The 144179-nt window shown below is 35.1% G+C and overlaps 6 protein-coding genes across 6 annotated transcripts in view; 2 read left to right on the top strand and 4 right to left on the bottom strand.

Moving 5' to 3' along the window:
- The first annotated feature begins 17589 nt into the window (after window positions 1–17589).
- LOC136806128 (fibroblast growth factor receptor-like 1) lies at window positions 17590–50021 on the top strand. Its single transcript, XM_067062695.1, has 5 exons — window positions 17590–17736; window positions 39520–39757; window positions 46358–46467; window positions 46959–47285; window positions 47905–50021. The coding sequence occupies exons 1-5, from the start codon at window positions 17649–17651 to the stop codon at window positions 48366–48368; spliced, it is 1227 nt and encodes a 408-aa protein (XP_066918796.1). The 5' UTR covers window positions 17590–17648; the 3' UTR covers window positions 48369–50021.
- A 1542-nt stretch (window positions 50022–51563) lies between these two features.
- LOC136806129 (uncharacterized) lies at window positions 51564–55776 on the bottom strand. Its single transcript, XM_067062696.1, has 4 exons — window positions 55561–55776; window positions 55222–55302; window positions 53705–53965; window positions 51564–52572 (listed from the first exon to the last, which is right to left on the bottom strand). Exons 2-4 carry the CDS (start codon window positions 55271–55273, stop codon window positions 52223–52225), a joined length of 663 nt encoding a protein of 220 aa, XP_066918797.1. The 5' UTR covers window positions 55274–55302; window positions 55561–55776; the 3' UTR covers window positions 51564–52222.
- Window positions 55777–56874: 1098 nt separating this feature from the next.
- Window positions 56875–78776, bottom strand: LOC136806130 (small ribosomal subunit protein mS29-like). Its single transcript, XM_067062697.1, has 14 exons — window positions 78690–78776; window positions 77668–77725; window positions 76898–76987; window positions 75351–75452; window positions 74893–74992; window positions 73729–73821; window positions 73122–73258; window positions 72676–72756; window positions 72218–72288; window positions 71686–71761; window positions 70925–70990; window positions 67437–67538; window positions 58177–58285; window positions 56875–57289 (listed from the first exon to the last, which is right to left on the bottom strand). Exons 1-14 carry the CDS (start codon window positions 78713–78715, stop codon window positions 57204–57206), a joined length of 1197 nt encoding a protein of 398 aa, XP_066918798.1. The 5' UTR covers window positions 78716–78776; the 3' UTR covers window positions 56875–57203.
- A 1458-nt stretch (window positions 78777–80234) lies between these two features.
- Window positions 80235–86487, bottom strand: LOC136806131 (RAB6A-GEF complex partner protein 2-like). Its single transcript, XM_067062698.1, has 7 exons — window positions 86092–86487; window positions 85843–85926; window positions 85247–85396; window positions 84175–84360; window positions 83617–83744; window positions 82659–82842; window positions 80235–81904 (listed from the first exon to the last, which is right to left on the bottom strand). Exons 1-7 carry the CDS (start codon window positions 86444–86446, stop codon window positions 81660–81662), a joined length of 1332 nt encoding a protein of 443 aa, XP_066918799.1. The 5' UTR covers window positions 86447–86487; the 3' UTR covers window positions 80235–81659.
- A 9756-nt stretch (window positions 86488–96243) lies between these two features.
- On the bottom strand, window positions 96244–126911 carry LOC136806133 (ras GTPase-activating-like protein IQGAP1). The gene is made up of 35 exons (XM_067062699.1): window positions 126607–126911; window positions 123855–123954; window positions 123422–123578; window positions 123175–123252; window positions 121206–121282; window positions 120907–120974; window positions 120031–120405; window positions 118802–118965; window positions 118324–118414; window positions 117813–117976; window positions 117508–117544; window positions 116194–116357; window positions 115273–115363; window positions 113164–113327; window positions 112166–112256; window positions 111514–111681; window positions 110699–110835; window positions 110103–110273; window positions 108158–108241; window positions 106806–106877; window positions 106016–106599; window positions 105438–105512; window positions 104301–104591; window positions 103768–103852; window positions 103321–103428; window positions 102882–102938; window positions 102206–102273; window positions 101689–101821; window positions 100822–101084; window positions 100087–100272; window positions 99289–99403; window positions 98254–98414; window positions 97557–97688; window positions 97193–97301; window positions 96244–96452 (listed from the first exon to the last, which is right to left on the bottom strand). The coding sequence occupies exons 1-35, from the start codon at window positions 126668–126670 to the stop codon at window positions 96339–96341; spliced, it is 4998 nt and encodes a 1665-aa protein (XP_066918800.1). The 5' UTR covers window positions 126671–126911; the 3' UTR covers window positions 96244–96338.
- Window positions 126912–135203: 8292 nt separating this feature from the next.
- Window positions 135204–144179, top strand: part of LOC136806134 (uncharacterized) — a 17509-nt gene continuing 8533 nt past the window's right edge. The window contains exons 1-3 of the mRNA XM_067062700.1: window positions 135204–135585; window positions 136597–136904; window positions 139468–139606. Coding sequence (XP_066918801.1) covers window positions 135249–135585; window positions 136597–136904; window positions 139468–139606 — 784 coding nt within the window. The 5' untranslated portion in view covers window positions 135204–135248. The remainder of the gene's footprint in view (window positions 135586–136596; window positions 136905–139467; window positions 139607–144179) is intronic.

The raw sequence follows: 144179 nt of genomic DNA on the forward strand, positions 1-144179 counted from the left end.
TTTTTCCGATACATTATTTTCGTATTTAGATTCAACTTCCTCAACATTACGACTATTACGTCCAGCAACTCTTAATTTAAAACATTTTAAGTACGATGGAAGCTCATCCTGGTGAATCGATTTGTGTGCAAGTTTCAAAAGTTCAAAATGAATTTGCTGCTGGATCGGTAACCAACCAAGCTGTACTACATCCTCGATTGTAGAATATCTCAGCGTCACGAAAGCTGCAATTCTGCATAGTAGTTTATGAAGTTTTTTCAACTGGATTTGTGGCAGGTTGCAGAACAATGAACAACAGTAGTGTAATTTCGATATAAGAAGGGCTTCTGCCAGTTGCTTCCGCATACGAAATGTTGCTGTACGACGAAGATAGCGTAGCACGTATAATTTTGCGTAAACTGATTGACAGAGTTTACCGATATGAGTTTCCCAGTTTAGATTTTGATCGAATTGGGTGCCAAAAAGTTTATTCACGGTAATTCGTTCTATCAACTGGTCTGTGTGATAGATATGAAAGGTTGCGTGATCGGGGTTCATGAAATCGTGAAAGTTTGTCATTCTAAGTGTTGACAGTAGTATGATTTTGTTTTTTTGTTGTTGTTAAACGCCAGATTATTAGTGGTTGACCATTCTCTAAGTTGGTTTAAACGATGTGTTAATTTGACGATTGAAGCTGGGAGGTTTACTGTCGTACAGTGTTCATAGATAGCAGTGTCGTCTGTTTAATGGTTTGTAATCCCTCCATCGATGTTATCTTGTAGGTTAATGGTATTAATTGGTCCAAGTATAGAGCCTTGAGGTACCCCAAACGATACAGTTCCGTAGTCAGATTTTTTTCGTCAATCTAGACGAATTGGCGACGATTACATAAGTACGAAAGCATAAGCATGGCAGCACTGTTCGAAAAGCCTATCTTTTGTAGTTTTACCAGTAGCGTTTTGTAATCGACGGTATCGAATACTTGCCTAGTAATATTTGTGTAATAAGGTATTTGGTATCGATATATTTTTGAAAGACTCTACAGTATGTAATTTAATGATCTTATCAAATAAGGTTAGATTCATCTGTATACTATAAAGGCAATTGTAATACATTAGGCTCTTCCAGAAAAAAAAAACACAAAATGTTAACATTTTCATGAAAATATTTTTGCTTTCATCAAGGTAAAAACGGTTTAGTTTATGGTTTTATAGATGCTTAAAAAAAAAAAAAGTGCACAAAAATACTCACAAAATTTCGACATAAAGAATATTTTTAGGGTTGTGGATTAATTTTGGCTGTAATTTTATTTTGCAGATGGGAAGATAGAATAAAAATTACGTGGTATTTTACTTAAAATTGTATATCATCCATAGAAATTTAATCCCTGTCATTATTAATCCACGTAAGGTGAAGATTGAAAATTGAACAATATTCAAAGGCCTGAAATATCTTGGATGTTTTTATAAAAAAAACATGTAAATTATTTTGTGACATTGTCAAGAAAAGATGCTTTTGATAATATAATATTTTATTGCAGGTTAGATTTTTATTAGCTTTATCTTCTACATAGATCTCGAGAGGGAGGCTATTATAAAATATCGTGGATAGATTGAATAAAGTTTTTTTTTAATTAAAACGAACAAAATCCCCCCCTACACCAGAACTGTGAGCAATGAAGAAAGAACACCCCACGAAACTGGAACAGATTGCGTTTTTAATTTTAGTAAAGGATAATCAAAAAAAGGAGACAAAAGGAAAAATATTTAATTATAAAAAATCAAAATCAGGATAATAAAAAAAGTAGGCAAAAGGAAAAATATTTAATTACAAAAAATATTTTTATATAAAAACGCCTCGAAAAAAATACGAAGGGATATAATATTCAAGTGAGGCTAATTGAAGTATTCCGAAAGAAATGGGTAAAATGATTTTACAAATACTGCTCATAGTTGTTGCATTAACTTTCACCACCTCAGAAAAGATCATTGGCATTTTTTCAAAATGTGATGGAAATTTAAACAAGACAGATTTGCAAAGGAGAGCTGTTCTTTACCATAATGTCATTAACAAAACATTCAATCTTGCCAAAGAACGGTACTCGACATTCGACGACCTTGAATATCTAAGTTTTGATGTTTGTCAAGATCGTGAACTACTGATTCGTCTAACAACCACGTTGATATTGGATCTTGAAGTGAATATACAATTTAATGCTTCTTTAATCAAATTCAGCAATATAGGCATAGTTAATTGGAGACATCTTACTAGAAATAAAAACACGATCTTGTTTTTTATAGTTCACATGGATAAAGAAATGACCGAATTATTTTCAAAGTTGATAACGGCAAGGCGACATTCAATTGTCCTAATTATAAATCAAATCAGTAAAATAAATAATTTCAACGGTAATAAGCATCTTAATTATTATACTTTTGTTGACTTTTTAGAGCTAGAATCGAACACTTTTGCTAAACACATGGAAATCTTCAGATGGAAGCGTTTCGGTTTATTACTTTTAAAAGGACCGAAAAGAGATTCCAGTGAATATTATTCAAAAATGCATCGAAGGTTTATTGACACGATAAGCCAACAAGACCTTTTTGATACTTGCTATTTTACAGATACTATTGACATTCAAAATTCCACCAACTTTACCAGAGCTGTCGACATTTTACATCAAGATTTATCGCATAATGTTTTGGTCTTGTTTGGCGATCCTCATGATCAAATAAAGTTTGTGAAAACTGTAAACATTTATTTTTATACAAATTTTATCTGGTTCACTCACGACCTTACAGAATCTATGATAGACTCAGCTTTCCTATTTGGTGATCAAGAAAAAATAGTGATTTTCAACTACCAAACCAAAATGCGTCAATTAATCGTAAACAACGGGGGAAAATTCAAAAGGCAAATATCTCTACTTGAAAAACATTTTGAACAAAATAAAACGGTGGTCGAAACAGCATTTACCCTTTTTGATACGATCTTTGAATTTATTGGTGAAAAGGGAACAATATCACAATTATACATATCATTTCCCTTTTCAAACATTGGTGTGGTTTTTATAAGAAAGATGTCAGACTTTTTCGTATATAAGATGTACTTCTCGAACGAGGAAACGTTGTCCTTCAGTCTGAAGGAGATAAATGCGAAATTAAGAGAAGGTGTCTTTGAAACTACATGTGAATCATATCAGTGTTCACCAGGCTGGGAACAAAGCAGAGGAAAACGTTTGAAACAATTCACGAAATGGAATTCCGAATATGGGTTTACTTGTAAACAATGTCAACAAAACTTCATCAAATTCAACAAAGGAAATGTTGAAAAATGTCAGAAATGTCCTCGCTATTATCTTTCCAACGAAAATCACACTGAATGTTTTGACTCGTATCGTAAGGAATTTCTGGTCAAAAGCACAATCTATTTCACGGCTTTTGGATTAAGCTGTTTTCACATTGCATTCTGTGTTTTAACATTGATAATCTTTATCATATATCACAAAACACCCATTGTTAAAAGCTCAGATTTTATACTGACTGTAATTCACTTGTTTACCTCAATCCTGCTCAATGCAGCTTTTGTGATAGTTCCTCATACAGAACCGAGTATGTTCACTTGTTTTCTAGATGCTATTATTGCTGGGAACTTATACACGTTTTTCATTGCAATAGTTCTCATGAAATCACACAAAATATTGACTGCTTTCAATTCAATGCACAAATTGTCAACAAAAAGCAAACGAAACACGATTATCCAGCAATGGTTTACAATTCTCATTTTGACCATCTCTTCAGTTGTTTTGACCATTGTTGCTATGGAAACGCAACCCATTATCGTTCAATCTCGGAGACAAATTGAAGACAAAGTTATATTTCTATTTTGTAGGAATGTGCTTCCAAAAACAATACAATTTGGATTTTCAGGACTTTTACAGGTGGCCACATTCATTATAGCATACAAAGGAAGAAATTTACCGGACATTTTTAATGAATCAATGTCTCTACTTTATGCCTCTTTTGCGTCAACCATGTCCTTTGCAGTTATGTTTACATTGCTAAGATTCAAAAGTAAAGATCCACATTTCCAAGTATTATTCATGTGGCTTTCCACGTCGTTGACTTCGAGCATTTATACTTTGTTATGTTATGGCAAGAAACTTTTTATCGTTCTCTTTAAGAAGGAGAAAAATACCTTAGAATACATTCGACAAAAGACGTTCCAGTCGAATTGTAGGAATGTTCTGAAACCAAACGAAGAAGAAACTAGGATGTAATTTTTTTATTGAGATTAATGTGGATATGCAATGATGAATTGAGTCCCGAAAGGGGTCTAGAGGGGCAACTTTTGTATGAGAAATGAAGTCACTTATTTCCCATCTAAAATGCGTGACCGGCGTTGTTTTTATACAATCAACGTCAGATTGAAGATCAAATAATCTGTCATAAATACACTATTTAGAGATGAATTGCGTGAAAATAAAGAGAAAACGCTAGACTCAATATGGGGCAATATTAAACAGTTATTGGACAAAGTCGAATCCAATATTTTTCATATTAGTATAGGGCATTTTGTATAATCGCTCGATTGTTTTGGTCAAAGCACTTGTTATACATTTTTGGAAAGCTAAGGGGTAGGGGAATCAAAATTATTTAGGTTCCAATTTTATTTATTTTTTTATTTTTTATTTTTTATTATTTATTAATTGTCTTTCAGGCTCTTCCATATTTTACAATGGCTATTCGTCCTATGTAAAAATAATCATATTTAAATAAAAAAATAATTATATTCTATGAAAAAAGTATGCTGTATAAACATAACACGAAAAAAACTCAAGAGGATACTGACGGAGCTCACAAAATTGCAGATTGTAAAACCGTAAAACTGTAGAAGCAAAACACAAAACAAAACTCAAGGATACTGACAGAGCTCAGAAAATTGCAGAAAAAACTAGAAAGCATAGCTTGTTGATGTTGTAGTGTTAAATTTAGGAGAAGTTTGGTTAAGTTGTAGTTGTATTGAAGTGGCTAATCCTGTGGAAATTTCAGTGTTGATCAGACCACCAGACTAAAATATTAAGTAAATATTGTACCGGGTGCTGCACCACAAAAAAGTTTCTCTCTTTAAACTAATTTTCTCGAAATCTCCAATTTCTGAAAGAATCATTGCTCCGGCCTAGGAGCCTTTAATTCTCTCTTCCGACAATGGTTAAGACATTTTTTGTCTGTTTATCTAATCCGATGATCTATTCCGATTTAACAAAAACGGATCACTGATTCCGATAACAACAACACAGATTTTTTACAAACATATCACTATGAGAATTCAATAAAGGATACTGAAACACAGTTCCTGTGTAAATTTTAACAAGATTGGAGAAATTTTCACAGTCAGACAGTGTTATGGTTGAAAATTATCATTTTTGGACTTTGTTGTAATTTCATCGCGGCTCTGGCGACCGTTCCTTTTGATTTTTCAAACCCGACACAGATTTTTTACAAACATATCACTATGAGAATTCAGTATAGGATACTAAAACACAAATCTTGTGTAAATTTGAACAAGATTGGAGAAATTTTCACAGTATTATGGCTGAAAATGATCGTTTTTAGACTTTGTCGTAATTTCGTCACGGCTGGCGACCGTTCTTTTTGATTTTTCAAACCCGACACAGATTTTTTACAAACATATCACTATGAGAATTCAGTAAAGGATACTAAAAGACAATTCTTGTGTAAATTTGAACAAGATCGGAGAAATTTTCACAGTGTTATAACTGAAAATGATATTTTCTGTCGTAATTTCATTGGCTGGGGCGACCGCTCCTTTTGAACATTTTTCAAACCCGAAACAGGTTTTTTCCAAATATAACACTATTTATTACATACACCCTATTGTACCATTTTATTTGGTTTATCCTACTCTTCTCCAAGTATTATCCCAGCAGAAAAAATAATGCTTAGCTAAAAACCCGTGGCTTAATGGGATAAACTTTTGCGGGGATTAAATTTTGCTGATTTCGCGGATTTGGGTGTCATCCGCGAAATTAAGTCTCAATGGAAATTTGGAAAGGCCTCATCTGCGAAATATTTCTAAACAAAACTCAAAATTTGTCAAACAAATACTTTTTGAATGTTTACTGGCATCAAAGAAGTGCTAATAATGTGTACATATTTCAACAACCAAAATGCACGATTTGACAGTTAAGTCACAAAATCGTGAAAATATTGCCACCCAATAATGCCACCCGCGAAATTAAGTCCCCGCAAAATTTTTAAATTTCGCGGGTATGCCCAATCGCGAAAGTTTATCCCATTAACGAAATTTTATCCGGACAATCAAAAACGGCGCATCATGGCTTCGCTATTGGCAAGTTTAGAAAAAAATAAATTTATAAGAACTTGGAAATATTGACTTCTAAATGTTTATCTCCTTTAGCTCCAATTTTGAACTTTTTAGTTGAGGATGAGTGGGCGGGGGATGGGCTTGGTTATTTAAGCAAGAAAGTGCATGTGTAATCACTTAGAAGAGCTAACCTTCCAGCTGGTTTATTTATTCGTTAAGATTATTTCTCATACTCGCTCTGCAATAGATTTATTGCTTTGCTTTCTGATCTGTTCTTATTAGTAGTTTGTGGGCAACGTTCGAACACAACTAACTCAACAAGCTCATCTTTCACATCTTTTAATCTCTAAAGCCGGAGCTTCCAGCGCAGCTGGTTTATTCTTATTTCATTGGAAAGAAGAAAGATAAACTTAAATTTTGATCGAAAAATCTTATTATTTGACGAGGGATTGCCAAGTTTACATGCCTTTTTTAGTCCAAATATTTTCTTACAGCACCTGACCCCAAGAATGTATTTGAAATTTGAATCAGACCTGAGAGATCTAGATTTGCATTTAAAAAAATATTGAATGTTTTAAACGAAATTTTGAACTCCCAAAATCCTTTCCCAGGGGTTAGTTTCATTACTTTTGATAGGTAGGCTAATATTTTTGGTCCTTGAAGTTGACTCACATTTTTGTTTTAACCCCCAGAATGTAGGTTTGGTTTTATGGCTTTAAATCTAGTAATATTAAAATGTTGATATTTTTTCGATTGAATTAATTATATAACAGGAAATTTTAGAAATATTTTATGCCAAAACAATATTCTAAAGAGCTTTTGTTATTCTGAAAATTGTTTTTTTTCGCTTTTTAACCCCCAGAATGTAGGTGAAAAGATTCGGTTGCTCAGACCGAAATTTCAGTATTCATCGGAAATTTTTGTTCTCTAAGTGAAATTCATACTTTAGAAATACACTCTGACAAAAAATTAACAAAGATATTAATTTTATCGTGCTACAAATGATGAAAAGTAAAAGAAAGGACGAAAAGAAGAGACAAGAAAGTTGTTTTTATTTTGTAGGTTGAAGATTCTGTGTTAAAATATGTGAATAATGTAACAACACCCCTGCCTCGCAGCCCCGGTGGAACTTTTCCCACATCGGTTAAAAATTTTTCTACTAAATTCCCAATGGGGATAGAAATTCTATTGTTCCAAACTTAGGCAAATTTTCTGATTTGGCTGGGGTCCCAGCGGGTCTGGGACACGTCGTAAAAGCTTAGGATGCCAACATTAATCATCTCTCAGGAAATACTTTCATGTTATGAAAGTACAACAAAAAAGTTTTATATAATTTGACAGACTTTTTATGTCGGGTTATAAAGGCTCCCAAATTGTAGGTCAGCTAACCCCAAAAGGTAGGTCAAACATTTCGTCAAAATATCTAACTTAGAACAATAAATATTGAAATGGACTATTTTCCACATTTCCTTAGTTCATTAGGAATAAGAAAATACCCTATCATCATAACTTAATTCCAATAGATTTCGATTTAGAGAGGATTTATTTAAAAAATGTCTCAATTCGAGTAGTATCCAATCAACTTCGATTCAGATTTTCGCCTGAAAAAATTAATTCAAGTTAAAATTTTCTGTCCAGAAATAATCAGTAATATGTAACAGTATGCTCTGAAACAACTTTTTATGAAGTTGAACTATCGTTAGGGCTACCATGCTAAAAATGAGAAACCTACATTCTCGGGGTCAGGTGCTGTACACTGATATCAGAAAAACTGAATCTCGTCTCATCTAATTTCTAAAGCTTAAATGAGCCAATAAGATTTTACCAATGGATAAAAGAGCTCATTAAAAATGCACGATATATGAGTTTATGAGCATGCATATATCGTAACTTTTTTAATCGTGGGGCGAGCTTGGTTACAATAGCATACTTCTCATGTTTCTTTACACCTCCATGGTCTCAGGCAAAAATCATAGGGTCAAAAATTAATGAAAATTTTAGCTTGAGAAAACGGAGACCTGTTGTATATTTTTGGAAAGCTCTCAAAAATTTAAGATTAGAGATATATTGCAAGTATAGATGATTTTTGTACCTAACTGGAGATATAAACCTAAGCTTAAAATACTGGAAAATAAGGAAAGCTTAATTTTAAACTTTTAATTTGGCCCAAATTGTTAGTCGGCCCAAATTTTAGTCAGCCCAAATTTTTAGTCAGCCCTAATTTTAGTCACCAAGCCAACATTTGGTCACTTAGGGCCGACTAAGTTTTAGTCGATAAGGTATCCTTGTTATCATCGAAGAAGAAAATTTGATTCAATTTTTTTCAGATTATTTTTCGCAGCATAAACTTTCGCGAATTACCCTTTCAAGTATTTTCAAAGACATTTATATTCGCGAAAAAGGCCAAAATTCCCGAAAATTGTAAAAGTTTCTGCTCGTGAAAGTTTGCACGCCTAAAGTAGTTTGCTCTTATATAAAAACGTATAATGGTTTCATACCAGAAAGGCTCACAAGAAAAGGTTTGTTTTAATTTGAAAAATCACCCGTTGTGTGGGAAGGGAGTTTGAAAATAGGCTTGACATTATTTTAACCGAGTCAAACGGGATAAAATACAATTGAGCCTCTCTAACTCGAGCTTGCACGGGGAACACCATTTTTCGAGTCAGGGGAATTTCGTGTTAGGTTTATAAGGCATTGTTAACTGAAAGGACGAGAAAACTTGTTTGAATTAAGAAGACATTCGAGTAAAAGGGACTCTACTAAGGGGTTAGGTCAAAAGACAGTTCTTCTTACTCCTGCGAATGTTTTTTAGTTTAGGAAAGATTTTTACTTTATCATAAATTTTAGCAAAATCACGTTGTACTATTTTTAGAAATTTTTATCATTGCAAATACTATCCTACAAAAAAAAACAAAAAAACAATAATGACCGGTTTGTGAGGGCTATGCTGAGAAATATTGCCCGAGGCCATGGATTTATTATACAGACTCTGGATGAACATCGAATGAAACGGTGGAGAGCAAAGTTTTGTCTTTCTATTGTTTCAGAAAACAATTGATGTTCTAGCTTTGTCCGCAAAGGACAACTGTCATGGCGGCTCGAAGGACTCTGATTTTGGAAAATGATTACATAATACTCTTATTCTAAAAAGTTCTCTAACTTTTTCTGATCGTACTTTTGCTGGCTAAAAGTTTGAAAATAAATGCTAGAATACCAAGCGAATACATTAATTTATGAAATCTGGTGTGAAAAAAACATCAGACGAGTAAAATCAAACAAAATGCTTATAATGACACGAAATTTTGAATTGGGAATATCTTTCCAATATATCTCCGAGAAGAGCTGAGATTGACATATATTAGACGTGAGTCTCATAGCTCCACTGTGGTATGAAAATCTATTGGTGGCACGTAGTGGCACGGTGGATTTTTTGAGGTTGAAGTTTAAAAATTTCTGGTGTCAATATTCAATTTCTTATACATAGCATGTTTTTGTATCTTTCTCGAAATTTAAAACGTCATAAAGACGTATAATTAGTAATTAATTAGATGAGTTTGAATCTCGGAGGAGAACTTAAAGTCTCATTTGGGAGTTGGATAAGTATATTTTGATAATAAATGCAATTAAAATGCTACGAAAAATCATTTAATGGTGGAAGGAGGGTGAACAATAATGTAATTACTGCGGATAAGGCTTGTACATGAGAAATTGGTAAAAATCAACCTGTTTTTTTTCCAGTGTCTATAATAATTCCATGCCGAGGCTAAGTAACGACCGAGCTTGCGAGATTGTTATGTTGACCGAGGGCAATATTTCACAGTACAGCCTGAAAAAACTGGTAATTATAAAATTCTAAAGTAGGAGTAATAGTGAATCGAAAAAATTATAAACAGGCTTTCATCAACGCATTATTGACACTTGACCACTTTATTGAACGAAGGAATGAAATAAAAGTGTCGGATGGACAATGTCTTTTATATCAATTTCTTTTATATCAATTTAAGCCCAATATTGAAGGCCAAAACTCAAAATTCTGTATAAATATCAATAATTACGTTAAGTTTGGTCAGTGGACTTTTCGCTGCCATACGTGTCAGTAGAATAGACGTCGGCACAAATTACTGTTAGTCCAGGTTAGTCTCATGTTGTCACAAAACCATTAGATAAAAAAAAAGATTCCTCTGGCTTTGCACAACCCTCTGAAAAGGGTGTCATAATACCAACAAAAAAAAGGGAAGGAAAAATTTTTTTACTTCCCTCTAATTATCATTAACTTGTGATAAAACGCAACTTTTGAATAATTTTTAGATCCATCAAAAGTATTCTCCATCCATTGAAATCCAATGATGATTTGGTCATGAAAATCTCTAGATAAACATGGACATGCAAAGCCTTGTACTTGCGAATGAGATGTGCTTCGAGTGTAACTACAATGGTTCCTGTGCTGATGAGTAAAAATAAGCTTTCTTGTGATACAGGCTTTTTTATAAGAACAATTTATATAAGAACACTTAGGCTTTGCTGGCCAAAATGTTAAGAACAAAAAGTTGAGAATATTAAGCCTTTGCAGTCAGAAAAATGGACTAAAATGCTCACAAAGTGGTAAAAATAAGAACATGTTAAGAATATGCTCAGACTTAAAACTTAAAAAGTTAACAACATCCGAAGGCTGTTTTTATAAAAAAACGTGCTTAAAACACAACAACAAACGTGTATAAAAAGGAGGCACAACTCTATGTTGACAAAGCAGAATAAAAACGAAAGAATTTCTCAAAATTGGTGCTACTCGCTTTGCTAGGAATTTGGAAAAAGAACAAACTACTTTATCGGGGAAAACTTTCCCCGACGAAGTTTTCCCCGATAAGGTATTACCGCACCGGGTGGGCTACAAAAAAGTTTCTCTCTTTTAAACTAATTTTCTCGAAATCTGAAAGTTTTAAAAGAACCGTTCCTATTTCATTAGAAAGAAGAAAAATAAACTTAAATTTTGATGGGTCATTTATTGAATTCGATTCATTAGATCAAAAGTTATGCTCAATTGAATAAAAAAGTTACTTTCGGAAAATGCTCAAAAACGTTAAAAATCGACCTATCAAATTAAACAGAAGCATAATTATACGATATATCAGTATTTTCGTTTCAGTCATTAAAATGATAATTAGCTGTCAAAAATGCCTTTTTGTTATTTAAAGGAAGGTTGAATTTCAATGAAAGGAAAAAAATTCGTCGAAAAAGGCCAAATAATCTGGTAAAATTCATAAAAATACATTAAATATGGGTTTCGAGGTAGATCCAGCCTTACATAGACTTTATCCAGTCTAGAACCAAAAATCTGAGGAAAATTTCAGTAAAGCTAAATTAAATTGATTTTGATGAAGATTTTAAATCCTTTCGACCCTTCAGTTTCAAAATTTATGTGTTTTTTACTGAAAAATGCTCTTAATCATGTAAAGCCTATTGCGATTGCTAGTTTTTTAATAAAAATTTTGATAGGTCGATTTTAACGTTTTCGGGCACTTTCTGAAAGTAACTTTTTTATTCAATTGAGCATAACTTTTGATATAATAAACCGAATTTATCAAATGACCCATCAAAATTTAAGTTTATCTTTTTTCTTTCCAATGGAATAAGAATCATTCTTGTAAAATTTTTCGATTTCGAGAAAATCAGTTTCAAAGAGAGAAACTTTTTTGTGGCGCACCCGGTATAAAAGAACAAAAGGGTTTGATTGCTAAATTATTAAGAGTAAGTTAAGAACATAGGCTTTGCAGACTCACAAAAAAGTGAAAAAAAGAACATTTTAAGATCTTTTTTAGGCTATATAAAAAAGTTATTTTCTTTGCTATATTTTTTAGTTGTTTTCTGATTTCTAAGAAATTGAGTAACTTTAGTAATTTTTTTTAGATCCATTTTGAGGGTATAGATTTCTCAAGCTTTATCATAAAGTAACCATTTCTGACACTTTGAAGTGAAATTACTTATTTGTTTTAAAGTCGTTTTTTGTTTGAATGTAAATCCCGTGTATCATTTTTTGCATGTGTTGGTTTAAATATTCATTATGAACCATTTGCTGGTGGATCTGAAGGGCGGAACTTCTAAATTTATGACAGGAGGACATGAATGAGGCATTTTGTTCCGGACCCTTACCGGGACTAAAACGAATAAAACAAAGGAAAATTTCGTGAATTTTACGACTCTTATTGGGATAAATTTGACAAATTTTGACCAAATTTCGATCTTTCCGGTAAAACGTTTAAGTTCTCCTATTTCCCCGACCCTTATAGGGACTGAAATTTGATTTTCTGATTTTTACAACACTTAGTGGGACTTTGGAAATCCAGAAAAGGTACCCTTATATGTGGCACATGCTGTACCCTCCATTTGCCATTTTTCCCAATCACAGATTCCCCCACTACACCCACTAGTCAAGCTTTTAACACGCGGGAATATCAAACTTTACTTCCTTTTATTAAAGTTTTTGTAAAGTATTACGGTCCAAAACATTTGTCCAGGATTAGACAGGTTTTTGGAAACAATACTATATAGTCAAAAAATTTTAAAGAAAATCGCTAGTTCAAACTTTAAAGGCTTATTATCTCCGGATCTAGAAGGAGTTAGAAGCTCGTTTATAGCCCGTTGAATAGCTTAGAGTCTCCTCTTTCTTTTAGGCGCCTTCAGCGCCGTCCGATTCAGAAAGGGCGGGGTGGGCGGCGGCTAAGGGGGGGGGTAGGTAAGGGAAATTAAAGCAATGATAGAAAAGTGCCGAAGGGTTAAACTTCAAACTAATTCGCTGGAGGACAGAATCAAGTTAATCAAGGCCAATTTTGGAGGTTCTTGGATCACTCGTTGACCAAAAATGGTCAAAAAACGGTCAAAATCTTAAAAAAGTGGATTTTTGTCAAATTTTTGCATTTTTTTACTTTTTAGCTTAAAATCTCGCTGAAAAGACTCACTTTTGATGTTTTTTTGCTTGGCCATTAAGCCCTATCCGATTCCTACAAGTTAGACCAAAAATGACGATTTCTAACTCAAACTAGGCATTACAGGAGGGCTTCGCCCTCCTACATAGCCCATGTCTGATATATACGACATTAGCACTAAAAGGGTTAAGGAACATTGTTGTAAATTAAATTTGAAGGTACCTGTGTATGTTCGTCGAATATACGTCAACCATTAGTGAACCTCCTTAAAGGAAGAAATTTGGCGGGAAGAAAATTTGGTGGATTTGGCGGATTTGAAATCAAGTTCCCCCAAAAATTTATTTTTTCTGCCATCTGCCAAATTAAATTCCCGCCAAAATTTCTTCCTTTAAAGTACATCTAAAACATGTAAAAGTTATCGGAATACGGGTGTATTTTCTGGAAAGCTGAATCTTCTACAATCATGGTCGTAATATTTGAGAAAAAAGAGAAATTCCTACGAAATCTTGTAACCACAAACGATTTGGAAGCGCTCTAAATTAGGTTGGAAAGGTAGAGCCTGGGGGGGCACTCCAGGTAAGTGACCTACCGGACGTGCGGCCCTCAAGGGTAGGTTTTTTGGACTTTGGAAAGTGCACTGTAAGGGTTGATTTGTGAGCAAGTGGGAAAAAGTGCACTGTAAGGGTGTAAAATTTGAGAAAATACCAAATTTTGAGGTCAAATTTGAGAAAAATAGCACCATAAGGGTCGATTTTCAGCCAAATCTTTCTTCCACTGTAAGGGTCCGATTTTAGAGACCTGATTTTTGGCCGAACGTACGGTTGTTTTCAAAATCGAATGCCCTCTCCCCCCGGTGGGTAGAGTTTTAACTCTGAGTTTTAACACTAGACTTAAGACTAAGGATCCAAAAGTTCAAAAATAGTCCAATAGGGCTCAGAATATAGCGTGAACTTTTGGATGTTCTTATTTTAAGAAAGACGTGTAACATTTTTGACCAAGCGGTAACGTTATTCGATTCTGAATCGCAACTTATATTGCATGAACTATTTTCTGGGTGTGCGTAGCCCCTAGGCAGTTTTAGACCACGTCGAACTTATCAGAGGAAGAGATTTGTAATTGTAATTTCATTGTCTTTTAACGAGCGTTACACTCCTTCGCATCTCTCCGAGTTACTTGCTCTATTGTCTTAAACCCGCCAGTCCGTAGCGTACAGCTGAGTCCCTTAGCCATTGACTCTGTTAAACGAATCGGAAGAACAACTAAAAGTCTCAGATTACTGAACTATCCACATTAAATTTCGACTCTCTACAGACATGATGAAAAACGTCATTAATCGTTTTTTGAACGTTGGGTGTACGTTAATTTATTAACCGTGGGGTCCTTAATGTCTTTCTGTTACGCACGAAAAAGGCGTGAAAATTAGACCCGTTAGAAAATCCCGTTTGATATACTATAAGAGGAGATAATGAGATTTAGAATTGAATATCGTAAGACTTTCGTTAGCAACTATAACAGCTCAAATGAAACCTTTTTGATTATAATCCTTGTTAGCGCCAATTCGAGGTTGATAATTGATGTTGATCACGCGAGTGTTTGCTATATGTTGAAAAAACTTTAAAAACAAACCCAAGAGTAACATCGTAACACGCTTTTTCTTTTATAAGAATTTACTTTGTAAAGAATATTCATGATGGAAACTGTCCAAAAAAATAAGAATATGCTAAGAATTTCATGATCGTGAAATTTAGACTGAAGCTACTAAGAATACTATTTTTAGAGCATTTTACCATGAAATTGCCAATTGTTCGCCAGCAACGCTAAAAAATAATCACAAAAATGCCCAACTCTTGCTTGACTTATATATTCCATGCTACATTAAGGCTGGGTTTGCATCCTAACCTAAGAATACCGTAAAGATATTTCAGAATGATTATTTTTCCTCAAAAAGTTAAGAATATTCATGTTGAGTTGAAAAAATACCATTCTTATTAAAAAGCGTCTTTATTTCTATAATTTCAAACTTCTAATAGTGCATTAACAATACTCTGGACTTATTTCTTGCTAAGTCTTGTTAAACTTTGACTGCCGGGAAGTAGTCTTGGTTTAAAGAAATTTTAGAGTTTACTTCTTCTGTCTGAACTTTGCGTGTTAATGATTTTTGATAGTGCTGAGTCCATAAGAAAAAATACAAAAATACCTCCAAACTTTAAAAGAAATTGGTAACTTGATTTAGTAATTTTCTGTTCGTTTTTCTCCCAAGAGGGTCTAGCGGAAAGGATTTGCTGTGTGCTCAGATAAAGCAAAAATAGAGTCTGTTGTATAACACCGACCCACTTTTCAGCGCCATTCAGGCTATCTGAAAGCCTTCAGTGAACCCGGGCTATGCAAGCTCGGGAAAATATATATGCGCAAAGTCAGGGCGTTAGGGTGGTTTACGGGAAAAAAAGTGGCGGTAAAGTTTGGAACAAACACTGTAAACACCTCCGCCACTGTTTACTCCACCCCGGCCCCGGGCTAACCACCATTTTCAAAATTAATCACCCATTTTTAGTGATCTTGTGTAGACGATAGGATCGTTTTAGCCGCTTTAGCTAAATTCAAAAAGGGAAACTTTCTTAAAGAAATGGGGGAAGGTCAAAATTATAAAAAGGCGTTAATAAAGTGACTCAATATGACCTTCGATAACCTTGAATTTGCATCATTTTTTCTTTCACGGAAGTTGGAATAACTGCGGTATCTTCTCTGTGCTTTTTTTACAAATAAAATAAAGATTTATGAGGATTTAGGAAGGCTGGCTGTAGACTATTCTATAGTTTAAGACGAATTACTATCTAAGAAAAAAGCCCAAAGCCGAAAAAAATTTTTTTTGCAGAAAAGCGTTTACAGTCAGTAGAATTTCTGAAACACTCCTGCCGATTTTTCCCGTATAACGCCATAACGCCATTCCAACCGCCGTATTTTCCCGCCTTTACTATCACCGTAACGGACGATAACATCGTCTAGGCTGGCTTTTGATTCCACTGTTGGGTTGTTATAGCGCATATTACAGCTCCTCTCTCAATGAGATATGGGTCCCAATAGTGCAAAGTTTTTCCTAAAATATAACAATCTTGTCAATGGTCCGATGAGAAATTTTTGCCTGGCCTAATTCGCGGGTCCCCTCTCAAAAAAAATTTCAAATCATATCTACTTTCGAACCGCAATCACATGTGGTAAAAATTTCCTAAAGATTGGCAGTCCCATACTATATTCTGCAAAAAACATGGCATATATAAATTTGCTTTATGTCAGTTTATGTAGAAACGTCTGTAATACCCGGGCAATACCCAGAATAATTGTTTACTATATGACGTCATGAAACCAGATATTTTGATTGACAGGTCATTCTGAAATCGAAATGTAATTGGTTATCGTTTTTAGTACGTAAATTCGCACAGCATGTTGGGATAAATATTGAACTTCTCTTTAAGGATTTTCGACAAGGCTTAGCGACAACTTGTTAATTGATAACGTGTTTTACTAAAGCTTACAAACCATATTATCTAGGCCTTAAGCGCTGAAAGTCTTATTTTGATTTTTGCAGGCTTGTACTTAAGACGTCTTTGGAGACAGCTAAAATCTTAGGATAAGAAGCAAATTTGATTTTTTGGTTGTAACGAAATCTAAAGTTTGATCAGATAGAATTGCGAAATTTTAGATACTATTTTTGTCAATAGTTTTAGGAAGATAACTTTTAAAATATTGATATATGGTTCTGGTTCTCCACTTAATCGAGTACTCTTATGGCATTGATTTACCACACTTGTTTTTTTACTATTTCTGTCAGAAATATTCGTTTAGAGAGCGATTTTTAATCTTTCCGTAATTTGGATCGACGCATGAATGGATCTGCGAGGGTCACTGACTTTTATAAATCCTGAGCTATATCTGCCTTCTTCGATATTAGTTCTTTTTAAAGTGGTGCCTGCAAAGAAACTGTTATATTGAAATTTTGCCTAACCTTTAACGACGCCTAACAAATGCACGTTTTTTTTATAAGAGCAAACTATATCTGGACATAAGACTTCTATGGCCGAAACATTTAGAACAAGTTAAAAACTTTCCGGACTCTAAAACACCCAATTCTCAAGAAAATGGACAAAAATACACAAAAATGGCAAAAACAAACATAAAAAAACGCGTATCATTTCAAAGAACTCCGATAAAAAGATTTTGGGTGGCCGAGATGGGAGAAAATGCCTTCAGGCTTTATATGAAACTCAGTGATGATAAGTAATGGCAGGTAATTTACTTTAGCTGAAAAGAAAAGCAACAAATTTTGTATCTTTCGTTTTTTAGATTTTGTATATAATCACAAACACTAAAGATTTACAAACGCATTTTATGAGGAAAGAGTAATTCATGATGTCAGTATACAAGATTGGATTTATCGTTGCTTTGACAACTTGTTTCGTGTTTGGTTCAACTGAAGCTTCCAAGCAGAAATTTGGTGAGTTTTTTTTTTCTTTCGTCCTTCTTTTGCTTTCTTTGTATATTAAGTTTTAAAGTGTGTCCAAAAAGAAAGCGGACAAATTTTTATATAAAGTAAAAATCCTCAAAATTCATTATCTAAACTGAGCTTAGACTATTTGAAATAAGCTAAAAATTCTCTGTTCAATCAATAGATATTCGATTCCCAAAATGATTGAATAGGTTTTGGAGATTGAATACAAGTATACAAGTCATAAAATTTCGCATATAAATTATAATGATTTTACTTTATATAAGAATGTGAAAATACTCTCAAAAAAGTTGCTCTCCCTGACCCAGGCCCCCCTCCTGTCACCATGCTACTGATCGTAGAATGTTACGCCTTAGTTACTTTTGGTAACGCTTCGACACTGGCATTGCTTAGAAAAACTGATAAATTCTAAAGCTTTTTGAACAACAGGAAATTCAAATTATTAGAGCTTAAAAAGTCAACGGGCTTATGCAAACTGAACTTTTAAAAATAGTAACATAGGGTCTTTGCAAGCAAATAAAAAAAATCATGATTTAGAAAACAGGGATGACACGAATTGGTTGTTCTGTTTGCTGTTAGATTAGACAAAACATTTAAGATTTTATATTCATACATTAGGCAGGACGAACATTTCCAGAGGGTAATCCGGGAAAAATTTCCAGGGGGTGATTTTTATATTATAAGTAAGTTAAGATTATGATCTTTACCCAGCCGACACACAACGCTGTTTCAACGTTCATTTAACGTTCATTTAACGTTATATGAACATTAGAATAACGTTAAAACAACGTTCTGTGCCAGCTGGGTATCATACCACCCGAAAAGACCGGAATTCGACCCCTGTTCCGTTATTTTTATAAGCAGACATGAATTAAAATCTACAAAACACTGCATTATGCCTGAATGTTGCGCAAGTATGAAACACCGTACAGCTATTGTAATTTAGTTCTTTATTTTTTGATATAAACAGACATGGGTTGAATTCTGGCTTTTTTGGGTGTTTCCGATCCCAGCTGGCACATAACGTTTTTTCAACCTTTATCTAACGTTCACAACGTCAATATAACGTAAGATCAACGTTGAAACAACGTTGTGTGCCAGCTGGGATAGGAAAACTGACATAATCTCAACTTACACATTTCAAGAGTAGGGGTAGCTTGGCGCCAACGCCAAACCTTTATAGAGACTGGACTAAAATACACGTTCTTTTTTATAAGAACAAACTATATAAGAACATAAGTCTTCGATGACCAAAATGTTAAGAACAAGGTAAGAACATATTAAGGCTTTGTGGATTCGAAAACACCCAATTTCTCAGGAAAATGGTCAAAAACATTCACACAATGGTCAAAATAAGAACATGTTAAGAGCATTTTTAGGCTTAAAACTCAAAAAGTTAAGAACATCTGAAGGCTTCAAAAATTTTGGATGCTCTTATAATAAAAAACGTGTATCACCATCATCATAGAGGACTTTATTGTGTCATAAATTTGAAAATTCCGTTCTTTGGATTCCACAAAAACAGAATAGTGCTGTTATCCATAAATTACACGCTTTTTTATTTATAAGAACAATTTCATAAGAACACCAGCCTCACATTTGGTAATCAAGAATAGTCTCAGGCTCAGCCAAGACTTTACTGATTCTTATAAAAAAGTGTGTATTTTTGCGAAATCTGTCGCGGCCAGTTGGCTTATATATTATCAGGGTCAGATTAGGCCATTTTCTAAGAAGTTATTTAGCGGTGAGATTTGAACACATCATATGATAAAGAATGTAGACTTTCTTTTCAATATTTTTGAGACGCGGTGTTTTCCGGTCGTCTAGCCCGGTTCCTTTGACTGGATTTAAACTGTAGTAAATATTAGATTTATCATCAACAAAAGTGTTTTGTTTAGCCTATACTAGACGTCACCCGCGTTTTTTTTACGCAATTAACGAAATGAAAAATCCCAGTTTTTAGTGAGGTGCTCGCTATGTTTTCTTTCACTCGAACAATTATTCAAACATTATAATTTCCGCTTTGTTTCCGCTCGTTTTCGGGTTTCGATTGTTAGTATTTATTTATATGGTGTTACCATCCGTAAAGGCCGGTCTCCACTTGCCCGCGCTGCGATCGCTCTTCTTTGAGCAAAGCTTCCACGCTATTGGTCAAAAGAAAAATGAAGCAACTCCATTGGTGCGATATGACGTAACGATCGCGCGCTTGAAAAAAAAGTTGAAATACATTCAACTTTTTTTCCAAGCGCGCGCTGCGTTTTTATGACGTAATCTTTTCTCCAAGCAAAAATGATTGAAGCCAAAGTTGCGATCGCAGCGCGCGCAAGTGGAGACCGGCCTTTACAGGGATATTAAGGGCGGGAAAATATACATGCGCAGAGTTTAGAGTAGACTATGCTATAGTCTAAGACGAATTCTAATAATAAAGAATAACCTCGAACACACAAATTAGTAGCGAGCACCTTACCAAAAACCGGGATTTTTTATCCCGTTTCTTAGTGAGTTCCACTTTGATGATTTTTGAAAAATAGAAGCCTTTCAAGTGCTTTGACGCAGATTCGATTTTTTCACTACTGCAAGAGCTTTAAAAGTTTAAAGTGACGTCAAAAAATCGAATGTTTGGAGCCCGAAAACCTGGGCTCAAAATATTCGAAAAAGTGGAAAGTGGAATAGACGTTAATTGCGTAGAAAAAACGCGGGTGACGTCTAGTATAGGCTAACAAATTAGCAGTCAGGCGGAAATTTTGTCCGCGGACGATAGCATCGTCTAAGTTTAGAGCCGTTATGGCGGTTTACAGGGATAAATCGACAAGAGAGTTTCGAAGAAACGATTAGTAGACTCTTTCCGGCAAAAAAATCCGTTTGCGAATTTTCTTCGGTTTTTGGCTGTTTTTTTACATACAGGTGAGTTGCTTAGACTATAGCATAACCTAGTGTTTATTTTGAATGCACAAAGAACAAAATCTCAGTCATAACAAAATGAGAGAGAGCTCAAAATACAATTTTGTGAATATACGCATTAAAACTTTCTACTAGTAGAAGTATTCATAGTTGTGTTTCGACTCGATACTTTTTTTCGGGACACCCTGTATAGAACATATTGGGATTTTCTGACTTGATTACTTTGATTTTAAACTTTTAGTGATCAAAACAGTTTTGATTGCAAACCACTTTAAAAAGAGGGATAAGTGTCAATTAATAATATGTGCATTAAATTTGATATACTTTTCTTTTCTCCTATGTTCTTCCGTTGATCAAAGCTTTTAGAACCTCATAAAAGTTCTTTTAATACTGCAGTGAAAAATCCTTTGGTTTGTACCTTTTATTTTTTCTTATTGCAATACCCACTTTGTACTTTGTCGACCGACTCTGTCAGCCGACTCGGTTTAAAGGTTTTATTTTTACATAAGTGTTCCCGTTTCATACCTGACACATATTTCATATCAGGGCAATGTCTGCCTTTTGTTATATTATGCTGATTAAGCCAAAAAATTTTTCTTATCCTTTTTCTGACCAATTTTGTTCCACAAAGCTTGTGAATTAAAATTGATGAGTAAGCAAACGAAAAAAAGTATATTTTATGTAACCATTCTTTAACCTGATGCATCATTTAATCAGATCCATCATCTGACGAATATACTATCTCGATTTCGTAAGGATAGCGCTCGTTTCAAAGGACTGGGAATGACAACAAAGTTGCACGATTGCGTGGAAATAGGTTGCCGTACTGGAAAAAAGGATAACTTTTTAAGATCGCGGCACTTGACTATGTTATGACTCTTGTTATGAAAGTGGATATTTTCCTTAGATGGTTAATTTTCAAACATCTTCAGAAGTTAACCATGCCCGTATGAGGATCTTGACAGTCTGTTATCAGGTTACCATTCTTCTACTGAGGTATACCATAATTAACGTTTTCATAAAAGTGACACGATTGAACAATACACCTTTTCGACCGTAGCTGCCAGTTACCGCGCGGACATTTTTTGTCCGTTTTACCACCCTAAAACCGTTCCAATCTTTTTTTCGCACCTATAGACAATAGAAAAAGGTATAAAAAAAAAGGATTGGATCAAGTTAAAGGGGATAATTAAATGATAAAGTGGCACGCGCCTGACCGCGTAACTAAAATCGAAAAGGTGTATTCGAACCAGATAACGTGCTCATTATCCACACTGGAAACTTATGGTCATAACTCTTGACCACTTGAGATTCATGGGAAAAAATACCCGCTATTTTGTAGCTGCATGAAAAACAGGGCTTTCCAAAGTTACTTTGGTTTCGAACATGCTGTCCTTACTAGAGATTAGCTTAGAAAGTTCGACAAGGATTTCCCGCTTTTCTCAAAGAGTGTTAGCGCGCTAACAAGGTTAAATTTTCCACGTTTTTAATGTTATTATTTTTAAAGATATATAGTCCGTGCCCGTGAGGATATCGGATATCCAGGGGGTTAACGATTTTTGTTCAAAAGTGGATATCCAGGGGGCTAAATATCTACAAGGGAGCGGATATCCAGGGGGTAAAGTGTCTTTTCAAGTAAGAAATACGATATCCAGGGGGTTAAGCATATTTTTAAGAGTGGGTATCCAGGGGGTCTTTACTAATAAAGTAGGATATCCAGGAGGTTTGATACTTCGAAAAATCAATATCCTCAATAGTGGGGAAAGGAAAGCCCATTTTGGTAACATAAAGTCCTCTTTAAGAATCTGACGCTGGTTAACCTTTAGTTAAGCAGGGATCATATAACCTTTCTATTGCTGCAATCATGGTCAGAATATGTTGGTATCGTTTTAGCAGAATCTAAAGTGCGGACGAGAATGACATTTTCAGGCTTTCTACTGTACTTAATCGGATATTTCGATTGGGGAGGGGTATATTGGCTTCTTGACTATATTGTCAGCCTAATCAGATCACAAAGCTTTTGGATCATCAGATCCTTAATGAGTCTTTAAGATTCATGTTAAAACCCAAAGTTAAAACTTTCCAACCCTAAGTTAAGGCAGTTAAAATCTGCTGGCTGTTTTTTAAATTCAGCAGGGAAATTCTTTTTGTGCCAATGTATCATTGCCATATATGTACACCCCTTTCTCACAGCCCTGGTAGAACTTTTTTCCTAAGTGGGGATAAAAATCCCTATTGAAATCCCAATGGGGATTGTTCGAAGGTTATAAAATCCAGTGGGGATGGGTTTGGAGTGTCATTTTTAAACATTGAATTTCGAATGGGAATTAAATCAAAGTCAATTTCCCAGTGGGGTTAAAATTTCAGGGTATTTTCTAACCGGGGACGAAGTTTTTGCCAAATTTTCCAGTGGGGCTGGGGTTCTAGCGGATCTTTGACGCAGAGGTGTTTTATCTGTGTGCTCCTCTTCCTAGCTGGCACACAACGTTGTTTCAACGTTAATCTAACGTTCACAACGTCCATTTAACGTTAGATGAACGCTGAAACAACGTTGTGTGCTCCTCTTCATATGAATCGGTAAACAACTTTTGTTACGCAACTTAGCTCCCTATAAATTCTTAATTGGTCTGTTTCATTTATCCACTTGGGGAATGACGTAATTCCCGTGAAATTATAATTGTAGCTTTTCTATTGTTACACAGTTTTATACATAATGACAAACTGCACATGTGCGTTTTTCGTTTCATTGAAGCCCCTCTGTACCAAGCGGTAAAGTATGACAGTTCGATACTACTCTTTACGACATCAGGGAGACATTACCGAGTTTATGTATGTGTGTTTTTCTGCGACGGAGACGGTAAGGTGCTAATTTGACTAGATCATGACCTACTGAGGGCGACGGTAAACAACGGTTTTACCCTCCTCAATTTTGCGTGTCAGAAGTGCAGGTTTTTCCAAATCGCTTCAGTCACTTTACCGTCCTCAAAAGTGCAAGTACATAAACTCGCTATTAAATGACGTGACAGGCTCTTTTAAAAACAAATCGGTGTTCTTTTATCTCCAGCTCTATATCTCTTGTTAAGCAATCTCTTAATATATGTCCCTATAAACTAAATAGTTTTTGTGATTATGCATTTTTTAGCATGTGTAGAAATATCAGTAGTTCGATAATTTGACCGCCCCAGCTGGCACACAACGTTGTTTCAACGTTTATCTAACGTCCCACAACGTCCATTTAACTTTAGATTAACGTTGTAACAACGTTGTGTGCCAGCTGGGTCGCTAATTTTTGGACCACCCTTGTTAATCGTTGAATAACATTATTTAATTCTGTCCCTGGAGGGGGGGTTACTTAGGCAAATCGGTTACAGGGACGTACCGTTGGTCAGGGTCCCTTTTTTAGAATCTGAAGACAAATTTACTAATCTATATTTGGGACCCTGTCAGTTGGCTTTTTGACCGTAGAAAGAGATTTGCCATGTGAATAACCAAGAAAAAAGGGCTTCAAAATCGACTAAAGTAATAATTCATCCTCCATCGTTATAGTAATAAAGAAAAGTTTTGTAATCTTTTGTATAGTCCACTTTTTTGATTTGGCAGCTTTTTTTGTCAATCTCTCTAAACGGTCAAAGCCACTCGGACATATATTATTACGTCATTGTAACAAAAAGTCAGTAATTTACTTCCTTGAAGAAGAAATTCAATGTCAAATTCCTTCAAAACAATCTTTCTCATGAGAAAAAACCATCTCACTCTTCAAGAATACCAATCTGGTGACTTCCGTCAGCTCATCCGACTTAACCGACAATTGACGTGACGACGGGGACTGAAAAAAACTCGATGTGCTTCTCCATTTCACCTTTTTTGTTGAATCAACAATAACGTATATTATTTTGCCACTAGGTAACTTCATATTGATTGTATTCATGACGTAATGTTCTCTACGGAAATACCCCGGTTTTAGCCAGTAGTGGCAAATTTAGACTAGGTAGTTTTAGACCATGTCGGGCTTATCAGACGAAGAGATTTGTAATTGTAATTTCATTGTCTTTTAACGAGCGTCGCACTCCTTCGCATGTTTACGACGTACTTGCTCTATTGTCTTAAATCCACCAGTGAAGACGTTTATGGATATCCATGCATCTTGTCCTTAACCACTGGATATCCTCTTTCTCTTATAAGGTCCTACACCCCCTGGATACCCCAGATAGCATTGAACCTCCTGGATATCCACTATCCTCAACAGGGGGGCACTGACTATTTCTGGGATGCACAAACCAGCATTTTGCAGTACATCTTACATTCTCTCAGTAAAGAAAACCTTTAGATTTATGGGACAATTTATATTGACCTTAGGAAAATGGGAAAGTGAAGTTTTATTTTTTAAGTTATCACTAAAAATCCTCACCTGCATTCTGGGGTGCAGTAACTTTAAAAAAAGTCAGATTTTGACGTTAAAATCATTTTAAACCAAAGACCGTTAAAGAAACAAATAAATACGCGGGAAAACATTTTACTGGTTTAAACTTGTGTCAAAAGACTCAAAGTCTATTGCAGTGTCCATGACAAAAAAAGAATTACCAGCATTCTGGGTGTACACCCTGTATGGTTTAGCTTCTGTAAATCTGTTTATCTGCACATTCATCAATCTGATGGTTTTATGGTTTGGCAAGTGCCTTACAATACAAAAATAATCGTTAATCAGTCCCAAATTTCTATTTCTTTTCTGTGTGGTTTCTTTGTTTTTTATGATTCATTATATACAAATCCCTCGTTCAAACCTATTTTGACGTTCAAATCCAAGTTCTACTATCAGACGCCAACCCAGTGTCGCCAAATTCAAGAAGAATGATTAGATAAATTAGACTATCGGTGCCGCATCTTTTGAAGTGGGGCGTTTTTTTTCCCGTCAAAATAAGTGATTTTCTTTCCTAAACTATTTAGATTTTTTTCTTCGAAGATTATATCTTCGAAAGATTATTCGCAAACACAAAGTTTGTGGTGTGTTAAGCTAAACTAAAGTCTATTCACGATAAGTGTGCACTCTTTTTTCTTTTACCCATAACTTTTGAAGGAATTCTTCAATCTTTATAAATTTGGTATCATTAGAAAGATATTAGTTAGTGGAACAATTTGAAATAAAAAAATCTTTAAAAAAAATCTAAAAATGAAGATGAAAATGAATAAGAAAAAAATGAAGATCTTATAGAAAGGTGCTATAACTATCATTTTCACTGAAGTGAATCCTTGATTATCGAACGTTATCACTGTCTAAAAAATTCTAAAAAATAATCATTCAGTCAAAAGATATCAAGCAAAGTTATAAGCTGATTGACGTCTAAAAACGCTGTTTTCTGCTGTTTTCTGCTGTTTTTTGGGGTCAATCACTTATTAACTTTGTATCATAGCTTTATATTGAATAAATATTTTAGTGAAATTTCTTCACAGTGACGATCTCCTAAGATCAAAGAATCTCTCCAGTGAAAATGAAAGTTATAGCACTTCTCTACAAGATCTTCATTTTTTTCTTCTTCATTTTCATCTTCGTTTTTAGAATTCTTTTAAAGACTTTTTTATTTCAAATTGTTCCACTCACAAATATCTCTCCAACGATACCAAATTTATAAAGATTGACGAATTCCTTCATCAATCTTTAGGTAAAAGAAAAAAGAGTGCACACTTATCGTGAACAGACTTTAAATAGATTTATCCTGTGTTATCATGTCAAAACACTGTCAAGATTTTTCTTACTTTTACAAAATGACGTCATATAATAATGACATCACAAAAATGCTCTTCAATTTTTTTCCTTCCGCCACTTTATTTGCTATTGCACTGCTATGAGGGAGGGGTAATTTTATGGTATTTTTTATTTAAAAAGATTGTTTTAAGTTTTCCCACCCACATAAAACTACATTAAAACTTGACTTTTAACCCTTCATGTGAATTCCACTTAGTTTTTGGTTCCAATGGAAATTTTATCCCCCCCCCCATAACGTTGCTTCAAATACACAATTTGTTTTATAAGAATACACTTTGGCCAAAAAATGGCCAAAAAATTAAGAATAATGCTAAGAATATCACCATCATGGAATTAGGCTACTCAAGCTAAGGATTGCCATTTTTAGAGCATTTTCAATTATAAAAATACCATTTTATGCTTGAAACGTATGTACTAAATGTTAAATCTAGTCTGAATTAGGATCCTAACCTAAGAATGCTGTAAGAATATTTTAAGATGATTTCCCAAAAAAGTTAAGAATATATCCATGATGAAATGGATTTACACCATTCTTATAAAAAAAGCGTGTATTGTGTCATTTAGATGTTAAATGTATTGTTTGAAGTGTGGAGCCAGAGGCCCATTTAAGTAATGGATTTTACTTGAACTTGGTCTTAAGGACCCAAGAAATTTTTTTTGAAATTGAAACTTACAGAGCGAGGTCTTTTGTAAGAGTTTTAAGCTGTAGGAACCATAGCTTTCGTTCAAATAGCAGAAAGCTTCAAAAAAAGGTATAGAAATTTAAAGAGTACTTTAGGCCTCTGTTTGATGCTTAGCAATTAGGAGAAGGATCAAGGGTAAGTTGAGTAAGAAAGAGTGGTACCCTCCCCTACCTTCGGGTGGAGAGCTATCGAAAGAGGAGCCTCCGGGTTACCTCCAACTGCGGTCGGAGAATTACTTATAGATAAAACTTCCCTGGGTTTACCTAGCGTTATATGGGTGTCATGGAGCGTTTTTTTTTTTTTTTTTTTTGCAAACCTGGGGTGTGATTTAAGTATTTGATAACACAGGTTTCTGTATAGCCCAAAGGAGTAGATAGAGTGCTTTGGCTGAAAATTGTTCCATGGTTAGATAGGAAATCCTACCTAGGTCACGTGACATTACAATAGAATTTCAGCGCTTGTCCAATCAAAAGCTTCGCGGATTTACGGAAACAATAGCAATGATACTTTTTTGCGATATTCACTTTTCTTTTTACTTCGAAAAGCTTGAAGCAAATTGTGGCTTGATATATAATTGTCAATCATCCCGTCAGAGTTTTCAATAATATTTGTCAAGAGCAATGGAAAATAAATATTTTGAACCATTGTATTTCCTGTTTTGACCCTATCCATGGTTGAATTGCCTAAGGACGCCAAATTTGTATTTCAACGTCAATTAAATTAAGAGTATGAGGCCATTCATCAAATTTTCAAGAGTGTCTCCCCAAAACAACCCTTAAGATAGGCGGTCCTGTTTTTATCTTATTATAAACTATCAAAATCGGAAAAACCTTTGATGAAAGTTACCTAGAATTCATCACCAAGGCAAGGGTTGTTATGACTCTCCTAACCGCAGTCGGAGGCGACCCGAAGGCTCCTCTTTTGATAGCTATCTACCAGAAGGTAGGGTAGGGCGCCACTTTTTCTCCCTGGACTGCTCCACTTACCTTTGATCCTACTCTTAATTGCTGAGCATCAAGCAGAGAGGCATCAATTACCATTGTGGGAATCTTTGGTATGACCCGGCTTAGGGTTGAACCTGCAACCTTGCACACTATAGCCGGATGCTCTACCACTGCACTACGGTCGCTATTCATTAGCATGAATAATGTAAGGTGATAACTCACCAACTTCTACATATCAGTGGTCTCACACTAATTCGAACTTCTGTTATTCAAATCTTTCTATATAATTTGAACTAATTTGCCCCCGTCAAGAAGACTCATTCGTAAAATGCTTTCTATAATTCGAATCTTTCCTCCGTATTTCGAACTAATGAGATTTCTCCTTCAAGAATTAGCGAGAGCCGACATTTTATAATGACACAGGTTTCATGCTAGACTTTAGCCTCATTCATGGCCATAAAGTCCATAGACAAGCTTCTAATTTCTTATAAATGGCAATAAAATTTACTCTAAACCTCTAAAGTTTCTTCGAAATCACAAGGTGACTTCCGTTGTTGATAATATTTAACGGATATTGGTTTTAATACCGGTTAAGAATGTGGATATGATAATCCGGTTTACCAATATGTTTGTTCACAAGTTCTTTTAAAACAGGAAATTAAGGTATTTTGTTTACCTTTGGATGGCGTTTGCTATGTGTATTTTTTATTGAACTTTCATGTATTTTAGACTAAACACAGACATCTGAAAACGATGTGTGAATAGCTATTAAGCCATCTTTGTCTCAGTGTCCCAATTAGGTGCCACTACTTCTAGTTGAACTTTGTTTACTAATAAATCTTGATGCCTTTACTTGGGTCTTGGCACATTGCAGTCTTAAGTTTGTTCATATTTTAGGCCTAAAATCAATCATTTTCATGTCCCCCCTCGGAACATCAATAGAACGTCCATTATTCGTCTATAATGTCTCTATATAATCTTAGTTGGGCGTTGAAACAGAGTTGGGTGTCCGGAGTGGGGTATAGTACTTAGGCAAAAATGTGTGTAGGGTATACGCGTGTTTTAAGGCCCCTTTTAAGCCCCATTTCGTATTTCGTGTTAAAAATGCCATCCATATAAGTTACAATTAAGGCCTTAATGTCTAAAGAAATACACTGTAGAAAGTCTTCCACTTCCCAGTGTCAATTTTGGGTGTGACCGCCGTTTTACCGTCCTTTCACTCACCTTCAACATTACCACTGGGGGAGAGGGGTGAAGATTAGATTCTACTCTTGTCTTGCCATTTTTGTCCATGATTCTAGATATTGACAAACATCACGCCAGCCTTATATGTTAATCCATGAACAAATAAACAAACTTGCTCAAACGAAACGGGATAGCTACTCTTAATAAAGGTATCAAGCAAAAATGAATTCGACATCTACTTTTCACTGTTCAAGTATCGGCGCCAGGCTTTGTTTCGAAATGTCAAACAGTTAAGTCTGTGGTGTTTTCGTGCCACGCGCCTATGTTAATTAGCTTAGTTTTAGTAAAACTTAAGTCTATCTTTTGTCTAGGAAGATAGGTTGACTCCGAGGGTGTGCCGCTGCCCAACTTCCAACATTCGGAAAAATATTAAGGCAAGGATTAGCCATACTGGAAAAAAGCTAACTCATATAATGTTCAACTTTCCAAGTTTTGGCGCTAGGTTTGGTTTTCAAAATGTTAAACAGTCAAGTCTGCGGTGTATCAGTGCACTGCGCCTATGTCATTAGACCGTGCTTTTGGTAAACTTATTTTCCAAGATATTTAATCGAAGAAAACGAAATCCTTTTCTCTATCGACCTTTTCTCAGTTCTTTCCAGAAGCTAAATTGGGGAGGGGTTGCTCTGGGGAATGTACCGCCCGAATTCTTGCATCCTGAATTAAATTGAGGTAGAAATTGGGCATACTGGAAATGGCTAATTGTAAGATTTTCACTGTTAAAATATTGGCGTCAGGTTTGGTTTTGAAATGTCAAACAGTCAAGTCTGCGGTGTTTTAGTACCACGCGCGCAAAGTTTTAACACATTGTTTATCTACTCTTATGACGAAAGCAGCTAGCTTCAAATATAGACACTGCACAAAGGACTTCTTTTGTTGGGTTTTTAGGGTTCGTTTTTTCATACGTGACAAAACTAAGAGGCTAGCTTTTAGAAATAAACCCTCTCTTATTTCGAACCTTAATGCAGGTAAGTTTTTCTGTAATTCGAATTAAATTATGGTGACGTAATTTATGAAAAGGTTCTATTGATCTGGGCGGTAAATAATGTGGTGGTCAGCATTCGATCTTCTCTAGGTCTTGCGCAAATAGAAAGCAGGGTCTTAGTAATAAGTAACTAGTCTTAGTCAGGGGTCTTATTTGGAGCCCCGAACGGCGAATTTCGCTTGTCCAAAACACGAGAAAAATTACAATTCGCTGGCCTGAAAATTCAGTTAGTCACCTTAAGTACACATTCACGCTAATCAATGCACTGGCTATTGCTAAGAATTCGCCGGGCTAGGATCTAGAATTTGCCGTCGAGTTGAGTTTTCATTTGCCAACCTATCAATAGCATCCCTTGCTTAGTAGGAAGTCTTCATATAGCCATCATATGGTTACCTTTGTCATTGAAACTCTTCATCGAATTAAAACCTGTAACAAGCCTTTTTAATGGAGTACAAACAGTTTATTGTATTTCAATATTATAGCCAGGGATTAAGAAAAATAAATAACTTTCGCATTCCTTTTGAACTTTGAAATGACTGTTTGCTGAAACAAGGATTATAGCTGTCCAGCCTTGTGCAATATCCTTTACTTATCGTGCAAAGTTGCATATTATATGGCCTACTTGTCCTCAGAGCCATCAAATCTTACAACGGAGTTTGAATACAAAGGTACTCACATGATATGGCTATATAACGAAGATTTCCTACTAAAGCTACCACTACTTACTTACTTATTACTAAGACCCTGCTTTCTATTTGCGCAAGACCTACAGACATCAAAGAAAACTATGTGCTATCGAATTGAATGTAGTTCTGTGCCAGCAGTTTGCTTAATCAAGACTATTCTCCCTACTTTAGCAAAGTATAAGATGGTGCATTATTTTGCTTCACCTTCAATTATATATCTGGCACACAAAACTGTTTCATGTTCATATAATAGTACAGTTACCTTATAGACATGAGTTGGGCGTTGAAGGGGAGTGATCATTGTAGTTTTAAACACCTTTGGGGGCCGGGAGTAAATGGGCGAGGGGCTGTAGAGATGTTTTTCTTCAAAAGCCTTATTACAGAGGCCTTTTTCCAATGAACATACCAAGCTGGCGCACAACATCGTTTCAGCGTTCATCTAATGTTCACAACGTCCATATAACGTTAGATGAACGTTGTAACGACGTTGTGTTCCAGCTGGGTAATAATAATCATAATTTCATTCTAAACTAAAGTACTTTTATCTTTGATTTAGGTTTAAATTATCGATGGTACTTTAAAAATTGAGGAGACAAATTTTTCAGATCCGCTTAAGTTGTTTGTCAAAATTTCTTCCCACAATCTCACTAAACGTGAGAAAAATAACTTTGTTAACCAATAATACTGCTTTAATCACCAATTAAGACCCAATCAGAGCTTTGTTTTTGATTGACCTCCAACCAATCAAGGGACATTGAAGATTATGTTTAAACCAATCAAAATAGATGTCGAACGTTTCTTAATCCAATCAAATTTCATAATCCATTCACGACGTAATTATTCTTTTTGAGGGATTAACCAATCAAAGGTAAGAGAATTAATGGATAAGCCAATAGGACAAGAGCTTTTTAAAGGTCATCAATTTGAAGATCAATTACATTGTTTTGACTTTTGTGATCGATTTGTTCCGAAAGACTTCTAAAATTTTAACCCTTAATTCTTTTTTCTTTTAAGGGCTTAAATAACAAAGGCCGTTTTGAGCTTTGCCATTTCAAATCGGGGGTTACTTACTTCAGTAGAGTCGCCATAACTTAAGCGCCATCATGGAATTAAAAATCGTTGGAGTGTTTGGAGATATAGTGAAAAATCCTGAAATGATTCTTAAGTCACATGAAAAATTGTCCAAATTTTGTTGAAAAGGTTTGAACTGTATGTGTCAAAACTAAGAAGACAATTTTCAATTAGTTTGATCGAATGGTATAAGTTTGAAAGTTTGTGTTGAACGATAGAAACCATTTGAACCTTTTATCAGCTCTTTTTACACCAGCCCTTATTGGCGTTATTTTTGGGCTCGTGGCGTAATAATTTTAACCTAAAAGTGGCGTTAATTTTTTATCATCATTTCTCAATTTAAAGGATTTTAAGTATGATTCGAAGACTGGAAACTCAAAAAGTTAAGAACATTTGAAAACTCTACTGTAAAAGTTACCAATTTTATGACCAATGAAGTATAAGCCCGAGGGGCTAGAAGTCAATCTCCTTGGTAGGATTTGAAGCCAACAAATCCTACCAAAGTTGCGCGGCCTTGAGCGGCTCGCCTGGTTTTTACACAAATGACAGATTGAAACTAAAATTTACCACTAAATTTCGAAAAAAATATCAATCGTAAACAAAGGAATTGCTAGATTCAATCTGTCGTCAAAAATGCGGCGCATTTTTTAAGGCTTCACTTTTTCTTGCCTGAGAAAGGTTAGAGATTGAACTCTAGCCCTTCGGGCTTTAAACTCAATGTTTATGACTCTTGTTTTCTCTTGGTTTTATCTGTTTTGTGCAGTGAGATATTTGATTAATGTTTATGATTGTCCTGCAGAACTTTCACACTTTGAAGTATTAGGTCTTGTTACATCATGAAGTTTGTTCATACCTCGTTAAGGTTTTATTTTTGGAAGTGAAATAAATTGTTTTTTTTATTATCGTTTGACATCCCTCGTATTACCTTATTTGGGGGTTGAGGGGTGGGGGCGTGGTTCGGGGAAAACCAAAAGTTAGCAAGGAGCATGCACAAGGCACCGAGTACGGCAGGTACGATCAAATTTCACCTGAAACGCCGAAATTTTTCTCTTCGTCAGTAAAATCGGTTAAGTTTCCTCATTCTTCGTGCCGGATTTGAAAAGCTTCCGTCGTGCCTGAAGGAGTAACGGAGAGATGTCATTGCTAGAGGAAGATCCCGGTAATGTCAGTCAAATCTCTATAATTCGAACCTCTGTGATTAGCATCTTTCTATAATTCGAACTAAAACGTCGGTCTCTCAAGCGCTGAAAGTGGCATATCATACTCCCTACAGAATACTATACTACTTTTAAACTTATAATTCGAATGTTTCTCTAATTCGAAGAGGACTCACTTGAAAATCGAATAAGAAAAAATCAACTGTAACGTAAAAAATATCTGTCAATATTCCTTCTTTTACCATACCATATTAATGCTTTGTCATTTACAAAAGCAGCTTGAAAAGTACCGAGAAAAGGATTTTAGAAAAAATAAAATCGCAAATTGGGAACCCCGGTGACGGTAGACAGGAGACCCGTCCTGTATTTTTGATATTGATATTTCTGATATATGCGATATGTACAAGCCTCAAAAAATTTACAGTGGAAAATTCAAATTTAGCGCTGTCCTCACTTACTAAAATAAAAAGCAAATTTCAAAACTTGCGTTCCCAGCAAGCACACAACGTTGTTGTATAAATGTCAAATGGACGTTGATACGACGTCGAGTGCCGGCTGGGTTTTCTTTAAGAAAGTGTGACCAGTGAAAGAATAACAGAATTTGATTGGCTGTGTTTTCAACCGCCATTAGGATATGGGAAATTCAAACTCTCAGCCCTAACCATGCTATATATTTCGCCATCAGTATATAAAATAAGAAATCATGGTATGGATCTCCAGGCTACAGTGACGGCCATTTGTAAAAGAACCCCACACTTTATCTACGTAATGACTTAGCCCGGTTGACGTTCGTTTAGGTGAGAGGTTTTGGCTAGGTTTTCAACAACTAAAGGTTGTATTTATATTGGTTCCTCCTCCGTAGCTCTTTCGTCAGAGTGGTTTGTATTGACGATATCTTTTAAAAAATCATTTATTTAAAATCTTTTGTATAGAGTCAAGTCAGTACATGCTATATTCTATTTCAAAGCTTTAATGGAAGGTATAAAATAAGCTCTGTTTCAAAGTATTACACTTTTTTTATAAGAACAACTACAAATTTTGAAGCCTTTGGATGTTCTTAACTTTTTAAATTTTCAGCCTTAAAATGTTCTTAAAATGTTCTCATTTTCGCCATTTGATGAGTATTCTTGTGTAATTTTCTTAAGAAATTTGGTTTAAAGTCCATGAAGCCTTAATATGTTCTAAACTTGTCATCGCGGAGAATGCAAGTCGAACGTTTTTGACGTTTATCGAATCCGGGGGTTTGACGTCACTTTTTCGACGTCAATAAAAGAGAATTTTGAAGTTTTTAGCTATGTTCTTGATTTTCTGGCAAGGGAAGCCTTATGTTTTTATATAGCTTATTCTTATAAAAAAAAACGTGTAATTTGTTGATTAATTTCATGGTGTGGTCGTTCAACTTGGTTTACAACATCTTTTAAATGAGCAATGAGCTGATATCTCATATGCCAGATATTGTATAGTGCGTATCCTTTCTTCGTATTTCTTTCTTCAATAGTTGTGCAAACCCTTGCATAGGTAGATCTACTCTGTATTTTTCAAGCAATAGCAGTTGAAGTGAAATAATCCGGCATCTTTGTTGGAAAGTAGACCAGTTCGGTACTTGTCAGTCTGTGCCACTAGCTCGATCGGGAAGATTCTTCCAAAATGGGAAGATTCTTCCGAAATGGGAAGAACCTTCCCGAACGGGAAATTAAGTTGACTCCCGAACGGGAAGATCTTCCCGCTTTTTTACTTACCGATGACTTTTCGATCGTGGTTGAAACTTCCCGTTTGGGAAGTTAACGCAGTTTTTTCAAAATTAAACCAAATTTCCACGGTAAAGTTTATTTTTCTTTCGGTGAAAAATCTTAAAATTTGATGCTTTATCAGCTCCAAAATGTTTCAACTTTCGCCGGTCATCGTACATTTTCGCCGAAGATTCAGTCATTTTTCATCTTCCCAAAGAGGAAGAATCTTCCCAATCAGGAAGAAAACATTCGCCTAAGTTCTTCCCGTTCGGGAAGTTTCTTCCCATTTCGGAAGAATCTTCCCGATCGGGTTAGTGGCACAGACTGCTTGTGATTTGTTCAATCAAAACAAGTAACCAGCATGGCGGGAAACGAGGAGGCGAGAGCATGGTCTTGATTGATCAAATTGCCGGCACCGAACTTTGGTCGACTCATTGAAGAAGGCGCATTATTTTGCTTCAGCTAGGGATGAAATAGCTCCATCTAGTGTTTTTTATAAGATATCTGCCCTTGATTACCATCATGTGACCTTGTGATCTGGACTGAAGTTGATCCAAAAGTCATTCCAACGCCAACGGTTTTGGTGGCTAGTTTAGAAGACACCAGAGTGGAATGTAACCAGAGGGAATTATAACGAGGAAAATTTTGTGTACGCATAACCTACTTATAGATCTTTTCTCTCAATAATCCCACGCCTTACAAACTTTCTCGGCGTGAAATATAAACATGTTATTATATCAGCTCATCAGCCAAAACTCCAAAGACACACATTTTTGATTTCTAACGCCTTTAAAGCACTACGATAAAGTGTCGATGTATCGTTATCTAATACCATATTTGGAAACAAAAAGCGCTCCTCCACATGATTAAAAACCTTGTTTGTTTATGCTTTCGTCATTCACAGTCGGGTGCTCTTGCATCTTAAAGTATCTATATAAAAAGGGGGTGGGCCAGTAGCCTTTTTAATAGGCACATTATTCCTAATAAAGCTCTTTTCATAATTCCATATAATGTGATTCAGCCAGTGTCTGATTATACCTTCAAGATACCTTGCTAAGTGTGGTAGTTTTATAGCAAGTAGTTTTGAATGCTCAAAGACCATCACGGTTACCTTTTCAAATAACAAATTTTTGTGATGGAATAATAAGTGTCATGAAAACAAGAACCCTTAATCGAATTATATGACCATTCGATTTTTAAATTAACTTCGAACTATATTGTTCACTCCCATTTTCATTGTTACGACTGCCGAGTCTGGTACTGGCTCGACTTGATGATATCTTTTTATTCGTTTTGGAGGTTGTACCGTTACGGCGGGATGTTTTGAAAGTTTATTCTTTGATAATAATATTCATATCTACGGATCGTGAGAACTTATCAACTTAAAACACTGTTAGGAGACTCTCTACTAGTTCTTTACCAAAACGGAAGCCTTGCTGGTATACAGTTAATGCATAAAACTTTTTATGTGGATCAGTGCAAGGAATGTCTTGTGATTGTAGATAGAGTACACACCTCTCAGTATTTGACTATTGCATAAATTTGTAATCCAGGATAATTTGTTTTTGATAGGCTGGTGGTTGAAAAATTAACTCCTCCGGCGAATTTTAGATTCTAGTACGGTGAATTCTTAGTAAGCCCCAGTGTATTGATTATACTGAGCCTTATAGAGACCCTGGAGCCAGCTTCTCAATCTCGGCCAAGCAAAATATTTTGATCAGAGTTTTTTTTGAAAGTGGTACCCGTAAGAGCGCTAGATACTTTGCTTGCATAGTAGTGATGTAGAAATGTTTGTCGTTAGGCAAGATTTTAACACAACAATGGCTTCTTTGCGGGTACCCCTTTCAAAAAAACTCCGATCAAAGATGGCGGATAAAGCTAGGTCAGTGTATTTTTTAGCGTGAATAACTTAGTGAAGCAGCGAACCGAATTTTTAGACCCTCAAATTATAATTGTTTTCCGTTCCTTGGACCGGCAAGATTCACCATACGCTGGCCCAAATTAAGACCCCCATAATTTGGGTATACAGTCAGCTGACGGAGATGATTGATATTTAGTGTCACAGTTAAGCAAATGAAGTTTTTATACAGTGGAGTCTCCATAACTCGAACGCACGAGGAAGACAGAGATTTGATCGATTTATTGAAATTTCGAGATTTAGAGCTAGGTTAATGAGGCATTGTTAGACGGGATGAGAAACATTGTTTAAGTTTAGGGAATAATATTCGAGTTATAGAGGTTTGAGTGTTAGAGAGACTCATCTGTATTTTTAAGAAGGTTGGTTGGGTTGTACATATATCACGTGGTTTTCTCTGTAATTTTCTATTACAATGAACTCTCGCTAATTCGAACTTCTTTTATTCGAATCTTTCTATAATTGAAACTAATTCTCAGTCCCATCAAGAAAACACCTCTTAAAATACTTTCTATAATTCGAATCTCTCTGTAATTCGAACAAAATATATTTCCCATTTGAGCTCGAATTAGCGAGAGTCGACTGGGATCCCCAGGTCCAAGTCGTAAGTCTAGCGTTAAAACTCTTAGTTAAAACTCTACCCTTCCAACCTAATTTAGAGCGCTTCCAAATCGTTTGTGGTTGTAAGATTTCGTTGGAATTTCCCTTTTTTCTCAAATATTACGACCATGATTGTAGACTTTACGTAAAAAACGTATACAGAAATAATTTTAAGAGGGATGTATTTGACAGTTTTGCAGACCAAAAATATCCTGTTTTAATGTAAGGACTTCTCACAGAACTCGTAACTATTTTCCCATCCCTCCATTACTTTCTATTCTAAAAAATGTACTAAATAAGTTTCCCAGGCCACTCTGAGGACTGCACGTTTTAAAGACGTCCATACAATGTTTTAGCCTGAATCTATATTGCATCACTTTACTTTATATGGTATTGTGATGTAGTTTAGCCTGAGTACCTTTTCCTGATTGAGGCTTCCTGCAGTGGCGTAAAGTTATGAAATTTGAGAATATATGGAGTCTAAAAATGTCGAGACTTTTTTTGAACTAAAACTTGAATATCATTTTTGTAGACAAAACTTTCAGACACACAAAAAGCGACTAGTGTTTGACACTGATTGAAAATATTTAACCATAAAAATATATCAAAAATGATTTCTTTTTCATACAAAAGTCCTTATCCTTAGCAATCTCTATTTATAAAATCAAAAAATTGGGAAAGTTTCTCTTGATACGAAATACTGAATATTCAGGATAATATTTCTACTAAATTTTCCGAAAAAAAGTTTAGCAAATAGTAGAATATATAAAAGTTCTGCTATGCAAGCACCGGCCATAGTCATGACCCATAAACTACACTCCGTAATCTCCTAAAATTTTTATCGGAACAATCTTATGAAACAAAGACGCTCAAAAAGGCCAAAAAACAAGATCAATTTAAGAACAGCGCTGAGCCTGGGATGGCTGAATTGTATTATTCGAATTTACGCACAACTTCAGTGAATCGAATCTGATGGAATTTTTGCACGTAATTTTGTGGTAAAGATCATGTTTTCAAATCACGCACTAAAATCTCGATATAATATAATTATTTATCTACGATACACGTAGCTCGATTCAATGACGTCTTCTCTTGCATAACGAATTCTTTTAAGAAATGAGCCAGGAGCCGTCCTCATTCTAAAGCACTGACCTATCATGTTTTTATTAAAGAATCAACACTCCACCGTTGCGTCGCCTATGTTTGTGTTTTTCTCAGTTTATCCTCTGTGCCAGAGAGTAAGTTTAAATCCACTTTGACAAAAGGAGTACAAAAAGAAGGGGGTATTCTTTATGTAAGTGTCATTCAGTCATGTAAGAACCACTCGGTCAGTGGTGAGGAATTAGAGATTTTTGTTAGGAGCAAGCAAGCTTCTTATTTTTGCAACACGTGAAATTTTCACAAAGGGGGATTGATTTGGATATTGCTTGTTTAATTTATAGAGTTACTGATTATTGCGTCAGATCCTGGATTGATAGCTTCCCAACCGGCATGCAACGTTAAAACAACGTCCATTTGATATTCATTGGACGTTAAAACAACGTTGTGTGTTAGCTGGGTTTTTGTATTTGATAAATTTGGGTACACCAAGGCTTGTATTGCAATTGTTACGATTATTAATCGGCAAATGAAATAATTAAGGTTATTTTTGTGGGCGAAGCTAGCACAGTTAGAATCTGTCAATTTATGAAAAATTTTAAATGAATGGGAGATTTTTATTTTTTTTTTTGAAAGTCCAAGTACCCAATTTCGAGATATTTTTGTAACATTTTTAAGTTTTTTTTGAAGTGCCCCTAAAACAGAACCTAAGGATCACTTAGAGTTTTCTTATAAGCCGTTTGATAAGAGGCACTATTACGATAAAAAGATTTGCCGGGATTTTTTAGAGTTTAGTTTAGTAGAGATATGATTTTGATCAAAAGATGGATTTTGGGGAGGGACTCATTAGAGAACTTTCTAGCCTGTATGATAATTTATTTCTTCATTATAGTGACAATATAAAAAACGAAATATTAGAATTGAAATAATTTCTACTATCAGAGAAAATCTCCACACGATGTTTATGATGTATTTGGAATATTTTGCTTTACTCTTAGTCGTTCACGGTAACACAATTTCACGGAACCGACAAGAAGTTGATGCTAAACCGTACTCACTAAATCCGTCATTCAAAAAGCCGTCATATATGCGTCACATTACGGCACGTAAACATATTCCCGCTACTGACGTTATTTTGCCATGCATGGCAACGGGCGTTAAACCTATTACGTATTCCTGGAGATTTAACGGCAAGCCATTATCGAAAAGAAAGAGGCTCAAGTTCACAGATGATAGGTAAGAAAAACTTATATCTTTAATTTTTATTTGTCAATCCCTACGCATAAATGAAGCCGTATTAACCCTTGTTTTGAACTGGGCGCGTCTCACAGTCTTATTCTACTGTTGCCGTATAGAATAATGCTCTCAGGGGCCTAATAAACAGGGTTGGAAAATGTTTCAAATTCTAAAAAATGGGGGTCCTACTTGTCTGTCTGCGTTGTTGGAAATTATGCTTAAAAATTCCTGAAATAAGGTTAAAAAATATTCTAGGTCTCTTTTTCGTGATCTACTAATACACGCTTTTTTTTTATAAGAATGGTGTTTTTTCATTTCATCATGAATATTCTTAACTTTTTGGCAAAAATCATCCAAAAATATTCTTACGGTATTCCTAGGTTAAGATCGAAATTGGCAATCTACAGGTTAAAATGCCTTTAAAATGGCATTCTTAGGTTCAGTTGCTAAATTCCATGATGGTGATATTCTTACCATATTCTTAATTTTTTGGCCATTTTCATCATGGACATTCTTATAAAGTGTATTCTTATAGAAAAAAAAGCGTGTAGTCAATCTGTAACGTAATGAAAACTGAGAAGCACGGAGGTAAAGAGTTTAGGGTACTAGTGTAACATAGAAAACTGCATATCGAGCTTCGTTTTGTTCATGTAATTATCGTGCAATTTTTTAAGCCCGTTTGTTGTCTTATGATTTACATGTGTGAACTTTGGAATTTCAAAGTCTTTTATCTTATGAGGGGGTCTAGTGGCGCGTGTACACCTATTATGTTTATTTAAGTGCGTTTTTTTATTGCTCGTGCCTAAAGACCTTACACAGCGGGCACTGTCATTGGATCTTCATTGTCAGCCGTATTTGAATCGCAATTCAAGAAATAAAAGAAAATAGAGATCACTGACCCTAATTCTAATTGACCACAGATATCAAAGCAATTATAACTGTGATTTAAATCTCTTTATGGTTGAAGTTCTGAAATAGATGCTTTTTTGTGAAAAATGACGACGGGTCTTATTTTTTTGCTGGATTTTAGGATATTTTGCCACGATGAATGACTTTTTACTAGCTTTCAGTAAGGATAGTGGTTCGATGCTCTTTTTTTGCTAGTTTGCTTACAAACTAACAACCTAAAACTTTCGCTGTTGCAGCTTAATATTGACTAAGTGGAGTCTCTATAACTCGAACAGACACGGGTAACACATGTTTGTTTCATCTAAGAAAATTTTGAGTTATTGAGTAAGGTTTAGGTATTTTATTATTAGAACATAAAACTTGTTCGTGTTAAGGAGACATTCGAGTTATAGTCCAGCCGGCACGCAACGTTAAAACAACGTCCATTTGACATTCATAACGTCCAAATAACGTTATTTGAACGTTAAAACAACGTTGTGTGCCAGCTGGGAGAGGTTCGAGTTAAACAGACTCCACTGTATCTTAAATGAATTAGGTGGTAAAGTTTTTTCAAAGCCTTGCGCACCTGTCATTTTTTAGTATTATTTGGCATGTCTCTGCCAAACTCTTTAGAAAAACAAAGTAAACAAAAATTCGCCTCAAAAATGTCAAAAATGTATCACTCGTGGTCATGAATGAAAAAGGTGTTTTTTAATGCGGGTTTTCTTGGCGGCGCTTTTATCTTTCCACCTTTGAAATGATGTGTTAAGTGTTGATTTGTTTGTAAGGTAGCGGGCTCTCACAATAAACAAACATTTCCAAATCATTTACTTTATAAGGTACAAAATCCTACTCAAGTCAATAACTTTAAAATTTAACTATATCATGATTTACCAAAAAAAATGAAACGTGCCTCGCTTTCATCAAGTTTCAGCAGAAACAAAACAGTGGTTTTGTAAAATTCAAGTCTTAAGAACTAATTAAGATAATTGTGATGCATTTAGTGCACTTTACTGCTATGTAGATATGGAGACCTTTTCTCCTTTCTGATATATGATGTTTGGATGTTTGTTGTTCAACTCTGAGTAAACATAAAGACGCTATCAAAATAAACAGGTCAAAAAAACTTTTTATGTACAAAAAGCACGCACGAGTACTTGTTTATCTCAAGAGGGGTTCTATAGCGGGTTATATAGCGCTCTAGTTACACTTTAGCGACTATTTTAAAGCTTCCTGTTAGTCCTTCCGCTTGTGAAGACCTGTGATACACTAGCTAGCACTCTATCGGGATTCGTGCAGCGTTGTAGATCTCTTTTATCGTTCTTAGGATGCCCGGAGAGGTAGTGGCACTCGATGTAAGCGATATACCGTATGTGCGGCCTTTAAGGGTCCTTTTCAGGTGTTTTGGGTGAAATTGGGGAAATTTCATATAAACTTGGTTTGGATGTCAGGACGTCGTTGTATGGACGTCATTTTGACGTTTTGACCAGCTGTGTTTGAATTCAGCCTAGGAAATCCATTAATTTGACAATCCTGCCGTTTCAGCAAATTTGAGTAGAGCAGGATATTGCACTATGAGTTCCCTAAAGTATCTTCGGAAGAAGGGTTTTCATTTTTTCGAAACCCACTTTAAAAGTTAAATGCTCTTATATGAGACTTCTTCTCTGTTAATAATAGCCCCTTTCGGCACCTTACAATACAAGACATGTCCACTTGAATCGTCTAAGAGTTTCTTGTTTCTCGATGAAGCAATTTTTTGACATTTTTTAAGCCTTTTTATTTTCTAATCTGGAATAATCCACCATCCGCCATCTTCTATTGTAGTTACGTCTATTTGGCTTTTCCAGAAAAGAAAGAAAGGATATAACATGTTTTGGAAATTTAAACCCCCCCTCCCCTGGACAAGCATTAGAAATTACCCCCAAACAGAGAAAGTTTACTCCCCCCCCCCCCGAAAAAGGCAAATTTTATAGATTTTTACTACCCCCGGATACTATATCCTCAACCCCCATGTACGAACATTTTCAGGAAGAACCCATTTTAGGGAGCTTTCAAAAGCTATTTTTGCGAGAACTTTTGATATATAGTCGACTTTTTCTAAATTTAACTTCAATTTTCAATCTTTCTGTAATTCAAATCCTCCCGTTAGCTTTGCGACTTTTACGAAGTCTCAGAAATTCAATTCTGGACACCTGAAAATCGAGCTACCAGTTGTTTGTCATTTTTCGCGGATTTTTTTATTTTCGAATAATTGCATCCGCATTATGATTATTGCATGAATTTTTCTTGAACCTTTAATCCTATGAAGCAATCTTTTTCTTAAGTTTGTATGTGTGTTGTTTTTGTTTGCAAAATTAAAAGTCCGCTATATACACACAGAACGGCGACAGAGGTATCAGGTTTTATCGAGAACACTTCTTTTCTCCAATTTCAAACATTTAAAACGAAGTGGTTTTTTCTCCTGCCCTTTTTTTGTAATTTGAACATTTTCTTTCTCTCCCAATTTTTATTTCTTACACATGAACACTCTTTTAAACTCTTGTTTTTAGTTTCGAGTTTCTACTTATTTTTGGATTCAGCCCTGCGTCAATTCTAAGTGCCTGAATGCGCCTGTGTACACGTTTACTAGACCTAGCAACGACTCTCGCTCAGGGAAAGTAGACTTTTTTTCGTTGATTTGACTTGTTGATATGGCGCACAGCGTCATCTAAAAGTAGTTTAACTTTCTTTTAAGGTTAAACGTCGAAACCAGAGGTTAGGGTGAATAGAAGGGATTCGTTTTTTTCAATCTAGAACTGAAGGAGAGTTACCGTAAAATAAAAGTCCCTGAAAGACAGACCAATCACCACCCTAAAAATCTTTGACAATGAAATTATACAATAGAAAATCTTCTTTTCAAGTCTATGTCAACCTGACGACAGAGCATAATTTTCTTCAACCACGTCACAAAAGACGGAGACTGAAAGGTCATCTCGTAATTCTATTTTCATACTCGAACTGATTATCACTTTCTCGTTATGATGAACATTTATCTTTTCACACTGTTCAAAATCTGTAAATCTTTCATTTTGGTGATTATTGTTATATGTAGAATTTTTTCATTGTTTTGAAATGAATGAAATTCGTGAATCGGTTAAGATTTGTCAGTCGATCTGTTACTTATGACCTCATTGACCAAATAACTCTCATCTCCAGTCCTCCGTACATACTGGTGCAAGATAAGGTCCATGTAATGTTCATCTAATGTTCATAACGTCCGTTAACTTAAAACTCGTTTTCTTTATCTTTACTCAAACTAGCATGCGTCCGTGTTCCTTTATAGGTACACCAATAGATTCTAACCCAGCTGGCACACAACGTTGTTTCAACGTTCACCTAACGTTATATGGACGTCGTGAACGTTAGATAAACGTAAAAAAACGTTGTGTGCTAGCTGGGAAGATAAATTAAACCTTTTTTAAAAAGCGTTACACTTCAAATGTGACACGCCCTTGAATTGTGGGTCTCGTAAAATCTGGTTACAAGCGAGGTTTTTGATCAAATCATTGTGTCCTAGTTAAATATTTTGGTCAAACATTTAGGTAAATTGTAATTGCAGATTTGATATTGTTGGGTATTTCTTCTTTGATGTCAGCGACTGTGAGAATATTTATCAAAATGATTTGAAGTGATTGTTTTAACAGAATCAGGAATAGACCATTCCACTCTTCTTTTATGAGAACCAGTAAATTATTGCTGAGACTCGATTTTTCTTTTCTTTATTTTTTGCCATTTGAGTCTAAAGTTTTTCAGGGGTAAATTTAGGTATTTTTGGCAAAATTAAGCAATTCCAGGCTTAGTTTTGTTCTTAAAATGTTCTTTTTTGGGCACTTTTGAGCTTCGTTGTTTTTATATAACTGTTCTTATAAGAATATCAGAATTTTGGATTAATTGAGAATTGATCTGATTTTATTGTGGTATTTTAAAAAATTGGTAAACAAATTCTTTGGTAGAACTTAAAGAAGCTTGGGACCTGGTTGGGTCACTGAGGCAAGGGTATAAAGATTGACTGGCCTAATTTGAAATTTAGCATGTTTTCCCATCATTCTATAATCGTCCAGAAATCTCGCAAAACATCTGAATTCCCAATTTGATTGATTAAAGATATGATGTACTTGATTGGATAACAGTTTTCTGATGAGCTTGTTTTTACCATAAAAACTCAAAGTTTTCTCATGCCTTGAAAATAAATATGAATGAGAAATATCAGAAAAATAAACGAGATTAATTAAAAATAGGAGCCATTTGATACGTATAACTCATCAATATGGTTTAGACCCAATTTTCACATGACGAAAAATTAATATTAACCTTCCGCAATTTGATTGGTCAAATGAGTCAGTGGTTTTGTTTTCTATTTAACCAACAAAAACAGGACGATAAAAAATCAAAAATTAAACCTATTTTAAAGATTTAGTAACTCTTGATTAGATTTTCATTAAAAATTTTCTTGCTTGTTTTTTCTTACCTTTTTTCATGACACCTTTGAAAGAGGGCCGCCAGAAATGATTGATGTATACTTTCTCTAGAAACTAGAGTTTGTCCATTCACTCGTTCATTTGTAAAATTATTTCCATTTTCGTTCGTTCATTCGTTCGTATGACTCATCCGACACGCTAAAGCTATAAAGGTCGGGATATTTTCAAGCCCGCGTCAAGGATATTGCAGTATGAGGCCTGGACTCTAGCCCTCGTTTTTGGGGATTGGCGAAATATTTTCCGACTAGGGTATTAGGGTAGTTGAGCCAGACTGGGAAAGCGGCACATCGAACGCCGACTTTCATTCCTCTCCGATGGCAAATTGGCCCCGCTTCCTCTAGAGTTTTAGCGTTGGCGACTTACTCATTCATTCACAGAATTTATCCAGTCATTCATCATTCATCATTCACTTTATCATTATATGAGTTCATTCATCGATTCATTGATACAGTTTTCATTCATAATCTACTTTTAAATGACGTCAAAGTCACACAGCCTCGCTATCATGCTGTGATCAAAAATACAAACCTCACATTTAATGTTTTTTACCGCTACATTTGGAAATTTTCCAATCTTTGTTCACGTAGCCTGTGGTTTTTCAACAAAGCGGGTGGCACAGCGGCTGCACTTAGAACTGAGTAAAAAAACTTGAACACTTCAAAAACTCGAAAATCCTTTTATTGCTCGGCTGGAATGCTGTGTTGCTAGTTCTAAAACAGTTGCTTTTTATCAGACCATTTTGGAATAGATTATCGGCAAACGATGGTATACATAGCATGTACTTGCCTAAATGAAATTATCAATACACGCGATACTTTTTCCCGCCAAATCGTTAGTACACGTATCTACTACCAACATTGAAAGTAGAGAGTCTATCACCATGCTTCCTACTCTGTACCAGAGTTTATCTCATGTTTATCGTTTCGTAGTACAATGTACAGTACCCGTCATCTACTGCAATGAATTTTCGAATTATCCGTAGATATCAGGTCTGTGTACAGACTACATGCTTCCCTAGCACCCTGCCTTGAACCTGATTTGAACACAGTCCATTGCGAAACAAGTCTTTTATTGAAACCTTCACACTAACAATAGGCCGATCTATGGTTCTATACTCTTACAAACATCCTCGCTGGCTCTCTGAAAGAAACTCGTTTCATGTTCTTTCATGGTCTTTTTTCTTATATTTTTTCAGCTCAATATTGAAGATTAGAAGAATCAGAAACTCAGAGGTCGGCATTTACACGTGTATTGCAAAGAATGCGTACGGAAGCCTCTCTTTCGATTTCAAGATCAGAATCAAAGGTAAGAAGAATTCTTTGAGTTTGAGTTCGAAGACACTACACGAATCTTCAACTTTTCCCACGCAAGCAAAAGTGATGGCTTTGAATTTTCGCTCTTTTCTTGGAATTTTGCACTTTCGCGTTTGGCATGCTCTTCGAATTTTGACGATGAATTTTACTTCCAATCCAGTGTTTGTATGAAAATCACCTAGGCCGCGCAACTTATGTTGCAATTTAAGTGGCTTCAATTCATACGTTGGTGATTGGACTCTATCGTTCGGCTATACCTTATCTTATTGGAAGGATTCAAAATAGCCTGTACCACGAGCGATTTTTAATTTTTTGGAAATTTTTCTGCTAAATGCAGCCAAGCTCTAGCCTTCAACTTTTCAAGTTTTTGAGGTCAGATGATATTAAAGACATACTACAAAGGATCCACATATAACTCAACTCTGACTTTGATTATTCAATGGTATAGCTCCCTCTTACGATTTTCTCTGTCTCTTTTCACAGAAATTCAAAAAGAACCAATGTTTTACGACCTTCCCACAATGCAACGGAAGCAAATGGACATCAGACCAACAAAAACATCCATCAAAATGGAATGTAAAGCTTTCTCGTCCGCTCCTGTACATTACGTATGGCTTAAAAACGGGAAACCATTCAAACATATCAAACCCCCGGCTACCAATGTTCTTCTCAAAAAGATTAAAGCAGTTCCTCAACAGACGGGTGATTTGAGTATCAATTATTTGAAAGTCAACGACGGGGGTTTATACACCTGTATTGCATTCAATAAATATGGAAATGCATCTTTCACTTATGAGCTGAGGATACTGAGTAAGTTACTGTTAACCCTCCGCTAATTCGAACTGGGAATCTAATTTGTTCGAATAATAGAAAGAATTTTACGAAAGTTTCTTCTCGACGGGTTCTCAAAATTAGTTCGACTGGTAATCAGTTTGCAAGGAAGATTTATATTCTCGGCGCACGGCAATTTTTAGGCTTCTAAACAAACCAAAAAAATTCCTGCCTAAACTCCATACCACATTAGATACATTCTCCTGGGATTTTGCGGTGGATACAAACTTTTTTTAGCATTCGAATAGTTCTACTAAATGGAGATAATTTTATCACTTGGTTATCTTGCATTTTCACAAGAGCGCTCCTACGCATGTGTTTTCAATTCATGATATGCACCATTGCAATGTCTTCCATTCCACCCAGTAGCTCATTGGTTGAAAGTGACGTATTGACTGATTTTACGTCACTTACAACCAATGAGCTACTGGGTGGAATGGAAGACATTGCAATGGTGCATATCATGAATACCGTTGTCTCCTCAAAATCTCACCGCTAGTTAAGAGAGTACGCTGACGTGCAACATTAATCTTATAGTCTTTCTCATACAAATTTGTCTGAAACCCAACTTTATTAAACTATCTGTATAATTTTTCAGGACGTCGAATGGGTGGCCCGCCCAAAGTCATTCCATACACACGCCCACAAATTATTAACACCACCGTTGGACAAAATGTATCGATGGATTGCTTAGAAATTATCTCCGGTACTTTACCACATGTTCAGTGGTTTCATCTGTCAAACCCTACTGACAACTCACTTTTACCAACCATTCCGAAAAATATGAACTGGCTAGATATCAATAACCCGAAAAATGGTTTCAAATCTAAGTATATACCAGCACGAAAATACGAATCGTTCAAAATCAAAGACCTACACCCGAAAACGAAGAACGAATACGTGTACGATAATACCGATCCGTATGGGTTACGTTTGAATTTAAATCGCGTACGTAAAGAAGATACGGGCGTTTACGTGTGTTACGTATCAAACTCTGAGGGAAGCGATTATACGCAGTTTTATTTGATTGTGAATGATGATGTGATATCAAACGCTCGATAATGTTTGGCTGAAAATGGAGAACTATAGCACCAAAATTCCTGGAGTTTTTTGATACGAAACAAAATTAGGTAAATGGCATTGCAGTCCTGGTGTGACACACCTTATGTCCGTAAAACAAACGATTTCTTATATGTGTTCTACCGTACTTTAATCATAACAATCCAAAAGTTCTCTAAACAATCAAATGAAAACATTTCCCGTTAAAAATTTATATTTCCGAATAATTTGAGAGACGAACCAAGCTGACCAGCCTTAAAAGACTCTACAAGAACTCGTTGAAGGATAAAACGCCAGCTGTGTTTATGGTCCTTTTTCAAAGGGGCTGTACCGCAGCATTATCCGGATTTTTGTCATTGTAATGACAAAAACCTTTGGATTGTAACGGGTTAGTACGATATATACGTTATGTATACTAAGCTAAAATTCATGATATACATTACGTGATGTTTTCTACAGAAGCACCCGGTATTTTTTACAGTAGTTGCACATATTTTAAACAGTTTTTTTTTCTAGCTTAGATTTGCCAATTCGGGCAAATACCGGGGTGTTGCCGTAGAAAATATTACGTATTGAATATCATTTAAACGTATATGTATAACTCAATTGCCTGAAAAGTTACTCAAAATCTTTCGCCTGATAAGGCCTGCCAGAGCAGTTCAAATTTTTATCATATCGGTTCATTTATTTTGTAATTGTTTTTATAAAAAGGATATATAATTATACAACTTTAATTTATTTACTTAGTACGTAAAATATTTCGGAATACTTTAGACTTGGAAACAGTGTGTTAGTGCCAATGAAGTATAAGCCCGAAGGGCTAGAATCTAATCTCCTTGGTAGGATCTGAAGCCTACCGAATCCTACCAAAGTTGCGCGGCCTAGCGCGGTCCGCTTGGTTTTTACACAAATGACAGATTGAAACTAAAATTTACACCTAAATTTCAAAAAAAATATCACTCGAAAACAAAGGAATCGCTAGATTCAATCCGTCGTCGAAAATATGGGGCATATTTTAAGGCTTCACTTTTTCTTGCCTGAGAAAGGTTAAAGATTTGATTCTAGCCCTTCGGGCTTATACTTATAAGCTTGGTCCAGGGATATATAAAGGTCAGTGGTTAGTACCCTAGTTGATTAGTCAACATGTCCATATAAAGCAGCTACTACACTTTTTTATAAGAGCAGTTGAGGCTCAAAACGCCGAAAAACAAGAACATTTTAAAAACAGTAGTAAAGAATACGTATAATGAATTTTGATCTAAAAATAAAAACCAATTAAGAACAGTTTAAGATAAAAATAAGAACACCCGAAACTCATCAAAAATTTACTGTTTTTACTCAGCAGCATAAGTTAAAAGTATAAGAAGGCAAAAAAATCGCAAGCACCTGGAAGCCTGAAGTCTTCATATCTGCCTTTAATCGCAAAGAAAAATGGTATTAAAGTTGCCTAATGTATAATAGGCCTATCAGCGTAGCAATGTGTCATATATATTTTGATAAATTTTTTTTAACTGCGTTTATTTTTTTTTGTAAATACATTAAATTTTTTCTTTGTCTTGTTTATTCTTTTTTAATAGGAAAAATTATAAGTTATATTGTTTCATATACCTCAAAATGAGAAATATCCTAAAATAAAAAAATAATGATTCAAAATTATCCCTTTTGCGACTGATTTATTTCCTCAAATCGTAACCTAATAATTCGTGAAGTTGAAAATTACTTTGAAATTCCTCCTCCCAGTAAACTCTCTCGTGGGATCAGAGGACATGAATCTGCATTTAAAGTCTATTCACGATAAGTGTGCACTCTTTTTTCTTTTACCTATAACTTTTGAAGGAATTCTTCAATCTTTATAAATTAGGTATCATTTGAAAGATATTAGTGAGTGGAACAATTTGAAATAAAAAATCTTCAAAAAAAGTTCTGAAAATGAAGATGAAAATGAAGAAGAAAAAATGAAGATCTTGTAGAAAAGTGCTATAACTTTCATTTTCACTGGAGAGATTCTTTGATCTTAGGAGGTCATCACTGTGAAAAAATTTCATTAAAATATTTATTCAATATAAAGTTATGATACAAAGTAAATAGGTGATTGGCCCCAAAAAAACAGCAAAAAACTGCAGAAAACAGCGTTTTTAGACGTCAATCAGCTTATAACTTTGTTTGATATCTTTTGACTGAATGATTATTTTTGAGAAATTTTTTCACAGTGATGACTTTCGATGATCAACGATTCACTTGAGTGAAAATGATAATTATAGCACTTTTCTACAAGATCTTCATCTTTTTCTTCTTCATTTTCATCTCCATTTTTAGAATTTTTTTAAAGATTTTTTTATTTCAAATTGTTCCACTCACTAATATCTTTCCAATGATACCTAATTTATAAAGATTGAAGAATTCCTTCAAAAGTTATAGGTAAAAGAAAAAAGAGTGCACACTTATCGTGAATAGACTTTAATACTGTCAATTTGAAGCTTTTCCAGAGGGCATCGAATACAAAAAAAATGTATTGTAAAGGGTCAAACTGAGCGAAGATAAGTAAAAGTGCACTCTAAAGGTTTTAAGGGTTTGTAAGTTTTTTTGTATTTGCCTTAAAATGAACAAAAATGTTCAAGAAAATGCTTAGGGTCGATTTTTCATCCAAATTTAATCAAATTTGACTAAACTTTCGCTGGACAGATTTCAAAGGCCTAATTTTGGACCGCACGTTCGGTTGTTTTTGAATTAAGTGTCCTGGGGCTACAATCATAGTCGTAATGTTTTAGAAAAATGGGAAATTCCCACGTATTTTCAAAACCACAAACGATTTGGAAATGCTCTAAGTTAGGTTGAAGGGTAGAGTTTTAACGTTAGACTTAAAACTTAGGACCTTATTTATAGGATCTGAGGATCCAAAATTTCAAAAGTGGTCCAATAAGGCTCAGAATATAGCCTGGAAGTCTATAAACCTGTGCCAAATTGAAATATCCGATTAAATTTAAGAGTCCAAAATCGACTTTTTGACCCGAACTTCAAATTTCGAAATAAGGCTCAAAATATAGTATATTTTCACGAGGAAAAAGCTAAATTCTCAATAGATTCTGACCATGATCGTACAAGTCCTTGGTACAATCTTTTTCTGGAAGAGCCTAATAAAAATTGGTCTCAAAGAAAGAGAAAGTCTCATTTCAGCTAACCTACAATTGCTATGTATGATTGTTGAAAATTGGATTTTAAACATTTTTCATGCTCAAAAAATATTTTTCGAATAAAAAAGAAATCAAATTTTTAAATATATAAATAAAATAAATATTAGGCTACTTTAGAAGTTATGGGCAAAACTTTATTCGGTCCAAAATAATGAAAATAGTATAGTAAAGCCTCAAACAGCTTCAGTGGCAATGTTATCATACCGCAGATACTGTTAACAATCCAAAAATTCGCTCAACAATCAAACGCGCCGGAATGACAAAAATTCGGATAGTGTTGCGGTACAGTCACTTTGAGAAAAATCAAAAACAAAAAATGGTGCTTTATCCTTGAAAGACTTCTTATAGAGTCTTTTAGACGACCGGCCTGGCTTTTCTGTTAAAGTATTCGGAAATTGTCATTTTCAGCGTAAATATTTGATATTTGAGCGTTTTTTGGATTGTTATTCGTAACTACGGTGACGAATCAAGTATTGAATAGCGACTTAAGGTTCACAAATTGCAGTATAAAAGTTTACAGGGCATTGTAAGCGAAAATATGACCGGTTACAATGGCAAAAAATCGCCTCAAATTACAAAAAAATATGATTTAAAAATCTAACTAAAGAAGTTCATGAAAAATGCGAGAAAGGAAAACCAAACACAATGTTTTAGAAATTTAATGATTTAAAAGAGACTTCTGGCGATTAACAATTTATTTGGATGTCTTCTTGGATGGAATCGCTCGTGAAATTTAACAACAGAATCCCGTTTCTGTTGATCACGTTGACAACAAGTTTTTGCACAGTATAGATGGACCCTAAAATGTTCAAGCAGGTCTGAGGTATCTTCACAATCTCTTGTAGCGCAACTATAATTATTGTCATCAAAATTAGCACATCTTGAGGCCGAGGTCGGCGTACAGGAGCCGCAAGAGACGGGGCACCTGGCATCGTAGCCAGCGTCACATGTTGATGATAGAATGTCTGCTTCATAGCCTTTCAAGTTTTCGCAGGATGATAAATAATCGCCACAAACTATGATGGAATATTTTTGATTTTACGACCGCTCTGTTAAGTATAACGCCTGTACGCGTTTTTACAAGAGCAAACTATTAAGCAGTTATTGGACAAAGTCGAATCCAATATGAAAAAATATTGGGCGTGCGAGAAAAGATATTGGACGAGGCTTCGCCGACTTTGAAAAAGAAAAACTCTGTAACAGCTTTTATACTTGCTCTAGAAAGGTTTTCGACTTTGAAAAGAACAAACTCTGTAACAGCTTTTATACTTTATGATGATTATAACATTATAACGCCCCACCATCAAATGGAACAATGGTTCCAGTGGGTCTATGAGAAGGAGTGTTGTTACAGAGTTTGGGCTTTTGGTAGTTCATCATACTTTTATACAGTTTAAATACTTCTTATTTATTATCCGACGCGCGTAAATAGCTGTCCAATATTTTCGAATATATAGCTTCCATGGAGGCTACATATTTCAAAAATTGACGTCACACAACGAGTTCAATGACAATTGAGCATCTTCTTTTTGACGTTACGTCACAAAACAAAATAAGACTTTTGAATAAAAAACTACCAAGAAACCAGATTTACAAGCTTATAAATTGGAATTATGTTTGAAAACGAGAAATACTTAAGCGATGAACGGATAATAAACCATTTATTTGGACGCAGTCTCATCCAATATGAAAAATATTGGGCTACGAGAAAAGATATTGGACTCGGCGAAGCCTCGTCCAATATCTTTTCTCGCACGCCCAATATTTTTTCATATTGGATTCGACTTTGTCCAATAACTGCTTAATATAAGGGTTCGATGATCAAAATATTAAGAACAAGCATTTTAAGTCTTGAAGGGCTCTCAAATATACAATTTCTTAGAAAATTGCACAAAATAATCACAAAATGGTGAGTGAGTGAGAAAATTTTGGACCTAAAACTCAAAAGCTTTAAAAACTTCCGAATGCTTTGGGTGTTCTTATAAAGAACGTGTTTATGTCAAAGATGGAAGGCCTATCTCACCATCTAACGAAACAGTTTATATATATAGGATAAGTGGCGAATCAAACTAAGAACTCTTAGCAAACAGCTTCTTGGAGCCAGTAGGACTAGAGTATCAACAAATTTTGGCTTATTTTTAGTTATACCTCCGCTGATGGGTGTAATAGGTTTCTTAGTCGTCGTCGTAGTTGTGGTGGTGGTGGTCGGTTTTTTTGTCGTTGTTGTCGTTGTGGTGGTGGTCGGTTTTTTCGTCGTCGTTGTTGTCGTAGTTGTAGTCGTTGGCGTGGAGCATTTGTTACAAGTGACGGGGCATTTCATGTAATATTTCGATAGTTTACATAAGTCGTTCACCAAATCCTTGGCTAAGAAATTGAAGCCATGACAAACACACTTGTCAACGCACTGTCCTGGATTGGAAGCAAGGAAAAATATAGTAAAATGAAAGTTTAATTCTGTTCTTGATCAGTGTCTGCTTATGAACATGATGATATTAAACTTATTACAAAAATTCGTTCATCGCCTTCCCTTTTTTTTGGGGGGGGGGGGGGGGGATCTTGTGCAAACAAGGGGTACAGGGATGTACCGCTGGTCAGGCATATGTTTTTTTATAAGCATAACGCTTATAAGCATATGAAGGCTCAGATTTGAAGAATTCCTAAGCATAACATGAGCATATATGTCAGCCTAAAATATTTTTCAAGTGGTCATTTTTATCTGTTTAAAAAGGTTTGGTAGAGGTCAAGTAAAAAATAAGACATTCCACGGCTAGCTACATTCCACGCTCCCAAAATCTGAGCAAATTTTTACAAAATTTTTGAAATTTCATTAAAAACTTGGCTCGGGGTGAATCATAAGCATGATTCTTAAGCATATAATAAGCATAAACTATGCCTGGAAGCTTTGAACACTTAAGCATACATGAGCCTGACCAAGGGGCATACACTTGCTTATAAAAAAAAACATGTACCCCCTGGAAAATGGCAGAATTTGCAAAATAACTCTTGGAAAATATTCTTTTCATGTCTTAAAGTGAGGGTGGACGAACTAAAATCAGTTGTTCGCCCTCTGGAAATTCAAGAATAACTTTTTACCCCCTAAAAGGTTGTTTCAACATTCATGTGATATTATTATTTGGATGTTATCCCATTAAATACCATCTTCAGACCTTCCCTCACAGGACCGAAATAATTGAGCAATCTCATATGATGACAGTGGTATTTAACGGGTTAAAAAGGCGTCGGTTTGAAGTTTAGAGTCATGACTTAAAAACAGTTGACTCCCTCTAATTCGAAATTGCGAGACCCAATTTTTTATTCAAATTAGACAAAGAATCGAATTACAGCTGGAAATTTGTTTCTGTTACCTTATCGGGGAAAACTTCGTCGGGGAAAAGTGACGAATATTTTCCCCGACGAAAATTTTCCCCGGCCTTAATGCGTTTACCAACTACCAGCATGTGACGAATTTTTGCCCGACGAAAATTTTCACCGACGAAAATTTTCCCCGACGAAGTTTTCCCCGATAAGGTAATTGCAACAAATTTCCAGCTGAGGGGACCAATATTTTTAAGTTCGAATTACAGAAAGATTCGAATAATAGAGAATCGAATTAGAGAGAGTTGACTGTATTTCTAAAAAATCTAACATTTTAATTCTATTCTTACCTTTGACGAAGTTTAAACCAAGAAAGCATAAAACCAAAGTCTTCAAATACATTTTCTATCGTGTAATAATGTCTCCTTCTCCTAAATATCAGAATACTTTAAGAATATACCTCCACAAATCAGTGTTCAAATCTAAATAAAACAAAAATGACTAAAATACCTTTATATCTAACTTCCTTAATTACCCCCTGGCGTGAATTAAACAAAACATAAATTTAAATGGCAAAGCCGACCTACGAGAGCCTTTCCAGGGGGTTCGACCATTGCCAAAGAGTAAAATGGACAAACACTCTTTAGCCAAATATAGATAAATTTGTATGAACCATTTAAAGCACTCACCATTGGTCTTTGGAGGGAGGTCAATTTTGCATCCAGTGAATTGATTGATCGATCTAGCCATGTTAAAAAAGCGTCATAGCGAGGCATATAATGTTCTCTTAGCAAAATGACGAACCCGCAATTTGCTTATAATTAGATTAAATGGCTTTTTTAATGTGGTTCATGTGGAAATTTCTTGTGCACGTACATACATTTTCCGACTTATATAAAATGAGAAAGTCAATCATACTCATGCTTGCTTAAAAGTTATTGTTGCATAAATCCATTTTTCATTTAATTTTCACTAAAAACCCTTTGAAATTTTTCTTTTTACATTAAAAGGGAAGGTGGACGAACTAGAATCGGTCATTCATCCCCCAAAAGTTTTAGAATAACTTTTTAACCCTTTTCTCGGGTGATTTTGGATTAATAACCCCTCGTTTCATTGAAAACATTTCAAAATAGCCCTCACTACGTTCGGGCTATTTCGAAATGTTTTCAATGAACCTCGGGGTTATTAATCCCAAATCACCCTCTAAACCATGTTATTACTAGTACAAACAGTATAGCTTTGGAGACTTGTGCAAAAGAAAAAAAAGGGAAGACAACATTTCGCTTGACCTGTTAGTACGACCAAAGGTTAAACACTGGGTTCATTGAAAATTTGCAAACAGTGATAAACAAGGACAACCAAACGAAATCCAATTAGCTATGTGTTTACATTCCATTTCCAAAACATAATCGCCATCCAAGGAAGCTAATTATCTAAACAAAAGAATTAATTAAGTGATTGCCATAAGTGGGTGCTGCTAACCATGGGGTTAAATGTGTCCCACACTGAGACGATAGAAAACCAACTTGTGCTGATGACGTCATACCAGAAGAAAAGCAGTAGACCCATCCTGTGCGAGACGTGACATGAATTTTTTTTTAATTTGGTCAAGTATAGAAATCGTTGATTAATGATGAAGTTTTCCCAAAAGAATTTTTATAGCAGCTTCTTTGGGTTTCCAGGCTGTAGAACTCTAAAATTCAAATTTTCTCATGAACACTTTTAATCATAAAGGATCTTAGGATGTTTTAACCGGTATAACGAACCACGGCTTTTTTCAAGCCTCGTATACTCCCCTAGAAACAGATATTTACCCCCCCCCCCAAGAAAATTGGCTAAGGGTAGGAAAAATTGTTTTCGAAAATTCAGGGGGGGGGGGGGGGGGGGACAAAAGGATTTGGACAGAAAAATTTGGCGCAATAAGCCAGGGGGAGAAAGGAAAGTACATTTTTTCAATTTTCAAGGGAAGGGCCAACGTACCAGGAGACTGTGATACAGGTTGTAAAGCTTGTAATTTGGGTATCGATAAACCACGAAAATTAAAGAGACACCAGTTTTGATAACAAATTTACTGGCAACAAAAAATTCATCAAAAAAATTTGTGGATTAAGCTTAAAGTCTTCTTCACCAGCAACCTGCCAATGGAACAGTTTTTGTGCAAAGATATCCTAATCACTGATATCATTACATCGTCTCTAGGTAAGTAACAAGTGTATTTTAGCCATGAAAATAATCAATTCAAATCAACTGCCTGTTAGGAATATCCTGTTAGTTTTGAATCTCAGATACAAATTTTCACAATCAGGTTCTGGTCGACCTTATTGGTGTTGGTTCAAATAAATGCTGCATATTTTGACACACTAGTCCCATTTCCACCAGTTAAGAAATGCACCTCGTTCAACAGGCTGTCTGACAAATCTGAAAAAAAGAGCGGGAAAAAAGTCTTTAATGCTACGTACTAAAGATATAAGTAATGGATTCTCTAGGTGTGAAGAGACAAAATTACCAGATTTTATGACCCTTTGAGGAAGTCGATTTTTGATATTATTTTGTAATTTTGGGAACCTTTTCAAAGAATCAATTGCTAATTTATCGCTTCTTTTCCCCTTTTAGAGATTTTCGATGGTTTAAAAGTGGGATCTTCATGACTCGCACATACCCGACACCAATTTACCCCGATACCCCCGCAATTTTTTTTTTCGTCAGCGGACGCAGACCTGATTTAGCGGCCGAAGACCTGATAGATAAATTAGAGTTAGTTAAAGTAGCTTGTACCACTCGGCAAGGCATCAGTTGCGATGGTTCAGTGGTTATTGCAGTGGTATCGAGAACGGAAGGTGGATAGTTCGAGACGAGTTATTGGTATTAATTTTCATTCTTTCCAGTTTAAAATCTTTTAACTTGATTTGGTTTCAATACTATTTTAATTGAAATATCATATAGAAATCTTGATTTGATTTATAAAAAAAAATTATACTAAATTTCCACAATTCGTTTTCTCCAGGTCTTCGGCCGTTAAAAAAGGATTCGACCAAGTCTTCGGTTTTTAATTCAGGTCTTCGGCTGCTAAATCAGGCCTGCGACCGCTAATTCAGGTCTGCGTCCACTGAGGGGAAAACAATCTGCAGTAACCCCTCCCCAGCGCTTCTTATGTAATTATTTTAGGTACTATAATATTTTGTGCACAGGAAAATTTCATTTTTGGACAGCAACTTGTTTACGGTAAAGCTTTTCTGGCCTTCAGCATGGCAAAAAACAACGACAGCGAACAAAAAAAAAAAGGAATTAAAGTTTCACTTTCTCACCTCTCGTTAACCAGTTTTTAGATTTGTAAAATTTCATAATGGCTTCAAATTCTCGCTGATTGTAATTCTCCATTCTAATGTGATGAAAGTCACCAAGGTCTTCCAACGCCTACATTTTGATAAAATATATTGAAAAAAATTAAAAGGATAAAAATACCATTATTAATGTTTCGAAATATATACCCCTTTCTCACAGACCCACTGAGACCGCTTCCCACTGGAAAAATCGGTTAAAAAATCGTCCCCGGTGGAAAATTATCATCCAATTTTTATCCCCACTGAAAATAATCAAATAAAGCACCTCTCATAGCAAAATATTCACTATTTTCCCCCATCCCCACCGAATTTTCTAAATTGAAAACAAAAGAATTGAAATTCCCAGCCATAAAAAAAAATGAGAATATCAATCCCTATCGAGTTTCAGCCCGTTATTTTTATCCAAACTGGCTGAAAAAATCCAACTGGGTCTGTGAGAAGGGTGTGTAATTAATTATTCATACGGTTTTATTTTTTGATGTAATTATCCTTGAACTGCAAACAGGGGATTTAGTTCAGCACGTAGTCCAGGCAGAACTACAGTAAAAACTTCAATCAACGGACACTCTAAAAGGCGGACACCTCTGATTAGCAGACAATTCTATTTTACCCGGTCATTTCCTAGTCAAATTCTCATAAAAAAGTTTCCAAAAGACAGACACTAAATTAGCGGACAAAGTGTTGTGCACGAAATGGCCAAGACCCTACTTTTTCCTCCTCTAGTGTATATCGATGGTCAAACTGGTCACAGACTTTAAAAGATTAGACATTATGTATTGATTTTATCTAAACTATATATTTCTTAAACACTTCAAAGTTTCATTGAACAAATTGGTTATGTTTGAAGCGGTCCAGTCTGGAAATGAAGATTTCACTGTAATTGCTTTATGCGTAACATTGGATGATGCTAATGAGCAACCCAGTGGTATACCCTCTTTGTTAGACTCTACTTAAACTCGCAGGCAATCCATGAAACTAAAATTCTAGCCAATAATAAGAAGCTCGGTGACGGAAGAGGGGTCTAAAAACACATACTACAGTAAACACTCGAGGGGCGACAAATTTACTCTTGGAAAAAGTTTTTATTAAATAAGTTTGAAAATTCAGCAAGACCGCTACTATGCTTAAAGTATACTAGAAAATGTTTTTATTAAATAAGGTCGACATAGACTAGTAAACTTTAAACAATTTTGATGCAAAAAATGATTAGAAAAAAAGTGGATTAAAAACCAATCTTTTTTATAACTTTCGGTAGATTCATCATTTTTTTAGAAAAAAAGTCTGTCTTTAATGTGGACCCTAGCTGCCAAGGAAGTTAAGGAGATTCTAGAAAACTTTCATCAAATAGCTCAAAATTACTACTTTTAGTATCTTGTTCCCCTCAAAAGCAATGTTTGAAATATTACGGTCTGCCGATTTTTTGGGACCGTTCTTTAATAGAACACCTCAATTCGGTACAGACTTTGATACAGGGACTTTACCCTTTAAAGCTGTCCTGACAACAATATCATCAGACTTCATTTAATTAAAACAATTTCTAATATACTTAAAGTCAAGATTCAACCGTTTAGTCTTAAACACTTTTTGTACTCTCGAAAGAAAGGCCGAGTGTTGGTAAAAAATAGACTTGAAATATAGCCTTAGTGTCTTTTGAATAGGATGAAGATTTTGACATCAGTTTTTGTGTTATTAATTTCGCCTTAGCGAAAGTATTACGATAGGCATGGTGCGGCGGCGATATCGGAAGAAAAATTAGAAAACGAAAGTATAACTAACACGGTGTAGAAGCGTAGAAACTTCTAGAATATTCTGGAATAGATTCAAAAAATGGACTCACTTGCTAAGATAAAACCTACTGTTTTGAGACCGCAAAATGCATAGTTAACGTAACCAAGCATTTGTAAACATTCCTCGTGAGAGTTTTTTTAATGGCTGCTCGAGTTTGAGTTGAGTGGTGTATCATTATAATGTTTTTTGGTATTTTTTTTAGAGTATTTAAAGAGATTTATATTCGTTTCAAGTTGTACATAGTATTTTATGTTTGTGTAGTTAGTGAATGCACCAATTAACTATTATAGTGCTAGGGATCTTGACATAGATTTAAAGTATACTTTTCGAACATCTCCATAGTCGAACGTGCGCACCGCACTGGGCTCAACTTCAGATTTTCCCGTTATTAGAAGGCCCAATTGTAACATTTCAAATATTTAGTATTAGGTAGCAAATATACTTTGTCCCCATACTTTGGCCGTTTTGGCTGAAATTTGGTACATTAAACTTACTGTTACTGGGTAACTATTGAAGAATTGAAAATTTAAAAATATTAAAAAAACTCCCGAAAAAACATGATGATAATATACTTTCTAATTGAATGAAATATTCGCTAGAAAATCGTTAAAAAATTAAGCAAAAATAAAAAATTATATGAAAAAGTTATGAAAAAACTCATTTGATTAGTAATTTATGATGGAGTAATTGATTCTAGAAGTCTCCTTTTTTTAGTAAGCGCTACGTTGCCGGAAAAAGAAGAGCTGCTTGCTGGTGTATCCAAAAAGAGTGTATTTTCTGAAAAAGATGAAACATAATTATTAAAAAATTTGCATACAACAATATAAACTTACTGTTTACTGCCAAATTTCAGCCAAATTTGACCATTTTTGCAGTCTCCAGGCTGCCCCAAAGTCTTAGCCTCGTTTTGGCGAAAAACTAGTCCCCAGGCCCCAAAAATCAAAATTTTCAAAAAATGAAAAAAATACCCCCAGATATTCACCCAAGGAACAAGTGTGCCAAATTTCAGCCAAATCCGACCGTTTTTAAAGTCTCCAAGCTGCCAGACTCGTTTTGGTGAAAAACTCGTCCCCAGGCCCCAAAAATCAAAATTTTCAAAAAATGAAAAAAACACCCCCAGATATTCACCCAAGGAACAAGTGTGCCAAATTTCAGCCAAATCGGACCGTTTTTAAAGTCTCCAAGCTGCCAGCCTCGTTTTTGGTGAAAAAAAACTCGTCCCCAGGCCCCAAAAATCAAAATTTTCAAAAAATGAAAAAAAAAAAAAAACACCCCCAGATATTCACCCAAGGAACAAGTGTGCCAAAATTTCAGCCAAATCCGACCTTTTTTGAAGTGTCCTGGCTGCCCCAAAGTTTTGGTGAAAAACTCGTCCCCAGGCCCCAAAAATCAAAATTTTCAAAAAATGAAAAAAACACCCCCAGACATTCACCCAAGGAACAAGTGTGCCAAATTTCAGTCAAATCCGACCTTTTTTGAAGTGTCCAGGCTGCCCCAAAGTTTTAGCCTCGTTTTAGCGAAAAACTCGTCACCAGGCCCCAAAAATCAAAATTTTCAAAAAATGAAAAAACTACCCCCAGATATTCACCCAAGGAACAAGTGTGCCAAATTTCAGCCAAATCCGACCTTTTTTGAAGTGTCCAGGCTGCCCCAAAGTTTTAGCCTCGTTTTGGCGAAAAACTCGTCCCCAGGCCCCAAAAATCAAAATTTTCAAAAAATGAAAAAAACACCCCCAGATATTCACCCAAGGAACAAGTGTGCCAAATTTCAGCCAAATCCGACCTTTTTTGAAGTGTCCAGCCTGCCCTAAAGTTTTCGGACGGACATACATACATACATACAGACATACATACAGACATTCTCAGATTATAGCTCAACTGAAGTTGAGAACCACATACACTTCACGACAACAACACAGGTATGATCTTCTATTTTTTTGTAGGAAAGAATACGTAGTCTATCGAAGTGATAGAAGAAACACCTTTTGTGTAGGACGCAATGTTCTCCATGTTGAATACTCCTTTTGGCGAACGCGGCGGTCTATTGCAAGAATAATTGCTCCACACTTTTTTAGTAAGTCCATATAGATGCAGGTAAAACAAGCAAGCAAGAAATTGGCACGCTAGCATTCTCCTAAATTGGCATGTCATAAGGCTGCGAATCCTCTTGCACATTGCTCAATAAAATATTAGCTCAAATATTAGGGTTTTATTTTCGTAATGGAGCAGGTACCGTGAGATCGGGTAACTTGCATCAGTGGAGGTTAACATGCATAGCCCTCAAATGAACAACTCGGCTGGTCAATAAAATACAAAATTAAATCAAAACAAAAATGGTAGAGTAGAGCTGTGAGATATGCGGAATTGAGTCAATAGGTAGTCACGTTATCCCAAACAATTATATAATTAACAACTCCACTGAATCCAGCATTAAAACAATAATAAGGAAATATCTAGTTACACGTGTTTATACTAAATATGCTTTCGTGTGTTACCATAAGCTGGTCTATTGTGTCGACACCCCTCATCTAATTCTGTCACCCTTCTTTGAAGATATGAATAACAGGAAGGTTGATTTGTCTGATAGTTGTTTGGAAAAACGCGTCAACCTATGACCTATTGACCCAATTCTGCATATTAAATTACTCCAGCCATTCAGGCCAGAAATTATTTGCTCCGTACGACGGAAATAAAACCCTTTCATAGCCAATATGAACAAAACTTATACATCAGGTAATATCTAATTTCCTGCTGGTTTTACTTGCATTTACTAAGTATAGAGGTAAATTTAAGCTTTCGTAATATATAAGTACAATAGGCAGTCGTGTTAGCCTAAAGGAGTATTGACAAAAGATCTTTTATTTTTCTGACTGCTAAGCAAGAAATAAACAGTAAAAATCAGCGATTTGGAGCTTCTTATTTTTTCAAACAGAAAGTACCCCACAGTAAGTTAGACATTAGACTAACTTACTGTGGGGCATGTTGTGATGCTTGAGTTTTTCATTATATAAAGGCCTTTTGCTAGTTAAGGATGTCATGTTGAATAATTAAACACTCCAGCATTATAAAAAATTGACACATTAATGCATAATTATTTTATTAAGTGTACATTTGTGTTTCTTATCATTGTTTTGATGCTGGAATTTTAATTATTCAACATGACATCCTAACTAGGTAGTAAAAGGCCTATTCAATATGACAGTGTGTCACTAGGGGGGAATTCTCTACATCACATTCCAAAAGAAAAAGGACAATGAATGTCTCAAATATGAAAAAACAAACATTTTTTCTACAAAAAGTTCATTATGCCACTTAATAGAAGGGGTCTGCAGGTATTATCTGCCCATCTGGTCAATAGTGTGACAGTGGAGATATTTTGAGAAAACATCACTCATCCCAAAATAAACAATCTACATTATCCATTCAAGTCCAACGTGCTTACGCAGGAATAGACCATGAAAAGACCTTCTCTAGCTACCAGCATTCAGTCAATGGAAAATTATCATATACCACTCACGTTGAATAGATTTACGCATGAAGATCATCGAGGAAAACGGACTGCAACCCCGTTAGCCCAAGCGTGACTAATATCTTACATACCACTGACACACTGAGATAATCGAGAACAAAACCAAGAGACTGAATCAATCTACGCACAACACTGAAAGATTTATGAGCTGGGATCGAGGAAGCAATCCCAACCAAATGAATGGACGCGGACAACTAAACCAACGTGACTATTGATCCCAGGCTCTAAATCCAGTCCTCTAAATACTTATAGAACTAAAAACTATAAATACCGGAATCACAAAATCATTATTGGAGTCGGAGAGCGTGCTGAGAGTCGAAACATGCTGGAAAGCTAGAGAGTTACGAACCGTACTATTAGTAAAGAGACTTGTTACTGATTTAAATCTGGAACCTTCCATAACATCAATTGGAGATATTATCGTGTTATCGACTTTTTATTTGGAGTTATTGAAATATTAGTGATCACTTTTATGTAAATATAAAATTCATTCGATCGAAGTTACTATCGTCCAGTTACTATCTTCTTAAATTGTACTCTTTCAGGGTACACTGCGCCTCGGGGTTTAGTGAAACTGTCTGGTGAAATATCCAGGGAGTTCCACACATAAATCACCGTGTGCGACAATAGTATAACAGAAAGAGTCAGAGCCAGACTCTTTGACTAAAGTAGATCAAGTCTATCAAGTCTAACTGTTCTGAAATAGAACAGAATGATTTTATTTATTTTTTGTTAATTAAAAGTAGTATTTTGTAGGAAAGATAATTTTGTGTGTATATGAATTTTGAGAAAACGAAAATCTTAAGGTTCTAGTTAGTATCTCTGTTCTAGTATAACTAGTAAGTATAAAAAGATTTGTGTTGATTATTTTGCTCTCTTTAAACTTTACCAGACATGTCTCTCTACTGTAATTTTTTCGTCTATTCGATTCTGACTTTTAATTCTTTATTTTATCTATTTAATAATCGTACAAAAGGCGAAATTTTCGACTATAAGTCGTCTTGTTTTGTATTGCTTTACAAAATTCTTCGATTACTTCTGAATCATTGTTGTGCGTGGAAAGAAAAAACATTACCGTCGTCCAGCATATTGATATTTAACATGGATGGAAAGCTCGAGCCTTCGTAGAAACACTTAAGAAATTAGATATGCAACTAAGGTATTTGATAAAAGCTCTTCTTGAAACGGGTTGTGTTGAAGTATGGTTATATTTTCCCATTGAAAACCGATGCATCCGTCAAACACACGAGAATTATGTTCTGTTTATTGAAACAGAGTGGCAGGCCACAGATGACCATCACATTGTCAATCTTTTACATGACATACCTCACTCTAACGATAAAATTGTACAAAACCTGGTTTTCTTAAGTTTCTCTTATTACCCAAAAGAAGAAGAAACAAGCAACATGCTGAATGGACCTACCTAATGATTAACATCAGATGAAAATAAGAAAAAATTGTACAAAAATTCAGAATGGAAAAATAAAGCTTGTGTGTTGAATAATGTAAAATGGTAAAAAGGAATTTCCCCAAAATACGAAAATCACTTAAACCATTCAGGCCCAAAAAACCTTTTAAGCTGTTTTTGGCCCAAATTTGCCCAAAAAAATTTTCCTTAAAAATCTGGCTCCGTCACATTTTGGGCATTGCCATTTTGCATCATTTCATTGTGCAAAAAATCAGAAAAAAATTATGAGTCAACATTGAGAAAAGCTATATTTTCTTATTTGGTTAAAGGGAATTTCCCCAAAATACGAAAATCCGTCTTTTAAGGCGAATAAGAATTTTCCAGGAAAAACCACTTCAGCCATTCTTTAGAGAATCTTGCCCTCCATCTTTACAAAAAATCAGAAAAAAGTAATGACAGGATTTTACAAAGTCCAAAAAACCCTATTTTTAGGCAGTTTTTGGCCCAAATTTGCCCAAATAAATTTTTTCTCAAAAATCAGGCTTCGTCACGTTCTGGGCATTGCCATTTTGCATCATTGTGCAAAAAATCTGAAAAAACTAATGAGCCAATCCTGAGAAAAGCTGGTAACAGACGAACGGACGAACGGACATGGGTTAATTTATAGAACCTCCACCGGGGTACCCGGAGGTAGGTCCAAAAAACACTTCGATCATTGCAGACAAACTAAAAGAGAAGCCAGGCAAATACAACATTATTTTACTCTGCCAAAAGTCTTTTTTCTCGGTTTTTTTGCACGCAAAATGAAAAATGGTTGCCACGACAGAATTTCATTCGGACAAACCCTGATGCTGATTTTTTTAATCCGGAGTCCTTGTCTATAATCCTAATCACAATTGGTATGAACAATACTATCAAACACACATTGAGTCGCGATGCTTAATCAATATCTTTGTGTGGGGCGTTAAGTTAATAAATTCAGATGATAATCGGTACGAGCCTCCACATTTGTTTACGTTAGAAGTCCTCCACAATTACTTCGACTCTGATAATATCTCGATTTATTATTATTTATTATACTTTATGGATTAAAGGTTAAAGGCTCGAGGTACCCGTTTTGGGTTCCATACCTCTTAAGATTCAATGAAAAGATAATATTGACGAAGGATTTGAACTCGGAAAGTGGAATACAAGAAGATATAGAACAAATAGAAGGCGACAAGCAGATCCACATGGTGTTTTCTTACAAGGAAACCTCTTTTATTTTTGACGATGCGATCAGAATTATTTTTGACAACGATGCGAAAGAATCTCCATTTGTAAACAAAGATGGACATTTTGTAATATGGGAAGAAGATCATATGAGCCCTGTGTTTATCAAAATGCTCATCGAAAAAATTAACTCTTTGATATGTGAATAAAATACATTGGAACATATATTTTCGATGAAACGAACCACCGTGAAAACGGATTTGTGTCCGCCGCCAATTGCCGCGCGGGCATTTTTTTGTCCGTTTTACCACCCTAAAACCGTCCCAGTCTTTTTCTCACACCTAGACAATAGAAAACGGTGTAAAAAAAGGATTGGCTCGAGTTTAGGGGGATAATTAAATATAAAGTGGCACCTAACCGCGCGACTACAGTCGAAAAGGTGTATTAAAGGTGGCCACCTTTTAAAGACTTTTTGAATTATGGGCTCAAAAGGGTGTCACAAATTTTACATTTTTTTAGTTTTAAATTATTTTTTGAGATAAAGAATCAAAGACACAAAAAGATGGCTTAAACAAGTACACGTTTTTTTATAAGAACATCCAAGGTTTTTGAAGTTTTCGGATTTTCTTAACTTTTTAAGTTTTAAGCCTAAAATTGTTCTTAACATGTTCTTATTTTCACCATTTTGTGAGTATTTGTGAAACACATACTTTAGTTACCTAATCGAGTTTGCCCTTCAAGGTCCACTAATTGGAAGGAGAATAACAGATCTTTTGACCATTTCGTACAATAGAGGCTTTCCTCTAATCGAAGTGTTTGCCTTTCGGAGACTTTCTTCATGAAAAGACAGGACATATAATGACTGTCCACCTTTTAGAATGTCCGCTAATTTGCGGTTCTACTGTAGTTTGGGTCGGCTCAAATGTACCTAACGATTGAGATTTTATCAAGCAGTCGCCTTGGGAAAATATATATTTCCCCAAAAAAGAACATCTTTTACCAATGCTTTATAGAAAGAATTTAAAAATTTAAGTACCTATAACCGTTTTTTATATAAGAACATAAGGCTTCGATGGCCAAAATGTTATGAGCAAGTTATTTTGTGAGCATTTTAAGGCTTTGTAGACTCAATACACCCTATTTCCTAGAAAAGTGGTCAAAAATACTCACAAAATGGTCAAAATAACAACGTGTTAAGAACATCTGAATGCTTATGTATGTTCTTATAAAAAAACGTGTATGGTATACACACAGTAAATAGTAAATAAACCCAGTATCATTATCTCACCTCATTATTCAGCAGTAAGTCTTGCTCGAGAAGGTCCGTTAATTTGGTTCCCATGTATTGTCCACTTTGCGATAAGGCGAATACATACGAGCTTCTGTCGCCCTAAAGATAAAAGGAATTACCATATACATTGAATGAAAAGCAGAAAAACGGACACTTTGTAAATATAGTTTTCTATGTTATTGTGTAATTAATTATGTAGGTTCTACAGGGAGCTAAAAGGTTCCATGACAAAAGATAACTAAAAATAACCTTTGTCTATTTCATTAAGCGAAACGAAATTAATTTATAGCTCTACGGGTCGACCCTATTTTTTTCCAAAAATCAAAATATAATAAACATAGATGAATATTAATATTGATTAAATATTTACTGCTTCAAAACGCCAAACTTTTTTAGATATTGACGTTTATATTTATCTTACACGTTTTTTTATTACCACAAACTATATAAGAGCATAAGGCTTCGTTAGCTAAAATATTAAGAACAAGTTAAGAATATTTTAAGGCTTGGCGGACTCTAAAAACCCGTTTTCTTAGGAAAATGGACAAAAATGCTCACAAAATGGCGAAAATCAACATTTTTTAGAAAAAGTGGTCTCAAAAAGACAAAATAATGTGGTCTCTGTGTTTAAATGTACATCTGCACTAGAATACACCACTTTTCAAAACTGGGATGGTGGTATGCAAAAGAAACTCTTTTAGTGCTCATCTGAGATTCTAGTACCGACCCCCACTCTCTGAGTAATTTTCTATTATTTGCACATGGTGGTATCTTTTGGATTTTCTTTTGCAAAGGATTTCTTTTGTATGATGCTTTCTTTAGAGATTGTAAACATTAATAAAGCTGCACCCATTATTTTATTTTTGGTGATAAAAAAAAATCTTAACCTTTACCACGCCTTCTCTCTGGGAACTTCACCCCGTGCACGCCTTGTCGTTTTGGGAAAAATGACAGTTTTACGCTTTCTGTCATAACTTTTGATCTACTAAACCGATTCAAAAAAATAAGCCCATTCTGGAAAGCCCAACTATCCTTCTTTCCAAAAATGTTAAAATAAAGGATTTTCCTCTATCAATTGTGACACAGTAGTCTTCTGCTTTTTAGAGTTGAAAAAAATTCAAAACGCAATTTGCCATATTTTTCAAAATTTTAAGTTCCGGTTAAAAAAAAAGTGGGGAGAACATTTGCGATACCATAATTTTCTGGCTCATTGTTTCCACCATTATAACTACAACTGCTAGCCAAAAAATCACAATCATACCTTTACTAGAAAGGCAGAAATTCATTTTTAGAAAACCTTGGTTTTCGAGAAAATTTCCACGTAAATCAGAGGCACGTAAGGCAGAGGCCCCTCGAGGTAATTTTTATGGGAAGTATCACTAAAAACAGCTAAAAATGACTTTCCTATCATCAACCAGCATGAAAGCAATAGAAATAACATAGTATATACACTTTGAAACTCTTTGCAGCCTTATCAGAAGCTTACCTCAAACACTGACTAAACTACAAACAAGCAATACATAACATTTCCAACCAATAAAACAAACCATTTTCCACTAAATCAACATAAAAAGTTAGTTACAGCAGTCAATGAGCTCATAATTTCCCAAAGAATATTTTGCCTGATTTTCCAGTTTGTTTTGACAGTTAAAATCGAAAGTAGGTGGTTTCAAACTACTGAAAATAGTTGGCCCAGCCGCGCAGCGCAAGTGGGCCTTTAAAAAGCAACTGAACGAAAAGATTTTGGCTTTGTCGGAGCCTGAGCGCGCAATAGATTAACAAGTCCAGTAGTCCAGGCTAGACCAGCGGCCGATTTAGAATTTTTGCCTCGCCTACCCGCACGATGTTTGACCTACTCTTATATTGGATTGAATTGGTAGTAAAGTCAAATTACATTCTCTTTATGGCAAAGTATTTTTTAGGTCAGGGAGCAAGTGGGAGCATTTGGATGTTGGAGTTTTATATTTCAAGCTTGACAGAGACTTTTTTCAAGTAAACTTATGTTGTAATTCATTAAATGATAATAAAATGCAGCTCATGTGTAAATTTGAATAAGTTTGGAATATTTTTCATGATGGTGACCCGAAGGGTCAGTTTGGATTTATCGCTCTAAACGGTCGGTGGCTGGATTTTTTTTAAAACAGGACAGAGAATTTTTCAAGTAAATTTATGCTGTAACTCATTAAAGGATACTAAAATGCAGCTAAAGTGTAAATTTGAATAAGTTTGGAATGTTTTTCATGATGCTACCCGTGAAAATGGTCAATTTTTGATTTATTACTCTAAAAATAAACTAAAACAGTCGGCGGTTGGATTTTTCAAACCTGACAGAGAATTTTTTCAAGTAAACTACTTATGCTATAACTCATTAAAGGATGCTAAAATACAGCTCATGTGTAAATTTGAATAAGTTTGGAATGTTTTTCATGGTGCAACCCGTGAAAATGGACAATTTTGGATCTATCGCTCTAAACGGTCGGTGGCTGGATTTTTCAAACCTGACAGATAATTTTATCAAGTAAACTTATGTTGTAATTCATTAAAGGATACTAAAATACAGCTCATGTGTAAATTTGAATAAGTTTGGAATGTTTTTCATGATGCTACGGGTTAAATCGATATTTCTGAACTTTGACGGTCAACATTTGACATTTGAAGTTTGTGAATTTATTTAAACCGATTTTTTCTTTCATACCAGTAACAAAAACATAAAGCAAATCTATTATATACATATATTGCATATCATTTATCATTGCTGACCTTCCCCTGACCTTCCAGCGCAGCTGGTTTCTTTCTTTTCATTTTTCACTTTTTTCACTTTTTGAATGTTCAATGTTCCGTATTTCAATCTCTGCCAAAAATGTGCATTAGGATTCTAAGACTCGATGTTTCCTTTAAACCCTAAAATTGCAAAAATACAATTCCGCAAACATTGATTCTCTCAAGGTACCCGTTACAAACGACATTTGGTTATTGCCACGTCAGCTGGGCCTTCACGCCGCTTCGGCTTCTTGTTTGTTTACATTTTCTCTCCGTCATATAAGACATTTCCCGGGATTTAAAGGCGTCTTTAAGGCGGTAGGGCGACTTTTCTTAAAACCGCACGAAAAACGTATATTTACGGCCTCGGCTATAGCTTAAAACGTAAATTTACGGCCTCAGCGTGGTAAAGGTTAAATCGGAGTTTTTTTTAAACTAATGGGAGCACTAATCAATGTGGGTGAAATGACATAAATTTTAAGCGGAAAATTTCAGTTAAAAATGGACCGACATCGAGTAGTGCAGCCATTAGGGTACCACTTTTCAAGAGACTCTATCAAAGATTGCGGATAATTTAGCTATAGGAGTTCAGTGGAATTGATGCCAATCCAGTGTTTGCATAGATTTTAAAGGAAAGATATGGTTTGATAGGGTCCTATTTCTATTTCTGAAAAGAGGTTCAAAATTGGGAAAACTGAATTTGTAAATATACAGCGTGAACTTACCAAAATATAAGAGGGTGACATCAATTTTTTGAAATGATGAACCAACGAAAGGTTTTGGGCGTCCACCTATTAAAATTAAATAAAATAGGAATTAGTTTTGATTTTAAGAAGTTTTTTTCAAAAGTTCAAAACATTGACGAAACTGAAGCCGATTTTTTTTTCGAAACGTTTTTTTCGTTAGAAAAAATTTCTAAGCTCCCAAAGCTGAAATCTTAAGAACAATACCAGCCTGAGATTTCGGGAGATAATTATAAACGGCCGAGCCCTAAAAGCTAATGTTAAATCGTATTTACATATTTTTCCCGTTACAATTTTAAAATCATTATTCGAAGGAAACGATACTGACAATTTTTTTTTAACTTTAAAGATTCTAGCCGGTTTTCAAAAAATATAATATCTGAAACGCCCTTTAAAACAAGTTATAGTCTTTACTTTTACTAACTACTTTCCCAAGTAGAAAATCTTGAGGATTTTGGAGCCCGCCCTAAATTTAATGGGGGGTGGCACTATCTATGACAGTAAAGAAATATAACAGAAACGCATTTTAAAACATATCATTCTTACTCTTACTAACTTCTTTTCTTATTAGACAATTTTGAGGGTTTTAGAGCCTGCCCTAAATTCGGGTTTTCAAAAGAAATGAGATTCTTTAACGAACTTCTCTCCCCCTAGTAGACAATTTTGAGGATTTTGAAGCCCACCCTAAATTTAAAGGGGCGGCACTATCTACGGCGGCAAGGAAATGAATCATTCGTACATACCATTTTACCATCGACTTTGTGTGAAGATCTTTCATATAGCCCATTGAAGGAGTCTACAGCGAACAAGATGTTTGTACTACCGAGAAAGAAATTGAACGTTTCATTTTTACATAAGAGTTCCCATTTCATATCAGGACAGTGTCTGCCTAATGTCATATTATACTGATATAAGCAAAGCCTGTGAATTAAAATTGATGAGTAAGCAAACGGTATTACTTTTATTTAAAAACAAAACCTTTAATATTACATCGTTGCATTAACTAAAAATACACCATAATTTTTTTGTATTATGTAGCTTGGTCTTACAAAGCCATTGTAAATTAATAACTGCTGCTATTTGACAAGGTGCGATATTTAAAAAATGGCCTAAGTTTCGCGTTCAAGATTCAGTGTTTGTTGTTGTCCAAAGCGTAGTCAGGGATTTCTAGTGAAATTTGTGTTTTGCAGAGTTAATTTTCGAGCTATAAACCCTTAAAGCAGAAAATAAGTTTCGCGAAAATTAGTTCCCTAAAAGCTATAGTTCAAAATATACCTTGTATTGATACGAAGCTCCTTTAAAATGGCACCAACGGCATCGTTGGCGTACAAACTTCGACTAATACCCTGGTAAAAAGAAAGAAATGAAATGAATTTTCAAGTGGAAGAAAAATTCAGAGACAACTCTGCTTACAGGCTATTATGTACACAAAACCTTGGTAAAACAAGTTTTTACGCGCCCTTTTAAAACTGCATACTATTTCATTGCTCTAAGGTACCCGGGGATAGGAATAAAGAGGCGGATTAAAAGAATACCCCCAAAAAATCTGACTAGCATCAGAACATAACAAGGGACTTTTCTTTTGAAGCTAAAGATATTTTCAAAGGTTTCAGCAGCAATTACGGTCGGTGCTACTCGTTAAAAAAGCCGACCCCTTATAAGTATAAAATGATTGAAAAAATCTAAAAAATGAATTCTAAATCATAAAAAAAGAGATTTCTTAACGTTCGTACCTGGTCAATTAATTCGAGCAACGGTCGTCCTTGTTCAGTCATTTCTCGTTTACCCCACTTGTATTCTTGGGTTGTCGAGTTCTAAAGAGAAAAAATAATCGAGACAATATTTTAACTTTTAAGAATAATGCCGAGCCTTAAAGTTTTGGTCAAGTTATCCTGTAAGAAAAAGAAACTAACCGTTAAATAGTAAATTTAAGATAGCCAAGAATAATGAAGGTTTTATGATATATATTACATAGCTCCAGCCTCGTAAGTTATTTCATTTGGAAAAATAAAACTGGTGCACCAAACCCTTGAAAAAGTGAGGAGACTGGGTTCGAGATTACCAAGAAGGAATGGCATCAAAATGTCTGAAGTCGTTGCACTGACATCTCCAAAGACAATAAATTTTGACGTTATTTCCTTGTAAATTCAAGCGTTGACAGGCGTATCATTATGCTTACATTTTGAAGGTAATTGAAGTTCAACTGTCGAAAAGAATTTAACCAGATGAGCGATTCTTTCGGTTGGTCAAATCTCCCTGGACGCCATTGGCAGGGCTGAACTTCTGTTGCTGTTTGACTATCCACCAAACGAAATCCTGAAAAAAACGAAAACATAATATAACTAATAAAAGAACATATGGCTTCGCTGGCCAAAAAATTAAGAACAAGTTTTAAAGAACATTTCTAGGTCTAAAACTTCAAAAATCTAAGAATATCCGAAAATCCTACAGTTCGTCAAAACATGATCCAAAAAGTATAACATCGGGTAACATGAGGTAACATCATAATGATGGTTATCCAAAAAGTATAATATCAGGTAACATGAGGTAACATCATAATGATGGTTATACAAAAAGTATAACATCGGGTAACATGAGGTAACATCATAATGATGGTTATCCAAAAAGTATAACATCAGGTAACATGAGGTAACATCATAATGATGGTTATCCAAAAAGTATAACATCAGGTAACATGAGGTAACATCATAATGATGGTTATCCAAAAAGTATAACATCAGGTAACATGAGGTAACATCATCATGATGGTATATAATTCAACCTACCATTAGGAATGTAAACAATGACCCAATCCTTTTGTATAGCATAATGTAAAACATGTAGAAGTGACATGCTTTTCCCACATCCTTGTGGGCCATCTGTAAAAAAGGTGAGATAAACAATTGTCAATAATCATAACATACAACATAATAAGTATTATGATATAAGATTTCAAATTATATTATAAAGTGAAGAGCTTAGTAAAATTCCCGCTATCTTCTTTTAGGAGATTGGGTGACAAAGCAGCATTGTGCGTTTCGTCCTTATTGGGCCTCATCAACACTGTGTACTGCACCTTGGCTAGACAGATCAAATTGCCTTAATATCACATGCCACGTATTGTGGCGCCGACTGAGATTAGAGAAGTGGGCAGAACGGAAATTTCCTGGGGAGTTCTATATTTTATATATGAATTATATCCATCATGCGATGGTTACAAACAACATAACACATATTATGATACAATGTTGTTTTGTATTTTGTACTGAATCAAGATGTATACACAGTTACCTTATCGGGGAAAAAAATGTCGGGGGAAAGTGATTTGAGAGGGTGACGACATTTTCCCCCGACGAATTTTTTCCCCGATTTTTTAAACCCCAACCAAAATTAAAATCTAAATTTTTTACACCTTTATTAACCGAAATTAGTGCTTTAAACGTACAAGATCTTTTTTCAAGCTAGTGAAGGAAGCCATTTCATTTGGACAATTTAGTTGGGTAAAAGTGATTAAATTCTAAATTTCGTCGGGGAAAAGTGACGAATTTGAAATTTTGGTCGGGGGAAAGTGACGAAAATGCCTGTAGGTGACGAAATTTTTCCCCGACGAAAAAAAAAACCCAACTAAATAAAACTCCGACATTAATTTTTTTCCCCGATAAGGTATAGTCTCCATAACTCGGACAGGTACAGAGAACACTAGTTTGTTCGAAAATTATGGGAATTTTGAGTTATGAAGATATGATCAAAAAGATAATGAACGTTAAGGAGACGTGGAAGTTATAGGGATTCGAGTTAAAGAGACACTACTGTACTTCTGTTTCTTTGTCGCCCAATACCAAATAGAAAATGATTTCGTTTCACAACGATGCGATACAAGATAATAATGACCATAATGCAATGGCGTGATTAAAATGAGGTCAACCATAGTTAATTAATAGCAATCTTACAAATAACGTATTTGTTTGACGTATCAGTGTTTTCCAGTTGTTGGATGATTTTTAAAGCAGGTTTTCTCAACATCAAGGTGTGCTCTGACAGAGCTTTTGACTATAAAAGAAAGAAAACTTAAGAGATCAAACTTTAATAATGAGGAGGTCGGTTGAGCTAAATTTGCAAGAAATATAAAAATACAGCTGAAATTTAAGACAATGATGAATCATGCTTCATGTTTCATGGAACATGAAAATCCACACTTGTAAAAACTTTGTTTTTTAGGAGTTTTTATTTTCCATAGTAAAACAGTGAAGGGATTTTTTTAAAGATTATAAACATAAAGTGAGGCGAAAAGTTCGATTTTTTCATCTTCCACCCTCTTATTATTAGTTGGACATTATAATAATTGGGAAATTTTGATCAAAAAAGGCATCACATTATTTACAATAATGACAATGAGCATTATACTTACCAGTTCTTTAAACTTCTTGGGAACATTTTCACTGAGATTATTTTGAATGATCTTTTTGTCAATCGAATAAAATTTGAGATAATCGTCATTTGTATGTTTTGTCTGCAAGAAAAATAAAAATAAGAAACTTTTAATTGCGAAACCACGGTATATCTTACTATACTAAACGAGTTTATGAAAAATGTCTGTAACGCTAGCCCAGTAGCATATGTTAAGGTTTCTAAAATTTGAACGCCGCGGCTGGAAAACCTATCCACCTTCGATACAAAAAGTCTCGCGCTAAGTTTGACAAGCGTAGAAAACTCGGACTAAAGAAGACTCTACACTGCTATTTGTAAACGAAAAAAGTTCTGACGTCAATTTCATGAAAAAGTACTGCGACGTCACAAAGTTTCAAATAAAATGGTGTGGCATTTTTGTTGCACGATTTCGAATTATTTTATATCAACACACGCAACTTAAAAAGGTTTCAATGTTGGTTGCATTGCATATGTGCCGGTCTTAAGCTGTCCGCATGCGAAGCCAACAAACGGGAAAACCTTCAGTGCTCAATCGCAAAGCGCGAGCCTCTCCTTCACAACTAAGGCTTTTTCTTTCCTAGAAGCAACCCTCTCACCACCTCAGACACCTTTGGGCGTCTGCAACGACGGGTACCCTCGATAATTTTGACAGGATCACTATGGCATTTCATTAAACACAAACTTCCGTTATCTTAAAAAGACATATCATCGAGGCTTACAGACACAAAATTTTGACTAATGTAGAAAGTTTAGAAGTATATTTTTTATTATGTATTTGGCATTTTAAGCCAAAACGATGTCAGGAATTAACCCACATTATAGTATTTTAAAGGCTTTTGATGCGCAAGCAAAACCGTTAACCGGCGTTTGCGACGACGGGAACCGTCTAGTTATGTACTATATATAAAGCGTATAAGTCGTATACCTTTTCGGCCCTTTTTACGCCGGCACTTATTGGGGTTATTGGTAGGCTCTTGACGTATTAAGGGCTGGTGTTCAAAGGGCCGGTGTAAAAAAGGCCAAAATTTTGCAAATTTTACTTTAAAGTGGCGTTAATTTTTTATCATTATTTCTCAATTTAAAGGATTTTAGGTATGATTCGAAGACAAAAATTATCCATTGTTTTACTCCATATCTAAAACTTCGCAAATGGAATTTTCAACAGTTTACTACTGAAAATGATATTTTATGTAAATTGAAGCATAAATAGCCATTCTAGCAAATTTTGGCGTTATTTACGGCCCTAATCGGCGTAAGCCCAAAACCAGGCTGTGGCGTAATAAGGGCCGGCGTAAAAGGGGGCCGGCGTTAAATTAGGGCCGGCGTAAAAAGGGCCGATAAGGTAGGTATTTAAGGCTTCTTTAGATGTACAAGTTTTAATATGTAAGAACAAACTATATGGAAACAAAAGACTTCAATGGCCAAAATATTTAAGAACAAGTTAAGAACATTATGAAGGTTTGGTGGACTGTTAAAACACTCGGTATGGAGAGTGTAATGGTTAATCTTAAACAAATGTGAACATACTGGATCACTGGCAGCGTGTAAAACCGATATCGAGTTTTCTTCATCCGTGTTTTGTTTCAATGCAGGTGTAGCAAGGGTGCGTAGCACAACCTATAAGTTAGAAATGTTTTAAAGAAGTCTTTTTAAGTACAAGCGAAGAAAAATCATGAGACATAGCTAAAATAAGAAAAAGTATAATAGGCGTCTTTGATAGCTAAATACTTCTGCACGGCAAAGCAATCAGATCTTATGATTGGAGGTCATGGATCAATACTCTTGTCTCCCGAATAGACGGGGGGGGGGGTCCGAATAAGCAGGGGGGTAGGAAAATTTTCTAAATTCTAATAAGCGGGGGGATGGAATAAGAGGGGAGGAAGTAATTTGAAGACAGAATTTTTTTAAACTGATATCATATCAATTTCAACAACAACAAAAGAAACTTTAACAAATGAACACGTAAAATAAGAACCAAAAATAACAAAAAGGAAGATTTTAACAAGTTTAAGGTCTATCTACACTGTAATAAAATATTAAATTATTCAAATTTAATTAGTGCGGGGTCTTAATAGGAGCGGGGGATGGATTTTTTTTCATTTAACATTTAGCGGGGGGACGTCTATTCGGGAGACAAGAGTACTGAAAAGCCCTGGTCAAAATTCTTGTCAAGATCTCTGGCAAGATCTGGGAGGATCCTTCAAGATCTTGTGATATTTTAAACTATAGTGGAGGTCTTGTGGTGAAGGGGGCATATTGAAACATGTGGTCCTGAAGTAATCTTGATATTGACAAACCTTTCTCTTTATATGATTTGATTTGGCCAAACAGTTGCATGTCGTCCTTGACGCTCTTCTAGAAAATTACAAAGTAAAAACACTCAGAATGGCTTCACTGTGCAACAGTGTATGTATAGGCTATTTGTATAGGCTATTTCACAGTAGCAAAGCGTAATGGGTAATCAGGACTACTTCGCGCTAATAATGATGACTTACTATCGGTCCAAAGTTCTGAACAATTTTGAAGATTTTTGCGTCTAACCAACGGGAAACCGGGGCGCAATCAGTCCTGATTACCCATGATCCATTTGAACTGTGGACCTATTATATTCTGCAGTAATACAAAAATACTTTCAGTATCAAGATTCGGTCTAGGAAAAGGTTCAAATAGATCTATATCTATATACAAACTATAGAAATTGAGACTTCAATGAAAACCCATCCACTGGGTGAAATAAGAGAATCTTGAAAATAAGAGAGTCTTGAAAATATAATATTTCCATATAATTTTGTAAATATGGAAATAAATGTCTTTTCTATATTTCCAAAGTTGTGGAAATACCATATTTCATAATATTTCCAAATCTGAAATATCATATTTTCAATGAATTTCAGAATTGGAAATATCATGAAATATATTTCCACAACTTAGAAATATAGAAAAGTCATATTTCCATATTTAGAAAATTATATGGAAATATCATCCAGGATTGGAAATCTCTTATTTCGCCCAGTGACCGACCTTTTGAGGGGGACTGGGTACCATCACTCTGATAAAAGAGTATGGGGGACTATGTCAGGCACTACACGTAGTATGGTGACGATACTCATAGGTTCAACACCTGCGAATATGTATATTCCCGTGTAATTCGAGTATCGTCGTCTATACCAATAACTGTCATGTCGCGAGTGCAGGGTTAGCAGTGTCTGGTAAGCGTGTTAATTCCCCGAAGGGGAAAGCACTTATAAATCAAACGTGTAGTAAAAAAAAAAAACGACTCCGATGAAGAAATGTCATTGTGAAATAAATCTTCACTTACAATAAAACTGGTTGTAAGCCAAACATTATGTTGTTATGATTCTGTCACATCCAAAGTTATCCTTTTATTGTATATTTTTAATTTTCTAGAAACAGAGATGAAAATTATAACAATCAATACGGTATGGTCAGAATTGGTTAAAATTTACTTAGTCTTAAAAAAATAAATCAAAATAAAGAAAGTTAAACTATGGTATAATTTTCGGCGTACTGGAATTTTAGTTTTGTCTATTATTATGCTGGGTTTTACCGGGTAGGCCAAAAAACACGCAACATTTTTGGATTATAGTACTCGCCCAATATAGAAATTCATATCAATTATCTCAAACCATCTCATAGGTCATTTCCAGTATAATTTATTCTCAATGGCAAAATCTCTCATCGACTAACAAAGAAATTATGAACTCATGAAATCATAATTCCGTATAAAGGTCAGCCATGATGAATATTTAACATAAAAGTGGTGTTGGTAAAAGTTAAAGGGGTAATCAAATGGTTTGAGTTATTTGGTACTCTCGGGTACCTAATAGCCGCCCCCCCCCCCGCTAATTAATTTTTCGAAAAAAATTCCACCCAGGACATTCTTATTCCAACCCCCCCCCCCCGCTTATTGATTTTTGGGAAAATGTTTTTGAAATTTCCCTCTTTTGTCCTAATTCTGCTGTAATAGCCTCATTTTCAAAAGTTTTCCACCCAGGACATTTTTATTCCAACCCCCCCTGCTTATTAAGTTTTGAGATTTTTTCCAACCCCCCGCTTATTCCAAACCCCCCGGCTATTAGGTACCCGGGGGGTTTTAATATCAGAATGACGTATTGTGGAAGCAACCCATGTTGTATTACAATTTAGACCCTTTCTAAAGGTCAGGACCAAGAAATACAAGATTATCAAACTTAACTTTTTTGCTATCGAAGTTATGTTCTTATATAGTTTGCTCTTATAAAAAGAGTGTACAAGGTTATCAAACTTAATTTCTCGATATAGTCCACATTATATAGGATATAAGAAGCTTGAAAGACTGCAAAATTGTTTTATGAGTATATGAGTGTATAATATAACAGGGTTGTCTAAATTTTACTTAGATAATGATAATTATTCCTAATAAAATGTAACTTTTAGCTAATTGGGGTTATTAAAAAAATATAAAATTGCACCATTATTATCAAATTCATTGTAAACGTAAACTATACAAATTCAAAGTATATTACACATTTTAAATAATAAAATTGTCCTAATCCTAACTAAAGCTATCTTGAAAATGATCCCATCTCATCCCACAGAACTAGAGTTTAATGTTCCTGAGAGGGTCGACTGTATTCATGATATGCACCATTGCAATGTCTTCTGACATTACGTCACTTACCCAACAGCTGATTGGTTGTAAGTGACGTATAATAAGTCGATACGTCACTTTCAACCAATCAGCTGTTGGGGTTGGGTCCGTGGAAGACATTGCAATGGTGCATATCATGAATACAGTCCATTACATTGACCCATTGACGACTTCGAAGTCGATTTAAACCTCATAAGACGAAAAAGATTATGTAATAGATTTTTGATCATCCTCTGCGAAAAAGATTCTGCAATAAACTAATTTTAATTGGGTTAATAATATAGTCCAAAGACCAAAAAAAGCCAAAGCAAGCACATACCCCTAAATTTCTATCCCCATGGTGAAACAAAAGCCAAAAAATGGCTAAAGCCAAAGTTAGCTTTCATTTTTATTGTTAAGTCAAGATTTCAACAAGTGAATATCCTAAAACTCTCTTGTGCGAGATAAAATCAATCCATCGAGCATTGTCTCAGAAAACTAGCAACATTAGACAAACAATGATATTGATAAACTAGTAAACCAGTCGTTGAAAACAGACCCATATACAAAAAATCAAGCTCCAAATAAAAAGAATCGAAGGGGTGAAGTTGCGTCTCTTTTCTGAATTTCAACGACTAGAAGCTACTTCCCTCAAAAAACGTTGTTTAATTTTACAACTTTTTTTAGGTTTTTGAGAATCCATCCAACTTTTTTGACTAAATGATATTTCATAGTAACATTGAACATGGGAACATATAAATAAATGAGCATTTCTAAAAACGCAATAAACAGAAAGAAAAATAAATGCAATCCCGCACGGGTCAGACATACAGAAATCTGTATGTCTCTCCTTACGATTTTAGGTGAAGAAAAAAAGGCGTTGGAAGTAGCTTCTAGTCGGTTATTTTCCTTTTCTCTCACGCGCGCTGAATATTTAATTAGTGTTTACATTATTTGATTGACAGTTTTATTATAAGGTTACAAGTAATAACCGACTAGTTTACTAGTCTATGATATTCATGAATGGCTATGATTGCACATCAAACCTTTTTTCATGTTAAATTTTTCGTTTCATCTTAAGATCCTGTGAACATTAACAGGAATAACTTCTTGGATCCTTATTTTAGTGAAGCTTTGAGGATAAATTATATTTTGGTAACGAGCTTCCAAAGTATACCTACTGCCACCAAAATACAATCCACAGTAGTAGCTACTATGCTATTCGTGTCCAGCGTTAAACTTGAATAAGCTGCTACTGCAAAAAAAGTGATAATTATAGCCGAGCGAAGTAGTTTACTTCACTACTATGGTATGCATCCCAGTAGGGGTTGGTTGATTTGAACTATATGTTTAAACTTTTTGAGCTTGTTGTTACTTCAAAAAAGTGATGTGAATGTTGACATTGTGCTTGAAATTACGATGATGGTATAATAATTTCACGATACAAAGGACCGTTTGAACATAAATTTCAATTCTCTTCCATTGTGAAAACAGCTTGAAACGAACTCATTACTATGAATACACGACTTATAAATATATAAGTCGGTTTATAAGTCGTTGCTTCAATACACTATAGTTAGACTTTTCGACGACGTTATTGTTTGGGAGGTCATTATTGACATCTCCAACTCTCCATCATTGACAGCACCAATGGTGTTACTATATCATCACTGTCTGTTTACTCTCTGCTTGCATCATAAGTGAGGCTTGTATAGGGTTAGTTGCTACTACATGGACAGGTAATTCCCATAGCATAAGTTCAGTTTTTAGTGTATTTGGTATACCTGCATATTGTCTTTTTAAAGGTGTGTTTGATTCTGTATTATTAAGACTGTCTGTGGATTTATTTTTATTGTCTATTTTAATGATGGTGAATTCGAAATGCAATCTCCAGTGCACAGAGACTATGAGGTAAGGTAAGAGAAAATATTGGTAAAAGGAGGTACAATTGGACAGTAGTTTTCACTTGAAAAACTTCATGAACCTTTTGTAATAGTTATTTCATATCACAGCGTTTTTTTCTTCTTTAAATTTCAAAATTAAAAATAGTTCAAAAAGTTGGGGCTGTCTTCTTTATAATAAGGTTGGTAAGAAGGGTAGAAGCAACGATTGACCGTTAGAGTACACTCAACTAGGAAAAAGGGCCTGAAACGGCAAGCCAAAGGTATCTTCAAGGCCAGCTAGCCTTAAGTATTTGAACTCCTCTATTACCATATTACCGTTTAAAAAGGGGGGGGGGAGTTCTTTTTTCAGAGAATGGGAAAAGGGTGGGCAAAATCGTTTTCAAAATTTTAGGGGGGGGCAATCAAAAGGAGGGGGAGAAAAAATAGCTCCAAACTGTCAAGGGTGGGGAGAAAAAATCTGGGGAAAAAGATTTTCTGTTCTCTGGTGTCAAACATAAAACATAAAATATGTCTGTTCAACTTCAAGCTAAAAACTTGTAATAGTGTTTTATATTCGAGGTGGTGACAATTTACATTTTTTCTTTGTATATAGGGACGAGATAACATGAATGGGGGGAATTATTTTAAAAACCTTAGGGAGGGGAACTAAAAGGGGGGCAGAGAGATTTTTTTCAATTTTCAAGGGAGGGGAACCAACCTACTAGGACACTATGGCAGATACATAAGTCTTAAACAAAGAATTACAGTTTCATACCTAATTTATGTGTGAACTCCTCCGTAGCTGTGATAGGTATTGGTATTAGGAAGTTACTCTTGCTAGCAGAATAACAGCATTCCTCATGTCGACTTAGCGTGTTATAATGTACTGGTTCTGATGCTGAAGGTATGATCATACAGTTCTTGGACATCTTTTCTTCACATTGGAGCGATACAACATACTGCTCATTGAATAAAATAATAAGTTTAACAAGAATATTCATCATTGAAACTGGCAACTTTGAAAAATTAACGAAATTATTAATCTACAGTTATCTTACAACAATCTTACAATTAGTATATGTAATCACATGATAACGAGTGAAATTCGAATATAATTGCACGAGTGATTTTTTTGTTATTAATTTTCCGAGTCCGAAAGGACGAGGAAAATTCGAAACAAAAAAATCACGAGTGCAATTTTCGAATTGTACGAGTTATTATGTGATTACGAGCTAATCGCACAATGGCTTTCACTACTTTTTCCCAGTTAGGAAAATAAATTACAGAAATTACACTGAGAGTTTTATATTTTTCTATTCTCTTTATGTCTTTCTTTTATTGTTGTTTATTGATTTTCTTTCTCACAAAATAAATTTCGAATGCAATTAAAACGTTCGATGCAAAAAAAAAGTAAGAAAAAACATTAAAATCAATTTTGTAAATATTGGCGCCTCATTGAAGAGTGTGATTAACGATTAATTGCTCTCTACAGGATGCAATTAACGATTAATTGCTCTCTTTGAAGGCGCGCTAAAGAAGAAAAAATAACTCATCGTGCGATTAATATATTAATCCTACAGCCAGACTTGTGAATACTTTTCAGTAGTCGTTTGAAAAGGCAAACTTTTAGGAGACTAGAACAACTTTAAAATATTGAAACTCTGTATAAAAAAAATCAAATCATTTTTAGACGAAAAATAATACTTTGACTTTAAAATAACACTTTGACAAACCTTAACACATGGTATGGGAGAATTTTGAAAATCAAATGTTCCCAGTATGTCTTCACCCAAACGATAATAGTGTTTTGATAAACAAAACCTTCCTACAGCACCATTTACACTGTGAATGTTGTATGTATCTGAAAGAAACCAAAAAGAAATTTGATAAAATAAATAATATACAAATCAATTTATCCCTTGTATCTCAACAACTTAACTGAGATCAGATTGCGATCGTTTTCTGCCCACCACGCTGAGGCTCTAAAGGGATGGGTGAAAACATAACAATCTGACGAATATGCTGTCTCAAAATCGTAAGGACCGCACTCGTCTAAAAGGACTGGGAATGACAAAAAAGTTTCGTGATTGTGTTTGAAAATAGGGAGCCATATCAGTTTTCGACATTCAGGTGCACAACAAGATTCTTGTTGTAGATTTTACTGCGGGCTATTTTTTTCAGATGGTCAATTTTCAAGTGCCTTCAGAGGTTTACCGTTTTATCGAGCTGAAAATTTGTTACAGATTGTGACTTTTATGAGAAATAAACGTACATTTTTGATATTTTCTTACTTAGATTTCTTTTCACCGTGAAAGCTGTGAGAGCATCCATAGCCACGTCAAGTTTAGAATATTTTTGACTTTCACTTTCTTGCAAGAATGGATTCTGGCCAGTTATTAAATTGTCTGTTACTTCTGTCTCTGTGTCTCTGACAGGCTCTTGTTCCTTTGCTTTTTGTTTGAGAGCTTTGAAAATTCCTAAAAATAAGGAGAGGACAGGATTCCTAAAAGGAGGCGCAGGTGTGGATCAGTATAAAGTCAATCAACCATCCACTTGAAAACTCTTAAGATAAGGAAAGGACAGAATTCCTAAAAGGAGAAGCAGGTGTGGATCAGTATAAAGTCAATCAAACATAAAATTCTAAAGACCTTATCACTATTTAAGCACAAACAGATTGAAAATACACTTTACATTTAATGAAATTTTGACTTATGCTTTATCAGTAAATATTGGCTACAACGTAGTTAAAGTGACCCAATTACTATACATTGTCCATTATTTGAAATAAGTGAATCCATCGATCAACATTGTTGAATTACAATTTACACAGTGATTTTTCATTGGAACTTTTGTAAAATCGGGATTATTTTGGCTAATATCCCTTGTATCTCCTGAAGTCGTTCTCATAAGGAGATGAAATTTGGTATATATAAAGTCTCCTTATATTATAGCAATGTAAAAGTAGGAAAAAAAGTATTTTGATACATCAATCTGTTCACCAGTTATTGGGCACTTTCGTTTTCGAGAGATCCCTCTATCCCGTCCTCATCCCGGTTGAAATCCCTCTAAATCGGAATCAAGATAATTCCAGATAGAAAAGTACTAGAGATTTGAAATTTTCACAGAATGTACTTATATTGGTTCTCTAATGGATAAAAGAAAAAGAAATCATTTCTTCTCAGTTAATTTCCTAAAATTTGGCTAAAACAAGGAAATTTGAATCCGATTAATCCAATCAAAGATCGCCGTGTTATGATTTGAAGGTATTATAAAAACATGGTTGAATCTAATAGACTTTGGAAGCCATATTTGGGTGAACTCCCCCAAGGCTACGTAGAAAAAGAATGGTAATTTTTCTAATACCTTTCAATTCAATCACACGAAATGGAAGTCTTATCAAAGTGAGCGGTTTCCCAATACGTCCAACTCCAATGCATACTTTGTAATTCATTTTAATGTCTTGGCCACGATAGGATGGTGGAATGTTTGCTGGCAAAACTTCTTTATATTCAACTGCAGGAATGCAAATTAAAAATAAATTATAAACTTATTCATAGTATTAATTTTGAATCATTTAAGATCATTCAGAACCATTGACTAGTCGACTAGTAATTCTTTGTAAGATATAAATATTTCATTACTTCAATTCAAACAAGATATTGGCTAGTTTACTGCAGCCAAAAAGTAAAGCATTTGGCTCTGTTTGGCTACAGTCAACAAGCTTTTGTGTTTTCTTGAGATGTCTCTTAGAAAAAACAGAGAAGCATCATGGGTAAGATGCCTTGCAACCCTAATCTTCTTTCTGGCAAACAGTCCAATTTAAAAGGAAAAATATTTGGGTCTCCCTCGTTTGTGACTGCACAACTTACTACTTATGATAAACTATTGTGTACTTGGACAAGCTAAAAAGAAAAAAATACTAAAAATGATAAGCCCTTTTATTAACTGGATGTACTTACATTTCTTGGATTCACCAGGCTTCAAAGTCAGATCACAGAAAAGAATATTTGCCTCCGTTTTAAGTAAGCAATGTCCTCTTTCACCTGATTAGAAGAAAAAAAGATCTCAATTAGGTTTTCAAGATAATATATACAACACTAACGATATTCCAAGATATAAAAGGAGAATCTGAAGCTTAAATTTTCTTAATTATACCTAGACATACTGTATGTATGGTAATAACATAATAAAAACAAAAAAAGCTTTACCTTGATCAGGTGAGAAGCTTGTATGCCTTGCAGACCTATCATTTTTGCTTTCAATTGCATTTAATGGCATGCGATACTTTCTTTCATTCAGATTGCACTGACAATATAATTGTGCACTGGCATATGCAACAGTCACTGATTGATCACTACTGACTTTAGCGTCCATTATCATATTTTTGCTCCAGCGTTCAGGAGCAAGAACTCTGGTATCTGAAGAATGACGTTGATGTGACAGTTGTTTCGCTGCACTGACATGATCCTTTTTGGCTGTGTTTGTAAACACAATTTCACAGAAAATTTTCTCTTCAGGGATGAATACTGAGCGATGAAGGATGCGTGCTTCAATTTTAATCATGATATTTTATCTAAAACAATAAAAAACTATGCCACCAATACTATAAAACCCAACCACCATTCATCACAGACATCTTCTTTCCTCACTATTCTTCTTCTAATTCTCATGTTTTGTTAACGTTCCTTGGATATTTTATGATATTTTACACCACATAAGCATTTTTTTGCTTGAAGCCCCTAAAGATTTAATTCAGAGCATAGAAACTTTTGACTTTCTCCTAGTAACTGCCTAGATAAGATTACCCAATCTAAGCTACTTGTACTCTGAGTTGGGGGGAGGGAGGTGACCAGGGATCACACCCACAACCCTTGGATTGTAAGGTAAATTCTCTACTGACTGAGCTACCCGGCTACAAAGGTGATACAGTAAAAACCCACAAAGATGGTGTAAAACAAAATGTTCATATACTCACAAATACTCACAACTTCTAAACCCTAAAATGATCGAAATTATACACTTCAAAATTTCTCATAAATTTAGAAATAGTTCCGAAGGGGGACACTAACCCCCCTAGTCTAGATCAACTACCCCCTTACTCTAGGTTCTACCCCCTATTCAAAATGTCATCAGGATTTTTTCCCCACTTTCAAGACATTATGATTACACATTCAACTAAATGCTATCATGTTCACTCTTGAAAAGAGGTGCTTTTGAGTCTATTTGTAATATCCGTTCTGAGAATTTTCAAGATTTTAAACCAAAAGTCCAAGACTGCAAAACTAGATATTTAGAAAGATGAATTCAAATAACTTAGCTGAAATGAAATAAATGACCGATTGCTAAACGTGCATTAGCCAATCAACCAACCAAATTTTGTCATTCAATTCCAGAGACAGTCCTTCGATTTGTTGTTAGGCCTAAATGGGCCATTGGTTGAGGTCCTGCAAAATTTCTGGGAAATAGCCTATCCGGCGGTGCGCAAATCTAGGTGGGTGGACTTCTCCAACGTATATCTTTTTCTTGGGAAGTTTAAATTAGTTTTCAAGGTTGGCTTGGTTCAGACGGAGACCGCAGACTGCACCAGAAAAACTTTGCACGCCCGTCACGCGGAATTAATATGTGATTAATTAATAGAACTAAAACTAGAACTAGAACGTTCCAGTGCACTTCCGGTGTTCCGGAGCAAAATATCCGTGATATAATTGGGCTATTCCATTTTTAAACCATACAGGGGTATTGACGAACTTTTCCAGGGGGGTCTGAGCCTTGATTTTCCAAAGGGGTTTTTGTTCATTTTTCAGATTTTCCAAGGGGGTTGTTTTAAAGGTTTCCAAGGGGTTGTTAAAGGTTTCCAAGGGGTTCTCTTCTCCCTCAACTGACATCAATTAGTCATTTTCCACGCCCTTTTTCACAAATTTTCACTTTCCAGGGTTGTCGACCCCTAATTTCCAGGATTCCAGTGATGCTTTCGAATATATAAAATGTGACAAATTCAATTTCATTAATGGCTGAACCATCATCCTTAAAGACTGTAAGTATTTTATTAAATTCAATTTTATTTGACGTCAAATACAGTCGCATCGCGAGAGCAGCAAAAAATGTGCACAATATGGCGGAAATAACTGGAAAAATATACGAACGAAAATCCGAGGAAATTGGTTCTTGTACCCCATCAAGCTGCCTCATCCATGCAAACACAAATAAAAAGGACACTTTACAATGCAAGAAATGCGAACGTCGAGTTCATTTGGCTTGCTCTGAGCTTCCTCCTTATCAAATCCAGCTTTATCTTCAACACAAATCTAGAAGCTATCAATGCATGAGCTGTGTGATCATAACACCAGAATTGAAAAAGAAATTGAACTTCAAGTCTGTTGGAGATTTACAAAAAGATATCGATGCATGTGAGAACATAATAAAAGCACAACGGGAGGACATTTCAAATTTGAAGGCTAAAGTGTCAACTAACAATGTGAATAAAGCAGTCACAGAAATTGAAAACACCTTCAATAAAAGAATTGACGTGCTGGAAGGCAAAATAAATAAAATCGCAAACAAGAAATCATCGTCTGTGAATGAAATTGCTTGTGAAAAATCAAGTTATTCAGAAATAACAAAGAAACATCTTGATGAGTCGCAAACGAAAACGATAAAGCGTTTCCTTGAAAAAGAAAATAAGGATAAAAAATGGATTGAAGCGACTTCGTGTAATCTCATGATACATCACCTATATGAAACTACGGAAGACACGAAAGAGATAGCGGATAAGACAGATATCGACTACATAGAAAAACATGTAATTTCAAAACTGAATATAGGAGAAATCAAGGTAAAAAAATCAGAAAGAATCGGTACCCTAACACTTGAAAACGAAGAGAAAAAGCATTACCGTCCATTGAAACTTACATTTCAAAGTGAGGAAGATAAAGAAAAGGTGCTAAAGGGGATCTGCAATTCAAGACGCCGTTACGAATTTAAAGCAACAGACGATCTATCAAAAAACGAACGAAACCTCGTTAAGGAATGGTGCCAAAAGGCAAAAGAACGAAATATGAAGAAGAACGATGACAACTTCCAGTGGAAAGTCCGTGGAAGCCCAAGAACTCGACTTTATATGAAAAAAGTACTTGCACAATAAGAATAATCACGACCAGTTACAGAGGCCCTTGTGCCTAGAACTTTGTTACATTATAACGATAAACTGTAAATTTAAATGAGATTGTTTCATAGAGGTCAATAGACCTGCGAAATATACTTCTATAATAAAACATCTCCATATTTTTTTGTAACCATGTTTTTAAAGGCTTTTTTAGAACGTGTTAAAAATCATTGCTCCGGAAGCACGGGAAGAGGCAGAGCGCCGGGAGGGTGCTATTATCTTTGATAGGAATTTCCGTGGGATGCTAGTGAGACTAACTGTACTCTAATTCAAATTCCAGTTAGTTTTTTCCTGAAGTTTTTTAAACTTCATACCGTGAAGTCGGGTAACTTGCATCAGTGGAGGCTAACATTCATAGCCCTCAAATGAATGACCTGGCTGGTCATTAAAATACAATGTTAAATTAAAACAAAAATGGTAGAGTAAAGCTGCGAGCAGAGCTGCGTGCGTAGTTGATTTGTTTTTAAATTTTGCTACTTTAATTGGTCAGTCATTTGATGGCTATGCAAGTTTCCCTCCACTGATGCAAGTTACCCGACTTCACGATAAAAGCTACACCTACGTTCAGTTAGTCACACTAGCGTCCCGCCGAATGCGTATCAAAGATTAATCCCACAAGCGCTATATTGTTTACTTGACTCGCAAGTAAAAAAATGTGCCGCAAAACTTCTAAAGGAATTCATGAAAAAATATAAACCTGGCGCTTTTTAATGAAATTAACATTTTCAAAAACTACGAGAAATTGCTTAAAATTTGAGCCAAAGATAGAAAAATTTGAGCCAAGCCAACCGATTGGTTCGAAACACAGGACACAGGACGCAGGACACAGGACGCAGGTCATACAAACTACAGACTGGAAGATTGTAACACACTCGTAACGTAACATATAGAAAATATGCTATTTAGAAGATTTTTAAACAACGAACCATTAAATGCCAACTATTGACAAATGACGATTAGATTTAAACAATGACGTTATCACAAAATACTAGGTGTGTAAATCAATTTACAACAAAATGTTTTTTTCATGTTCAATAGGATACTGACGGTGCCAGTGGATATATAGATTGATATGTTTTGAGAACATTAAATACAGTACTCCAAAAGAGCTGTTTTAGAGATATGAAGAATGTGACGTAATTTTCATCAAAAATACGGAGCAGGGGATAAAAATATTGATATAGTTATGAAATATAAATCTTTGACGCCATTTTAATCAATTTTTGTTATCATACCCAAGGTGATGCAGGAGATATAATGAGATATGATATAGCGATTGTAAAATAGCTATTTTCCTGCCAGGAGGCTGTTTAAAGATGAGATAAATATATATAACATGTGTACTTTGGATATGACATATGTAACATACCAATGACATTGAAAAGATAAATTCTATTATACAAGAAGGAAGGGGCGCGCGAAAAAAAACATTCGCGTATGCTAGTTAGCATATTTGAGTGGTTTTGGGCTATAGTTTTGCATTCCGCCAGCCAAACTCAATGAAATTCAGTACACAATCTCATTTGCTTTTATTATTTACATCTTGGAAGTGGTAAGATGGAGCGATGTCTCTGGTTGGTGAAAAATAAAGGTTTTTTGGTTTTTAGTATCCTAATTAGGATGTTGATTGCTATTTTGGATACTTTTTTGTATCCGATTTAAGATACTCTCTAAGTAGGAGAGATTGCCGAAGGTACAGGAAGGTATCCTAATTTGCACTTGTTCTTTACTGCCTGTCTCTAAAATAAAGAAGGATGTCAGAATTAGACGAGGGATGTCAATATTAGACCAATTTACAATATGTAGTAGACATGACATCTATCTGTATTTATTACCAAAGGTCTATATAAGAATCATATTCTGGTTTTCCTGTTACTAGATGGTATAGTAGACACTATAGTAGAGCAAAATAAAATATAAAAAAGAGTTAATATGATCAACGTGATCGTTGGTGGGTTCCGTCTCCCCTGTCTAGATCTTTTTCTTGACTTGGGAAGTTGATCTTCAAATTAGTTTTCAAGGTTGGCTTGCAGTTGGCTTGAAACGCAGGACACAGGATGCAGGAGACAGAACACAGGACGCAGTTCAGTGCTGACTGGTCAGCTTTAATTGATGAAAATGTTTGAAAAACAATCGTAATCATTAGAAATATCATTCTGAAGGTATTTTATTGATCTGGAACCTTTTTAAAGGTCAAAATCTATCCACGTGCCTACCACGTGTTTTTGCATTCTGTGCCGTGTATAACGCGGACCTGTACAGTACCGTGAGAGGTCCTAAAGCCGACAGCCCAGCCTAAAGCCGATGGGGTCTTTCAAAGATACAAACTAAAATAAAAACAAACCTTTCGCTGTGACGCAACGAAGATAACCAAGTGTCAACTAAACTGTGAGATTTGATACACTGAACCAATTGAACCAAATAACAATAATTGCTTCTAATAACAAAACATATTTTTTTATTGCAATATGCACAACGTCATAAACGACAACAGTAGTAACAGCATCATAAAAAGTAACGAGATGTTTTGATTTTCCAAAGCACACGAAAATATAAAAGAGGTCTGTGTACGAGCGTGCTCATTTTGAAACGTTACGTAATCAAGCCTGGTTTCTATTACTTTACACTCTGTTACACTGGCACTTGGCTTGACTTTGTGTAAGGATACATATAGACGACGTATATTACAATTATTATGTATTACATGACGCCTTGCTCCTATTCTAGTAGGTAGTAAAGATAATATATGTCGTCAAAGAGTACACTTAAATGAAGAGCTGTCCGATTGCGGACATAAACATCCGAACTTATAGGTGGTAAAGAGGGCTTTGATAGTTGCCGCCTCATTGATTCGATGTTTGTTATTCAAATTAGTGCTACCACATCCGCCCCTTTTTCAACTTCGCGCCATTTTTACAATTTAGTCTGTTTGTTTCTTGATGGAAACCAGTCGAAGTTGTTTCGTATTTTTCCCGCACAAGTCACTTTTATACAAAACTGTTATCGTTTTAAACATGAGCAACAACTGATCCAGAATAAAAGGTAATTATTTTTACAACTCGCACTTTTTAATTACATTAATTGACATCTTGACATTACAGCTATCTTGTTAGATGTTTTGTTTCGAGAGTTCTAGCAATAGTTTATCGTTCAACTTGGAGAGGGAATGTTTGTAAACATAGAATTTTTTTTCATAACAGTTATTTGGGGGGTCAGAATTAGGCTGGGCTGTCGGCTTTAGGACCTCTCACGGTAATACTTATATTATATATTACAAATAAATCACGCATGTATTTACGGCTGTACCATTTTGAAATTCGGACCGTAGCTGGCAAAATTTTAGGCTCTGAACGACAGATTATTAAGGATGTTAATTTTTCGAGGAACCTGCCAGCCAGAGAAATTACTTGAAATTTTGGTCAGTGGTGCAAATCTCGATGAACAGAAGAAAAGGTATGCATAGTTTTCCAAACGCAGATCGAAGCAGTAACCTCAAAAATTCAGGTCAAAGTGTCTGCTCTCCTATTTAGGATACCTAAATCTCCAAATTAGGATACAACTCTCCTAGTTAGTTAGGAGAGATTGGCTGAAGATCCTAACTTGCACTTTGTTTTCAATGACTGACAGGAATACCCGGGGGGGGGGGGGGGTACTAGGTTTGCGAGGTGACGGGTATGTCCGAGCCAAAAATCGAAAATCGACCCTTTGAGAGACAAAATTTTGGTGATTTTGGGACCCTTTGAGAGACTTTTTCCAAAATTTTGGTCCATTTTTTCCAAATTTTGGTTTGATTGTCACCAAATTTTTGGAATTCGTGACCCTTTGAGAGAGAAATTTCTGATTTTCGTGATTTTGGGACCCTTTCAGAGACTAACTTTTGAATTTGTACCCCTTTGAGAGACTTTTGAGGAATGAAAAAAGGTACCCTTATGGCTCGCACATACCCGGCACCCATTTTGCCTAAGTACCCCCCCCCCCCCCCGCCCCGGCAGGAATATGAAAGCTTGAGTCACTGATTGAAAAAGGATTATTCCTCTCAACCTTTCTATCAATTTCAGCTGATAAAAAGGGTGTCGGAATTAGAGGAGGGATGTTGACATTAGATCAAGTTACAGTCTGACAGTATCTAAAATAAAAGATACAAAGACCACAAAGCTTTGCTTTGTTTTTTTGACTGTTTGATGAAAAGGAATCAATATGCAATATGGAGACTTTGCATGGAATTTCTAAACTAACTTGTTATCTTTGGTCTTTTAGAAGTACTTACAAGTATAGATTGATCTTTTTTTATTGGCCTTTACTCAAGTTTTTTCTTCTTCTTGCAGTCTTGGGCTTTGATTTTCTCCCCACAGCACCAACTGCCTGTAAAAAATTTGTGAAACTGTGGAGCCCTTACCTAAGAAAGTAGCTACGTCTCATTGATCTATAGTAGAACAACAAGCGAGAAAAAAATGTTCTTTCCGAACGTATATCGCGCAAGCGGAGAGATGATTCCCAATGGCGGTTGGCGGTAATCATTATAATCTCCAATCCGATCAACTAAGGCTTCCTATACGGCTTCTTGTCAGAACACCATCCGGCATGCGCATAACGCGTTCTACACATTTTTTTATAAGAACAAACTATATGAGAACATAAGGCTTCGATGGCCAAAATATCAAGAACAAGTTAATTATAAATTAAGAACATTTTAAGGCTTTGCGGATTCTAAAACACCCGATTTCTTAGGAAAGTGGCCAAAAAACGCACACAAAATGGTAAAAATAAGAACATGTTAAGATAACACTTTTAGGTTTAAAGCTCGACAAGTTAAGAACATCCGAAGGCTTCAAAATTTTGGATGTTCTCACAAAAAAACGTGTACGCATTTGTTCCCTTTCCAACTACAATCGGCGCCGAAATTTATTGGTAAATTTGGGTATTTTAACGTTTTTCAAAATTTAAAGATCGGGCGAGAATTGCATTTTCAGTACTTCCACTTTGTTTCATAAGATTCTTCGATTTGGGTTACTTTGGTTACGTGGCTTCCAGCATAGAGGTATAAAGAAAACAGGAGTTGAATGTGTCGGTAATTGGTCGTTAAAGTCTTTTGATTTCTTTTATAAAATGTATCAAAAGAAATTCTAAGCTCGCCCGATGAAATAAGATTTTTTAGTAGAACTCAAGTTTGCTCTGAACATTCTAATAATCAGTATTGAAGATTCTAGCCTTTTAATATACGAAAATTAGATAAAACTTCGTCCACGAAACAAATTTATGTTCCATTTCGCTATCCGTTCAATTTTGTTTTGAAAAGATATTTTCTCAAGCCAGAAAATGAAAAGTTCTTTATAAGCACACACGATTTCAGACTCAATTTGTAGACATAAAGTCGCTGGAGAATTTTGGAGGAAAGTATCAAGCAATAGAGTTCACCTGAAAGAAAACATTGATCGAAAAATCTTATCATTTGATGAAGGATTGCCAAGTTTACAGGCCTTTTTTTAGTCCAAATATTTTCTTACACTGATGTCAGAAACAATGAATCTCGTCTCATCTAATTTCTAAAGCTTAAATGAGCCAATAAGATTTAACCTATGGATAAAAGAGCTCATTAAAAATGCACGATATATGAGATTATGAGCATGCATACATCGTAACTTTTTTAATCGTAGGGCGAGCTTGGTTACAATAGCATACTTCTCCTGTCTTTCTTTATACCTCCATGCTTCCAGGCTGTATTCTCAACCTTATTGGAACATTTTTGAGCTTTTAGACGATCCTGAGATCCTAAGAACTCAGAGTTAAAACTCTACTTCCGAACCGTGGGTTCACTTACGGTTTTAAAGTTTTGAGGGAATTCCCCTTTTGTACCAAATATTTCGGTGTCAATTGTAGACTAGTGACAAGATTAAATATGAAAGACAAATACATTGATTAAAATTTATTTTAAAAAATTTATATTTTTGAATAATTAAAGATTTTTTTCAAATACATCATTTGATTTGCGATAATTTATAAAGATTAATTTTATGTTTGTAAAGAAATTAAAATGCTAAAGTTAGGAAAGCATCATTTCTAGTAGAATATTTCCCCGATTTCAAAATGGCAAAAAATTACAATTTTTGACTAATTTTCAGAATCTGTGAGTGTTCTCTGTGTACTTATCACAAGAGACTTTGAAAAGAAAGTTTAATTTCTGAAAGACATTCAAGGGTGTAGTGCAGATAAAAGCTTTTCCTATGCATTTTGTAAACGTTTCGTTCGTAATAAAAAAATCACATATTATAGGCTGATTCAAAGAATATATATAATAACAAGTATAGGTAGTAAAGTAATAATAATAAAATGATAAATTTATGATGACGTCAGCTATTTTTTTGCACATTTAAGTCAATCTCTAGAACACTGAGTTAATTTTTGACGAGAATGAGTGCATGCAAAAAAATATAATGTCCAGACGTTATTATAAGAAAAAAACAAAAACATTGACAACAAAAAAAAAACGACAAAAAAAACAAAAAATTCTCCCTAACTTTGTTTTTAGAAAAATAAGTTTGAAAATACAATAACTACAATAATGATAGAACAAAGAAAATGACAAAAAAATAATATTGATTTTATTTTTGAATTTATTTTTGTGTCATTTATAACATTTCTCTTTTCTAAAAGTTTTTTTTGTAAATTTCTTGTTTTTTCGATAAAAATTCGTCATTAAAAAGCCCTCCCCGGCGCAATAAAACAATAAATTAATGTAGGTGAAATAAGCTCTTTACGCTGGAACAAATGCTTATTTATTGTAAAAAAATTCATAAAAATTCATCAAACTGGACCGAAAAAACATCAAAGCAACTACTAAGGGTCTGGGACTGAAAAAAGCTTTTCTTAATTCGTATTTAAATCTTCAAATATTTAGACTATCACTAATCTTATTCCGTAGGGCTTTCTGCTGCGTTGTCGCGCGCGCATGAACGTATTTCATTGTATCATTCTAAAAAACAAATAATCTCCCCTTAGTATAGCACATAAAACTCGAATGGTTGAGAGTTCGTCTATTCCTTTTCATTCTCTCACAAGAATTCGTCGATTATACATCTATCTAATCAATTTGACGTACTTTGATGATAAGGCGGCGTCCCGGTAGACGTGGTACTAATTCTTTCCTCCGTGTATACGTAAGTATTAGTCTTGTGTTATGCATATATTAGAACATTCTTCCAACCAATACCCGGCCTTCCTTTCTCATTGTACAAGTCTCTGGTAAAAAGAGTACGCTCTCCATATGAAAAAAATCCATACAATTTAACCCATGATTTATTTTCCGTAGAACTTTTTGTTGAGAAGGAAAATGAGTAGATTGACATTGATTTTGGCTTTACCGAACATTTTCATGACAGCTACACCATCGTATTGTAATTGCAATAAATCCTGAAATAAGTGAAGATATAGGAATACCTTAGTTACTGAATGGAACATGGCTCCGAATGGGGTTCTAGGTCCCCCCAACAAATTTAGGTCCCCCCTAAGTTTTAGGTCCCCCCACTTTTCAGTAAGGTTCAGGTCCCAGTTGAAATCTAAAGGTTCAGGTCCCTGCAAAAAGCACTTTCAAGGTTCAGGTCCCAGCAAAGAAAAATATTTCGGCACCAAATTATTTCGATTTCAATATGTTATATGTTTTTAAATATTTCTTAAAGGAAACTAAAGAAAAAAATGTTTTTAATAACATATAAGAGAAGGTTCTGATTGAGAAAATTTATGCACCCTTTAGTTCTTAATTGCCCTCTGAAATGTGCCCCCAGAACTTTAGTGCAGCCCTTCAGGTCCCCCCACTTTTTTAGGCCCCCCCTGAGTTTAAAAAATGAGACAGCTCCCACCCACTTTTAGGCCGATTTTAGATTTACACCCCCCCCCCAAATAAGTGGGGGGCGGAGCCATGTGTAACCTTTTTAACGTTGTTGATGGAAAAGAACGTCTTATCCAATACTACTAATACCATTTCGAGTATTGTAACAAAGAAAACATTTGGACCGATGTCGATTGAATATCTACCTGGTTAGGAAACACAAGAAAAAAGGCTTTCAGAGATCGTGTTCTTTATTTAAGTAACCAAGGCACTAGTAGTATCAGAATGAAATACAAGAGGACAAAAAGTAGAACATCGATCTTACCTGGAAGACGAGCTCAACTCTTTCCATATCCACACCCATCCATTTTGCTGACACAGCAAAAACACCAACATCATCTGTACTACCAATCACAAATTGTACTCTATTGAAACTGAAAGCAAAAGAGAAAACTATTTCTTTAGAGATGTAACTTTATGAGGAATAGCGTTTCTTTCAACGCCGATCTAATGTTATGTGAATGGTATGGACATTCAATATTTCATGGTGGAAAGGAATCATGAGTAATCAAGACCACCGCGCCCTGACAAAGACTTTATAATGATCAAAATAAAATTTTATGTATTTGCGACAAAACAATCGGAAGCCGTTACGGGGACGCATGCAATCAGTCCTAGATGAGACTTACTGTGATTGTGGTAAACCTTCAATTTCCAAGACGACACCTTTCTCGTATAATTTTTGTGCAGTGTATTTGATGGTTCCCTTGGCGATGACTTGTTCCTGTTGTTTCTTTCCTTTCTTTTGTTTACCAGTTTTCCTGTGATAAAAAAAAGGATTGTCACATGATATGATTTGATGCATTTTCCTTTCAAAAGTCCTCAGTTTTGCGTGTTTAGAGAAATTCGTCGGTTTGTTTTAAATGACTCAGTGACAAAAATCATTGAAATAACTTCAAATGTGATAAAGTATTTCGCAAGATCACGTGCAAGGATTTTGCAGTAGGAAATCTGAACGCTAGCCCTCGTTTTAGGGGATTGTCGGGTCCAACCAAAATATTTTCAAGTTTACAGGCAAGGGTCGTAGAGCCCGACTGAGGATGCAGAACGTCAAAGACCGATGGGAGATTTGCCCACTTATTTAGGGCTTCGTTGGTTTAGGGCGTCGTGGGCGGACGCCAATCCGCCATCGAGATGTCATGTCAGATAACTTAAGTGTCAGAGGCGGAGCATAGAAGAGCTCTATATTTATGACGCATGACATTTCTGAATGGTAAAATTAGAAAGAAACTCCTCTTAAAACCGGTCATTAAGACGAAAATATTATGTAGATTCCCTTCATTGTTGACTTAAAATTTCATCAAAACGAGTGAAATTTTTTCTTACTTTTTATTGAGGTTATCGAGACAGACTTTGATGTATTGTTGGAAGTAGTCGACTTGCTCTTCGTAAAATGTAGATTTTCGGTTCAAGTTTTCGAGGGTCTGTTTCAGTTTTTGCAACTCGTGTTTCCTTCGTAGGCGGTATTTGCGTTGGTTACGAATATCCTGAAACGTAATATGATGAGTAAATATCTTCGTTTTGCATAAGATCCCACTTCCCGCACTAAGATCCTACTTCCCGCACAAAAATTCCACTTCCCGCACTAAGATCCTACTTCCCGCACTAAGATTCCACTTTCCGCACAAAGATTCCACTTCCCGCACTAAGATCCTACTTCCCGCACAAAGATTCCACTTCCCGCACTAAGATTCCACTTCCCGCACTAAGATCCCACTTCCCGCACTAAGATCCCACTTCCCGCACTAAGATTCCACTTCCCGCACTAAGATTCCACTTCCCGCACAAAGATTCCACTTCCCGCACTAAGATCCCACTTCCCGCACTAAGATTCCACTTCCCGCGCGAAGATTCCACTTCCCGCACTAAGATCCTACTTCCCGCACAAAGATTCCACTTCCCGCACTAAGATCCCACTTCCCGCACTAAGATTCCACTTCCCGCACAAAGATTCCACTTCCCGCACTAAGATCCCACTTCCCGCACTAAGATTCCACTTCCCGCACAAAGATTCCACTTCCCGCACTAAGATCCCACTTCCCGCACTAAGATTCCACTTCCCGCACTAAGATTCCACTTCCCGCACTAAGATCCCACTTCCCGCACTAAGATCCCACTTCCCGCACTAAGATCCCAGGGTTAACATTGGTTCCTCATTAAATAAAAAACAAGAAGGATAATTATAAGAAAACCATTAAAAAAACTTTGGCGAGGTAATTTTGATGAAGAGCTTTTTTTTAGCGAGGCATCATTTTTTTAAATTTTGGCGAGAAATAATTTTCGAGAAATAAGTTCCCTAGAAGTACATTAACAATCCTTCAAAAAATTGTAGTTCTGGAAATTGACATCAAGTTTACAAACCTTTGCAATAGCGTTAACAATATCTTGGTAATCGTTCTTGGAGGAGACGAGATTTTGTTGTTCCAACACTTTCAAATTGCGTAGGATCTTCTTCTTCATGTCTTTCAATGGAAGTCTGCAAAGAAAAGTAAAAGTAATACACTCTTCTCGAGATGCAGAAATTTATTGTTGTCCTTGTTTTCAAGCAGATTTCATTGCTATAAAATTACATATTCACATTGATGATTGTGTTGTTTACACCTCATGAGACATTTTGAATTTCAAGTACTTTTGTTTTAGAGTTAATGTTTGCCTTTTGGGAATTTAAATTGGTTTAAATGTATAATTGCATAGCAATGAAATCTGTTTGAAAACGAGGACAACAATAAATTTATGCATCTTGAGAAGAGTGTATTGAGGAAATCTTACACAGGTATCCTATAACACAACAACAAGCAAAAATGTTTTAAGACATAAGACTTGTATATCTTAGAACTTGAAGTTATAATAGTTGAAACGATACTTGACTGAATATACCATCGTCTCAAAAAGACAGATCGAGTCTGTTGTTGTTCTCTATAAGCAGTAGTTCTACAGTTAACTCTCGTTAATTCGTTCATTTAGTTAAACTTTCCAAAGTTAGAGGAACAATATTAAGTAGCACAAAAGAATTCGCATTTTGAATCAAAAATTATTCTTCAGGTCTTATACGTAGTAGGCTAACTACTTTTTCCAAAGGAATTATTCGAATGAAAAGATACAATATTGTGGTGATGTTGTTCATGACATTTGAATAAATAATTCGGGAGACTAGCTTACTTGCTATCACCGACAGCTGACGAAGAGCGTTGAACAGCAGAGCTCTTCTTCTTGTCTACATCAACGCGATTCTTTTGCAGGCGGAGATGTTCCATTTCTTGTTGTTTAGAGGCGGACGTCTCCAAGATCTGTGTTAATGTTTCACCTTGTTGGACACGCATTATTTCCACAATCAATTTTTTGGTCCTAAAAACACAAATCGAAAAGGGGTAAATGGTACCTTTTAACTTTACTTTCTTGGCGTCATTTTTTCGTCCCTGGTTCCGAAGCAATTCTATTAGTTTAAATTTAATATTTACGTCACTTTCAACCAATAGAATGGCTTCATTTCGTTTCGGAGCGAAACGGAACGAACATGATCAAAGATCCGTTGTAGGGGATGGGAATTAAATTAGGGCCGTGCTAAAAGTGGAAAGATCTGAGCTTTGGAGTAATGCCGGCATGACGGGCCGGCATTTCGTACCAGAAAAAAAAACTCACGTTTCACAAGAAATATTGATTTCATGGTAAAGTCAAAGGGCTACTGGGATATAGAAACGAGTCACTAAAGACGTTGACACGCCGTGAATAATCGCCTTTTCAATCAAATACATCTGTTGTTGGTTATATCGAGCAAAGCCACCTAATCTCAGCGTTTCGGTGATCGAATTTGCTGTCAAACCCTCCCAGTCATCTATCTAGTCGGAAACATAAACTCGCTGATAAGACTTGTCGAGTTAAAAAACATCTACTTACCTGACAAAGAGAGCTTTCATATCTGAATCATCATCATCAGGGACTTCAAATTTATTTGTCAGCGTTAACGAAATTTCTGTTCTCGCCATTTTGCTTGCCGCCTCTTCGTCTACTTCGATGTTCTTTTTACTGCTTTTGTCGTCGGGATTGCTCGGTGCACCCACGACATCTTCGACGGTCGGCACTTCACCGAGATCGTCCAGTAATTCTCGTAATGGATCGTCTTCCTCAGTTGATATCTCGTGCATATGTTCCGATAATAGCTTTAACAATTGAGAGACATTTCGTAAGTTTTATCCCCTTTGGGCTTCAAACCAGTCCTTCTGTCCCCTTACATTCTTCCTTCTGAAGGGGGACACTTTTTAAAGCATTTGATATTTTTAGAGTTTATTCGTTATAGAAAGTAAGTCTTGCGTATCAAGCAACATTTTCGAGTCGTATGATCCAGCAAGGAGGAAACCTATGGCCATGCGGGCCGTGGCCGATTGATATACCTTTCCCTTTTATACAGTAGATAATCACATCATTAGCTTTGGATTATCAAGGGAATATGGCGGAATACTCACACACATTGAAATAAAAATAAAAGCTCGATAGAATCAAACGTTTTGGGATTAATCCAGCGCTACGTCATACAGAAGTAATGGTATAGAGGCTAACTTGTTACTGTTATAATTTCGTTACTCTGTTGACTTTTAATGGGCTATCTACACGTGAAATATAGAATGTAGGGGAAAAATTTTTTTTTAAGTTTTTCAATTCTTTTTGGGTTTGTCCTGGTTTGTTTTAATGTTTATTGTGTTGGTGAATATAGAGAAAAAATATAGAAAAATTCAAAATCGTGAGTTAATCGGAGTGTTATCGTACCTGGTGAGTATCGAGGATTTCTTGGACAGTCATGTAAACAACCGGTTTTGCAACCATGGTAACATCAGAATATTGGTCGATTCCAAAATTCGTTTCCGCATCGTCGACTGATGAGGCGTCTGTGAAGAATTTCCTGAAAGTGAAATTAAGTAAACGAAGCAATTGAAAAGAAATGTGGTTTGGAAAATTTTATTTACAATCAGGTTATAAGGCTAAAATCTTTTAGGTGACAGCGGGAAAAACAGTATTTCAGCACTGCACGACCATAGATCTATGCAATCTTCTATACATCTTTTCGACCGTAACCGCCAATTGCCGCGCGGGCATTTTTTTGTCCGCTTTATCCCACTAAAACCGTCTCAGTCCTCTTTTCGCACCTATAGACAATAGAAAAATGTGTCAAAAAAGAATTTAGTTTAGGGGGATAAAATTGGCACGCGCCTGACCGCGCGACTACGGTCGAAAAGGTGTATTAAAACGTCGTAAAAAAGCATGAATAAGACAATCATCCACTCACTTGAATTTTCCGAATGCTTCGGTAATGTATGGATTTAATGCCCCCAAATGTGAATTCTCACGGTCGAACTAAAACATTAAACGAAAAGAATTAAGGTAACTTAATTTTTTTTGAAAGATAGTTTTAAAATACAATTATAGGTTTTATGCACCAATCAATCATTGGCGGCGCGGTCGGTTTTTTTGGGAATGGTAATGAATGTACGGGAAAATCTTTTTTCGATGCAAGTTCAGTTTTAGTATTTAGACTGCCTTTAAAACAAACCAAGGAAACTCCCGTCAAAACTCCATTCCATACGAAATGAGTAGCTGCGGTGGAGTGCACAAGATTTTAACATTCAAATAGCTTAACTGGACTAACTTGGCGTTACTTAATTAATTCAATGTCTTACTTTTTCTTACATGAGCACTCCTAAACTCTCCGATACGGTCATCGAAAAGAATTTCACCAGTCCGCTCAAAAGCTGAACGTGCCACTAAGGGTTGAGAGGCGTATCACTCTGCAGCTTTGTGTAGACCAAGTTTTAAATTATTTGGAAAATGCTCCTTTTTAAGTATCAAAGTTGAATAAGGTAAACCTCCTTTAACAAGGAAGGGGAGAGTGCAAGGAACGAAAATAGACTGGAGGCTCTAGCCATTAATATTTTATTCTCGCTGACTTTGAAAAAACAACTTACCATTTTATTTGATGCAGCGTATTGTAACACTTTGGCAATGGAACCCAAATTTCTTCTCTGAAAAGTGAAATACAATATGAATAGTTTAAATGCTGTTGGACCTGTCCATGTTCGTTTTGTTGCAGGATACATGTTTTTTATAAGCAGAGGCTATATTTTCGTGAGCCTCGTTGTGCTTAGCAAATTGAATTCTTTGAGCCTCGAGTATGCTTATGCTAGGCTTATGTAGTGATGCAATTTAGACATTGTGTTTGTTTTTTGCATTTTGGGAGATTATAAGCCTAGAAATTTTGTAAACTAAACTGAGGGTCAGCATATGCTTGGTAACTCAAGTTTTTCCAAGATTCGAGTCTGGGCATGCTTATAATACATACTTTGTGCTTATAAAAAAGTGTACAACAAGGATTGCTTTCAGATAGAGAGCTATGTAATATTTTACCTGATCTGGAGTCAATCCTTTGTCAAGAGCGACGTCGACAATATCGAAAGCGTCAGGAGCAACGATGGCGGGATTCATGTATCGATAGTAAATCAAATTGCCAACGACCTATGGTGTACATTAGAAAATTTAGTAGTTGAAACCCAAGAGAAGACTATAAACTTGGCGAAACTTATATTACCTTTATTCCGTAACTATAGTGATATAAAAAATTGGCCCGTATTCTTTATATATGATATTCATGACGTAATATTTTCGACGGAAATTTAAAAATTTACGGTAGAAAAAACTGTTCAAAATTTTCCACGAGGTTGTTATCCTAGAAAACACGCAATGCCTCTTTTGGAAATTCGGGGAGACGGAAAACATCTGAGACTGATACTTTTAACACTGTGGATTGTTCTTGAGCGATTATAAAACTTGATGATGTCGATGATGGAAACTCACCTTAAGAATATCGTCTTCTTGGGCGTCGGGGAATTTAGCGATCAAACTTTCTTTCAAAACCTTTGCTGTGTATCTCATACCATACCTACAAACAAGACGAAAAAGGTTAAATTGTAGTAGTTGTTAGGGAACTGAGTGCTGGAATCAATCCCTTCCAGTCAACAAAAATCAAATCGATTTTAGACGGTCGGCAAATGTCCTAAAAATAAGGAGCACTACGGTTTATTATGTTATATTATTTGACTTTAAAACTTAAGGGGCGGGGGTTGCCTACTTATCTAAATCTGAGTGAACGTCAAATTCAAAACGTCAAAAAAGAAGACTTTATAAAGACAGACCGAGACGGTTTCGCTCTACTATTTTTATCGGAACGGAACTGTCCCGTTCTGTCTCGTTTCTCCGAAACGTTTCGAAATCAGTATGAAGACTTCTTATCCATAACAAACACCATATCGGAGCGATAAGAGACCGTAACGCCTGAACATAGCCTAAGCGACCATGGTTAAGCTAAAAATTATTCGAGTGATACTAACGGTATCTTTTCCATGTTCTTGATGAAATGGTTCAAGAATTTATCAGCAGCTGCGATCAAAGATTTGTTAGAAGCCGTGATCCTCTTGACCACTTCTGGTTGTTTCATGGCGAATTCATTGTCCACATCGTATGGTAAATCTGATGTTTTACCAGTCTCCGATTCCATTTGGTTGATCCACTGTTTGTAAACTTCCACTGGACTGGTGTTGATGACAAGGTTCTTGTCTGTTAAGACTTCTTTAACGAGCGGTGCCAGAATGTCCCGGAGTGATGTTTGACCTTTAGCACCACTGGAAGGGAATGAATGTAAATGAATTACAATACCAATCGATAGCTTGTCTTTCGGCTAATTTTAGGGGTTACTTAATTTTTAACCAATAGAAAGGCTTCATTTTGTTTCAGAACGAGATGAAACCCAGACATGGAGTTTGCACCCCAAAAGCACTCTTAACATAAACAATCAGAACAGAGTCAAATTTGTGTAAGACAAATAAGAGAGAATGGTCTAATCCACGATTCCAAAAAAGCACATCTGGGCATCCAGAAATGAAATGAATGATAAAATGATGAATGAACAGAAATGTTTTTGGCCTACAAAGAAGTACTCTCTAATTCGACGTTCTATTATTCGGTACGTTCAATTATTCGATAATATTGAAAATCACAGTCAGGTAGAAAATCTCATAAAGGACGCTTTGCAATTAGATACGCTCTCATATTCGATGAAAATCTAATTCCTCTTGAAAATCGAATTAGAGGAGCGTCAACTGTATACTCTAATCGAATTAAATTTCGCGAGATTAAATTTCAAGAGCGAAAAAAATTTCGCGAGTCAGAGTTTTGAAAGATTTCACGTGGATTTAATTTCGCGAAAAAGCCTGAAGACAGCTGAAAAATAGCCATTTTTGCCACAAATGGAAACTTAGGACTGGTTTCTCCGCTGAAAATGCTATTTTAAAAAAAATTTGTGGTGGATTTGATTTTGTGAGTCAGGAATCTCACGCGTTTTCGCAAGTTTTAATTTCACGAAAATGGCAAAAATTCGCGGAATCGCGAAATTTAATCTCGCGAATGTTAATCCGATTAAAGTAGTCCAGAGGATCATTGACGACCTTCTCAGTATACATCAAACTTACCGGTTGAAATGAACAACCATTTTGATGACGGTTGGGTTACCAGTGACAATTTCTACAATCTGATCAATCTTGTTCCTAAAGTGTGATGGAAAGAAGGGGAAAGTAAATACACAAGTTAACTGGATTGAAATGTTTTTCGATTTATGTTCATAGTTGATCGCGTCAATCCTAAGGATTAGACTGATGGATGGGGAAGACGTTTTTTCAGGACCTTGCAGTAATATTTTATATTGAGCTTCTAAAAAGGTTGTCTGTACACAGACCCAGTATCTACGGCTAATTTCAAGATTCATTGCATGCAGTAGAGGGTCTGTTGTCATTGTCTTTTCTCATTTGAGATTTTTCAAACCGACCGCTGCGACGGAGTGTTATCGAGAGAGGGGAGATGAGAGAAATGTATCTATTTAAAAACCATTCTTCATCGGAGAGGTTTCCGTACGGGATTTTTTTTATCAAACAGACAATGCACACAGAGTGTACTACGAAGCAAGAGATACACTCTGGTATAAGAGTAAGGGGATGTCTTATTAGTCCTTAATTTTCCCTTCAGAGCCAAATAAAAAGAAAAAAAATCTTACAAAATTTCTTCCTTGAGAGAAGTTTCGAATAACTTCAACAACAAGTATTCTTCTCTCGAATTCGAAGCGTAATTATAAAGGGTCAAAACGACCGATTCCATAAATTTCGTTGTCTTGCTCTGCGGCATTTTGAAAATCAATCTAGCCAAGTATGTTGGATTGGTCTGCAGCAGATAAAACAAATGTTGATAACCCTCTAATTGTTCTCGTTTCTCACGACTGAGCGCCTTGATACCAGAGGCGTTGGAAGAAGCCGCCAGGGCGTCCGCCTTGTCTCGTTTCAGTTTCTTGTTATGCATGACGACATCTTGAAGCGTGATTCGGTTACGGACAAGTAGACCGATCTTAATATCCATAGTGTTCAAATCGGATTCCAATTGAGCTAAAGAACGGATGTCTGTGACGACTTGAGCTTTTAGTTTTTGTAATTCGAGCTCTTCTTGGAAATCGATGTGGTCGTGTTCTAACAAGTGTAAAAACTTTCGGACACTCTTAACAGGTGGTGTTGGATTGGACAGATTCTTGTAATCGTGGTGAGCCATGTTGGCACGTAAAAATGCTTGGATTTTAATGATGTCGTCAATCTGAAAGGACGCAAGAAGATAATGTTTGTGACCGTCATTGTGATAAGCAATTAATTTCTTTCATCCTGAAATAGGCTTAAAAACATAAGGTTAATTTTTTTGTAATTTGTTGTCATGTAGCAGATTTAAATTGAGGTTCGGTAATAACTTTATGGATGATTTGAGGCTGAATTTGCGTGAATATTTTAACACTGGTTTATACATACGTGATCTTTGAAGTATTTGAGGCGATCTTGATACTTCTTTCGCGCAAGCCAACCACGGATTGCTGCTTGAATCTAAAAGTTAATGATAAAAGTAAAGTTTTTTTTATAAGAATTTCATGAAAACATTTTTGGCAAAAATCTAAGAAGAGAATAATGCTAAGAAAATGCTAATGTTTAAAGGCGATTAATGGGCTTTTTCGGAAAAAAATCTTACCCCCACTGTTGAGGATACTGATTTTTCGAAGTGTCGAACCCCCTGGGATATCCTACCTTATTAGTAAAGACCCCCTGGATATCCACTCTTAAAAATATGCTCAACCTCTGAATATCCTCTCTTATAAAGATGCTTACCCCTGGATATCATATTTTTATTTGAAAAGACGTTTTACCCCCTGGATATCCGCTCCCTTGTAGATATTTAACCCCCTGGATATCCGATACCTAAGAGCATGCGGTCGATGCCCTTTTAAATCAAGTGGTCAAGAGTTATAGCCTAAGACTGGGACCTAGTATATTGGCAAATTTAGAGCATGTATACATATCTCTTGGACTTGAAGGGTTCATTCTAGCATGAAAATCAAGAAGAAAAATGAGAAAAACAGAACCGTGGCCAAAATCTTTCTTATACAAAAACGTGTATATTTCAATTTATATTGTACATTTCAATGCTCTTCATTGTCGTTCGTTTTTTTCTCAAAACTAAGCTGTAGATGTTGCTCTACCCCTGATCTTATAATTGCTAGCCTCGATTTCCAGACCAGTATTCTTGTAACACTAAGTGTAAGGGTAATCCTGCCTCAAAATTCAAAATTTGACAAGCCGTGCAACAAGTTTGAATAATGGAATTATACTACAGCGGAGTTTTTTTTATCTCGAACCTCTATAATTCGAATGTCTCCTCAACTCGAAAAAGTTATATCGTCCCTTCAACTAACAATACCTTATAAACCTTACTTTATAATTCAAAATTTCCTAAACTCGAACAAATTTGTGTTCCGACCGAATAATTGAAGAGTAAAACAAACTTCTTCTGCTATAACGGAGCCTTAACCCTTTCCGGACGAGAAAAATGCACTTTTTGAAAAAAAAATTCAAAATATTTCGCACGACGTCTCGCGTCTATCGTTATAGTGGGTGAGGTATCTCAAATAATTTTACTCAAAATGTCCTGCCTTTCCAACGGTAGCTGAACCAGCTTTTTGGTAAGGCTTATTTCTCGAGATATCTTGTTTGAGAATGGTCACTATATGGGCCACCCCATGGATCTTGCGTCCGGATCGGGTTAAATTAAATAATTGAATGTACCATCGTCTACCAAAAATTGATAAAATTCGTAAATTTATGTAAATTACCTTGACAACAGCATCGACATTTCCATGGAGACGGTTCAAACGGTCTTGGTATTCTCTCCTGGCTTTCAATCCTCTCCACCAAGACTAAAAAGGGAAGAAATAAAAACATTATACATCATAATGGGCTCTTTCAGAAAAAAAAATTGAATATGGGGGGAGGGGTGGAAGAGCATTTTTTTAGAAATTTACCCCCAGACATCGTGACTTTTGACCCCCCCAGACAACGAATCTAACCCCCGGACAAGCATAAGTTGAACCCGGACATTCATAATTACCCCTAAACAGAGCAGTTTTGCCCCCCCCCCCAAACAAGGGTCAAATTAGCGCCGGCGCTAAACAAGTACCATATGATGCAAAGGGAAGAAAGACGACGAAATAAAAAAACTCAATCACCAACTCAAAAACCGCGAAGTTATCAACACAACATCGACAAAATCCTAACAGAAAAGATGAACGACTTAGAAGCCAAAACAAGGAAAATGATAAAAGAAGAGATACAACAGACAAAAGATTTTATGAAAGAGTCATCACGTTAAACATACGCTGATATAACCAAAGCACACAAGGAACATTTTAAATCTGTTGTTGCGGAACAAAAAGAAGAGGATAGGAGAGAAAAACGAGATATCGAATCAAAGAAAAAAATATCATAATTCATGGACTCCCTGAACAAATTGAAGAAACGAAAGAAAAAGATCAAGAAGGGGACAAAAAGGAAAGAGGATCTGTTCAAAGATATCGGCATCTGCGACATCAAACCAACGCCGGAGAAATGGCGTCCGATAAAGGTGACTTTACAAAGTGAAGAAGAAAAAGAAAGAATCATGAGCAACCTAAAAAAGTTGAAGTGGCTTGGATATCATCTAAGCATCACCGATGATTTCACCATCAATGAAAGAATCAAAGAGATGTGCGAAAAAGCTAAAAAAAGGAACTCCGAATGTGATGGTGATGGTGATGGTGATTTCATTTCGCTTGATAAAAATAAACAAAAACTTTGCCAACCAAAAGCTATCAATATCTAGCCTCAGTAGCAGCGACGATGAGTTGCCAACAAAACATTAGCTTTTTTTTTAATTGTAAAATAGCGTTGAATTTTATTAGCCTTTGTTGCTACCTTTTTGTCAACATGATATAAACTATTACATACATACATTCCTCATCATTACTCGTTCGATAGGAAAAAAGTCAATAAAAAAATCTTAAAGTCAATTATTTTATGCTCAATGATTTTAGGTGCGGTGGTCTTTAGAGAGCGGCGAACATTGGAGGGCGGCCATAAATAATGGTAATACGGTAGATTGAACTTGTTAATCTGACGTCCAAACCCCGAAAGAAACAAGGGCCTGTCTCTTGAAACTGGAATCTTTTTAAAATGTTTAAACAGCTAGGAAAACATATTGGAAGGTTATCGTGGCTTGGATCACGAGATATACGTTTGGCTACTACAATTCGAGAGATTCTTCTCTCATCATCGGAAAGCTAGACAAACATCTGCTTTTAGCATCGACCTTATCACCGGAAAGTACCAATATGAAAAGACGAGGTACAAACAATACATTAAATTTTGGCAAGTTCTAAACAATAAATCAAAGTCTCTTTCTTTTAATTTGAATATGCTCTGATATCATCGAGCACTCTCGGCAGACAGAAGAAAATATACTTGCATTACCTTAAGGGAATAAATTAATGCGAGAATTAATTAATGCGGAATAGCCTTTCATATTATTTTTTTCCTTTTCAAGAAACAGAACGAACAAAAAAATTTCCAATCAGCAATATTTTAGAAAAAAATGCGGAATTTATTAATGCAAATGGCCGAAATTTTTTAAGTTTTGCGGAATTTAATTTTGCGAAAAAGGGCAAAATTCGCATTAATCAATTCCGCATTAATTAATTCTCGCATTAATTTATTCCCTTAAGGTACATTGACATATATTCTTACTTGGATTTTGATGATAGCCGGTAGTTGCCTGTTCAAGAAATCTTTTCGTTCGTCGAAATCTTTTCTCGCTTTGTATCCTCTCCATTGAGCTTGAAGTTTGACGGCCGACGGTTCATTGGCTTTCAAGAAGAGTTCGCGATCGTGATTGGCTGTCACCTTGGTGATGACGGTCTGAAAAATATCAACGAAAATACAATCAGAGAAAGAATCAACATGTAAAACCTAAAACCGATATAAACAGTTCAATTCCAGAGGCCATTCCCAAAGTACGTTTCAATAGCCGAGTCACCCCAGATGAACAAAAATATGTGTGAATTTGCCAATGATGAACAAAAATATGTGGGAATTTACCAATGACCAATATAGGTTTTGTATGTAAGAGTAATCGTCGTGTACGTTGCGTTAAGAAAAGACGATTGACATAAAATTGACGGAAAGTTAGCAGTTTCAATTATTTTATGCTTGAGCATTTATTGCATTGCCGTCAAAGGAAAGAATCAAATTGAATTTTCACAGTCGACTTTTAACCCATTTCGTCGAAAACGAGGCAAAGCAGAAATCCCACTATCCAAACTCTGCAGCTAAACTACACGCACCTGTACTTCGTCCCTGTTGAGATGTCCGATTCCTGGTTGATAGTCTGGTGGTGTGGACCATCTGAAGTCTTTGGTGAAATAATTGTTGTAATAAGTGTAACCTTGTGGTACACGGTGCTCACACCATCCGTTCCATCCTGAAGAAGTGAAGAGAAATAGCGAGATAAAAGGCGAAAATGAAAAAACGCATTAAGGGTAAAGGGAAAAGCTCTCATGCGGCCAGCCGGAAAAAGATCTTTATTTTTGCTATTATTAAAATAGAACTTTAAAAATAACTTTTATGTACAAACAGTATGAAGTAAGTCCTGAATACTCATGTATCAACTACTAACGAAAGTCTGCGGTCGGGTCAGAAAATTTGATTTTTTTTCCACCCGGCCGGTTTCCGGAAACACTACATTTTTTTTATTTTCGCCTAAGACGACATGAGACTGTTGGTATAAAAAATAGCACACCACGGTGAATTTAAAAATAGTAACAAATCTGCACAAATCCATTCGTTTGTACGACTTGCAATCCCATCCTCCTTTGCGTTATGTGCTTTTGCACGTTAATCAAAAGAAAGGTAATAACTTTCACGGTTTACCAATCATTTCGAAATGAACTGTGGGTTTGGAACTCGTAAAAATTTCTAGTTGAAATAATTATAGCGTGTTCGATGCGGAGCACTATTATCGTCTTGTTTTCGAATGAGAATCCGCGTATTTAATTTAAACTTTTTCCGAAATCATTGTTACAAGCTTACCGAGAAAGGACGTCCTAAAGCGTCAATAAAAGAAGTTCTCAAAAAATTGGAAAAAACCCAGCATACATACCGACATCGTCTTTCTTGGTTTTGGCGTCTTTCAACTCGACGTGATAATTATCAGCGCATTCGGGTGTGATACTTCGAAGGGAGACGGCTTTCGATTTCAATGCTAACAACAAGTCGGCACTGTCGGCTTTGTCGACAGCCTCGTTTATTGCAACCATACCAGCAGCCACTGAAGGAAAAGGAAAATCAATATCAAAATCTTAAAAATAGTTTGTGAAAAGCCATTACAATGGGCTGTCCCATTTAAAGTCCATAATTCTTGAAAAGGTTTAGATACCCCTGGAAAATGGAATACCGAGATACACGTACACTCAGCTCCCGGTAACTTACCACCTAGATCAAATGATCAAATTACGCAATCTAAGCTACTCTTTCGCTGAGTTGGTTGATGATCAAACCCTTGCGAATGCTCTATCGACGGAGCCAGCAACATACATACTAGACCTGGGAAGTCGAATGCTGAGGCGGAGCGCAACACCTATTCTCATCTCCCAGTAACTTACCACCTAGATCAAATTATGCAATCTAAGGTACTCATTCGCTGAGTTGGCGGTGACCGGGGGGATCTAACTCTTGCGAATGCTCTAACGAATGAGCCAGCAACATACATTAAACTCAAAATTGAAGCAAAACAACGAGAAACAAACACTTACATCGTTCAGCATCATCAGCAATGAGGTTTGCTTTGTCAATGCATGCTTGAATCTCTTCGTGCCATAATTCTGCTGATTCCTCACCCAAACGCTAGAAAGCAAGATGAAATTAGATCGTCGAGATACAGTTACCGTTTATTACTTCGAATAAACGCCCCGGTCGTTTATTAAATCTTTTGATATTAAGAAGGGGCGTTTATTCGAGAGGGCGTTTAAGAAGGGGCGTTTATTCGAGAGGGCGTTTAAAAGGGGGCGTTTATTCGAAGCATTATGGTAACTCTCTGTTTGTTACTCAAACTTCTATATTATTCGAATTTTTCTATAGTTCGAATTTATTCCCAGTCCCCGTCATGGTGAAACCCTATTAAAATACTTTCTATAGCTCGAATCCCCATTCGAGCTCGAAATAGCGAGAGTCAACTGTATAAGTCTTTCAAGAACAACAGTTCACCCAATTCTTAGACGCGACAATGCTATGGAATTCATTTTTAAACAAGTCTTGGCCAGAGTGAGATATGGTAGAGTTTTTATTCAAGACTTCGTACACAGAGTAAACTTTTCATAAATGGTAATGGCACTACTGTAACTTGCAACCAATCTGCTGTTGTTGTAATTGTGACATGTCAGAAGGCATTGTGCAGGGGTGCATATGCTGTGAATAACGAATTGTTAGTCGATATCCGAATTCATAAAAACAGAAATATTGTCCATAGCGCCAGCCTTCAGTTATAATCTATGTATAAATATTGCGCCACAGGCGAAAATTTTTCGGCTTCATGACCTTTAATAATGTGGGTAATTAAAGCCAACCATTAAGCTGAAATATTCAGCCCGCACGTTAAATGATGAGATTTTAGCTCCCCCAAGTATATTAGGTCCCCCCAAAACATTTGAAACATCTTTAGCCCACACCCTTTCTGGGCTTTGGAGGGTGAACCCCCCCCCCAACCAGCAGGGGGGCTGACGCCATGAATGTCAGTTTAAAAGAAAATTCGTACCTTAGCTTTCTCTCCTCTAGCTTCTCTAAGGATGATGGCGTAAAGTTCAGCATTCTTTGGCCTAACATTACGTAATTTAGCAGCAGGGTCTTGTAAATAACGCAAGATGGCGTCTGGATCTCCTGAGGCGATTGCATCGTTAATGTTGGAAAGAGCAGCCAGTACTATAAGAAAAAGGAAAGAAGATTTTTAAGTCTTAAAAGTAAATTAAACTAAAATTATGTCGATTCAAATCTTTGGAGGTAAGGTTGAAATTTGAAAGGTGTAATTTGGACAATTCATCGAATGGGATGTTCTCAATTTCGGGAATTCTGAATAACCATAGCATTTCTATAAACCGTCTTGGATACTGAAAAAATTGGAAAAAAAACAAAGATATTTGGATTTCGAAATGTTGAAATCAGAGCTCCAAAAAACAACAACACCTACACTCATCGAAATTTTCTTTATCTTCAAAAATATTGGAAAACCGCTTCTTCACCGAAGTCCACATCTTTTAGATATACAGAAGCTGTTATCAGAAACAGCCCTTTATTCTAATATCAAGGCATGATTGTAACTTTTATAAAACGAATAAATAACGAAGAAATAAGCAGTGTCTACCACTTGATTTCATGTACAAACTGAATTATCTTTTTTAAATGTAGAGAAAATGAAAGTGTTTTTCCTCAGCTCCAGAAACTTCAATTTATATTATACTCAATTTCAATCTAGCAAAAAGGGCATCAATAAATTCATTGAAGTAAAACCCAAAAGTGGAAGAAAAATCAATTATTCATTTTATAAAGAAAAAAAGAAAAATGAACATCTCCAAAATAAACGATTGAAAAATAGTTGAAAAGTTTGCGTAAACAAAATGTCATGACAGCATGCAGTAGAATGGAAGAAATTATAGCGACAAAAGATCGCAAGGCATGTAAAAAACACTTGGACAAACATAATTGTAGTCAAGACAAGAATATCTGTGAAGAAATGCCGTAGTTCGTGAATAATGAGTAATAGCGCGTCAGTGGAGGGAAATGAGTTTAAAAATCGATTTAACAAAGTTAGTGTATTCCGTCAAGTAGTGTTACTGATGTAGTTTTTGTGGACAATGTAAACCAAAAGGATCAGTAGACAGTTATAAAGTCTCTCATCGAATTTGAAGGGGCATTTCGTCATACAAAATAAACGTTTTGTAAACTAGACTCACTTCTAAGGCTTATTCTGACTCAATGAAACTAGGGCCCATGAATTTCTTTTCAGATATGGAATTTTCAAAATGGCGGCAGACCACACCCATTGTTGGCCCATGAATTTTTTTTGTGGAAATGAAAGTAAGCTCAGTTGTTTCATCAGAAAATCTTAACTGATACATGTAGAAGTGAGGGCAATGCGATGAGATATTTGGTCTCAAAAATGGTAGAGATTTTGCAAAAACGTGGCTTTGGCCCATGATTTCTAGACAGCGAGGAATAGTCAGACCCTCATTTTTTTATTTTTTGTGTATATCCCATATTTCGCAGGAATGGAGAAATGAGGACCTCTTTATGCTCAAAATAGGCTCAAAATCATTTCAAAGAGGCTCTTCCATTTTGCGGAGCAAAAATTAGCCACAAAAGCTGACGTTTTAAGAGGCCATATCTCGGCAACAGATTTTTTTTTTTTTTTTAATTTTCAGGAGATGTTTTTGTCATTATTTCATATTTGGGGCAAAATATCCAAAAAGAGGAAAATGTAAAGACATCACTTCCTCACTTTGCCTGGATCTCTCAGAAAATGGCTCTTAGTAAAGCCAGATTGACAATATGAAAGTGAGGTCTAAATTACTATGAAAAAATGCTGCACTTTGTAAAAAGATTAGTTTTTAAAACGATACATCAAAATAAAACTGAGCGCGTTTCGTCATTTGATTGTTATAATCGACAATAAAATGTCTTTTCTTTAAATCAAATTATACAGACCATCAATTTGGAACCCTTAGGCGTAAAAAGTGTTGAATAAAAATTGAAACAATTGGTCGACAATTTTTTGATGGATCAAGTGAATGTTTTTGTATTGCTTTTGCACGATGGCCGCAGACACGGCTTCATATAAAATATTAAAAGTAAAGCATTAAAGTAAACTTACGATCATTTTCTTCTTGAACCTCGGTGTTGACGTACTCGATCAGAGCTTGAATTTCCACATGGTTTAAATCGCCATGCTCTATTCCGACCTCCTAAACACAAAACAAAAACAAAATTGGTGTTAATATCATAGCATTCTACAATGTAAACAGAAAAGTATGATACATCAAATTTCTGGTTTTTATCTCTGTGTTTATTAGACTATTCTTTCAAGAGAAATTTACTCCTCGATTTTGGGAGGTCGTTTTGGAATATCATCTGATATCACTCTTCAATTTTATGGAATCTTTTTAGATACATACCCTCTGGATTTTATGGCCAATTCACCAGTTATCTCCGCAGTTTTTTTGCCGAACTTAAGAGAACCACCTAAATTCTTTTTTTAAATGGTCTAAAGATTAATGTTTTGCATGGAAGAAAAAATTAATCAAGATACTGTTTATATTCACTACAGGCTTATTCCAGAGTCTAGTTGGGGTTTTACTATTGAGTTTCAAGCGCGAAGGCAAGAGAAATCGAAGCTACTTATTTCCCATTCAAAACGCGCATAAAACGCACCGTAATCATGACGACAGATTGTATCTAGCGGTTCCTTTGTTATGGAGGACTACATTTTTTGAAATCTAGCGACAGATTTTAGTTTCAATCCGGCGTTTGTTTGTGTAAAAACTACGCCTGGGCGTTCTGGATGGGAAATAAGTGGTTTCATTTCTCATCCAGGCGTCTCGTCTCTAGCCCTTCGGGCTTAAAACTCAATGGGTTTTACCAATAGAGTGAAAAGTGTCTAGTGTATAGCAGTACAATGAACAACTATCTGCACTCTACTAAAACCAATCAGATTGGAGTATTTTTGCACTCATGAATACTGTTGAATACAGTTTTAATTTCAGACTAAGATGGAAAACATTAAAAGCGCTCAAACCTCTTGTTTCTCTTTCTTGACAGCAACAAAATGTGACAGATAACGCAACGTTAAAGTTTCATCAACATCTTTCAATTGAGCATCAGGATTCTCCAGTGAGGTTTCCAGCTTACCAGCATCATTCATGTCGATAGCTTGGTTGACTGCAGCAACAGCCAAAAGCACTGTTTATAAAAATGTATAATAATTTGAGAATGCAATTGGGATAATAAAGTGTAATGAAGAAAAAGTCTGATCAGTGAAATGTTAGTATTCCTTTTGATAAATGACTTGACTTTTCTTTAGCTAGCAAATGTAACTTGGGTAAGAAGCAGCCTTAATTATTCTAGCAGGGTATTTTTAAAACACATTTTTACCACCGTTTTATTCGGTAGCAAAATTTAAAAGTCAATTTTTGCTGGGAGAAAAACTATTGAACTGAAAATAATAATGCTAAGTAGAGAAAACTTGAAGGAAAATCAACTCGACATAATCACAATGAGTCTGAAAAAATAGGTTTCGAAGGTAAAAACAAAGAACGGTCTGTTTTCACAATCCATTTAGAACTTTTAACCATTGAAAAATATGCATGGAAACACCTATTTAGAATCTTAAGAGGGCAGAAATGTTTTTGCCGACATTTAATACAATTAGAACTCAATTTCTTAAAACAAAACGGTGGTAAGGTTAATGCTAGGAAAATACCCTCCTGTCTTTAATATTATATCAACAAAGAACAAGTATGCTAATTCTACCTCATTTATAGACAATGACAAACTTCTCAATACAAAAACAAGAATGTCTGAATGGTACTGAGTAAGTTGGTCTAATGTCGACATCCCTTTTCTAATTCCGACACCCTTCTTAAGAGATAGGAAATAGGAAGTTCGGGATCGCCGACAACAGATTTTTTCTTCTCTGATCGCTAAGCAGGATAAAGAGTTTACATTAGCGATTCTGACCTACCGATTATTCCTATCTCTAAAGAAGGGTGTCGAAATTAGAAGGGGGATGTCGATATTAGACGAAATTACGGTACTGAGTAAGGCTAATTACTACTTAGCTGAAACTTTCTTCCTCCTATTTCACTTAAACTTACAAGCCTGTCTTGTTTGGAATAAAGTCTTAAATACTTGGACCATGGCTGCATCAATATCTAGAATAAGTATATAGAAAACAAAAGATTGACTAGGACACTAAAAAAAAGCTTATTAAAAAAATTATAAGGAACGTAACAAATAATGTGACTTTTAAACTATCTAGCCAAAAAGCTTTTGCATTCAATGTCAGTTTTGTATCAGGTTGTATACAATTCAACACTACAGTAATACTTACATTTCATGTTCTCTGTGAGATCATCATGTGTAAGGTCCTAAAATGAAACAAAAACAAAAATTAACTTCAATGCAGAGAGTGCTTGAAAACTCCAAGAAAGCGCTGATATCTAGATTTTATTTTCCAAAACTTAGATTGTAAACAGAGGAACATGAATTTTTCATCTTAATTCGAAACATTGATTTAAGGAATTAACTTTTAAGAATAGGTGTCTGCAAAAATCTATCTGGCATTAGCACACAAAATTTTATACCCTTTCAAAGGAAATTTGAGAAAACTCGTCGTTTATTAATTTATTAACTTACAGCCCCTTTGTCACTCTTGGCTTTCTTGAGATTGTCCATGTATAAGTTTGGTCTACTTGGATCCACTACTGGAAGCAAACCTTCTGGTTTTTGAAGCCAAGTCATGAGCTCATCAGGAGTACCACTATCCAAAATTCTATTGATTTGACGGACAGCATTCTCCACTAAAATGTGAAAGATCAACATTTTATAGGCTTGAAACATGATTTCATTTTCAGGCGTTTTGTGCAACCAATGGCTTCTCACTTTTTTGCAGACTAAGGACTTGTTTTCATCCAATTAAATAGCATTTTATTGTGTTTAGAAGGCGAGAAAGATGAAAATCTTTCTTCTTCACCCAACATTAGTGGGTAATATTTTTTCCCAAAATTGTTGCCACTCACTCCAAACAGTTCTCCATGACCATGTGCCAATGGAATTAAACCATGTCTTAATAATTCTTGGATATGCATTGTTTGTTCTGGAGGTAAGTGGTCAAAAGTTTTAAATTATATAAAAAACTAGAACTTACTGCTTCTAACGCGATCTGCCAAATTATTTGCAACATTGACTGAGCTTTGTATATCACGTTGATCTAATGCAGAGTTTTCAGGGCCGAATTTCTAAACCAATAAAAAGCAAAACAAAATTAATCACATGTCTCAAAATGAGAAATTCTACCAAAAAGGATTGCAAAACCGCTAAAAACAACAATTTAATTTTCGTAGGCCTTTATTATGGGTTGATCTTAAAGTTCAAAACTTGGATAATACTTATCGATTCACATTGTTTATCAAAATATAATTAAAATAATCATTGAAATCGGCAGTGCTCCCCCATACCATGACTGTAAATTTCCCGTTTTCCTGAACCTGGCTTCAAAAATTATAATTTTGAAACAATACAATACGAATGCTCTCAAAATATGTTAATATTTTAATTTTGACCAAGCCTTATTGGAAAAATTTTGAGCTTTTAAGCCCTGAGATCCTAAGGTCCTAAATCTTTACCTCAGCTTTCAATCCTTTCTCATCAACAAGATTCTGCATGTACCATGAACTATTGTCTGGCTTAACTCCACTCAAACCAGCTTCTCTAGAGGTCATAGCTGCCATTAATTTTGGTTCATTGCGCTCATCAACTGCTTCATTGATTAGTTCAACAGCTTTGTTTACTGCAAAAGAAAGAAGTTAACGAGTAAAAATTTTCATTAAATTTATCTTCTTAGAGAAATCACTTCTTTCAATAGTTAGCAAAGCAAAATTCTGACTGAAAAAAAAATTACAAAACAAATCAGCTAACTTTGAGACGCAAAAGCCTCTATACATGCTATCTCTTTTCAAGCAACATAAAAGACATCTAAATAAATTGTTGAGGCTCAAAACCTGCATATAAACAAATTAGTGACTCCCCAAGCGATTTTAAATTCCTGAAAATCGGGTTGATCTTTATAGTCTTTTAATAAGGGCCAGTAAAACTTTACGAAACGGTAAAACTTTATACGAAACGGTAAAACTTTACGAAAAGGTCGCTACGAGTCAGTTGAGCAGCAAGCAACGTACAAAATCAGAATTTCTATGTCTGAAGGGCAATCTAAAACAAAATTTTAACCGCTACTAGACTGCTCATAATAAGGTACGAAGACCGGTCTGATTTGACTTGGACAGCTTTGACAAAATGTTTCAATCAAAAGTAACTTTTAGAACCTTATTGTGCTTAATTCGTTAAAATATCAAAACCATTAGCTAGTAAACGGTGAAGGCATCTTCGTAAAAGCGAAAGACATGTACCTATTTTTCGGATCCGGCATGCGGGAATAGTGTCAGGACCTGCAGGCAACCTGGTAGGGTTGGGTATGGGTGTGGTTTGAGTGTGGTTACGTATCAGATTGGCTAGGAATTTGGTTATTATCAGTTAGGGTTAGGGTTGGAGCTCGAAAAAAGCACTCTTTTGTGATTTTCTCTTAATACAGTCTGGTCTGTAGTTTGTACAATATAAATAGCCGTCAGAAACGCTCTCTCGGCATGAATCCGTGGCGCAGTGGATAAGGCATTGGGTTTCAAAACATCGGAACTTTGCATTTAGTGGGTTCGAATCCCGCCGGTGGTGAAAGTCAGAAAAACTACGAACAAGAGACTGGAAAGTACGAAATAAGTCCAGATCTGTCTTTCGTCTTTACGAAGAAGCCACAACCCTAGTAAACAAGCTATTTTCAAGGTGGATTCTCAAAACAGCTTACAGTTTATTGTATTGACATGTCCTTGAATTTCAGCTTGTGTCAACATTTTATCGTACATATCCAGCTCTGATTCATCTTTGCCTTTCAAACTGGCTTGTTCTATTTTTTTTTGTTTAGAATCATACAAAACATCTTGGTATTTTTGTGCTTCTGCATCACTGATATCCTGCATTTGAGCAGCAGGGTCTTTCAATGCTTTACATGTGTCTTGGGCTACCCCTTTGTCAATAGCATCATTAATAGCAACAATGGCAGCATGTAATGCGGCATCATTATCTGACATTTCATTTGCAAGGATACCACCAATTTTACCAAAGTGGGGCATGTTGATGCCATATTTGTCAAGAGCAGATTTCATGGCATTGATTTCCTCCTCTGAAAGAAGAATCATTACTTAGATTTTTTTTCAGGAAAATCCTTATTTGGTCGAGATAAACAAAACTATGATTTTAGCAACAGAACTCTTTATTCATATCATACAAAATCCATTAAAGCCGGAGCGAATACATCCAACATTTTGATCCAACATTTCAAATTCTTTGTTGGACGAAATGTTGGATGAAAGTCACATGGAAAAATTAGAAAAGTTGCATGAGATTTCATGAGTTGCAAATCATTTACGCAAAACCATCAATTATTTTAATCCAGCATGTTTACGCAAATGCATTCAACATTAAAGCCAACATGAAAGTGACGTAAATCTCATAAAAATGTTGGATGAAATGTTTGGTGGGGATCAAACTTCATCCAACATTTCTATTAATAAGTTGCAATTTTATGACTTGCGCAAATGAACCAAACATTTCATACAACAATAATGTTGGACCCAATGTTGGATGCATTTGCGCCAGCCTTTAATAAAGAAACCAAACCCACCAGTAAATTGTGCTTTTCCATATAAATCCTGGATTTGTGGTGCAAGTCCAAGTTTGAAGAGGTACAAACTAAAAGGTGGGGAAAAATTTACAAAGTTTAGTGTTGTTTGATAAAAGAATGGGCAAAGACCCTCCAAGGAGTGTAACACCCTTAAATAACATCACATTTGTTGTAATGTTGTAATTATTTAGAATAGAAGAACTGATAATGGTAAAAAGGACCCACCCATGACGTTTTTAAAGGAATTTTCAGGATCAAAATGGACTATTCGAAAATTCGAAAATAACAAATTCACTGACCTTAGGGCATGAACACAATATATAGCTCTTGGCATATTCTTCATATCATAAATATCTGTTGTTTCAGGATAGAAAACCTGAAAAAAGACAGATATAATAGCATTATAATTTTAATTGATATGATATGCCATGATATTGAGTAATAGCCGGTAAGGAGCCTTCTTTAAAGTAGTCAGACACAGTGGACGCTTTTCTAAATTTGAAATAGCAAGTGAATTTATAGATCAAGCAATTTTACCGATGAAATTGGGAATTTATTGGGTATTTTAAAGAAATTTGGTACAGTGTACCAGCTGAAAACAGCATTTTGTATCAAGCAGTAGTTAACAGACATGTATTATTTTTAGATTGTGTTTTCATAGTAATGGAAGTCATTGGTTACATGGTTGTTTCTTCATTTAACAGAATCAATCAGAATTTTGAAGCCTGTGTTGCATACTTTTATTTTTGAGTTGCCTGTGTTTGAATTGATTTATAAATTACTAATTTCAATCAATATCAATAATTATTTTGAAAATGATAGAAAAATATCAACTGCAGAAATTGAACATGAAATTTATGGTTTAAACAATAGGCATAAGAATGCTTTCCCTTCAGTTTATACAATCAAGGTTACTTCTATATTTTTGAATGTCTTCTGACTTTGTGCCTAATTTTTGTCCTCGTTAAAAATTCAAAACAGGGTAATGAACAATATTTATGGGCTACAATAAGGTTCTAATTGAAATTTTTTTATTTACATGAGTCAAAGAGTTGTCGTCCTCTCCTTAGTAAACATATCATTAAGATTTTGAAATAAAGGGAAAATTGTTTTGGGAGTTCTTTGAATTTATAGTTTTCAGTTTGTTTGTAAAAAATCTTGGTGATGTTTATGGTAGTACTGAGTTAATCTAAAGCAGCATGACTATGTAATGACTGAATGGGTTATGAGTTACTTTCAAGCAATTAAATATAATTTTTCAGATCAAGTAATGCAAAACATTTTGTAAAGGGTTTCATTATAATGTCTATTAAAAGATTGAAATGACATTTTGAGATGGTTTTATATAGCAATAATCTTTTCAATAAGACTTTTCACTTCCTAGATATCTAAATAACACTCCATGGAGACGTAGACGTTTTATTGATTTTAAATCTCTTTGTCAATTATAACTGGGAAATAAGTTAGACATGACTTGTTAAATTTCTTAATTATCACATCAAATTTTACATTCAAGTGTTGAAACATAGGGGATGACTTTTTCATAACAAAATTGATTTAAAATCATATGCAACTGCACACATGAATGATATATCTCAGGAAAAGACGTCTTTTAAAATATGATATCATTCCATATTGTTTTACAGTTTTGATTGAAAACAAATTCTATTACAGAAAGTTTGCTATTTGTTTACTGTAACATGATGTCTTGATATTTAAAAACAGAGTCTGTGATAAAAGTGATAAAATGAATTTAGCTTAGCTATGATGAATTAACCACATCAATTTGTTTATAGCCTTATATGAAAAACCTTGCAAAATAAATAAAGCAACCTTTTTTAAATAGGAAGAAAGAAAGTTTTTTTAATCAGTTCCAAGTCTGAAAAGTAAATAAAAACATTTCAGAATTCTTTCAATGTGAAAAAACTCAACAAGAATTTTGACTCTGTTGATGATAAATTGTTCAATTTGTTATTAGTATAAACAGAAATTTTGAAAATCTGTACATGGCTATTAAATAGGAAATTTAGTAAATCACTCAAAATAGAATTGGATGACAAGTTAATGATGATGGCTGCACATCAGGATAAGACTTTGACGTCACAATTATAATTACAAAAAATCAATTATAAACTTCTTGTACAAATTTTTGCTTTGCATCCACATCATTATAAAAATGTAGGAAGAAGGAAATAATAAATTCACTTCCATCCCAATCGCCTTATAAAACGACAAACCAATAAAAGAAACAAGAATAGTGAAACTTACAGCTGGAAGTCCTATGTGTTCCATTGATCTGATTAAATACATGATATTATCAGTATGTCGAAAATGCAGTCCCCTTTCCTATTACAGAAAAGAAAAGATAGAAATTAATCAAAAATAGTGAACTTCAATACTTAGCAATAAAAAGTACGTACCATTTAAAAACACGATAATGCAGACTGGTAAACTAACTCCATTTCATTGAATTACATTTGCATTGAATCTAAAATAAAGATGATACACAGCTCACCTTATATCTTGTTAGATCTTTATCAAAAATCTTTCTAACAGGGGCAATTTCTGGGGCAAAAAAATTTGCCAATTTAGCACAGATTACACCATTTGTTAATGCTTCTTCTAGTTCGATAGTGGGTGGGAGTTCTTCTTTGATGCATGCTTCGATCCACCTTGATGAGAAAACAAAAGTAAAGAATTTCTTGAAACCAAATTGTGTAAATAAAATTTTGCAGTGAAAAGAATTAAAGTTCTATAAAATATGCTTTGTATTAGTATTTCAAAGTACATCAGTTTCCCACTATTTTTGAGAAAGCAATCAGGTTTTCCTTAGCACTAAGATAACTTTGTAGTAAATGTGCTGAAAGAAACTGAAATACATTTTAACAAAATTTCAGGAAAACTTCTGAAGACAATCAGAAATCAAAAACAAATAAATGAAAACCTACAATTTAGCCTCTTCTAAATGGCAGAGATATTCATAGGCAATTTGTGCTTTTCTCCTTTCATCCATAGCATCAGCAGAATCGCGCTCATCGACATCAGTTTCTACAAATGTAGTAAATAAAAATAGTGTAGTTAATAACAGCAAAAACAGGCAAAAAGTGCCATTTTCGATCTCTAGCAGATATACCACAATGCTTTATCTAGAAATTAGCATGAAAATAATACATCAAACTTATTATAAATTATACTTAGGTTTTTTACATCTGTAATGTGTTTTTTTATATTGAAAGTTACATTACATTAATTATACTTCAAACAAAATCTTAGGGTTAACTTTGTGGTTCCCATTCTGATGCTCGATAACTATTCAACCTCATTGTCACAGTTTTGGCTACCTTGTGAAATTTGTTACCATCTTTTTTACTAGTTAACTTTCTGCAGGGCTGTTCTAGGTGCTTACTGGGTGTAAGCTAATTTTTTAAGCTTGGTGGAAATATTTCTGGTTATTACATAGACCTTTAGAGTGTAATTTTCAAAGCACAAACATTTTCTAGACTTGGATTACTGTTCAATTAATTCAATAGTTAGAGAGTGTCTCATTGTTTTGATGTTGTCTTCACCTCATCTCAGATACAATAACTTTGTGTAATGGTGACATACCTTGTCTAATTCTGCCATAGCAACTATCTGAGTAAGCTGTTTACAAAAATCATTATAATACTTTGCAAACCAGATAGCTGCTATGATGGAATTATACAAGGTATGTTAGCATTACACTAAGTTACGGTAGAATTCAGAATCATTACATTGGATCTCTTTGGGTTCTTTTTATATGTAGGGACAATGAACATGTATGTTTTGTTACTACTTAAATATATAGATTTCCGAATATATCGTTATGACGGATTTCTCTTGTAAACTTAAGTAAAATTTCAGTCAACTTAACTATCAGACTTAACTAAATAGCAGACCAGAATAGTTTGTTATTTCCTATAAAAGTTACCCCTTGCTCATGAAAAGTAAACCCATCGAAGGAAGGTACTTCATACAAGATTTGCCATACTTTGCCTGTCTAATGTTGACATCCCCCACCTAATTTCTACACCTTTCTTTAGAGATAGGAGTAATAGAAAGGTCGGAATCACTGATAGACAAAATATTTTTATTTCTCAGATTGCTCAATTTACTTTATTAAAGTGTAATGAAAAAGCCTTTCATCAAGGCCTTACAAATTGATCGAAGCACTCAACCTTGACATTAATCATGAATTTTGGCAGGCTGCTGCATCTTGGCAAAAGATCTTTTTTATTTTGTTTTAAGGCTTTCAATTTCTCCATACAAATAACTTTGGATTTGGAACTTGATTCAGGTAACTCTTGTCCCTGTTGCTGCAAACGTATCCTGTTGATGACTGGTGTCTTTTTTTCTGTAAACTAGATTTCCTAGTACAGTATAAAACTTGACAGTTAGAAGGTTTGTTGAACAAAGCCAATAAAGCGAACCAAATAATTTTAATAATTATATAATGGTTATAATTATGGCCCTTCAAATAAATCTTCAAAATAAAGTTGTTGTAATGATTCCAAAAAAATGAGATAAGGGAATATTTTAGTACATGCAGATGCGTTATATTATCATTATAATTTCCGTTAGTTGTTTTGATGACTGGAGTATCAGCAGTGGGGTTTTTAAAATTGTACTCAACATAACGTTGCGCCCTACAAAAGGTCTACTGTATAATGCAACATTGCTTTGACAATTGCTTTGCAGGTACATAGTTCTTCTGATTTTGACAGACACTGAATTTTTCTGTAATAGGGGGCGGACGCACAGAATTTCCGAGGGCAAAAGTCTTCACCAAGATTTGAAACTTCCAAGGTGAGAGAAGAAAATGTATGAATTTCAAAGGTAATTGAATTAAAAATGGCAAAAATGAGTGGAATTTCCGATGCATTTTGCAAAAGTAGATGAATTTTTATCGGAATTTCCGACCACCACTGGAAAAGAAAAATTATTTCCGAGGCTAGAAAAAAATTAAAAAATGGGCTCTTCCAGTTAAAGTCCGTTATAGGGGGGTGGACGACAGCGGAATTCCAAGGCAAAATGTTTTTTTGAAATTCCTGGATTTCCAATACAAAAGCAATTGAAACTCCTGGATTTCCGATACAAAATCAATTTTTTGGTGGAAAAATCTGGAATTTCCGATACCTTTTTCAAAACTTTGACAAATTATGTGGAATTTCCAAGGGTTGAAATAAAAAATTGATCGGAATTTCCGAAGCACTTTGAAAAATTGACTGGATTTCCGAGTGCTTTTTTTTTCTGAAAATTCCCGTCATCCACCCCCTATATCAAATTTTTTCTGGAAGAGCCCAATGCATGTCGTCCGACGGCGGGGGGGTAATAAAAATTTTATGGAATGGCGCCCATATCATTATCGATATCGTTCATATATCTTTTTTATCTTTAACTTCAAAAATTGAATGGTTTATAGCACCAACCAGCAACATATGATTGAAAAGTATTGTAGTTCATGTGGTAAAACTTGAAAATATTTGTCCATAAATGTAAAAAGTCTCCCAGTTTTGGCAGCTTGTTTACATTTGTGATTTATGACAAAGTGTATCAAATAATGTCAAATAAATTCAATCTCATACAAACATGCGACTCTATAGGAATGATTCAACTTGTTACAGAACAATGATAATTCATAACAAGTTAAAATTTTCATCTAAAAAGGTTAAAAAAACTAACCTCCGACTCCTGCTTGACTCCAGTTGCCATGTTCATTTTGCATGGTGGGCTCTGGGACACTCATCTTTGCTGATCAACTAAAACCAATATATAACTTATTACATAAAATTACTAATCTTTATACTACATTAAACCATTACTATATATTATAAAGGAGCTCTCTCTCACACGTTTTCCCCTTTATTTCAATGTTCAAAATTCACAAATCTCCACTTCCCTTTGCGCCCTCATCACTGTTATGATATTTTTACCACACCTTCGGTGCCACGGGCCGTCTATCACGCTAGCCTGCTAACTGATACTTTAAATCAGCTTGGCTTGGTTGAAAAATGACAAATTGGAGCGGATGACAGCTTAAAGGCTAGAAGATTGAACGGGCGCCAAACACACAAAAAAACAAAGTTGCGCTTCGATGGCGTTCACTGCACTTGCTGTCCCGCTCTCGCCGCGATCGAGGAGTGCTAGCTGAGCTATTTAGAGTGTATATCACGTTTATCGCTTCGTAGTTTAGACTAGTAAACTAGTCGTTGAAAACAGACCTATTATACAAAAAATCAAGCTCCAAATAGAAGTTGCGTCTCTTTTCTGAATTTCAACGACTAGAAGCTACTTCCCTCAAAAAACGTTGTTTAATTTTACAACTTTTTTTAGGTTTTTGAGAATCCATCCAACTTTTTTGACTAAATAATATTTCATAGTAACATTGAACATGGGAACATATAAATAAATGAGCATTTCTAAAAACGCAATAAACAGAAAGAAAAATAAATGCAATCCCGCACGGGTCAGACATACAGAAATCTGTACGTCTCTCCTTACGATTTTAGGTGAAGAAAAAAAGGCGTTGGAAGTAGCTTCTAGTCGGTTATTTTCCTTTTCTCTCACGCGCGCTGAATATTTAATTAGTGTTTACATTATTTGATTGACAGTTTTATTATAAGGTTATAAGTAATAACCGACTAGTTTACTAGTCTACTTCGTAGTACACTCTTTGCGCATTGTATGTTTGATAAAAAAATTCCCGTACGGAGACCTCTACGATGAAGTGTGATTTATAAATAGCAACACTTCTCTCATGGTCTCTCCTCTCCATCCCACCAACACACTCCATGCGCAGCGGTCGGTTTGAAAAATCTCAAATGAGAAAAGACAGATCCTCTACGGCAATGAATTTTGAAATAAGCCGTAGATAATTTGTTTGTGTACAGACAAAGCTATTTTTTCGGGAAATGAAAAATTCTGAACTGAACTCTAAATATAAAGTGTCCCATTTTCACTCCTTCTTTTGAGGACCATAACAATATATTCGACTCGAGTAGGAGTTGGAATCACGGTGCTGACAGATACTGCGACTTGACAGACGTGAGCTGTCAAGCCATGGCTTATACCATGATACTCGAATGACAAGATACTCACGCTAAGCCGAACCTTATGTCTATGAATGCCAAGGCACGTCACAATGTCTGTCTAATCTGCCCATACTCTTGTATCAGAGTTATGGTACCCAATTCCCCCTACATGACATGGGTTGGCCTGGACGAAGGTATATTCACTTGCCAAGTGAATCGTAGAGATACCGTTGTTATGGAACTCGCCCCCCCCCCAGGCGGGAGTTAAGTATGATAACCACTATACCACTACGCCTAGTAATGATAAGCAGATACTAGATAATAAAAAAGTGAAGGAAACGTCGTATATATATTTTAATTTACCTGGAGAAAAGTAACGTAATTTTCAAGGAGTAAATATCTACTTTTATTATTCCCCATAAGTTATTTCTACCGAAAAAAAACTGATAATTATAAACGGAATGAAAATTTCCGCTTGTCTTCATCGCTTCATCAACCAATTATGTGATTCTTTAAGGGCTCTGACCATAGTCCAAAAATTGATTTTGGTATTTGAACATAAAAGTTATATTTCAGGTTCCTTAACACTTTTAACAAAGAATTGCCTTTATAAATTGCTTTTCAATCGAATCCCTTAAGAGTAATTAAGAATTTAATTGCAAAAATGACGTTATGAACTTTAAAACGATGTTAATAATATGTTGCATCACCCTCTTTTACAAAAAGTGCTTAGTTTTAATGGGTAATTAACTTTTTTGTTTCAAAATTTCTTTACACTGTCCGCAAAGAATTGAACTATTTTAAATTTTGCGGAAAATTTTTCTAAAACGATGTGTCAAAAGTTATGACTGTTTTTTTAAGCAAAATCCAGATGAAAAATTGATGAAAAACCACTATTTTGAAGATTTCGAGACAAAGAAGCATTTACAAAAATTTTCCGCAAAAATCTTTATTGTTCGGTAAAAGATACACCATCTACTGCCAAAATTTTTTCAAAATGTTTTTTCATCGCCAAAACTAAGCTCTTCAAAGTTGAAATACTCTTCCTCGCAAAAGTCTTCATTTTCTTCTTCGTCAAATTTTTTCAATGCAATTTTTGAATTTTCAGATTCAGGAATAGTTTGTCTAACAGAAAATGTATAACATGCCATAGTTTTGTTGGTTACATCAGTCAGAAAACACATTTTAAACACCGCAATTATGAAAAATTCACTATGGTCAGAGCCCTTAAATCGCTCCCCTTTCGGTTTGCGTGATTAACTTTTTGAGTTTTAAGGCCTAAAAATTATTTTAGCATTTTCTTAATTTTTACCAATTTTTGAATATTTTTGTCAGCTATTTTTATAAAGAAATCAGATGTTTTAAAGTCCACAAAATCTTAAAGTGTTCTTAACTTGTTCCTAATATTTTTTCCATCGAAGCCGTATGATCTTATATAGTTTCTTCTCATAAATGTAAAGTGTTTAGTACCTTTAGTTTTATTCTTCTATGTTTAAGCATTAACAATAAATTCTTTACACTTTTCTCCATAAAGTTGTGAAGTCATATTAAAACGAGCTATGAAAAATTAGAAAAAATGGAAATGGATGAAAATAATAATTGATTTAAAAAATGAGAAACAAAACATCTCCTGGCTGGAGATATTTTCAAAAAATTAGTAGAAGACAAGAGCAAAATTACTGAAAAAAGGGGGAAAAGGAGGTGTAAAAATTTGTTTTAGTTTGTGTTGATCCAACTTTGGGTGCAGGCTTATATGTATATGATGTTTCTATGGAACAAACATGGAACAATATGTAGTATGAGATTTTTGAAGAGTTTGTGTCAGAATGTTTTTACCCGTACTGCCGAGAGGCAAATCACTCCAAAAAATTTTGATTTTTTGATTTTTCCCATTATTCCTATCATTATTTTCTGAACACTTTTTTAAGTGATTTAAATATTATATTTTAAAAGAGTATCCTTTTAATCAGGGATATGTTATAGCGGAGCTGGATGAAGGACGAGAATTTCTTAGCGGATTGCTTATCTTTGTCTTTTCTATTGTAAACTGTTCATAATAGAAATCCATCTCTGTCCCCTTGAGTGTTCTGTTTTTACTCAGGTAAGTTATGGCATGTCTCAAAAACCTGAAAATTACCATAATTTTTGAAGGCCATTAGCCGGCAGAAAATGAGGAAACCAATGATTTGCAACGAATGATACCATGATGAACTTTCGCTGTAGGGGTGTTACCTAATTGTTTACGCCCTTATTTTCGCGAAAAACCGCAAAAACTAAAAAATGCTGACGTCAGCAAAACTTGTTTTTTAAATATCTCCAGAAATTTTTGAAATTTTGCTGACATCAGCACTTTATTGCAAAATTTCGTATTTTGCTGATTTCTGCTGACGACAGCAAAATTTCGAATTTTTTTTTTTTGCAAAATGATTCTTTTAATGATATTCAATTGTTTCAATTGACTTGAAATTTTTTCCATAAATAATTTTCCATGAGGCACCCCGCGGTGTAGCGCGGTATTTCAAATGAAAAAGTACTATTTATAATCTTAGAGAAGAAATTTCTTATAACTTTGCTAATGAAAACAATTTTTTTCATTTCTTTAAATTGTCATTCACCAATGTGGGTCTGTACCTTTTGATAGTTAAAAGTTTTTAATCGTGAACGATAAATGCAGCAGCAGAATCATTGGCTAAGAGGAAATCCAAATTTCATGAGTTTGTAATTAACATGAAGTTCATGTAATTAAAAAAGTTAAATTTCATATCAAATTTTAACGTCAGGGACAGAGATAGAACAAGGCTTTTTTAAATGTGCGTTATCCAGCTCCGCTATAACATATCCCTGTTTTAATTCAGACATAAAAAGTTGTGCTATTTTGAAACTTTCTTTATTCAAATGCCTTCAAATAAACTTGTATAAGATCCCGGGGACACTCGTATGGTCCAACCTACACCCTTAAGGGTAGGGTTTTCGAGACCCTCGAAATGCACTGTAAGGGTGTGCTTTTGATAGAATGCACTACAAGGGTCTTCTTTTAGCTGGATACACTGTAAGGGTATGTTTGGGACTGCTGAATTGCAAGTCTGACAGTAAAAATCTGAATATATCTTTATAGTTTCGACTAGCACCCATTTTTATTTTTTTTGAACATTGTGTTGACATCTCAGGCTCATTTTCAGGTGGCTTCAGCACAATAGGATGTGAAATCAAACTGCTCTGTATGGGTCAGAAACATTCCATAACATGCCCTGTAAAGGTACCTTTCTACTGCTCAAGAGCTGCACTGTAAGGGTCTGATTTCGAAAGCCAATTTTGGCGGCACATGCCGTCGTTTAGAAATCGAGTACCCCCTCCGGGAATTGCTCTATATCTTATGACTCGTTCTCAAACTCAAAACTGCATTCTTTAAAAAGTCTTTTCAATCGATTCCCAAAACAAAATATTTTGGTCTAACAGATCATTTTCATTTACTATTATTTTGGCATAATTTATACAATTTTGGCTATTTTTAAAATGGTTTTATAAACAAAAAATTTTCCTCCTCATGAAAAATTTACAATCTAGCTGATATGGAAATACTTTTAATCCTTCCCTTTTTCTTAAAATATAAGTCTAAAGACCCAATACTTTCGTGTAAAAAATGTTTGTTGAGAGCGTGATGAGAAGAATGTCAAAGGACTGGTCTTTTTTAAATGTATGGTAAAGAGTCGCAACTTTTAGTGACAAAATTGGTATGATAACTTTAGACCAAGTTCAGACGTAACAGTTCTGTTCCGAAATGAAACGAAACGGTTCTGAAACAAGTGTGAACATCAAAATTCGAAATGTCAAGAAAGAAGTAGTGAGTAGCACCTCACTAAAAACCGGGATTTTTCATCTCGTTTCTTAGTGAGTTCCACTTTGACAATTTTCGAAAAATAGAAGCCTTTCAAGTGTTTTGACGCAAATTCGATTTTTCCCTACTGCAAGGGCTTCAAAAGTTTAAAGTGACGTCAAAAAATCGAATGTTTAGAGCCCGAAAACCTGGGCTCAAAACATTCGAAAAAGTCGCAAAGTGGAATAGACGTTAATTGGGTAGAAAAAACGCGGGTGACGTCTAGTATAGGCTACAGTGAGTTCCACTTTGACGATTTTCGAAAAAAATTGCGTAAGGAAGGAAATAGGCTAAGAAAGAAGACGCTACATACAAAACAAAACAGATCGAAACAGTTTCGCTCCACTTTTTTCATCAGTGAGCATGGTCTTACTCTAATCAATCGGGTTTATAATCAACAGACTAAAGTCTATTCAAGTCTATTCAAATATTTTAATGAAATTTCTTTACAGTGATGACCTCCTAAAATCAAAGAATCTCTCCAGTGAAAATGAAAGTTATAGCACTTCTCTAAAAGATCTTCATTTTTTTCTTCTTTATTTTCATCTTCGTTTTTAGATTTTTTTTAAACTTTTTTATTGCAAATTCTTCCACCCACAAATAATCTTTCCAACGATACCAAATTTATAAAGATTGAAGAATTCCTTCAAAAGTTATAGGTAAAAGAAAAAAGAGTGCACACTTATCGTGAATAGACTTTAGTTTGCTAGTCTACACTCATCTCATAGTAAAATGTGTCTTTTCTTTGTTCTGTATTAGATTAAGTGACTCGCTTAAAGCTAAGGCAAACCGGGGATATGGTATAGATAAGTCAAAAAATTTATAATTAGATTATTTCAAAAGATTGGTACAGTAGTCTTATAAAATTTTCTAACGGTTCTTAGCCCTTAAAACTGCATTTTTCATTATTTAGCATTCACAATTTAGACGCAAAACGATCTGGTGCTAAAATCCTCCCTTGGGCGTTTTCAAACAAACGCCTTCGAACGATTTTAAACACGCTGTTCTTTTGCTCTTCATTCCATTGGTCGAATTTTAGCTGAGATTGAAATTCCAAAAATTGAAGAAAATCATTCGACGAAGCACTTCCTTTACTGTTAATATACTTAGTGACGTCATGACAAAGAGTGACATCATCCGTGACGTCACAAGTGTAAGGGATCTGAAGACTGTTCAGTTCCTTTAAAATATCCAAATGGCACATACCATAGTTGCTAGTCATCTCTTTAAAGTCTGGTGATGAAGTTTCAATTATATGAGTGCAGATCTCAGATCCGACTTCAAAAGCTTGTATAAATATAATCATTATTCCACCTTGCTTAAGCATTGATCTAGCTTTCTCAATAGCTAATCCCGGATTTTTCATGTAGTACAAAACACCTGACATTATGATCAAATCAAAAATCGCTTCGTCATTTTCGGTAATGTTGACAGTAGCTCTAGAGAGAGATTGCTTTGAGCTATTGGTGTAATGGACATTGATATCCTTACAAAGCCTATAAGTTTCATCAAATCATGCTTTTTCGATAACATAAGGTACATCCCATGTTTTGACTCTGTATTCTAGACTAGAATGATACTCACTTTCAGTTGGATCGATTGCATAGTATAATGAAACATCCAAGTTGTTTCCTTTAATGAAGAACTGATCTGTAGTTCCTCCACCAGCACCCACAGATAAAATATTCAATGGTTTATCAATGAGGGAACTTTTAGTCAATCGTTCTTTGGCTATCCGTTGTTTGGTCCGGCAAGCATTTTTGTTTTTCTCACTACCACAAAAATCCTAATTACCTATATTCACTGCTTTTACTCATTTTTTGATATCACTGGCCTTCCCCATGCACTGACGCTGCTTTTAAATTGTGCACGAGAGTTTGATAAAATAAATGAATTGCCTTCAGGGTTACCCCAAAAATACGTTATTTTGATTAAAAACATATTTTTGTAGTTTGATTGTTTTGATAGCTTTAAGTCAACAAGATATCTATCGAGTACTCTGTCACCACAATTTATTGATGAATTTTAAGTCCTATTCAGAGTCACATTATTCACAAATATTGCAAAAAGATTTCAAAAAAAGATACCCACACAAACCATTGTAATTTCATTGTATTTTAACGAGCGTTGCACACCTCGGCATACTTCCAACGTACTTGCTCTATTGTCTTAAATCCGCCATTGCCCAAAACCCACCTTGATCGAAGAGACAGAGTAGTACTATCCTCCAAACTTGAATCTTGATCCTTTAGGGGGTTATTCTGCAGTACCGTGAAAAGCACATGCCGAAATCATATTCCGACCTGTGTGCCGACCAATCTAGATTCTATATACCGATATCCCGTGCCCCCTGATACTCAGGGTAATTCTGCTGAACAATCTCTAATTCAAACTGGAAAGGAGAATTTTATTAGTTCGAATTAGAAGTTATTACAGTACGTATATAGAAAAAATGAAATTTGATTTGACTTGTACATCCCTCTGTGTCACAGACCCAACGGGACCTCCAACCCTGTGGAACAATTTAATCAAATTACCCTACAATTTTGGTCCCATTGGGATATAAACTTTGGTTTAATCCCCATTTTAAATTCAATGAGAAGATTGCACTTCCAAAACCATCCTTACTGGATTAAAAACGATATATGTTTTCATTCCGCTCTGTGGGAAAGAGTTCCACCGGGCACGGAAACAGGGAGTTTTTATCTATGTCTTCTAATCTACTTGCGGAACATGCACTAAAAAAAAGACGTAACAGAACTCTATTAGGAAATTTTGTATTTCCGCGATTCTCTCTCCTAAGTGAATGAAAGTTTGAATGGTAGAACAGTGTTTCTAATAGCTTGTTCTTGCTGTGAAACTTTTGTGACGTATTAATAAACGTGAAAAGAAAAATTTGTTTTAAATCATGCTTAATATGTCGTGGTAGGAATAACGGTTTCTTTTCATTTCTACTACATGCGATATTGGTTAGAATAGGACAACGACTTCAGCCTAATAGTGGTTTACTAAAGCGAGAGGGATAAACCACAGATTTCTGCAAATACCGAAGGGCTAGATGGAGTGCTTTACGCTTTTTCAAGCAAAAAAAGTTGAATATCGCAAAAATAACATTGCTATTGTTTTTGAAAATCCGCGACGCTTCTGATTTGCCAAGCGCTGAAATTGTATTGTAATGTCACGTGACCTAGGTAGGATTTCTTACTGAGATAGGCCACACTTTTCAGACCAAGCATGCTACTTAGTCTTTTTGGCTTTATAAATCTGTGGGATAAACGCAGATGCTCACTACTGAATGCTGTTAAAACTGTATTCGTTGCGCTATATTCGATAACTCTTCAAGATACATATATGAATTTCCACTATACAGAGCAAAAACAAATGATGGATGAAAATTCGAACATTTCAATATCGAAACCATGACTTATCATGAAGAAACCTGCTTGCTGAAATTTCTTTTATTTTTGGGTTGTTTAGCAAAAGTAGCATCTGGTAATTTCACCTTATGTGATAGTAGCGAGATACAAAATTTCACTGGTGTACAAACTACAGACTCTACATTCCAGACTTTAATTCGTCGTGACTATGATGCATCAACCAATCAGATTACAGGAATCGATCATGTGACTGTTCAAGAATGTATTAAGAAAAATTGCACACAAGTTTGTAATGAGTTGAAATGCGAGGCCGGACAAACAGCTTGGTATAACAAGACTTGGACATGCCTTGATGATTCGACTTTCTTGAAAGAACAAGGTAAGCGAGACAAAAACCATTAATCACGCGTCCATAAAGGCTGTCTTGAAGTCCGTAACGTCGATGTAGGGGTGTAGGGCCTACGTCGCCGGGTCAAGCGAGGATATAGCTACCTCACTTCGTTTTTGAAATTTCACGATTCATACTTATTTCAATAGCTTCATTTTTGGGCAAAATCAGTCTGAAAGAAGGCCATTTCACAGCATATCGTGCAAACCGTTGTCATTATAATTTTAGTCTCCCCAGCTGGCACACAACGTTGTTTTAACGTTCAAATAACGTTATTTGGACGTTATGAATGTCAAATGGACGTTGTTTTGACGTTGTGTGCCAGCTGGGTCACCTTTCAGATCATGGCGTGGGTCCTCTCATACCATTGTTATTTTTTGGAGTTGACAATGTCATGAACTAAACATAGACAATTCTTCGATTGTTTGGCAGTCTAAAACAACATGCTCTTAAAGCCTTGACCATTGAATCAATAAATTAGAACTTCTAAAGGCTAGAATAAAATCAAACCTTTTCGAAAAAAGTGGAACCTTAAGATATTTTGTAGTATGATGCACGTCGGATTGAGGCTAGTGCCTTTCTTAGTTTTTCCTTGGTACATCCTTTTTAATCTGGCGTGGTTTTTCAATCTACAGTTTATGCAAAAGCCGTGTGGAAGCTGGTCATTTATGTTTGAAATAAGTAAGTAAATCTGCGACCTACCTTATCGGCCCTTTTTTGCGCCGGCCTTTATTGGCGTTATTTTTGGGCTCGTGGCGTAATAAGGGCCGGTGTTAGAAGGACCGGCGTAAAAAGGGCCCAAAAGGTAGATAGTAGATGGTAGAGAAGAATGGTTTCACTCTTCCTCCTTGGAATGCTTCACTTATCCTTGATCTTTCACCTAATTCCCGAGTAACGAGCAGCTCGGCGTCATGATCGGGATTACATATGATTGTATTGAATTATCCAGATTCTCTCATAATTTAATAGTAGAATAGTAAGACCCTCATTTTATTATTTCAGAATGCAATGTCAACATCAATCCTAGTGACATCAAATTCCATATACCCACTCTTCCGCCAAATGACACCCAACTCCGTCCTATGCATTTTTTATATCAAGCAAAGCGAACAGAGTTATGGTTTAAATTTGACTTGTATAGATGCTCTATCATTACTTCAAAATGTATTTCCGCCCACTACGCCCACCAAAAGGGTGATGACTCTGGAGGATATCATTCTGGTTGGGAATGCATTACTGGCTTAGAGAATTTGAAGAAATGTTTTGAATTTGTAAAAGCGGGAAACAGTGGAAAAGGACTGAAATTCAAGGTAATTTCTATTTTTCATTTAACCAGCACGATGACCCTTTATCATCAGTGATTCGATGAAAAGAAATTGTTGTCCTTACAATTTTGATTGATTTGTGATTTTCATATACTATAGGATTCGTGTGTTCATTTGTTTTACAACTTAAAAATCTATTAGCTGGCGATGAATTTTACACTTCTTGCTTGCTTCAAATAGTATGAAATTTCTGATTTTGATAGATGTTTTCATCGATAAGGGTCCAATCTACTTAGTGACACGGGGGGAGGGGCTATATGTATTTGCTGTACATGTATGTACCCGATTTTCTAATGACCTTTGTGTGATAAAACTTGCATTATTGATGAAAAGTTCATTGACAAAAATGGATGAAAAAATTGACGAATTCATCTACCGACGATAATATTTGGCAGACGAATATTTTTGCCAAATGATTTTTGATAATTTCGAACATTTTTTTCTGTTAAAATCAAATATTGTTAATTGCTAAGTTTCAGGTTTATGTGCTGCTTCTATGACCAAGAATTGCCAGCAGACTGACCAGTAGCGTGGCTGCCTCCCCCAGCGGCGTTTTTTTTGTGGTGGGGGGGGGGGAGGGGGCACCGAAAAGGAAGGAGTGCAAAAGACCCTTCAAACAGTGATTTCAGCTCCCCTTTCCTCTTTTTACCTCACAAATGGCTGTTTTTAGCCTTATGGAGAAATGGAGAAAAATTGCCAATCCACCACGCTATTGACCGTACTTAGTAATGTATAAATGGTAGAAGACATAGCAAAAACGCATTTAAATCGAACAGAAATTTACCGATTATCACATTTAGCAAATCATATGATCTCACTAAGCCTTGTAACTTTTTGTCTAATGGACTGCCCATTTGGATGCTAATCCTCATAAATGTCATAAATACAACTCCAGATTACATAGCATTATCAAAACACACAATGCTACTTACTATATTTTTCTTGCATTGAAAAATTTATCTGTCTTTGAATACATCCCCTTCTCACAGACTCGGTAGGATTACTGCACTCTGGTACAGAGTAGGATAAAAATAACGAAAATGACCGGGGATTTCAATCTTTTTTGTTTTCAAGTCAGAAAATTCAGTGGGGATCGGAAAAAATAGCATAATATTTTGCAGCGAGGATTGGTTTATTTAATTATTTTCAGTGGGGAAAACAATTAGTGTATAATTTTCCACCGGGGATGATATTTTGGCAAATTTTTCCAGTTGGAAGGGGTCCCAGTGGGTCTGTGAGAAGGGGGTGTTAGTTTCGGTCATCCAAAAATTCAATTACTTTGACAGATAAAGTTGACTTTGGGGATTTTTTTAATGAAAATTTTTTTATGACTTGGCAGACTAAACACGTAAGAAATAAAACGTGGGCCGTGTATGATTAGAATTTATTTGAAAATATTAAGAGTTACCGAGGAACTCGAATGAAAACTGAAACCGTAAGAGATATTCTCTATTCTCTAAACATTGTTGGGAATCGATGTATCTTCCGCTCCCGGGGGTAATAGGTTTATGAGATGACGGGTATGTCCGAGCTAAAGTTCGAAAATCGACCCATTGAGACTGAGTTTCGAAAATGTTCCCATTTTTTGACGTGTTGACACGCTTGAGGGACTATTTACCACAAATTTCAGCCAACATTTTTAAATTTTAGTTCAAATTTCAAGAATTTACGAGCCTTTGAGAGATTTGATTTTGGCATGAACATATAAACGACTGGACGTCTATCTTTTATTGTCTCTTTGAAGCAAGCTTCGTTGCCGCCTGTATTTCAAAATTGGTATGAAAAATCCGACAATATTCCGTCATAATTTTATTCCTTTGAATTATTTAGGTGAAAGGATTGATAGAGCTTGAACATTACTCCTAATGCACAAAAAGATTATTTTCAAATTTTTTCACAAGTTTGCAATATATTCTATCGACATTTTCAACTCTAAAATGCAGAATTTCAACTGCGTGTATACTTTTGAATCCCTTTTGTCACTCCAATAATTTTTTTTATGACTTAAAAAAATAGCTTGCCAAAGTTGAGAGCCTGTTTCATAAGAATATCGAAATTAAAATGTGACACTCTCTAAAATTATTAGACACTTTTAAGTCAAAATCTAGAAATATTAGTCGGAGTTTTGACAAGCTGACGATGATTTTGCCTTTGTTATCTTTGTTATGATATAGATAAACGACTTGAGAAGAGTAGAACAACAGAGACTTTCGTCGAAGTTTTGATGTTGTTAGCAAGGTATTCCCAAGCGGTATATCATCAAAATCTATTGTTTCATTTTATGCTTTTAACGAGGCGGCAACGAAGCTAGCAGCCTTTTCTACAAAAAGACAAAGGATATGGATGTCCAGTCGTTTATTTGTTCATGATTTTGGTAATTTTGCAACCCTTACAGAGACTAAATTGCTTTTTAATGGTTTTGTACCCCTTTGAGGGAATTTCGAAGTGTGAAAAAGATACTGGCACCCATTTTACCTGAGTAGCCCCCCCCCCGGGCTTCCTAATTGAAAGTGTATGTATTGACTATTTTCATTCATTTATTTTTCAGCTTGGATGTGAGGAAGAGCAACTGTCTAAATACAGTGGACTGTTACTCAAAGTTCCCTTGTTTTGCACATATCAATTTGGAAGTAGTATCATCAATAAAGAATCTTGCTTGATTGTGAAAATTTCGGGAACGCAGACAGGTATGTAAGAAAAAAACAACAGTCAACTCTCTCTAATTCGAATCTCTATTATTTGAATATTTCTGAAATTTGGGCTAAAACGTTCCCAGCTGGCACACAACGTCGTTTCAACGTTCATCCAACGTTATATGGACATTGTGAACATTAAATGAACGTTGAAATGACGTTGTGTGCCAGCTGGGTTGGTCCCCCTCAACTGGATAATGGTATGAAATAATCTCCGTAATTCAAACATTTCTTTAATTCGAAATGAAAAGATTCTATGTCCCTTGAAAATCAAATCAAATTAGAGAGAGTATCATCTTTCACAATGGTTTTTAGACATTTAAAGTGATTTGGTCTTAGATCTCATATAAGTGAATACCACGTATAGACCGATTCTATGTGACGTCATCTTTACCCACAACTTCGTAATCAATTTATTATTCAACTGACATTGTTTTGAAATCGGCACCTTATGAATACCAGAAATGACGCAAGGGTCCTGGGGTAGGGGCATTGACCTTGACGGCTGACGGGGACGTGTCACTGGAGTTTGAAAAGTGGACCCTGTCAGATTATAAACATCTTGAAAACTAGCAAATTTAACACCCTGTCAGATATCTTCAGAACCTAAAAAAGGGACCCTGACCAGCAGCACGTCCCCGTACCAAGTATTGCCTAAGTACCCCCCCCCCCCTGGGTAAGGGTACATAATCTAGACACGGTAGAGAGAAGGAGGATAGCGAGAAAGCGAGTAGTGACTTTCTCAACTACACGTTTTTTTTTTATAAGAGCGTCAAAAATTTTCGAAGCCTTCGGATGTTCTTAGTTTTTTGGATTTGAAGCCTAAAAATGTTCTTAAAATGTTCTTATTTTCAGCATTTTTTGAGCATTTTGATGTAATTTCTTAAATTAATGCATGTTTTTAAGTCTCCAAAGCCTTAGAATGTTCTTAGAATGCTCTTAAATTTTTGGAAGCCTTATGTTTTTATATAGTTTGTTCTTATAAAAAAACGTGTAAAAATCTTTTGCAGAAATAATGTAATGTTCTTAAAATATCGTACAATAAACTCATTTCATGATGGCTGTTTTTAAAGAATAAATGTATTCTTGCTCGAAATGAAAACTCTATGATTCTCAATAAATCAATTATGGCTTATAGACAAGAATATTTATCCTGGAAATTTTTGAGCTACAAATGAAAAGTATTTCATAGACCTCAAAATCCTATTTGGATAGTTGCTTTAACATTGATGTGTTTTGACCGTTTGTTTAGCTTTTTTTCACATTTTTACTGTTACATCATTATATATCACATACACGCTTTTTTTATAATAATGGTGTAAATTCATTTCATCATGGATATTCTTAACTTTTTTAGGAAAATCGTCCAAAAATATTCTTACAGCATTCTTAGGTTAGAATCCTAATTCAAACTAAATTTAACATTTAGTACATACGTCTCAAACATAAAATGGCGTTTTTGTGAAAGGAGTAAGCCTTACTTGGGTGTAATTGACAATTTATAATTGAAAATGCTATAAAAATGGCATAGCATTCCATGATGGTGATATTCATAGCATTATTCTAATTTTTTGGCCATTTTCATCATGGACATTCTTATAAAAGTTTATTCTTATTTAAAAAAAAGCGTGTAGTTGCTCTAACAAAACCCAGCTGGCACAAAACGTTGTTCCAACGTTCATCTAACGTTATATGGACGTTGTGAACGTTAAATAAACGTTGAAACAACGTTGTATGCCAGCAGGGAAGGTCTTTTGACCGTTTGTCTAGCTTTTTTTCACCTTTTTACTGTTACATCATCATATATAGAAGAACTTACTTGTTAAAGACAGCCGGATGAAGATAAATATTTAAGACGACTTAGAAAAAAATTTTGGGAAGCAAAACTTACTATCAAAGTGTCTTACACAGTCAAAAGCTCAATTTTCTATAAGAAAATCTCTATACGAAAATTTTTGTTTTAGAAAAAGAGGAATTTGAATAAATATTTTTGAGTGCAGGTGATAAGAGTGACCTAGTATCTCAAAAAGATACTTGCAACATCAATATATTCATGTTGAGAATTTGCAAAAAAAATTAAGAATATGGTAAGAATACCACCATCATGGAAATTGGCAAATGAAACCTAAGAATGCCATGTGTAGATAGCATGTTACAGTTAAATTGTCAATTATTATCAAGCAATGCTAAAAAGTTCAACAAAAATGCCAAATTTTTTCTTGAGGCATGAGTGTTACATGCTAGATTTCCGCTGGTATTGGATCCAAACCAAAGAATACCGTAAGAATAATTCAGTATGATTTTCCTCAAAAAGTTAAGAACGAAGAATGAAAAGAAGTTAAGAATGATGAATTGAAAAAACACCATTCTTATAAAAAATGCGTGTATTTTGGTCAAACTTTGAATTTAATTTTTTTGATAAATATCTTTGAAATAACTGATTTAATGATCTCACCCATAAAATTAAAGTAAAAAAACTGAAGTACGGGTATCTGCCGCCCGACATTTCATTTACGGGTGTTTTGTGCGTAAATAAAGACTATGTATAATAGGAACAATGGCAGAGTTTTCATGGTGCGCTAAAAGGTCTTAAACCATTGGGTTCCGGGTCAAATCCCCACTCCTTCCAAATATTCTGTTCAGTTTATAGAGAGGCCGAGCCGGATTGCTGTGATCCCTGTAAATTCAATCGTAAGAAGATCAGAGAAATTCTAGATTACTTGGATAGATTCCATCTATATTTACACTGCTAAATGAAAACTTTTAAAAGCGATAATTCTACAAATCTTAAAATAAAAACATTCAATAAAAAGAGTCTACTCAGGATTTAAAGCTTTTTTCCGTGAATTTTCAATTCTCAATATATAACCATTCTTATAAGAAAAATCTTTTTTCAGTCGCCGTTTCTATCCATCAATCTTGGTCTAAAAGTCGATTGTTCCTTTTCCCTCCTTATCTCTCAAAATATTTGATTATTTTTAAAGAAAATACTATAATCGCCTCAAAACTTTACCCGTTTTACTTCTCACACTGTATATGGAAATATTTAAGTTATTTCCCAAACAGACAAACATATGTTTTTTTGCTTGCTATTAACACGAAGGGATTGAGATAAGAAATGTTTAACTTATGTACCTGCAGTAATCGTTAAAGAGCCACCAGTAAGCATATGCGGATTTAGAAAGGAAAAAGATGTGTGCTGATATCATTGCAGTAGTTACAGAAAGCAAATTTTTGCTAGAATTTTTTACAGTAACACTTGCTGACATACATGCTACCGCTACAATGCAACATTATCTTTTCGTCAATTTATATTTTTACATGTAAAATACCAATCTATATTGTACTCTTTTTAACCAATCAGATTGCAGATATTTTTTGGATCACCGATAAATCTTAAGATCTTAAATATAATGGCTTTTTTGAATTTAACGAATATGTTTCTTCTTCATAAATCATATGCTAAAGTCTATTCACGATAAGTGTGCACTCTTTTTTCTTTTACCTATAACTTTTGAAGGAATTCTTCAATCTTTATAAATTTGGTATCATTGGAAAGATATTAGTGAGTGGAACAATTTAGAATAAAAAAATCCCTTAAAAAAATCCCAAAAATGAAGATGAAAATGAAGAAGAAAAAAATGAAGATCTTGTAGAATACTGCTATAACTTTCATTTTTACTGAAGTGAAACCTTGATTATCGAACGTCATCAATGTGAAAAAATTTCATTAAGATATTTATTCAATATAAAGTTATGATACAAAGTTAAAAAGTGATTGACCCCAAAAAACAGCAAAAAACTGCAGAAAACAGCGTTTTTAGACGTCAATCAGCTTATAACTTTGTTTGATATCTTTTGACTGAATGATTATTTTTGAGAATTTTTTTCACAGTAATGACGTTCGATGATCAAGGTTTCACTTCACGGAAAATGGTAGTTATAGCACTTTTCTACAAGATCTTCATTTTTTTCTTCTTCATTTTCATCTTCATTTTTAGAATTTTTTTGAAGATTTATTTATTTTAAATTGTTCCACTCACTAATATCTTTCCAATGATACCAAATTTATAAAGATTGAAGAATTCCTTCAACAGTTATCGGTAAATGAAAAAAGAGTGCACACTTATCGTGAATAGACTTTAATTCACATTTTGCTTTCTCTGATTCAAAGATGATCCGAATAATGCTTCCTATTAGTCGAAAATTGTGAAGATTTGTGAGATTTGATTAGATCTTTGAGAGTATGCTGGTATTTCACAGTCGAAACGGTGAAGTTACAACACCACGGTTCAGTAAAAAATCAAACTTTCCTGCTTGAAAAAATTGCAAAAATACGTGATTAATTTCAAAGCTTGTAAGTTTGGGTGTTTTTACAAAAATCTTTAGGCTCATTAACCCAGGAATTCCTCTAGAATGTAGTTAAGTGTTTGAAAATAATTTTTTACAGCCTCAAAAAGTTCGGATTACGTAAAATGCGGATGATCAAATATTTCTATTTATCTACTGCAACCACTGCAACTTTTTAAATGTTGGTTTTATAAGTGACAAAAATTTAAGCACTTTA

The sequence above is a fragment of the Clytia hemisphaerica genome, unplaced genomic scaffold, assembly GCF_902728285.1.
Source record: "Clytia hemisphaerica strain Z4C2 unplaced genomic scaffold, Clytia hemisphaerica genome assembly, whole genome shotgun sequence".
Lineage (NCBI taxonomy): Eukaryota > Metazoa > Cnidaria > Hydrozoa > Leptothecata > Clytiidae > Clytia > Clytia hemisphaerica.

What these genes read in the sequence shown, in the direction of transcription:
- LOC136806128 (XM_067062695.1), top strand. Translation starts at nt 17,649, where the DNA reads ATGATGTCAGTATACAAGATTGGATTTATCGTTGCTTTGACAACTTGT. An exon ending in CTCAAGTTCACAGATGATAG is followed by an intron (nt 39,758 to 46,357) that starts GTAAGAAAAACT and finishes ATATTTTTTCAG; the next exon opens with CTCAATATTGAAGATTAGAA. An exon ending in TTATGAGCTGAGGATACTGA is followed by an intron (nt 47,286 to 47,904) that starts GTAAGTTACTGT and finishes ATAATTTTTCAG; the next exon opens with GACGTCGAATGGGTGGCCCG.
- LOC136806129 (XM_067062696.1), bottom strand. Translation starts at nt 55,273, where the DNA reads ATGTATTTGAAGACTTTGGTTTTATGCTTTCTTGGTTTAAACTTCGTC. An exon ending in TGGTTTAAACTTCGTCAAAG is followed by an intron (nt 53,966 to 55,221) that starts GTAAGAATAGAA and finishes CTTCCAATCCAG; the next exon opens with GACAGTGCGTTGACAAGTGT. An exon ending in TATTACACCCATCAGCGGAG is followed by an intron (nt 52,573 to 53,704) that starts GTATAACTAAAA and finishes ATTCCATCATAG; the next exon opens with TTTGTGGCGATTATTTATCA.
- LOC136806131 (XM_067062698.1), bottom strand. Translation starts at nt 86,446, where the DNA reads ATGATTAAAATTGAAGCACGCATCCTTCATCGCTCAGTATTCATCCCT. An exon ending in GCCTGGTGAATCCAAGAAAT is followed by an intron (nt 85,397 to 85,842) that starts GTAAGTACATCC and finishes GCATTCCTGCAG; the next exon opens with TTGAATATAAAGAAGTTTTG. An exon ending in CTCCCATACCATGTGTTAAG is followed by an intron (nt 82,843 to 83,616) that starts GTTTGTCAAAGT and finishes TTCAATGAGCAG; the next exon opens with TATGTTGTATCGCTCCAATG.
- LOC136806133 (XM_067062699.1), bottom strand. Translation starts at nt 126,670, where the DNA reads ATGAGTGTCCCAGAGCCCACCATGCAAAATGAACATGGCAACTGGAGT. An exon ending in TCAAGAAAGAGAAACAAGAG is followed by an intron (nt 115,364 to 116,193) that starts GTTTGAGCGCTT and finishes TTTTGTGTTTAG; the next exon opens with GAGGTCGGAATAGAGCATGG. An exon ending in AAATCCTCGATACTCACCAG is followed by an intron (nt 101,085 to 101,688) that starts GTACGATAACAC and finishes CAATTGTTAAAG; the next exon opens with CTATTATCGGAACATATGCA.
- LOC136806130 (XM_067062697.1), bottom strand. Translation starts at nt 78,715, where the DNA reads ATGTTTGGCTTACAACCAGTTTTATT. An exon ending in GTCAAACAAATACGTTATTT is followed by an intron (nt 73,822 to 74,892) that starts GTAAGATTGCTA and finishes CCTTTTTTACAG; the next exon opens with ATGGCCCACAAGGATGTGGG. An exon ending in ACTTACTGCTGAATAATGAG is followed by an intron (nt 58,286 to 67,436) that starts GTGAGATAATGA and finishes ATCAAAATGTAG; the next exon opens with GCGTTGGAAGACCTTGGTGA.